The sequence below is a fragment of the Medicago truncatula genome, chromosome 2 (genome assembly GCF_003473485.1).
Source record: "Medicago truncatula cultivar Jemalong A17 chromosome 2, MtrunA17r5.0-ANR, whole genome shotgun sequence".
Classification (NCBI taxonomy): Eukaryota; Viridiplantae; Streptophyta; class Magnoliopsida; order Fabales; family Fabaceae; genus Medicago; species Medicago truncatula.
In genome coordinates, this window is record NC_053043.1 from 1,418,867 (window position 1) to 1,560,694 (window position 141,828).

The following is a 141,828-nucleotide window of genomic DNA, read 5'->3' on the forward strand; positions in this document are numbered from 1 at the left end:
ATTGAAATGCATACCTTTAAGAGTTTGGAGTCATGCTTAGTTTATGAAAATGATAAAAAAATCAATTATGTGATTCATCTAATACTCAAAATTATTATTTTTTAATTTGAAAATATATGATATATATTAATTATGTTTTGGCTTAATTGATCAAGTGGTCCCTTAACTTAATTATTTATTTCAAAGTGGTCCTCAAACTAAAAAATGGTCATAATATTTGCTTCCGTTTGTCAATTTAGTTCAATTCCGTTAATTTTAACCCCTAACGTGTAAGATAGACCATAATTGAAGGTGGTCTACCATAGACTTTATTAATCTTTTTAATTTGAGCCCTTTGATTTTTGTCTATAAATGAGAACCGTTGGATCACGCATGTCTATCGTATCTTATAGTAAACCAATAACTGATTTCTATTCCCTTTCTTCATCTTCTTCCTTTCATTTCTTCATCATCATCAACAACATCTTCATATACCTTCATCAATCTTCAAACATTAAAATCTAGAATACCCCCCAAGTTCAAAAAAGTTGTGAGTTTGGCCCCCTGTGAACAAAAATGACAATTTTGGTCCCCTAAGATTTAGCCTATTTGCAACTTTAATCCTTTTTGTCAACTTTGACTTATTCAACGCCTACGTTAGTAGGATTAAATGTAGGGAGGATATACTGATCCCTTAACTTAATTATTCAACTTTTGCGGTCTATGTCAAATCCCCGATTCAATTGGATGTCTATACTGGTTAGTAGGATTAAATGTAGGGAGGATAAACAATACAATTAAATTTTTCATCTTCTTCAAAACAACATCAATAACTTCTCACAAAACCCAAAAAAATGTTTTGAAGTTACTAGTCACTACTTCACTCAAAGGTAGGAACCTTCCAATCACTTCCCTTAGTTTCCTTCTTTGACCGTAACACTATCCTAAACCTTTCAATTTTTATTTTAACAACCCAAGTTTTTTATTCAAGCTCCGCCACCGTAGACAAATGAAACAATTATAATCATATGAATAAGAGATGGGTACCATTATTTTAGTTTCCACATAGCACTAAAACTAACCATGTATGCAAGAATTTGAAACCAAAATATGAGAACAAAACAAAGACATGAACAATTGTCTAGATGCAGAACAAATTACAAACACATGAAAGACACAAACAAGTGCAGCCACGAATTGTCGCAAAAAGAGCCCATGATGTCATTGCAAGATTTGACAAATATAAATCTTTCCAGAAAACTGTGTTTTCAGTATCATTTTTGCTCCAAAACACCAGGAAGATACGAAAATACCTCCAACGATAGTTAGGCGCAACAACAACATTAGCCAACATCAGTTAACTGCTGCCTAGAGGTATTTTCATATTTCCCTGATGTTTTGGAGCAAAAATGATAGTGAGAAGAACAATTTTCATTTTGCAAAGTCACGTTTTCAAGGAACACATGACAGTGGGTTAGATTAGACCAACATAGTTGTGATGTCAATGTGCTAACATGATACAACCTTCTCCAATTTTGCATAAAAAATAATATATAATTCACATACACACTCTTTCTCTCATCCCTTTCTCTCTCAATTTAGTCCATGTCTTTAGTTTCTTGGAGTACAAGAAACAGTTTTGCACTAACAAATCGGTATTATAAGCCCGCTGGTTCATGAGTGTAGAGTACACAAATTTTGGGATTAAGAATTCATTATCAACTGAGCTAATATGGCGGGTGGTAATGATTTTCCAGGCCCACTCCCAATTCTTGATGACAAGAACCGGGAAAAAAGGCAAATCTAAATGAATGCGCTATTCAGATTTCAAGATGTTCTTATGGAGTTGAAGAACTTTCTGCAAACCATTCATTAGTTCAAAGAACTGTTCATAAAGATGCAAAGAAGAAAGATTGCAAATCCATTCTTTATACATCAAAGTGTTGAAGCTGGCAATTTTGATAGGATTTTTAATGCAACTTGTTCAAAGGATGCATGATATTTAATGGTCAAGTACTGTGAACGTGGTGACAAAGTCAAGAAAGGGAAATTGCAATAACTTAGAAGACAATAAAAGATTGTTGTGTATGTGGCAAGGGCTTCAAACACTAGTGCCCTCAATGAACAATTATGGTGAGAACACCACTGATCAAGTGATCAATGAGAAAATAAGGAGGACAATGACACCTCTTTTCGATCATCAATATTCATATTTGAGCTCCTTTTCCACTTTTGAATCAAACACAATAACAAGATTATATCCCTCTTCATTTTTGAAGCTAAATATTACTACATTGGTACATAAATTAGACTATAATTAACTACAACAAGTCTTAACATTTGGGTAAATCCCTAGGGGGTGGAAGCATTTGTGTCTGAGGATTAGGACCATCTTTCACCAGAAACACCATACTCATTCCCCAAGTAGCATGTCGTTCTATGTGGCAATGCAGCAACCACATACCTGATCATATTAATACATACAAATCAAATACAATGTTATAACTTTGATTTGGTTTAAATACGTTTTTAGTCATAGAAGAAGTATATTATTTTTATTTTTAGTCTTTGCAAATATATCACATTTTGCTTTTGATCTTTGGTGATTTATTTTAGCTCTTGTAAAATTTATTTACACTAAAATTCGTTCGTGAAAGACTAAAATCAAATATTCTGCGATAAATTTCAATATGAATAAATTTTGAAAAACTTACTATTAAAATAAATGAAATGTTTGAAAAACTTCACCTGGATTATCAGCCCTGAATCTGATAGCAACCCAACCATTATTTGGTACTCCAACTGTAGTTTCCTCTGGTGGATCAATAAGATTATAGTTTTTAGGATCATTTTTAGGATCAAAATTCCCAAAACCCCAACCAATTACATAGAAACTATATCCATGCAAATGAACAGGGTGATTATCACTTGCTAACACATTAGTCCCTTGCAGTACAAGCTCAACACTTGCATCATAGTCCAAAACCAACACCTTTGTGCCAAATGATGTACTCAAAAAATATTCTGGTAACTTATCAGCTGTGTAATTGAATTCCCTTGTTGGAATTCTTGGAAAATCCATTTCAAATACACCAGGGATTTTATAATAATAGGCACTTAGAAAATCAATATATGGATGCACTAGACTAATGTTGTTCACACTAGCTGCAAACCTTTTTCCGAACGGACCGGTGCAGGGTTTATCTTGAGTACAGTTGAGCAAATTAACAGAAATTGTGAACAACAAATGTGTGTCAACTTCTGTAGGAACATTTATTGGATGAGTTTTTGTAGCAAGGCTTCTGAATTTCTTTGTAAAGCTAGTCGATGCTTGTGTTTTGTTGTAAGGAGGAAGTTGAGGAAGAATTGGCTTTTTTTTGTGATGATGGTGATGAGAATCAGTATATATAAGTAAAGCTGTTGTGGTTGTGTTATCAAAACCAGCACCAAAAGTACTAGAGTATGATCTTGCAGCCATGAAATAATGACCAAGAGGTTGATTTGCTTCCATTAGAATGTCCATAGATTGGCCAGGTGTGATCATTATGTAATCTGTTTTTATTGGTTTTAAGTATAATCCATCTTTACCAACTACTGTCAATTTGTGATTTTTAATGGCAAAGAAAAGTTCTTCATCCATTACTCCATTGATTATTCGAAGAAGATATGTTTTTCCATAGTCCACAATCATCTTGAAAGTATCTATGAATATCACAAGAAAAAATTAATGTTAGGGTAAGAATTTTTTTATACATAACATATGTAGAGTTTAATAATTATATAGACCGACAAAGAGGAATGTTAACGGCACATCCTTTGACACACACTCTTTGATTCGTTAAAATATGATTGATAGCGTAGGAGGGGGGTGGACCTTTTTTGGAGCAGGGATATAGATAACCAGGTTGACCATTTATGGTATATGCATTTGATAGAATTGGTTCTCCTCCAGTTTTGTTTGCTACATTTGGAATTTCCATTACTTGTTCTTTCCACCACTCTCCTACACAATAATGAAAATGTCAATATAGGAATTGAACTAATAATCAAATTTTGTTGTATAACTTGTATTTGTGATATAGATTAATTTAAGTTTTGATAAAACTAAAATTAGTCAATACTAGTAAGTGATAATTTGCTTACACAATGTCATGCCATGAATTAAGTTGTTATTTGTTATATTATCAAAATTCAGCTAGCCTCAAGTTTCATAGTAGGAGGAAAGGTCAAAATTAAGGACCAAAATCTTAAATGAGACAAAATAAAAGGATTAAAGTTGTATTAAGCCATTAAAATAAAAGGGTAAGGAGTGAGAACCTAGTATAATTGGAACCTCAGCATGAGGTTTAGGAAAGGGATAAGTGTGTCCATGTTTGGGATAAATGATGACAGCCCCATGAACTGTAGCTCTTGCCCAACCATTATGTGCATGCCACCATATTGTTCCTTCTTCTGTGGTCAAATGTATAATTTGTTTGAACATATTTCCTGATTTAATTGGGCATTGTGTTATGTATTCAGGTCCATCTGACCATGGATTCCTCACTTGTCTTGCTCCATGCCTGCAATCAAACACTTCCAATTAATCATATACTAGACCACGATGCTTAGATACATACATGTGCACCATTGATAAATAACTTTGGTACATGTCAAATTACTAGATAAATGTTTAAACTAAAGCTAAAAAAAATTGTACAAATTATATGGTTTGGGAAGACACATACCAATGTATTGTTATGTTATAATCTGCCTGGTTATAAACCTTGACTATAAGCGTATCTCCTCTATGAGCTTTCAATGTTGGACCTGGAAATTCCCCATTTACCGTCAAGATGTTCTTGGTACTACATAGTCTTGTGAAAGATGAAGATTTTACCTGCAGAAAACACAAATAGTTTTATTTACAAATTAATTGTGCGTTACCACCATCATCATTAATTACTGTGATAGAGAAGAGAAATTAAGAAACACATACCACAAACTTGTGATGATGAACTTTTCCATTTGCAGTATGAATCAGATAAACATAAAGTATAGAGAGTGCAAAAAAATTTAAGGTCTTGAACTTGTTGGAGACCATCATTTGGCTAGAATCATATGACATTGCTATGGTCTCAAATGTTTATACTTATAAGGGAAATTCATTTTCCCTTCAAAAATAAAAAGGGCAATTCTTTTTAGAATTTTCTTTATTATAATTATGTTTTTCGATTCTGTAATAAACTCAACAATTTACCTTCTATACAATTTTTTATTTTCCTTTTGAGACTATAAAGATTTTGCTCACAAATTTACCTTCTGTGATAAGTTTTTCCGTTGTTGTACATTCTCTCTACCTTTTTTGGTTGAGATTTGAATATTGATTCACTTCGTTGTGAAAGTCTAGTCTCTTCTGCTACATTCAATCTCAATTGATTATAACCGATGATTTTTTTTTTTGGTGTAATGTAACTGGGAATCTTATCAAGCCTTTTTTGGATTATTCTTATAATATTAAGTATGAAATTTGATTTAACTTTTTTTTTTGACAAAATGAAATTTGCTTTATCTTCTTTAGCAAAAAATTGAAATTTGTTTTAACTGTCTTACCTATGAAATTAATTAACATAGTTAGTCTGAATATTCAAACTTCATAAAAGGAAACTGAAAATTTTAAAAGGAAACTAAATCATTACCCAAAAGCTAATATATTAAAAATACTTTTATTTTTTGAATGAATTAAATATATTTATTAATAATTAAAAATAAACTAGAGTAGAGTGAGAGTAGGTGAGAATGAAAAGAGATGGAGAAGGTTATTGTTTAAAAAATGAGAAAAAGATATTTGGACAACCTAAGTTGTCAACCACCTGGAGAGGAAACATAAAAATTAGTCCGTCCTAGTGAGAGAAATTCTAACTTCTCTTTAAACTTTTTCTCCTTCGTAGGGTGGTTTTAGGTTATTTTTTGATCTAGAATCACCCCTCTACATCTTTTTTCCCTTTTCTTTCAATTTAAATAAGTGATTTTCACACATATCAAGATTTTTTTTTTTTGTGATTTCGTCGTCTAAGTACGACGTTGTGTTGTTCTTCGTCTTGTGCGGCGTTTGATTTCGCGTTTTGTCGCGGTGTTTGTTTATTTCCTATTGAAAGATCGGCATCAGTCAATTACAAATTCAACCAATGATTTGGGCGTCAACGTTGAAGATCCGGAAGCATGTGAATTTCGGTGACTTAGGTTTTATCAGATTATTTGTAGGCATTTTACCGTTTAATGCTATTAACTTGGGTGTTGTGAGTTTGTTCGCAGATTCACCTTTAACGTTTTTAGCGATGTTTGTATCTGATGTAATCTATCGATTTGAATGAATGAATATCATTTTGTTTTTGTCAAAAAAAAAAGTTGTCAACCACCTAGTATATTATCTCATCTTTTTTTTTATTTTTTATCTTAGAAGTGTTATTTGAACAATTATTTAGTTGATAATTTATAGGACAACCATAATTTATAAAGAAAAAAATAGGCATTTGTACAAAAACTAAAGCAATAGAGAGATAAATTAAAAAGTAATGTAAGTATGAGAGAAAAAATTGTCACAAAAATTATCATAAAATGAATATTTAAATATCATTTCTCTTTTTATTGTTAAGCAGTGTGGAAGCCTAAAATATACTCTTCAATGTGCCCAAGCACCAAGTGTATGGGAGTGTGTGTGGGAGGTGTAATTAGAGAAGAGAAAGTCTTACATAGATACAACAATAAATAAAATTAAATGATAAATAAATTAGTCACATCATTAAGCCAATTTATTTTTAAAAGAAAAAGCATTTGTGTGAGTGTGCTCAAACCTTTTACATTGTGTTTGTCCCTAAGTAAAACATTTCTCCTAAAAAAAATAGATTAAAACTTTTTCAAACAAGCTTAATTTAGAAAAGAAAAATTTCTTTTGAAGTTTGATAAAGTTTTAAATACATGTTAAATTAATTAGATTGTAATTTCTTGCTTACAAATACTTTAAGATACATGTTTAAAGAACTAAAGATAAAAACTTAATCTCTTTTTTCTTGTGCAAGATAAACATTATTTTAAATTTTAAATTTTTTCTTTTAAACCCAAATTTCAATATAATATATTTATTTTTAGTTCATTAACATATACATTTGTTAGCATTTTTTTCTTAATACAGGAGCAACATGAAATGGAGTAGTTGGTAACTAGATATTTGTTTCCTAACTAATTGTGACAGTCAACCATGTGCATTGCAATGACTTGGTCAGAGTATTACTACTATTAAACCGTTAATTAGTGAGTTGATATGACGTACATTCTCTTTACTTGGTCCAATGGTTTACTTGGATTTTTAGAGTAGAATATCATATGGTCCAATTCTTGACAAATTGTTGCATATAGCAATAACTATATGAGGAAGCTAGCTACACTCTTTACCTATTTTTCTGCAGTCAAATATTTGTCCATATTCATGGAAGATCCCTGTGTTTATTTGTCTACACCCTCTTTCTCTCTCAATGTGTGCTTCTTCTTGTTTCCTTTTTTTAAGGTGTCTATTTCTATCAATTTCAACTTTTTGTTCAAAGTTCTTGACACACATGTTTGCAAGTGTTTTCTAAGTATTTGGCAAATAGTTCGTTTAATAGTCTCAGTCTAAGTGTAAGAAGTTGATAAAAGTCATATGTTTCAAATGATTTGATTATTATTATTAGTCGACATTGTAATTTTTTTTTCTTCACCAAGTGTATATGAATTAAATCATTTGGCAAAGAGTTTAACATGGTTTGTTATTGTAAAAATAATTATGTGACTTGTAAAAGTAATATCATTATAAAATTCAATGTTTCTAATATTGGTATGACAGTTATCATTATAAAATATCTTGTTAATATTGTCATATTTATCTCTCAATATACTTATTTATCGTTATATTAGTCTTTATAAATATTTAATTACTATCATATCAGTCTCTGTATAAATAGAGTTAATGTTAGCGTTGAGGAACTATTTCAATGTCAGAGTTAATGTTAGCGTTGAGGAACTATTTCAATGTCAGGGTCTATTTTGATTAATAAAGTGCACAATAAGAGAATATTTTGAAATTTTGATATATTTAGGGACTATTGTACCAACTTGTTACACATTCATGGACTAAAATGATTACTATCCCTTATATTTATTTTGAGACTTTTTCAAAATTATTTTGCATGGACTCAATGACCCGACCAAGGGTCAAACCAATAAAATTTGATCGAACTGGATAACGAATTTGCCTAAAAGATATCATATCTAACTCGACCCATGGACGCTCTTTTTTTGTTTTTTTTTACCGAAACAAAGTTAACTATTATCATTAATCAATCAATGTTCAATACAAGAAGGATAAGAATAAAAAAATACGGTGACTAGCCCAAGAACAGCCTGCCCTAGCTAAACTATGATCGCTTGTCTCCTAACAAACTTCACCTCGAAGTTGGAATGTAAAGATAATTGATAAATAATACTAGAAACAATAGCATAGAATTCTGAATCACCATAGTCCAGAGACAATAGAGCTTGAACTAGAGTAGATGAGTCAGACTCGAAGACAACCCAGTCCCATCTGTTTGCATCAGCAAATCAAATTACCTCGAGTAAGGCTACTGTCTCTCCCTTCATAACCGTCATATTTGCCCGCTACCATGACCCATTAACACTCTTAATTGTATAATATATTTGCTCATGGGCGAAGACACACTATATAGCCTTAGTTGTTGAACTTTTCTAAAAGAAACTTAATTATATAATACTCTTTATGACCTATTATGAGTATCACGTTTGATTTTTCACACAAATTAAGAAGTTATAAATGAAAGAAATATAATAATTTTATTAAATTAATCTTATTTAAGTATTATTGTATTCACATTTATTATAAATACAAAGTAAATGATTTTGACTTAGAAATCACGCTAACAATGAGAATTGGACGTCACATCAATAAATCATATCATATATAAAAAAGTAAAATCGCTCAAAAAAGTTAAAGATCAACATCACAAAATCATAATATTTAGAGGACCAATTTTTTTTTTTAAACCTTCATATAATAAAATGTGAAAATAAACATTTTTTTTTGAACAAGCAAATGTGAAAATAAACATTCATTTTAAAACAATTTAATTTTACAAATGTGACACACATTACAATGCAACAATGAATACTAACTATTTATATGATATATTACCGGGGCCAATCCTCGGGAGTGCAAGAGGTTCTACAGAACCGAGCCTCCAAATACTATGGGTCTCAAAAAAATTATAATACCCACCCCCATTAAAATTAAAAAATTACATGTTACTTTTTTTTCTTCTTCAGTACACGTATGAGTTTTTTCTAGACTCTAGTTCTACTTTTTAGACATAATTTGATGCTATCAAACCACCATCAATTTGTATAATCACTTAATCAGTCAATTTGTAAAGCTATTTCATTGAAAGAATCACAACAATTATTTCTTTTTCGCATAAACTATTCATTTTTTCCTTTCCTATGACGTATGAGTGACATTCCAAATGACACCGTTAGGTAAATTTCACTTCTCTTTCACTTAATTTTATTTTGTTTTGTTTCATGTTTAAAAGTTCTTCTGATTTTGACTTTTTAATGAAATTTAACTACACATAAAAAAATATATTTTTGTTTTACTCGAACCTATTTTAAAAATAGAACCGAACCTCCTATTTTATTGGAACGACCTTATATATTACCTAGAGCGTACTTACAACTTGTCAAACGAAAAAAGAGCACATTGATAAAACTAGAAAAGCCTACAACTATTGGACTTGGATGCTCTCATGCATACATTCTTCTTCAACAAAATTAATAAGGGAAAATTAAGAGATGATAAAGAAAGAGAGAATATTTAAGAAAGAGAGAAAGAATTAAAATATTGTAGAAGGGGTGTAGAGAAATTGTGGGCTAGGAACGCCCTACATCGATTGCCTATTTTTAATGCCACGTTTTCTGATTCTAGAGAGTAGCAATGATTCTTTTCACTTTTATTTAGTAAAAAAAAAGGTAAAATACCAACAAAATTATTCAAATACAATTATCTATCTATGATTCTTAACTCATTTTTTGATCAAATGATCAACACTCTACCCTCTAATTTAAAATGATTTATCAATTCTATTCACTACTTTCAAAATAATAGTTTTTTTTTTTTTTATGACAATGACTAACGGTCAATAGTTAATAAGGACTTCCTCCTCAAATATTTTTTTCTTTATTTTATTTATAACTCCTCTTAATGTTTGTTAAAAAAATCCAAGACGCCGTAAATTTAACAAAATCTAGTTAAACAAATACACAAGTAAATGTACTATATATTAAATTTAGTTTTAGCCCACGGGAGAGAGTGAAAACCTAATAAACAATATTAAAATGTTAATATTGAAACAATTCATATAGAAAAATAAATTCCTTTAAAAAATTGTAGGAAAATAAATTATTAAAGCCATATGTATCACATGATACGTAATGCTTAGAGTATTATTCGAAGTTTCTTTTTTTGTTGGCGAAAAGCATTAAAGTAACACTTATTGTTTTTTCAAAGGTGATGATTCTTTTGAGAGGATTCAAAGTAATGCTTAGTAATAGTATTTTTCAAAGTTGAGACAAACTTGTAAAAAAAAAAAAAAAAAACTTGAGACAAGCTTTAAAATTTAAATAATATATATCCCTATAAAAAGGGTAAGCGAGAACGGGGAAAGTAAGTAAAACAATTGACTATTATCAAAAGGAAAAAAGAAAGTAAGAAAATGGAAAGGAAGAAAGACAAGAACTTAATATCTTTTTAGACTAAATAATTAATAACTTGATCATTGAACGTGTGATGCACTATTATTTTACTTTTTTTGAAATATGTGATGCACTATTATTGTAATACGTGATATATTAAAATTGTAAATGCATCATCAAATATTATATTTGTTTGTTATTTATGAACTAATTTGAGTGATAGTATAAAACATATTTAAAGATGAAAATGACTAACTAAACTCAAAACAACTAACAATAAGGATGTGTTTGATATTTAATATTGTGATATAATAAAATATTATAATGATAGTATTTCACACATTCAATGATCAAAATCATTGCTCGCTCCATCCGTTTATTTATTTTGACCAAAGAATATAACTTCATCCGTCCCAAATTGTATGACGTTTTGGGCATTTCATACATATTAAGAAATGTAATTAATATTGTGTGGGAAAGAGATATTATGAGTTGTTTTACAAAATTGTCCTCAATAAATGATATGGGAAAGATAAATTAAGGAATTGAAAGAAGAGAGAGTAATAAATAGTCAAAGATATAATAAGAAAAGTAACATTAATTTTTCATTAGTATTGTAAAGCGATATACAATTTAGGACAAATATTTTTTCTAAAATGACATACAATTTGAGACGGATGGAGTATTTGTTTATTCATTTCGGCATAAGAAAGACAACAACCAAAATAGTTGAGTAGCCGCGACTAAATAAAATTTTATATTTTGTAAATTAAGAATATATTGGTAAAAAAACTCTTATAAATAGGACAACAAAACAATGTTATATTTAAAGACAAAATTATACTTATCATGTCTTCAATTAGATGTCACTTTTGAATTTTACAATAAAGGAGTGATTAACGATGTTAATTTAATGGTAAAATATATTTTATTTATTAAATATTATTATTAATTATAATTAGTGGAGTAATAATTGATTTTTTCTTTTGTGGTGCAATAGATAAGAATATGTTAATGAAAAATATTAATAAATGTTTTATTGATATTAAGAGTATAAAAGAGATAAATAATTTGAAGAAAAAAAGTAAAAATAACATTTAATAATTTGGAACGGGATTGTGATTTGCAAATCAGAATTAAATTCTGGCAACAAGATTCAAACTACGTAGCATATGATTAATCTAAAAAGTCGATCTTAGTTTTCTAGTGAGAGAAACTCCAACTTCTCGCTAAACTTTCTTTCTCCTTCGTTCATCGAGGAGGGGTGGTTTTAGGTCATTTTTTTGATATAGAATCACCCCTCTACATCTTTTTTTTCCCCCTTTTCTTTCAATCTAAATAAGTGGTTTTCACATCTATCAATTTTATTTTTTTTGTGTTTTTTGTGATTTCGTCGTCTAAGTGCGGTGTTATGTTGTTCGTCGTCTTGTGCAGCGTTTGATTTCGCGTCTTGTCGCGGTGTTTGTCCAGTTTCTATTGAAAGATCTACATCAATCAATTACAAATTCAAGCAATGATTTGGACGTCAACGTTGCAGATCCGGAAGCATGGGTATTTCGGTGATTTAGGTTTTATCATATTATTTGTAGGCATTTTGTCGTTGTATGCTATTAACTTGGGTGTTGTGAGTTTGTTTGCAGATTCACCTTTACGTTTTTAGTGATGTTTGTATCTGATGTACTTTATCGATTTGAATGAATGAATATCATTTTTTTTTGTCAAAAATGATTCAAACTAAGTAGAAATCAACATGTATGTAAGTAGGTATACTTATGTCGGTCTTAGGTAAATATGGTCTTTAAATGGATCCAATGATATGGCACATGAGTGATATAAATAGTACTCCGTCCGTTTTAAAATGAGTGTCGTTTTAGCAAAAAAAAAATTGTTTCAAAATGAATACTACCTCCGTCCCTATATATAAGACCCTTTTGTTAAAATTACGGGAATTAAGAAAGTAGATATTTGTATTAAAGTTATTTGTAATCACTATTGTTTTTACAATTTTATGCTTAAGAGAGAGAGTTAGTTTATGTTTTCCATATGCTATTTATTGTTGATTGAAGAAAAATATGTATAATAAATAGGGCATGCATGTAAAGAAATAATTAATGTACACTATTATAGTGGCTAAAACAACAAATTCTCCATCTACATTACAATACCTCGCTCCTTATACAGGTGCAGCTCTGGCTGAATATTTTATGTACCGTGAACGTCACACTTTAATCATTTATGACGATCCCTCAAAACAAGCACAAGCTTATCGCCAAATGTCTCTTCTATTACGAAGACCACCAGGTCGCGAAGCGTATCCCATGGATATTTTTTATTTACATTATCGTCTTTTGAAAACAACCGCTAAATTAAGTTCTCAGTTAGGTGAAGGAAGTATGACTGCTTTATCAATAGTTGAGACCCAATCAGGAGATGTTTCAGCTTATATTCCTACTAATCTAATTTCCATTACAGATGGCCAAATATTTTTATCTGCCGATCTATTCAATGCTGGAATCAGACCAGCTATTAATGTGGGTATTTCCGTTTCCAGAATTGGATCGGCGACTCAAATTAAAGCCATGAAACAGGTAGCTGGTAAATTAAAATTGAAATTGGCACAATTTGCAAAATTAGAAGCTTTTGCACAATTCGCTTCTGATTTCAATAAAGCTACGCAAAATCAATTGGCAAGAGGTCAACGATTGAATGGGTTGCTTAAACAATCCCAATCAGCTCCTCTCACTGTGGAAGAACAGATAATAACTATATATACTGGAACGAATGGTTATATTGATTCATTAGAAATTGACCAGGTACGAAAATTTCTCGTTGAGTTAAGGGCTTATTTAAAAACGAGTAAACCTAAATTTAACGAAATCATATCTTCTATCAAGGGACAATTTTTTCCTCAAAATGGTCTTATAATTAGGGACAGAGATAGTATCACTTTCAGTTTTCAATGGAATAATAACTTATTCTTTTCAATTATACCCTTCAATTAATAGTATGTTACACTACTTCCAAAATATTATTTTTTCTTTAATGAGAAACAAACCAATAGTTGATTAGGATAATTTGGTAAAATTCCATTCTTTAATATATATGTAATTGACTAAAACAACACTCATTTCAAAACGGAGAGAGTAAGAGTTACTTTATCTTGTTTTAACGTTTGAACATTGAAAGGTTCTTTCTTTCTTCTTACATGGAAGCAGAAGTGCTGTGGGGACAAGTCACAGCCGTGCATGCGTGCATCTTTGACTCTACTCTTTCTCCTCTTAATTAATCATATTTCTCATTAATTATTCACCCTTCATTAATCATCATTATCATATTAACAAATAAAAATCACAATTATTCAATTTAATTTTAATAAAAAAAAGAAAGAAAAAGAAGAATACTCATGATTGATTTATAAAATTATCTTTTATTAATGATATGATTTTTTTAAAGAAATACAAAATTATCTTTTATTAATAATATGATTTTTTTTAAAGAAATAGAAAGAAAAAATAGTAATAAATGGTAATTGTATGATAAGAAACAAATCATTAATGATTTGTTAATGCGGTCGGATGAATTAGAAATCCTCTTTCTTGTTTTTGTTGTTTTTCTCTTTTGTTAGCTTTGTAAAAAAAAAAAAAATCATTAATGATGCATTAAAATTGTAAATTGACTTTTGATAAAACATAAATTTTTTTTACAAAATTATTTATAATTAAAAGGAAATGCTAACTTAGAAAACATCCAAAAACATTTCGCTGAGATTTTAACCTTCTCTTCCATCAATGCAAAATTTTTTGACAATTTTTTTACCAACATATAGTTTAACTTGCTTCGAGAGGTTAGACTCCAATTATGTGTTAAGATATTCGATTCTTTCGCATCAAACGAAAGTTAAAGAAAAAATATCTAAGAACACTCGATATAATAAGTGTCTATTTCAGCTTTACCAAAAGTCAACATTCAAATTCAACTATAAGAATCAATCAATATTAAATCTATCAATCAAAAGAAAACTTTATCATTTTATTATCCATTATGATTTTACTCGGCTCGACTCGAGAAATTAATCTCCACATTTGTGAGATATGGTGTTGGACCAAAAAGAGTAGAGGAAATTTCTGAGTAAAGAAAGGATGCAACATTCGTTGACCCCAGCTTTCTCTTTCTCTTCTTCTCCTTAACCTTCTCTTTCTCTCTCTAAAAAACTCTTCTTTCTTTCTCTGCATTTTCACCTCAAACTACCCATACCCATCTCATCTTTTTGCTTCCATTCCAACCCAACAACACTACCAACAAATAAAGAACAAATTTTGAACCTACCCATCATTCAATTTTCATCAAATTATCAACTTCACTAACCATTTTTCATTTGGTCAACGTGGTCAAAGTATTGTGTAGTTTGATGATTTGTATTGTTTAGATCAATAAAGGGTTTGTTTTTGTTATTAACCAATCAAATCAATTGTATATGAATGATTATGAAGTTGTGTTGTTCTAGTTGAAGAAAAATGGAACAAGTGACTTCATCATCTTCTTCTAAAACTTTGTTTCTTTTTTGGGCTATTTTGGTGTTTGATTTGGTGCTTAAAGCTTCTTCTAATGTTGAAGGTGGGTGGTGGTTACTTTGGTATTTACTATATTAAGCCTTTATTTGATTGTTTCATAAATGTTTCTATATGTGCTTTACTTTACTATGATTAGGAAAATTATTCACCTAGTTTTGATCTATACTAGGTTGCCCTTTAGCTTTATTGTTACTGTTCATATGTTTGATTGAAGAATTATACTGGAGATGACATCATAGTAGCTTTTAGGAATATTCCAACTCAAATATTCTATAGATAGGATCATATGATTGAAGAATTATAGGAAATTTCATATATGGTGATGGTTTTCTGCATCACTAATTTCATATCTTGATTGTTTAGTGGTGAGTGCTTAATCCAAAACTTATGGAATTCACAGATGACCAGAATTGATGGTAATACCGCGTGACATAATCTACAGGACTTCATTATATTAGTTAGCCTAGTATTTAAGTGTATGCTAATAAGTCTGATTAGTGAAAATTGGGGTTCATGTTACGGTCCTCGGTGTATCATTATTTCACATTGCATAGTGGTTGCCAACGCTTACTTTTTATAGATATGATAATGTTAGTTTTCAGGGTTTGAACCCTGAACCTCGTGCTTACTTGGTATCCTACTCTAAACAAGTTATTATTTTGCAACTGAAGATTGGTTCTTTTTAGCACAGGTGATGCACTGAATGCATTGAAGAGCAACTTGAATGATCCTAACAATGTTCTTCAAAGTTGGGATGCTACCCTTGTCAATCCTTGCACGTGGTTTCATGTTACATGCAATGGTGATAACAGTGTAACCCGTGTGTAAGTTGATATGTCATTTTTACTGTGTTTTATGAATGTGAATGTTTGTCTATGTAGTGAATTTTTTTTGTGTGCATTTGAACAGTGATCTTGGAAATGCGGAACTTTCTGGTACACTGGTTTCACAACTGGGTGATCTCTCAAATTTACAGTACTTGTAAGTTGTGATTCAGATATGTTGGTGTTGAGTAATTTGACTGTTTATGAGCAGATTAAGATCAACCTTGTTTCTTGAGTGATACTCTTGTATTTTAGAACTGTAGAAAGTCTCAATCTATATAAGTGAGGACTGTACTGCCTGCTACCATTTCTTTTATCATTGAAGACTGAATCATGAAACTTTATATATCTTCATAAGCTTTCCTTGATATCATCTGGGTTTTGAAGATAGTTGTCTAAATTTCCGAAGGAAAGATTATAAAATTCACTGTATACATGGCTACCTATTTTGGTTTGTCCTGTCACGTTCACAACATATCAGCTAGTTCGTACAAATCACATGAATATGATTTTTCACCTTTCAATTATTTGTTGGACTTTTTTGTTTGTACAAATATGAACTTTCTTCCCCTTTCAATGGCAGGGAACTTTATAGTAATAATATAACAGGAAAAATCCCAGAAGAGCTAGGAAATTTGACAAACTTGGTGAGCTTGGATCTTTACTTGAACCATTTAAGTGGTACCATACCGACTACATTGGGCAAGCTTCTAAAACTACGGTTCCTGTATGCATACTTTCCTTATTCTCATATCTTTGATCTATAAAATTTATTTATGTTGGTTTCAATTGTTTTGTCTTCCTTTACTTTGTTCAGCATCCTATTTGTTTTGCTTCCCGACGCAATATGCGGTAGATTTTAGAGTCTCTACAGCATGACCATTTCGTTTCCAGCAAAAATGTAATATACAAAAATGCACGTCTAAAAAAGCATAGTCCTTTGTCAAAAAAAAAAAAGAAAAGAAGCATAGTCCTATTTTTGTTTTTGCTGCTGGTCGTGGTTATTATTACTTGTTTCAATAGTGTGATTATGTGCCAACTCGTCTCAATATCTGGCTATCAAAGATGCAACCAATTCAACACAATAGCTATTTATTTGTATGCACACTTATGGGCTAAGGAGGTGGTGAAGCCTGCTTAAGTTTCTTATTTTACTGGTTTATAGATAAGCTTGATTTAGCATAACCATATCTGATTTTTTTATCAAATAATCCTGATTACATGTAATAATCCCCATTCCTCATTTCAAATAATTAAAGCTATGAGCCCCATGATATTTTAAAGGACTTGTTACAAAATATGTTACAATATTATTCTGATCTTATGATGATATCTTGATATTATGTTACAATATTTCAGTTTATTTCAGTCTATCTTATAAGATTAGTTTCATATATTCTAACAGGACCGGCGCTCAATTGTTTGCATGGTCTTTTCGTGCAATTTTTCTTCTTTTCTTTTTATTGCAATTAAATGGAATTTGCATTTTGCACAACCAGATGTGTAAAAATTTCTAGTACGATTATCTAATTTGCATTTGGCCTTGAGTGAGATATAATTTTCATTTTTGACAAATTCGCTTTGCATGGTAGATATTTGATATCTTTCCTTCCTATGCTAGTAAACACACTCTTTTCATGCATTTGATAACTAGTTGCACATCATGGCTTATTATTCTACTTTATCAGTTGTATATCACAAACTAATTATTCATCTTGCTCTCCAAAACAGGCGTCTCAATAATAACACCTTGACTGGCCACATTCCCATGTCTTTGACAAATGTTTCTTCGCTGCAAGTTCTGTGAGTGTTACTCCTTTATTTTGATTTGTCATGAGTTATAGAGTTAAAGTAGAATCCTATTTCCTATTTATACTAGATTCATATATTTCCATGTGTAAATTGACACAACGGCCATCTTGGAATACAGCGATCTTTCAAACAACGATCTAGAAGGAACTGTCCCAGTGAATGGTTCATTTTCATTATTTACTCCTATCAGGTCGGTGCAGATAATTATTTTCTTATTTGGTCTTGTTGTTGACGGTTGACCTGAAACTTTGCTAATGGCATGTGTTCCACTTTACAGTTATCAAAATAATCGTCGCTTGATACAACCAAAAAACGCTCCCGCACCACTTTCTCCACCAGCACCAACTTCTTCAGGTTCATTGATGTCTGTTTTTAATTGAATTATTTTCAAGTGTTAAAGAATAACCCTTTCCAAAAAATTGTTAAAGAATAACTTGAACTGAAAGCTTCAATTCAGAATATAACCCTAGCTTGCTCACAACTCTCTTGAATTCAAGTTAGACTCAACTTTTTCCAAAAATTTGATTTAAGACGGAAAAATAATCAAACTAGATCAACTTGAAATCGATGTTATGTTAAAAAACCACTTGACCTAAAAGTTTGAGCTGTAAAACAAAAGCTAAGGATGGTTTTCTACAACTCTTAAAATTGAGGCTATACGAAACAAGTTTTCTATTTCACTTGTACTTTGCCACTGTTTCTTTTAGAATCCACCTCTAACCTTTTTTCTTATCTTACCTACCATTATCTCTTTTGCCCCTTTTCCTCCAAAGAACAAGGATAAATGATGTTATAATTGATAGTCATTGACTATGTGGCTTTTTCGAAACACAATTGTATTAAACATTTTTATTTTTTATTCTGTGACAATTTATTGTTTCAAGTTATATTTATTATTAAACTTTTAATCCTTTTTGCAGGTGGTAGTAATACTGGAGCTATTGCTGGAGGAGTTGCTGCTGGTGCTGCTCTGTTGTTTGCCGCTCCTGCAATTGCACTTGCTTATTGGCGAAAAAGAAAACCACAGGATCATTTCTTTGACGTTCCTGGTTAGTTAAATAACATAAAACATGGTTATACATGTTGACAAATGCTGCATTATATATTTATTACCGATGAACCAACATTTTGTCTTTTACCCCTGTAGCTGAGGAGGATCCCGAAGTTCACCTTGGTCAACTTAAAAGGTTTTCTCTACGTGAGCTGCTAGTAGCAACAGATAACTTCAGTAACAAAAATATTCTAGGTAGAGGTGGATTCGGAAAGGTTTATAAAGGACGCTTGGCTGATAGCACACTTGTAGCTGTAAAGAGACTTAAAGAGGAACGTACACAAGGTGGGGAGCTGCAATTTCAAACAGAAGTGGAAATGATCAGTATGGCTGTGCATCGTAATTTGCTTCGGCTTCGTGGATTTTGCATGACATCTACTGAACGTTTGCTTGTGTATCCTTACATGGCCAATGGAAGTGTAGCATCATGTTTACGAGGTGCCCCATGTTTTCTCTCATATATTCTTTTCTGGCAGAGATGTTATAAGTGCTAATGTTTAATGCAAAATATGTTTCTGATTTATTATCGAAAAAATAACAACTAATCTTTCCTAGATATCATCTGGAAGCTACATTAACACAGAACACGGGAATTCGTAAATAGTTCAAATTTTCAAATACAAACGAACGTTCTTACTGTTGAAAATCAAAATTTGCAGTTTCATATTAAAACTGTGTTTTGGTGTATTGATTTTGATGTTGTAGAACGTAACGAGGTTGATCCGCCGCTTGAGTGGCCAATGCGGAAGAATATTGCACTGGGATCTGCCAGAGGGCTTGCTTACTTGCATGATCACTGTGACCCTAAGATTATTCATCGTGATGTGAAAGCTGCAAATATATTGTTGGATGAGGAATTTGAAGCAGTTGTGGGAGATTTCGGTTTAGCAAAGCTTATGGATTACAAAGATACCCATGTTACTACTGCTGTCCGTGGTACGATTGGACATATAGCACCTGAGTACCTGTCAACTGGAAAGTCTTCAGAAAAGACTGATGTTTTTGGATATGGTGTGATGCTTCTTGAACTAATAACTGGACAAAGGGCTTTTGATCTAGCACGTCTTGCCAATGATGATGATGTTATGTTGCTTGATTGGGTAGGTTTTCAATTATCTTAAAAACATGTCATTAGTATTTGAACAATTTTTGTTAACTGTCTGTTTACAGTGATTTTTGGTTAAGTTCTGCATCCAACACCATGGCATGCATTGATCTCTTCACAATGTTCTATATGCTCAAGCATCATTATCTAGTGTATCATTATCCCTTGCTCAATACTTAATATTTGTTTCTATTCATGTTTTATGGAAGTCCCTACTCCCTTCTTCAATGACCAAAACTTTACCTTGTACTTATTTTAAAAGGGAGGTTACCCCATTTAGGTTATTGTTGCATTGCATAGGCTTGTCAGACCTCTTATTAATTATTAGTAAACATTTATGAGAGGCAGTAGAGAGGTTCAATATGAATGGTCTGAACCAATTAGGCAGTTATTATGTGTGTCTGTCTCTTGTACTATAACTTTTTCTGTTTTGAAAACCATTCCCCATAGGCTAAAGTAATAAATTCAATGTTTATTCATTAGTTTTATGAATCATAGATACCAGTTTCTAATCATTGTAATATAAACACCAATGACTAATCATTGTTAGCAACTTGTCTGACATTGTTTTGAATGCAGGTTAAAGGACTTCTCAAAGACAAGAAGTTGGAAACACTTGTTGATGCAGAGCTAAAGGGAAATTATGAGGATGATGAGGTAGAGCAGTTAATCCAAGTTGCTTTACTATGCACACAAGGGTCCCCTATGGAAAGACCTAAGATGTCTGAGGTGGTTAGAATGCTAGAAGGTGATGGTTTGGCCGAAAAATGGGAGCAATGGCAGAAAGAAGAGACGTACCGACAAGATTTTAACAACAACCACATGCATCACCATAATGCAAATTGGATAGTAGTAGATTCAACTTCACATATCCAGCCAGATGAACTCTCAGGTCCTAGATGATCCGTTTGAAGATTCTATCATATCCACTAGTGAATACACAATCCTTTTTCCTCTGCCTGAAAGAGATAAACTTTCATGATTTGTGCATATGCTTTTCACCATCTCTTCTACTTAATCTTTTCTTTCGATCTTCTTGAAATTATCTTGTATCTTCACGTTACATGGTCATTGATCAGGTTATGATTATTTAAGAAAAAAGTTTGTAATTGTTACTGGGTTGTCAAGTTGCAGGATAAAGCTTAGGACACAAGCAACCAACACTTTTGTCATTGTATGTATGAGAAACTAGTATAGAGCTTTTATGAAAATATGTGCAATTTTATTTTTATCGTTATTGTATTTTAGAATTTGTTTTCTTTTGACTTGGAAATAAAAATAAGTAGTACAGTACTTCAGTGGTTGCTATGTATTTGACTTTTAATAATGGTTGGCATTACACTTTCTTAGCAAATAGTATGTTTGGAAGATAATGGAATTGGTTGTTCAATTTCTCGTTGGAATTTCTCTACTAACTATATTACTAAATCTGATCTTTGTATTGATTTTGACATTCTTGAAAACAGATTTTCAATCAATTTAACCAAAATTAAGTTAACCTGAAATACATCATTGTGATGATAGTAGACCAATAATTTTGATGTATGGTGAAGTTTCAACATATGGCAGGAAAGAAGAGTTTGTATGCCTAATTAACCTATGGAGCAAGTTTTCCATGGTCACAAGACTGTCACAAGTCTTGGGCACACTCACAAGAAGAAATTAGAATTAATTTTTAAAATAATTGAAAGAATAAAAGGTAGAATTAATATTTTGTGAGTTTTCTTAAGAGGTTTATATTTGGTTTTGTGGTCATACAAGAATAATCCTAACATATGAGATAAAATGAAAGTTGGCCACATGCACCTAAGATTATGACCGTGAATAAACTATCAATTTAGTTTTAAACTATCTAGTCTCTAAACAATATAAATATAACAAGTGATTAATTCTTAAAGTAAATAAAATCTATCAATGTAGTCTCTATTAAATTGACAGATTTTTATATATTTTAAGGAATAAATTGAAAATTTTCTATACTTTATGAAGAATTATTCATTATATTTATATAGTTTAAGACTAAATTGAGAAGAAAATAATAGTAAAGAGATTCAATTAATTATATATCCTTCTACAATCACTTTCAAGTAAATAAATACCAACTTTCTTGATGATCACAGTATCTTATGATGAGGTTGTCACAGGTGAGCCTGAACCCACTCTAGCTAGCTTGGTTATATACCATGATATCGTGAATGTGGACTATATAAAACATGGAGAGAGTAAGTTCAGCTTCTAAAGTCTCCTTTCTTTTTTGGGCTATTTTGGTGCTTCATTTGCTCCTTAATGCTTCTTCAAATGTGGAAAGTGAGCGGTTACTTTTGTCTTTACTCTATCATCACACAGTTATTTTTTTATTTTTTTTGAATAAGCACTTTATGAATCTTTTAATTGTTCATCACACACAAAACTCTCTGGACCAGAGTTCGAACCCGGCTGAAGGTGTCTAGTCTAATAATATTGGTATTGTCAGTTGAGCTAGGCCTTAGCATCCACTGGTTGCCCTTTAGCTTTATCCGTATTAGGCATATGTTTGATTGAAAAATAAACTTCACATTAAACTTGGAGTAGTAGCTTTTGTAATATTCAATCTTGCTAAATAAGATAGGATCATATGATTGAAGTATTTTAGTGATATTCATATACGATGTTGATGTTGTGTGCATCACTAGATTAGGTTGTTTCTTGATTGTTAAGTGCTTAATCTCAAACGTCACCGATTGAACAGAATTGGTGATGATAATACTTTGTGATTGTGTAAGACTTCATAATTATATTAGAGAATGGCTTTTCAATATGGTTTTTTCTTGTTACTTTTTTTTTTTTTTTCTTCTCACATTTGCTTTGATGTATAGTATTATAGTTAGCCTAGTATTTAGGTGTATGCTACTAAGGCTGTCTAATGAAAGTCGAGGTTCAAGTTACTGAATATTATTAAGGATGTTTGAAACTGAATATTGCTTCCTTTTAGCACAGGTGATACCCTTATTGCATTGAAGAGCAACTTAAATGATCCTAACAGTGTTTTTCAAAGTTGGAATGCTACCAATGTCAATCCCTGCGAGTGGTTTCATGTTACATGCAATGATGATAAAAGTGTGATCCTTATGTAAGTTGATATGCCCTCTTTACCTGTAGTTTTATGAATTGTCCACATAGTGAATAGAATTTTATTTTTTGTTTTTTTGCATTTGGACAGTGATCTTGAAAATGCAAACCTTTCTGGTACCCTGATTTCAAAATTTGGTGATCTTTCAAATTTGCAGTACTTGTAAGCTGTGACTCAGATATGCATTGTAGTAAATTTGACTTTTATTGAGCAGATTGAGCTCAACCTTGTTTCTTGAATGATACTCTTGTTAGTTGGTAATAAGATCTGAACTTTCTCCTCATTTCAATGGCAGGGAGCTTTCTAGTAATAATATAACAGGAAAAATCCCAGAAGAGTTAGGAAATTTGACAAACTTAGTGAGCTTGGATCTTTACTTGAACCATTTAAGCGGTACCATACTGAATACATTGGGCAACCTTCACAAACTATGTTTCCTGTATGACATGCTTTCCTTATTCTCATATCTTTGATCTGCAAAATTTATTTATGTTGGTTTCAATTATTTTCTTCTTCTACCTTGTTCAACATCTTTTTTGTGTGTTTCTCGATGCAAAATGTGGTAGAATTTGTAGCCTCTACAACAAGATTTATGCGTAAAATGTATAGTCCTATTTTCATCATTGCTGCTACTACTGGTTATTATTACATGTTGCAATAGTGTTTTATATACCAATTGAATGAAAGATTTACGTATTTCAGTTAAGACTTGACTTAAGACTATAGACCATGTTGGGGGTGGTTGGGAATTTATTTTATTTTATTTTGGGTAGACTAATACTGCAGGTTTTCCACCTTTGAATTAGATAAAGGAAATCTTAACACTATCTGTTACATGTTTTGATCAACTTGATCTCTTCCTATCAAAGATGTAACCAATTCAACGTCATACTTCAAGTTTCTGATTTGACTTGTTTATAGTAATGCTTGATTTAGCATAACCACATGTTCTTCTTAAATCAAATAATCTTGATTAGATGTGATAATCCATCACTCTACCATTGCACATTTCAAATAATTAAAGCTACGATCCTGATAGTATTTTAAAGGACTTGTTACAATATATGAAATATCTTATAATATCTTAATATTATGTTGTAGTATCTGAATTAATCTTACAGGGTTAGTTTATTATATTCTAACAGGACTGCTGTCCGATAGTTTGCATGGTCTTTCCGTGGATTTTTTCTTTTTCTTTCCTGCATTAAAGCGAATTTGCTTTAGCCACTGTATAACAATTTCTAATATGATTATCTTATTCATTCATGTATTTGGAACTAAGACTTTAATTATGAATGTATTGGTTATGCCTTGAGTGAGATATGTTTTCCATTCTTTACCATTTCACTTTGCATAATAGAATTTTGTTATCTATCTTCCCTTCTTCTTTTATGCATTTGATGACTAGTTGCCTATCATGATTTATTACTCTACTTTATCAGTTGTATCTTGTATATAGCAAACTGATTATTCATCTTGCTCTCCAAAATAGGCGTCTCAACAATAACAGCTTGACTGGAGTCATTCCCATTTCTTTGTCAAATGTTGCTACGCTGCAAGTTCTGTGAGTGTTCCTCCTTTATTTAGATTTCCTCCGAGTGATAGTCGGAGTAGATATTTTTTGTTTTGTTTTGAAGAAATCAAAGTAGATTACTATTTATGTTAGAATCAATATACTTCTGTGTAAATTGACACAACAGCGATCTCTCAAACAACAATCTAGAAGGGGATATCCCAGTGAATGGTTCATTTTTATTATTTACCTCTTCCAGGTTAGTGTAAATCATTATGTTCTTATTTAGGCCTTATTGTTGACAGATGACCTGAAACTTTGCTAATTCCCCGTGTTTGACTTCACAGTTATCAAAATAATCCTCGTTTGAAACAACCAAAAATCATTCATGCACCACTTTCTCCAGCATCATCAGCTTCTTCAGGTTCATTGACGTCTGTTTTTTATTGACAGTGATTTTAACTTGTTAAAGAATAACTTGAACTGAAAGCTTCAATTCAGAAAATAACTCTAGCATGCTCATAACTCTCTCGAATTGAAACCAAACTCAAAGTGCGTCTATTTCATGAATAGAGTTAAAATTTCTAATTGAACTGTAATCCCTTTTTCAGGTAACAGTAATACTGGAGCTATTGCTGGAGGAGTTGCTGCAGGTGCTGCTCTGTTGTTCGCAGCTCCAGCAATTGCACTTGTTTATTGGCAAAAAAGAAAACAATGGGGTCATTTCTTTGACGTTCCTGGTTAGTTGAATAACAGAAAAGATGGTATACATGCTGATAAATGCTGTGTTTTATAGTTACTATTACTTGTGAACCAACCCACTTGGGTTGGCATAGTGGTACTGGCTTGGGATTTAGGAGTGTGCTTCTCCTCAAGGTCTCAGTTCGATTCTCTCTGGTGTCAATTTGGGTGGGCTAATTTAGCTTCTTCAAAAAAAAAAACTATTACTTGTGAACCAATATTTTAATTGTCTTTTACTGCGGCAGCTGAGGAGGATCTTGAACACCTTGTTCAGATTACAAGGTTTTCTCTACGTGAACGGCTAGTAGAAACAGATAACTTCAGTAACGAAAACGTTCTAGGTAGAGGTAGATTTGGAAAGGTTTACAAAGGTCACTTAACTGATGGCACTCCTGTAGCAATACGAAGACTTAAAGAGGAACGCGTCGCGGGTGGAAAGCTGCAGTTTCAAACTGAAGTTGAATTGATCAGCATGGCTGTGCATCATAATTTGCTTCGCCTTCGTGATTTTTGCATGACACCTACTGAACGCTTGCTTGTGTATCCTTACATGGCTAATGGAAGTGTATCGTGTTTACGAGGTGTCCTATCTTTTCTCTCATATATCCTTTTCTGACATTAATGTTTTAAGTGTTAGCGTTCAACATCAAATTTGTTTCCGATTTATTAGTAAAAAAACAACAATTTATATTTCCTTGATATTAGCTGGAAGCTATGTAAACACAAACATGGAAAGTCTTAAATGGCCCGAATTTTCAAATGCAAATTAATGCTCTTAATGTTGAATTTCAAAAGTTCCAGTTTCAAACTAAAACCGCGTCTATGTATATTGATTCTGTTGTTGTAGAACGTAATGGCTCTCAACCTCCGCTTGAGTGGCCAATGCGGAAAAATATTGCGTTGGGATCTGCCAGGGGGATTGCTTACTTGCATTATAGTTGTGACCCTAAGATTATTCACCGTGATGTGAAAGCTGCAAATATATTGTTGGATGAGGAATTTGAAGCAATTGTTGGAGATTTTGGTTATGCAATGCTTATGGATTACAAAGATACCCATGATACTACTGCTGTCTTTGGTACGATTGGGCATATAGCACCTGAATATCTCTTAACTGGAAGGTCTTCAGAAAAGACCGATGTTTTTGCATATGGTGTGATGCTTCTTGAACTAATAACTGGACCGAGGGCTTCTGATCTAGCACGTCTTGCTGATGATGATGTGATATTGCTTGATTGGGTAGGTTTTCCTTTAACTTTAAATATGTCATTAGTAGTTGAACAATTTTGTTAACCGTGTATTTACGGTGATTTTTAGTTAAATTCTGCCTCCAACACTGTGGCATGCATTAATTTCTTCGCATAATTATGTATGCAGGTTAAAGGACTTCTTAAAGAGAAGAAGTTCGAAACACTGGTAGATGCAGAGTTAAAGGGAAATTATGATGATGATGAGGTAGAGCAGTTAATCCAAGTTGCTTTACTATGCACACAAGGGTCCCCTATGGAAAGACCTAAGATGTCTGAGGTGGTGAGAATGCTAGAAGGCGATGGTTTGGCCGAAAAATGGATGCAATGGCAGAAAGAAGAGAAGTACTGACAAGATTTTAGCAACAACCGCATGCATCACCCTTCTAATGCAAATCGGATATAGTAGTAGATTCAACTTCACACATCGAGCCAGATGAACTCTAAGGTCCTAGACGATCCGTTTGAAGATTCTATCATATCCACTAGTGAATACACAATCCTTCTTCCTCTGCCTGAAAGAGATAAACTTTCATGATTTGTGGATATGCTTTTCACCATTTCTTCTACTTGATCTTTTCTTTTGATCTTCTTGAAATTATCTTGTATCTTCACGTTACATGGGGTCATTGATCAGGTTATGATTATTTACGAAAATGTTTGGAATTTTTATTGGGTTGTCAAGTTGCAGGATAAAGCTTAGGACACAAACAACCAACACTTTATGAAAATATATGCAATTTTATAACAGATACATCTACATATGAAAATCTCTCAAATTTTGAGATTGGAAACAAAAATGCAGAAATTTGAAACAACCACATGAAATTTTTGGGTGAAGAACATAATGTAATGGAGATTAGTATGTTGAGAAGATGTTTTATTTTCTCAAAAAGTATTGCTTTATCTATCATTTTTAACGTGTGAACATTTGAAGGTTGTTTCTTTCAGGTGGTCCACAATGGTAAAGTTTGAGACAGGAATATTTTACAAGTGTAGTACATCTTTGACTCTTAATTTCATTTCACTTTCTATTTCTAACTAATCACACTTCAGTATCAATATTATATTACTATCTTGTTAACCTGTCCCACATGTTCAGAAATTTTAAAATATAAATGTTGTGTTCAAAAACAATCATTTTATATCTCTTAATTAACATGTGCCCTTAATTAAATATTATTCATGCAAAGAAAACAAACAAAAGCCATACATACTTAAATTATTATCAATTTCACAAACCCATTTTTTATTTCGTCAAAATGTTGTGGAGCAAGTGTTTGTGTTTTGTTATTAGGGAATCAAATCAATTGCTTATATGAATATAAACATGGAGCAAGCTTCATTTCTTTTTTGGGCTATTTTGGTGCTTCATTTGCTGCTTAAAGCTTCTTCCAATGAAGAAAGTAAGTGGTTATTTTAATTGTTTCATAAATGTTTCTATCTGTTAAATTTTGTGAAAATTCACCTATTTTGATATACTAGGTTGCCTTTTAGCTTTTTAATGTTACTGATCATATGTTGTGTTTGTTTGGTTCCACAATGGGAACTTCAGAACTTGAGTTTGCAACAGCCAGATTTTTTTACGTTTAATTTTTATTTTGGGAATCAGTTTTGAGCTTAAGAAACTATTTGCAGCTTTCACATTTTAACACCTTGCAACTTTTGGTAATTGTACACTCAAAATCAATTTTGAATGATCTAAGATATCCAAACAAAATAAATTCACAAAAATCACTTTTGCGCATCCAAACCACAAACCACTTTACATTTAACTCACTTTTAACTAAACAAAAACCACTTTACATTTAAATATTCTGTATCTGCTAATATTTTTGGTAGGAAGATAGGATCATATGATTGAAGAATTTTAGTAAATTTCAGATATAGTGATGGTGTTCTGCATCACTAGATTAGGTTGTTTCTTGATTGTTCAGTGGTTAGTGCTTAATCCCGAACCTAGGAAGTTCATAGATGAACATAATTGGTGATGATAATAATACTGTGACATAATCATAATAGAAGAATTCACCTTCTCCCACTCATGTTAATATAAGGATGTTCGCAACAGATGATGCTTCTTTTTAATAAAATGCCCTCAACTGAAGACTGCTTCTTTTTAGAACAGGTGATGCCCTGAATGCATTGAAGAACAGCTTGAATAATCCTCCTAACAATGTTTTTGACAATTGGGATACTACCCTTGTCAATCCTTGCACGTGGTTTCATGTTGGATGCAATGATGATAAAAAAGTGATCAGCGTGTAAGTTGATGATATTGTCATCTTTACCTGCAAGTTTATGAATGTTTGTCCAAATAATTTTAATTCTTTTTTGCATTTGGATAGGGATCTTGGAAATGCAAACCTTTCTGGTACACTGGTTTCACAACTTGGCGATCTCTCAAATTTACATAAATTGTAAGTTGTGAATTATGATATTGTTGAGTAAATTTGACTGGTTCTGAGTATATTAAGCTTAACCTTATTTCTTGATTGATATGTTTGTATTTTCTTTCACGTTGCTTGCTTTATATGATCTTATAAGCAGTAGTTCTATATTAAGTTGCCATGCATCAAACTCTTTATCTTCCTCATTCTATTTCCCTTCACTTCTCCGCCATCCCCCGAAATAAGATGGTTCACTCACATTTCTTTTTTGTTTTTTTTAGACTAAGCTCTTATTCATGGCCATCCCCCGAAACTTTTGATATCTTCATAAGCTTTACTTAATATCATCTCGGTTTTAGAGATGGTTGTCAAAGTATCTCAAGCAAAGATTATAATTTTCATTATAAGAGGCCATCTATTTCGATTCCTCTGGTTGAGTTCACAAAATATCAGTTTAATGCAAATAATGTGAATTTGATTTGTAACCTTTCAATTATTTGGACTTTTTTGTTTGCATAAATCTGAACTTTCTTCCCTTTTCAACGGCAGGGAACTTTTTAATAATAATATAACAGGAAAAATCCCAGAAGAGCTAGGAAAATTGACAAACTTGGAGAGCTTGGATCTTTACTTGAACAATTTAAGTGGTACCATACCGAATACATTGGGAAACCTTCAAAAACTAAAATTCCTGTATGACTTACTTTCCTTATTTTGATATGCAATATTAGACATATGTTCAACATCCATAGTTTTTGCTTCTGGATGCAAAATGTGGTAGATATTGTCGCTTCTACACCATTACTATTTCATTTCCAGAAAGCTGCAATATACAAAAACCCATGGCGAAAAAATATAATTCTGCATAGTGCAACGCTATCTTACCTGTGCACCATAGAATTACCTATGCCTTGACAGAGAGAATTTCCATTTTTGACAATTTCACTTTGCTTAGTAAAATTTTGTTATCTGCCCTTTTTTTATGCATTTGATAACTAGTTACCTATGAATATTTATTACTCTATTTTATGTATGTTGCTCTTCAAAATAGGCGTCTCAATAATAACAGCTTGACTGGAGGCATTCCCATTTCTTTGGCAAAGGTTACTACGCTGCAAGTTCTGTGAGTGTTACTACTTTATTTAGATTCCCTGTTAGTTAAAGTCAAAGTAGAATTTTTATTTAAGAAATCAAAGTTGATTCTTATTTATACTAGAATAATATATTTCCATGTGTAAATTAACACAACGGCCATCTTGGAATATAGTGATCTCTCAAGCAACAATCTAGAAGGAGATGTCCCCAAGAGTGGTTCGTTTTTATTATTTACTCCTGCTAGGTCGGTGCAAATAATTATGTTCGTATCTATGTCTTATTATTGACAGATGACCTGAAATTTTTCTAATGCCATGTGTTCCACTTTGCAGTTATCTGCATACTAAATTGAACACATCATTAATCATCCCTGCACCACTTTCTCCACCGTCACCAGCTTCTTCAGGTTCATCGATGTCTGTTTTCTATGGACGACAATTTTAAATTGTTAAAGAATAACTTGAACTGAAAGCCTCAACACAGAATATAACTCTAGCTTACTCAAAAATCTCTTGAATGGAAAACAAACACAACTCTTTTATTTTTCCCCAATCAATCACAATATATTTTTTGAATGGAGTTATAATTTCTAATGTTATTGTTAATCCTTTTTTCAGCTAGCAGTGATACTGGAGCTATTGCTGGAGGAGTTGCTGCTGGTGCGGCTCTGCTGTTTGCAGCCCCTGCAATTGCACTTGTTTTTTGGCAAAAAAGAAAACCACAGGATCATTTCTTTGACGTTCCTGGTTAGTTAAGTAACAGAAAAGATGGTACATATGCTGATAAATGCTGCATTTTATAGTTATTACTGGTGAACCAACATTTTGTTTGTCTTTTACCGGCAGCTGAGGAGGATCCTGAAGTTCACCTTGGTCAGCTTAAAAGGTTTTCGCTGCGTGAGCTGCTAGTAGCAACAGATAACTTCAGCAACGAAAACATTCTAGGTAGAGGTGGATTCGGAAAGGTTTACAAAGGACGCTTAGCTGACGGTACTCTTGTAGCAGTAAAAAGACTTAAAGAGGAACGCGCACAAGGTGGGGAGCTGCAATTCCAGACAGAAGTGGAAATAATCAGCATGGCTGTGCATCGTAATTTGCTTCGGCTTCGTGGTTTTTGCATGACATCCACCGAACGTTTGCTCGTGTATCCTTTAATGGTTAATGGAAGTGTAGCATCAAGTTTACGAGGTGCCACCATTAGTTCAGTATTTGAATTGATTTTATTTATTCATAATTTACTTTCATTCCTTGTGTGTAAATCTCTTCTCTCATATCTTTTATGGTAGAAATGCTATAAGTGTTGGTGTTCAATGTAAAATCTGTTTCTGGTTTATTTTGGTCTACCATTGAAAAAATAACAATTGGAACTTTCTAGCTATTAGCTGGCATCTACGTAAATACAACCATGAAAATTCTTAAACAGCTCAAATTTTCAAATGCAAATGAATGCTCTACTATTAATGTTGAATTTCAAAATTTCCAGTTTCATATTATAACTCCTCTATGTATCTTAATATTTAATTGTGTTATTATAGAACGTAATGACTCTCAGCCGCCGCTTGAGTGGCCAATGCGGAAGAATATTGCGCTGGGAGCTGCCAGGGGGCTTGCTTACTTGCATGATCATTGTGACCCTAAGATTATTCATCGTGATGTGAAAGCAGCGAATATATTGTTGGATGAGGAATTTGAAGCAGTTGTTGGAGATTTCGGTTTAGCAAAGCTTATGGCTTACAAAGATACCCATGTCACTACTGCTGTTCGAGGTACACTTGGGCATATACCCCCTGAGTACCTGTCAACCGGAAAGTCTTCAGAAAAGACTGATGTTTTTGGATATGGCACGATGCTTCTAGAACTGACAACTGGAAAGAGGGCTTTTGATCTAGCACGTCTTGCCGGTGATGATGATGTGATGTTGCATGACTGGGTAGGTTTTCAATTACCTTTACACATATCGTTAGTTTTCGGTTAAAATGTGCCTCCAACACCGTAGCATGAATTAATCTCTTCATAATGTTCTATACTCAAGCATCATTATTTAGTGTATCATTATCCTTTGCTGAATGATAAGTAAAGGTTAATAAATATTGTGTATGATGCATCACCAATTGCACTTGTGCATGTTAGAATTAGCCATAATGTAATATCAACACCAATGACTAATCATTGCTGTCAACCGTGTGACGTTATTTTGAATCCAGGTTAAAGGACATCTCATAGACAAAAAGTTGGAAACACTGGTAGATGCGGAGTTAAAGGGAAATTACGATGATGAAGAGATAGAAAAGCTAATTCAAGTTGCTTTAATATGCACACAAGGGTCCCCTATGGAAAGGCCTAAGATGTCTGAGGTGGTTAGAATGCTAGAAGGCGATGGTTTGGCAGAAAAATGGGAGCAATGGCAAAAAGAAGAGACGTACCGACAAGATTTTAACAACAACCACATGCATCACCCTAATGCAAATTGGATAGTAGTAGATTCAACTTCACATATTCAGCCAGATGAACTCTCAGGTCCTAGATGATCCTTTTAACATTCTATCATATGGACAAGTGAATATGTAATCCTTCCTCTGCCTGAACGAGATAAACTACATGATTTGTGTATAACTTGCATATAACTTTCTAGGTGGCATTTAGGGTGGGTGAGGGAAAGAGTTTCCTATGATGGAAAAGGCTGGTTTTTGAGGACAGCTGGAGGTTGTCACCTGTTGAGTCCAAACAAAAAAGAAAAACTTTAGCTTTTATATTTTAATATTGTCTATCATTTTACTGATTCACCACCCCTTTTATCATGACAGCATAAACTACTTTTACTAACAATTTATTTTTAATATACACCATCTTATTTTGTATCAGAATTCTTTTCTAACTCAAACATAAAACTGTAAGTTTGGTGAAGTTCTTCATAGGAAAACCCAGCAAAGCCAAAAAACCAAATACTCTCCTACTATTGTTTAAGGAAAGATTCTTTGAAAACATCAATTTTTCTTTCACTTGCTGAGAGAATTTTGACAATGGCTGTTGGAGAATTTCCTTCAAATTTGTTCAACCACACCCATCAGATCTAGAACAGCTATTGTTTTTAGTCAAAGAAATGTAAAGTTTTTCACAATATGTACGATTTACCCACTTAATATGTACAGTTAAAAAAGGTTATGGTTCTATTGATGTGGTGATTTTCTACATCTGTACATTTTCTTGTTGTTGTTTTTTAGATCTGAACTTTTAGTAAGAAAAATTGGTGGAGATGATGAAGATTCCATTGTAGAACACATGAAGATGAATAATTAATTTTTAATTAAAATTATGTTAAATTAAGTTGACATATCTCAATAATCTGAGTTTTTTTTTTTTTTTGGGACAAATCTTAGAAAGAAGAAGAAAAATTACAAGGGTGATGGTGAGCGGTCAAAACACAGTAAAGGAAGAAGAGGAAGCATGTTTTTTGTGTGAATACAATATTCATTTGATATTTAAATAAGTAAAAAGGGTAATTTAATTAGTTAAGGCAATTAAATTTTCTCACCAAAAAAGTAATTGAATTTAATTAGTCAGAGAATGATTTCCTTTTTCAAAAGAAGAACACCGTACCAAAAAAGTGAACAACAAGTTGCCAGTGTTTAATCTTACCCGTTGAATATTTTTATTATTATATCAATGGTTCAAATTTAACTTTCCTATAATGGGAAAATACTCTCATTTCCTAGGCTAAATGCCACCATCTCTTCTACTTGATCTTTTCTTTTGATCTTCTTGAAATTATCTTGTATGTTCAGGTTACATGTCCATTGATCAGGTTATGATTTTTTAAGAAAGCAGTTTGTAATTTTATTGGGTTGTCAAGTTGCAGGATAAAGTGTAGCACACAAGCAACCAACACTTTTGTCCTTGTATGTATGAGAGACTAGTATAGAGCTTCTATGAAAATATATGTAATTTTGTTTTTTTAGATTTGAAAATAAAGTAAATAGTACAGTACTTTAGGGGGTTGCTATGTTTTGTCTTCTAATAATGGTGGGCATTGCACTTTTTAATTATTTTTGTTTTGAAAAGTTTATGTGAATTGAGTTCTTAGACTCACCTGAGCCGAGACAGATCTTAGAACTTAAAAAACACTAATAGATATATTTACATATTATCTATTATGTTAACATCGGGGGTTGAACTCACGTCTTTCCGTGGTATAAGACTTTATTTTATAATAAATATGAGCCGATTTTTCAAGAATTGGTCACTTGGATTTTAGAAGCTTGAATCAACAAAGGGGTACATTTTGATGGATGTGGACCATTTAATTTCCTATTATCACTACTTTATAATAAAGTATTGCTTTATCTTTCCTAAAAAAAAAAAATAAAGTATTGCTTTATCTATCTTTTTTAACGTGTGAACGTTTTTTAAAGTTGCAAGCCAGACCGTTGGATTAAGTGAAGTCATAGGATCTTCTGGTGAGGTTGTCACATTGGAAGAGGAAAGTTTGAGAAAGAAAAAGTTGACTTGCGTAGTACATCTTTGACTCTCAATTTCATTTCACATTATTTCTAACTAACCACACTTCATTATCAATATTATATTACTATCTTGTTAACATGTCCTACATGTTCAACAATGATTTAATATTTCTTAATTAACATGTGTCCTAAATTAAATATTATTCATGCAAAGAAAACAAACAAAAGCCATACATACTTAAATAATGAACTTTACCAACCTATTTTTTGTTTGGTCAAAATGTTGTGGAGTTTGATGATGGGTTTCTTGTAGATCAAGAGAGAGAGGGTTTGTGTTTTGTTTTATGAATATAAACATGGAGCAAGTAGCTTCATCTTCTACAGTTTCCTTTCTTTTTTGGGCTATTTTGGTGCTTCATTTGTTGCTTAAAGCTTCTTCCAATGATGAAAGTAAGTGGTTATTTTAATTGTTTCATAAATGTTTCTATCTGTTAAATTGGTGAAAATTCACCTATTTTGATATGCTAGGTTGTCCTTTAGCTTTTTAGTGTTGCTCTGATCATATGTTATGTTTGTTTGGTTCCACAATGGGAACTTCAGAACATGAGTTTGCAACGGTCAAACGTGGTTTTGAGCTTAAGAAACTATTTGCAGCTTTCACATTTTATCACTTTGCAACTTTTGGTAATTATACACACAAAATCAATTTTGAATGATCTAAACTATCCAAACAAAATGAATTCGCAAAAATCACTTTTGCGCATCCAAACACAAACCACTTTTCATTTAACTCACTTTTAACTAAAATCAAGGATGTTTGACAGCCTATACTGTATAGAAGACTTCATAATAGAAGAATTCACCTCCTCCCACTCATGTTAATATTAACGATGTTTGCAACTAAAGATTGTTTCTTTTTAGAACAGGTGATGCCCTTTTTGCATTCAGGAACAACTTAAATGATCCTAACAATGCTCTTCAAAGTTGGGATGCTACCCTTGTCAATCCCTGCACGTGGTTTCATATTACATGCAGTGGTGGTAGAGTAATCCGGGTGTAAGTCGTTATGTCATTTTTACCTGTGATTTTATGAATCTTTGTCAATGTAATGAACTGTTTATTATTATTATATTTTTTTATATTTTTTTTTTGTATTTGGACAGTGATCTTGCAAATGAAAACCTTTCTGGTAATCTGGTTTCAAATCTTGGTGTTCTCTCAAATTTGGAGTACTTGTAAGTTGTGAATCAGATATGATATTGTTGAGTGAATTTGACTGTTTTTTTAGCAGATTAAGCTCAACCTTGCACAAATCTGAATTTTCTTCCCTTTTCAATGGAAGGGAACTTTATAATAATAAGATAACAGGAACTATCCCGGAAGAGCTAGGAAATTTGACAAACTTGGAGAGCTTGGATCTTTACTTGAACAATATAAGTGGTACCATACCGAATACATTGGGCAACCTTCAAAAACTCCGCTTCCTGTATGACATACTTTCGTTATTCTCATATCTTTGATCTGCAAAATTTATTTATGTTGATTTCAATTTTTTTCTACCTTTACCCTGTTCAATATACATTTTTGTGTGTTTTCCGATGCAAAATGTAGTAGATTTTGGAGCCTCTTCAACATGACCATTACACTTATAGCAAAGCTGCAATATACAAAAGTGCATGCTTAAAAAAGTAGTCCTATTTTCATTATCGCTGCTGCTCGTTATTATTATGTGATGCAATAGTGTGATTAGATGCCAATTGAATGAAATATTTAAGGTATTTCTAATATTTAGTAAATACATAAAGCTACTGACCAAGATGGCGGGATTGGGTCTTATGTCAAGATGAAATTTTATTTAGGGTCAACTAATATTGCAGTTTTCCTCCCTTGAATATGATGAAAGAAATCTTAACAGTGTCTGTTACATGTTTTTTGATTAATTCAATCTCTCTCTCTCTCTCTCTCTCTCTCAGGGATTTAACTAATTCAACGTAATAATTGTTTATTTATACACATACTAATGCACTGAGGGGGTGGTGAAGGCTGCTTGAAGCTTCTTCAAGTTTCTGATTTGATTGGTTTATAGTAAAGCTTGTTTTAGCATGGCTATATCTGTTTTTTTTAAACAAGTAACCTCGATTAGATGTGATAATCCAACACTCTACCACCACACATTTCAAAGAATTAAATCTATGAGCCTGATGGTATTTCTAAAGATCTGTTTATAATATCTGAAATATCTTATGATATATTGCGCCCAATTGTTTGCATGTTCTTTCCATGCATATTTTCTTCTTTTCCTTTTTTTTTTTTTTTGCATTAAAGGGGGATTTTCTCTACCTAATGTGTAAAAATTTCTAATATGATTATCTTATTCATTCATTTACTTGGAACTAAAATTAAAGGGGAGTTTTTATTCATTTGATAACTAGTTACCTATGATGTTTTATTACTCTATTTTATTTATGTTGCTCTCCAAAATAGGCGTCTCAATAATAACAGCTTGACTGGAGTCATTCCCATTTCTTTGACAAATGTTACTACGCTGCAAGTTCTGTGAGTGTTACTCCTTTATTTAGATTTCTTATGAGTTATAGTAGAATCATATATTTCCATGTATAAACTGACACAACGGCCATCTTGGAATACAGTGATGTCTCTAACAATAATCTAGAAGGGGATTTCCCAGTGAATGGTTCATTTTCATTATTTACCCCTATCAGGTCTGTGCAAATAATTATGTTCAAATCTATGTCTTATTGTTGACAGATGACCTGAAACTTTGCTAATGCTCTGTGTTCCACTTTACAGTTATCATAATAATCCTCGCATCAAACAACCAAAAAACATTCCAGTGCCTCTTTCTCCACCATCACCAGCTTCTTCAGGTTCATTGACGTCTGTTTTTTTGTTGACAGTCATTTTTAAATTGTTAAAGAATTACTTGCACTGAAAGCTTTGATTCAGAATATTAACTCTAGCTTGCTCATAACTCTCTTGAATTGTAACCGAACTCAGCTTTTTTTAGAATGTTTAATTTTAAGATGGGATAAAAAAACCAAACTAGGTATTTAAAATTAAGCAAGGGGTTATTGTGAAAAAACCACTTGACCTAAAAGCTTGAGTTGTTAAGCAAGGGCTAAGGGTGATTTTTCTAGAGGTCATTAAAGTTAAGGCCATGTCAAACCAGTATTTTATATTTCTTGTACTTTGCCATTGTTTTGAAACTGTACATTAAATCTTAAGCCCCTTTTCCCCCAGAGAACAAAGAGAAAAGATTTGATAAATGATAGACATTGACTATATTGTTTTTTCCAAATGTTAATTCCGTAATCATGGAAAAGAATGGACTGATTTTTGAGAAGTGATCTTTGAACGCAGACAACTTTAGTTCCTCTAGCTTTGCTGCATTTCCTTCATGCTTACATATTCTCGATGTTGCTGTGCCTCATGGTTAAATTTAGAGGAAAACATAATTGTATTGAACTTTGAGATTTTTGTTTTCAATCAATCACAGTCTATTTTTTAATAGAGTTATTGTTTCTAATTAAACTGTTAATCCTTTTTACAGGTAGCTCGAATACTGGAGCTATTGCTGGAGGAGTTGCTGCTGCTGCTGCTCTGTTGTTTGCAGCCCCTGCAATTGCACTTGCTTACTGGAAAAAAAGAAAACCGCAGGATCATTTCTTTGACGTTCCTGGTCAGTTAAATAACAGAAAAGATTGTATACATGCTGATAGACGCTGCATTTTAAAGTTTTTACTTATGAACCAACATTTTGTCTGTCTTTTACCGGCAGCTGAGGAGGATCCTGAAGTTCACCTTGGTCAGCTTAAAAGGTTTTCGCTACATGAGCTGCTAGTAGCAACAGATCACTTCAGCAATGAAAACATTATAGGTAAAGGAGGATTCGCAAAGGTGTATAAAGGACGCTTAGCTGATGGAACTCTTGTAGCAGTAAAAAGACTTAAAGAGGAACGTTCAAAGGGCGGGGAGCTGCAATTTCAGACAGAAGTAGAAATGATCGGCATGGCTGTGCATCGTAATTTGCTTCGTCTTCGTGGTTTTTGCGTAACATCTACTGAACGTTTGCTTGTGTATCCTTTAATGGCTAATGGAAGTGTAGCATCGTGTTTACGAGGTATCTCTATTAGTTCAGCATTTGAGTTGTTTTTATTTATTCATAATTTTCTTTCCTTCCTTGTGGATAAATATTCTCTCATATACCCTTTTCTGTTAGACATGCTATAAGTGTTGGTGTTCCATGTCTAATCTATTTCTGGTTAATTTTGGTTCATCATTGAAAACATAACAATTAGTATTTCCTAACTATTAGCTGGCAGTTACGCAAATACAGACATGAAAATTATTAAGTAACCTCAAATTTTCAAATGCAAATGAATGCCTGCTCTACTGTTAAATTCCAAAATTTGCAGTTTCATATTATAACTGCATCTATGTATATTGATTGTGTTTTTGTAGAACGTAATGACTCTCAACCGCCGCTTGACTGGCCAATGCGGAAGAATATTGCGCTAGGAGCTGCCAGGGGGCTTGCTTACTTGCATGATCATTGTGACCCTAAGATTATTCATCGTGATGTGAAAGCTGCAAATATATTGTTGGATGATGAATTTGTAGCAGTTGTTGGAGATTTCGGTTTAGCAAGGCTTATGGCTTACAAAGATACCCATGTCACTACTGCTGTTCAAGGTACACTTGGGCATATACCACCTGAGTACCTGTCAACCGGAAAGTCTTCAGAAAAGACTGATGTTTTTGGATATGGTACGATGCTTCTTGAACTGACAACTGGACAGAGGGCTTTTGACCTAGCACGTCTTGCCGGTGATGATGATGTGATGTTGCTTGATTGGGTAGGTTTTCAATCACCTTTTATACATGTCATTAGTTTTTGGTTAAATTCTGCCTCCAACACAGTAGCATGAATTGATCTCTTCATACTGTTCTATACACTCAACATTTATTATGTAGTTTATCATTATTCCTTGATGAATCGTAGAAAAAAGTTAATAAATATTGTGCATGATGCAACACCCATTGCGCTTGTGCATGTTAGAATTAGCCATAATATAACATCAACACCAATGACTAATCATTGTTGTCAACTGTCTGACATTACTTTGAATTCAGGTTAAAGGACTTCTCCAAGACAAGAAATTGGAAACACTTGTTGATGCAGAGCTAAAGGGAAATTATGATCATGAAGAGATAGAAAAGCTAATCCAAGTTGCTTTACTATGCACACAAGGGTCCCCTATGGAAAGGCCTAAGATGTCTGAGGTTGTTAGAATGCTAGAAGGTGATGGTTTGTCCGAAAAATGGGAGCAATGGCAGAAAGAGGAGACGAACCGACGGGATTTTAACAACAACCACATGCATCACTTTAATACAAATTGGATAGTAGTAGACTCAACTTCACATATTCAGGCAGATGAACTCTCGGGTCCTAGATGATCCCTTTGAAGATTCTATCATATTCACTAGTCAATACACAATCCGTCCTCTGCGTGAAAAATGGGAGCAATGGCAGAAAGAAGAGATGCATCGACAAGATTTTAACAACAACCGCATGCATCACCCTAATGCAAATTGGATATAGACTGTATGTATGAGAGAAACTAGACTAGTATAGAACTTTTATGGAAATATATGCAATTTTATTTATCGTTTTCAGATGGTAAGTAATTATTGTTGGAAATAATGGTTGGCATTGCACTTTCTCTGCAAATATATATATGTTTGGAAGATAATAGAATCTGTTTTTTCAATTTCTCTTTGGAATCTCTCACGTATATTTCTGTGTACAATCTTATTAAAATTGAAATCTTCTACATATTAATATGAGAAATATTTTAACTGTGCATGACACGAGTTTGAAGTGTAAAACTAATTTTGAAATAAAACTGAAATGCTAAAGCATCAACATAAAAAGAATGAAAAGAGCAATTGAAGGACATTTTTTTTATACTAGTGTTGTTTCCCATATTAAAAATAAACATTACAGTTGATATTTTAGAAAAAAAGTTTGGATGATTTTAGTACCGAATTTCACCAAGTCAGTGCATGTTTCAAGGCTCAAAGAGTGTTAATAGATATATTTAAAGATTATTCGTCAATCAAACTCTTTCGTTAGAAGTTGAATCCATGCTCCTACGTAGTGTTAGAACTTTGAATCTCTCATCTTCATTTCACTTTCTATTTCTAAACTAATCACACTTCATTATCAATATTATATTACTATCTTGTTTACCTACATGTTAAGAAATTTTAAAATATAAATGTTGTGTTCAAAAACAATCATTTTTTTATTATTCATGCAAAGAAAATAAACAAAAGTCATACTATATAAATTATCAACTTCACTAACCCATTTTTTGTTTGGTCTAAATGTTGTGGAGTTTGATAATGGGTTTCTTGTAGATCAAGAGACATAGAGGGTTTTTGTTTTGTTATCAACTCAAATGCTTCTGAATAAATAAACATGGAGAGAGTGACTCCATCTTCTAATAAAGCTTCCTTTCTTTTAAGTACAACTTTGGTTCTTCATTTGCTGCTTCAAGCTTCTTCCAATGAAGAAAGTAAGTGGTTATTTTAATTGTATGATAATTGTTATTATCTGTCAAATAAGTGAAAATTCACCTATTATTTGATATACTAGGTTGCCCTTCAGCTTTATTGTTATTGGTCACATGTTATGTTTGTTTGGTTCCACAATGGAAACTTCCATACTTGAGTTTCCAAGGTCAAACATGGTTTGTCCATATTTTTTTATGTTTAGTTTTTATTTTGAGAATCAGTTTTGAGCTTAAGCAACTATTTGTAGGCTGTAGTTTTCACGTTGAAGCGAAATCAATTTTAACACTTTGCAAATTTTTAAACACATGTTAAACTTCAAACTACTTTTGGTAATTATACACAGAACTCCAATTTTGATCTGAAATATCCAAATGGCTTTTCAATATGGTTTGTTAATTGTTATTATAGTATTCGCTGGCTTAGTATTTAGGTGTATGCTACTAAGGCTGACTAGTGAATGTAACACTTTTTCGCATTCCACCCTGAAGATTGCTTCGTTTTAGCACAGGTGATATGCTTATTGCATTCAAGAGCAACTTAAATGATCCTAACAATGCTCTTGAAAGTTGGGATTCTACCCTTCTCAATCCCTGCACATGGTTTCATGTTACATGCAGCGGTGATAGAGTAATCCGTGTGTAAGTTGTTATGTCATTTTTATCAGTGATTTTATGAATTTTGTCAACGTAATGAATTGTTTATTATTATTATTATTATTATTTTTGTTGTATTTGGACAGCGATCTTGGAAATGCAAACCTTTCTGGAATACTGGTTTCAAGCCTAGGGGGTCTCTCAAATTTGCAGTACTTGTAAGTTGTGAATCAGATATGATATTGTTGAGTAAATTTGACTGTTTCTGAGCAGATTAAGCTCAGCCTTGCATAAATCTGAATTTTCTTCCCTTTTCAATGGAAGGGGACTTTATAATAATAATATAACAGGAACAATCCCAGAAGAGCTAGGAAATTTAACAAACTTGGGAAGCTTGGATCTTTACTTGAACAATTTAACCGGTACCATACCAAATACATTCGGCAAGCTTCAAAAACTAAGTTTCCTGTATGACATACTTTCATTATTCTCATATCTTTGATCTGCAAAAAAATTATGTTGGTTTCAATTTTTTTCTACCTTTACCTTGTTCACCATCCTTTTTTGTGTGTTTTCCAATGCAAAACGTAGTAAGTTTTGTAGCCTCTACAACATTACCATTACACTTTAATCAAATCTGCAATATACAAAAGTGCATGCTTAAAAAAGTAGTCCTATTTTCATTATCACTGCTGCTGGTTATTACTATTATGTGATGCCATAGTGCGATTGTATGCCAATTGAATGAAATATTTAAGGTATTTCTAATTTTTAGTAAATACGTAAAGCTACTGACCAAAATGGCGGAGTTGGGCCTTATGTCAAGATGAAACTTTATTTTGGGTCAACTAATACTGCAGGGTTTCCTCCCTTGAATATGATGAAAGAAATCTGAACAGTATCTGTTACATGTTTTGATTAACTTAGTCTCTCTCTATCAGAGATTTAACTAATTCAACGAAATAATTGTTTACTTATATACATATTAATGCACTAAGGGGGTGGTGACTGGTGAAGGCGACTTGAAGTTTCGTCAAGTTTCTGATTTGACCGGTTTATTATAGTAAAGCTTGATTTAGCATGCCATATTTGTTTTTTTTTTTTAAATCAAATAATCTTGATTAGACGTGATAATCCAACACTCTACAACTGTGCGTTTCAAAGAATTAATGCTGAGCCTGATGGTATTTCTAAAGGACCTTTTTTAATATCTTATGACATATTGATGTTATGTTATAGCATCACAGTTTATCTTATAGAATCAGTTTCATATATTCTACCAAGACTTGCACCCAATTGTTTGCGTGTTCTTTCCGTGCATTTTTTCTTTTTTGCGTTAAAGGGGATTTTCTCTACCTGATGTGTAAATATTTCTAATATGAATATCTTATTCATTCATTTACTTGGAACTAAAACTTAAATTTAGGAATGTATCAGTTATACCTTGGGATAGTTTTATGGTGCACAAGTGACATTGGTGTTGCATCATGCACAATTTTGTTTCTACCATTGAATTATTAAGTTCCAGCGTTAGATCAAGTGAGATATATGGGACTTATTGATCCAATGATGGAAAAGAAATTTGTGCATGGTGCAACACTCTTCTGTGCACCATAGAATTAGCCTATGACTTGAGTGAAATGTAATTTCCATTTTTGACAATTTCACTTTGAATGGTAAAATTTGTTATCTACCCTTCTTTTTTATTCATTTGATCGTTATTTATTACTCTACTTTATTCATCTTGCGCTCCAAAATAGGCGTCTCAACAATAACAGCTTGACTGGAGTCATTCCCATTTCTTTGACAAATGTTACTACGCTGCAAGTTCTGTGAGTAATAGTAGAATCATAGATTTCCTATGAGTTATAGTAGAATCATATATTTCCATGTGTAAATTGACACAACGGCCATCTTGGAATACAGTGATGTCTCAAACAATAATCTAGAAGGGGATTTCCCGGTGAATGGTTCATTTTCAATATTTACCCCTATCAGGTCAGGGCAAATAGTTATGTTCATATCTATGTCTTATTGTTGACAGATAGCCTGAAACTTCGCTAATGCCTTGTGTTCCACTTTACAGTTATCATAATAATCCTCGCATGAAACAACAAAAAATCATTACAGTGCCACTTTCTCCATCATCACCAGCTTCTTCAGGTTCATTGACGTCATTTTTTTGTTGACAATGATTTTAAATTGTTAAAGAATTACTTGGACTGAAATCTTTGATTCAGAATATTAACTCTAGCTTTGCTCATAACACTCTTTTATTGAAACCAAACTTAACTTCATTTTTTTTGCGAAAGTTTCATTTTAAGACGGAATAAAACAACCAAACCAGGTCAACTTGCTATAGATGTCATGTGAAAAAATCACTTGACCTAAAAGTTTGAGTTATTACTCAAAGGCTAAGGATGGTTTTTCTAGAGGTCATTAATTTAAGGCCATGTCAAACAAGTATTCCATTTTTCTTGCACTTTGCTATTGTTTCAATTCTGACTCTAACCTCTCACTTACCTAGCATTATTTCTTTTGCCCCTTCTCTGTTGGAAATTGATATTTTTCTAGTTCAATAATTATTTTTGTGCAGTTGTTTATTTTATAATTAGATTATTGTTGCTTGTTTAGTAAGTAAAGAAGTCCCTAGATAATGATGACTAGTGTTTAAAATAGATTTACTGCAGAGTTTTATTTTCAATTTTACAAGAAAGCTTATGGCTTGGCTCTATATATTTGTAGTGTATGCTTCAGTTTAATGTATCAAAGTATCTTAGATTTTTTTTTTACTTTGTTCTCTAAAACTTTATTGTCTTTTCAGTCTTTCTGGTTTTTCTTCTTTCTTCTCCACCATTTTCACCTTAAGGTCCTTTTTTCTACGTTTTCCCCCAAAGAACAAAGAGAAAAGATTTGGCAAATGATAGTCATTGACTATATTTCTTTTTCCGAATTTTAATACTGTAATTATGGGAAAGGATGGACTGATTTTTGAGAAGTGGCCTCTAAAAGCAGACGACTTTAGTTTCCAATCAGTCACAATCTATTTTTTTTTAATAGTGTTATAATTTTTAATTAAACTGTTAATCCTTTTCTCAGGTAGCATTAATACCGGAGCTATTGCTGGAGGAGTTGCTGCTGCTGCTGCTCTGTTGTTTGCTGCCCCTGCAATTGCAATTGCTTATTGGCAAAAAAGAAAACAACAGGATCATTTCTTTGACGTTCCTGGTTAGTCAAATATCATAAAACAAGATTATACATGCTGATCAATGCTGCATTATATATTTATGACTGATGAACCAACATTTTGTCTGTCTTTTACCTGCAGCTGAGGAGGATCCTGAAGTTCACCTTGGTCAGCTTAAAAGGTTTTCGCTACGTGAGCTGCTAGTAGCAACAGATAACTTCAGCAACGAAAACATTATAGGTAAAGGCGGATTCGCAAAGGTTTATAAAGGACGCTTAGCTGATGGCACTCTTGTAGCAGTAAAAAGACTCAGAGAGGAACGCACACGTGGTGGGGAACAGGGTGGGGAGCTGCAATTTCAGACAGAAGTTGAAATGATCGGCATGGCTGTGCATCGTAATTTGCTTTGTCTTCGTGGTTTTTGTGTGACATCTACTGAACGTTTGCTTGTGTATCCTTTAATGGCTAATGGAAGTTTAGCGTCGTGCTTACAAGGTGCCACTATTGGTTCAGCATCTGAATTGTTTTTTATTTATTCATAATTTACTTTCCTTCCTTGTGTATTTTTCTCTCTCATATACCGTTTTCGGTATAAATCTTTTCTCTCATATTTCCTTTTCTGGTAGAAATGCTAGTTCAATGCCAAATCTGTTTCTGGTTTATTTTGATTTATCATTGAAAAAATAATAATTAGTATTTCCTACCTATTTGCTGAAGGTTACGCAAATACAAACATGAAAATTCTTAAGTACCTCAAATTTTCAAATGCAAATGAGTGCTCGGCTATTACTGTTGAATTTCAAAATTTGCAGTTTCATATTATAACTCCATCTATGTATATTCTTTTTGTTGTTGTAGAACGTAATGCCTCTCAACCGCCACTTGATTGGCCAATGAGGAAGAATATTGGGCTGGGAGCTGCCAAGGGGCTGGCTTACTTGCATGATCATTGTGATCCTAAGGTTATTCATCGTGATGTGAAAGCAGCGAATATATTGTTGGATGAGGAATTTGAAGCAGTTGTTGGAGATTTCGGTTTAGCAAAGCTTATGGCTTACAAAGATACCCATGTCACTACTGCTGTTCAAGGTACACTTGGGTATATAGCACCCGAGTACCTGTCAACAGGAAAGTCTTCAGAAAAGACTGATGTTTATGGATATGGTATGATGCTTTTTGAACTAATAACTGGACAGAGTGCTTATGTTCTACGAGGTCTTGCCAAAGATGATGATGATGCGATGTTGCAAGATTGGGTAGGTTTTAAATTATCTTTATACATGTCATTAATACGTAACAATTTTTGTTAACCGTGTATTTACCGTCATTTTTGGTTGAATTCTGCTTCCAACACCGTGGCATGCATTAATCTCTTCACAATGTTCTATATGCTCAGGCATGCATTAATACTTGACATTTTGTTTTTATTCATGATAACAGTCCCTATTCCCTTCATCAACTACCAAAACTTTACCTTGTATTAATTTAAAAGGGAGGGTTACTATTTGTTAAAATTGCATTATGTTTTGGTCCTCGGTGTTATATGGGACGGAGTGTTGGAAGGTAAAGAACCAACAAGAATAAAATAAGTGTAGCGGAGATGAGGATGTTGTGTTGGATGTGTGCTAGGACTAATAGAATTAGAAATTACAGTACTACATTAGATAGAGTTAGGGTAGCACCTATCCTAGAAAAGATGGTGGAAACTCGGCTTAGGTAGTTTGGACGTGTAGAGATAAGATCTCTAGATTTTGAAGTAAGAAGAGTAAACAAGATGAAGAGAAGTCAAATCACTAAAGGTAGATGAAGACCTAGAAAAACTTGGTCATTGTTGCATTGCATAGGCTATAACGTAATATCAAAACCAACGACGAATCATAGGCGGAAACTGTTTGACATTGTTTTGAATCCAGGTTAAAGGACTTCTCATAGACAAGAAGTTGGAAACACTGGTGGATGCAAAATTAAAGGGAAATAATGATGAGGTAGAGAAGTTAATCCAAGAGGTAGAGAAGTTAATCCAAGTGGCTTTACTATGCACACAATTTTCACCTATGGAAAGACCAAAAATGTCTGAGGTGGTGAGAATGCTTGAAGGCGATGGTTTGGCTGAAAAATGGGAGCAATGGCAGAAAGAGGAGACGTACCGACAAGATTTTAACAAAAACCACATGCATCACCTTAATGCAAATTGGATAGTAGATTCAACTTCACATACCCAAGTAGATTCAACTTCACATATCCAAGTAGATTCAACTTCACATATCGAGCCAGATGAACTATCAGGTCCTAGATGATCCGTTTGAAGATTCTGTCACATCCACTAGTGAATACACAATCCTTCTTCCTCTGCCTGAAAGAGATAAACTTTCATGATTTGTGCAGATGCTTTTCACCATCTCTTCTACTTAATCTTTTCTTTTTAATCTTCTTGAAATTATCATGTATGTTCAGGTTACATGTCCATTGATCAGGTTATGATTTTTTAAGACAGAAGTTTGCAAGTTTTATTGCGTAGGGAACAAGCAACCAACACTTTTGTCATTGTGTGTATGAGAGAAACTAGTATAGAACTTTTATGGAAATATATGCAACTTTATTTATCATTCTCAGACAATAAGTAATTATTGTATTTCAGTATTTTTTTTCTTTCATGTGCAAATAAGTAGTACTTCAGGGGGGTTGCTGTGTTTATTCTTTTAGTAATGGTTGGCATTGCATTTTCTCTACAAATATATGTTTGGAATATAATGAAATCTGTTTTTCAATTTCTCTTTGGAGTTATGGATTATGTTACACCAAACACTGCTAACAGCTTGATTCCAAATTAAATAATCGTATAATTATATGGAACCTCTCATTTCACAAGCTTGAACCTATTTTGGCAGTGTTGTGTCCTATAACTTTTTTCGGTTTTGTTAATTGAAAATTTAAATTAGGACAGGCACTACTTATGCAAGGTCGAAGAGAACTAGAAGTTTACAATGTAACTTATTTAGCTTACCAGTGAGAAATTTTTGAATCTGATCTCAAGATACATTTATTGGGAATAGGAGAATTCTTATCTTCTATGTTGATCCATACTAATGATATCCTATAATTTAACATATACTTGCTGTAACGTGTACTTTCTACACATAATTATTTCGACTAATCACTTTAGATAACTAAAAGTCTTTAAATAACTGACATCTCCCATATGTTTTTTCATACGCAGACCAAAGTCAAACGGTTAAACAACTAAAGTATATACCACCACATGTCTCACAAAGTTGTTGTGAACAATCTAAATTTAATTTCTGAATACTTTTAAAATAACTACATTAAATAAAGTAAATCAGAGTTAAATTTTAATTATATTTTGAAAAGAATTGATAATTATATACGAGATCTGAGGGAGTACGTTGATAAATCCTTGATATATGAAAATAATAGTATAAACTAATGAAATAAATTAACAAAATATTATTTGAAGGTTGCGTTCCATATAAATTCTTAAATAAAGATGTTGGAAGGGTAGAATATTTATACTAAATTTTATAGCTAATTTTCTATATCCTTTACAAAATCCGACAATTAAATCGACATTTACACCTAAAAGTATCGTTTTGCAGAGTCATGAAAGAACCTATTGTTCATAAAACTGAAAAACATACACACAAACCATAGGCACTTGCATATTATACATACACTTAATGAAAGATATCATTAAGCATCATCAGTTGATAATTCTTCGAAGTATACCCACCCCACTAACGATATTGCAGAGCAGCGTCCTTTACCTTCTGCCAGTCGCACCAATGCGCGGTTTTCCCTTGACCTCAGATTCCTGCCTCCCACAGGAACATATCAGTAACAGATGATAGAAGGATATTCTTTTAGATATTAAATCCAGGAACTTGGTATGATACATGTGTATGATATAACAGCTATGAGAATATGCAATTAATATATCACTATATTAATCAATAGATGATTATCAAAACTTACAAAAATACATAATAGAAAAGATACACATCTTTCTTTTGACTATCATTAGTCCTATCCTTTTTTTTGCTTCGAATCATTAGTCCTATCTAAAATTTAAGATTTGACTATATTCAATAGCCTACGACTTACTAATACTAACTATCATTTTTATCTCCCCTATTATCATCATTCACAAAATTATAAACTCCAACTCAAATTTACCATCAAGAAGACCCCCACCACCACCACTGTTAAGCAACGTTGTTAATGGCAGACAACGACTTATGGCGCATGGAAAAAGTCCGTCTTAAAAATGTGTGATTGCACCCATTAGCGGCAGCTGGCACAAAATTCATCGTGTCATTCTGACACAGTACCACCATGGCAACTATTTAACAACACTCATATTAGGTGGATCATATACAACTCCACCAATGTCCAACACCCTTTGCCTTTCTCGTGGTATGTCCTTTATCTTTCTTAAACAAAAGTCAAAGGTTGAAATACACAAACCAAATTGTTATTTCTTTTCAAATGCACTATATTTCTATTCAGGTAATAAATAAAGGAGCATGTACTCCTATTCTTCTCAGCCCGTGAAGAGGAATAAGACCAGAGAAGAAACTCTTTTTGGAGTTAAATCCCAAATGTATCAATCAATAGTTCTTTTGAAAATAAAAATGGAGAAAACAATTTTGGAAACATATGCGAGAGTTTGGTATGCATATCAGTATAAGATATGGGGGAAACATAAATATTTTAGCAATTTTGGAGGATATGGACGTCATAGGAGCAGCCGAACCAAATACCTGTGGCAAGTGCAGGAAAATGTACGGCTTTGCTGTTGCCGGATTATGATTTTCTGCCCCTTTACTCCAGTCATAGCAGACCTACAAGCAGGAAATCAGTATATCAAATCCACATACCTAATGGCAATAAAGCTTGTAACTATAATACATGAAATTTAGAAAAATCTAACACGGATGAGTATAATAGTGCATCTTGATCTCTCATCTTTTTTCAACTCAGTTTCTATTAGTTATGGCAAGCAAGTAAATGAAGCTTGGTGTCTCTTCCCCCTCCACATAAAAAAAGACAGCTACTGTTTGCAAAAATATGTCCTATGCATATAACACTTGGGAAGTAAAAACTGTGATGCTTCTTAGTTCTCAAAGCAAGTCCATTAACAAATATGAGATCTCAGACTCCTCTCTAGCGGTTTCAATTTAAATCTGACATATTTTTCTTCCCTTTTTAATAGTATGAGGTTCAGGAAGTTTGATGGTTCTAGTTGGAAGGACAAAGGCTTATCTTAAAAGGCAGGAGAGATAGAAGGGAAAAGCATGGAGATTGGTTAACAATTTGGGAACTAAGCTTTTCCTCTGTTATGGAAAATCCTTTTTTTTATGATAAGAAATGGAAATATAATTTTTTTTCTTTGTTCTCATTCAATATTCAATAAATGAAGCATTATTCCGTTCCTTCTCTGTTTATGGAACCTATCTTTCTAAATTTCTATATTCTATTTGTAGGCTCAGAAACCTACTTTGAAAATTCTGAACAGTTGTCATGCATTTTGACATCCTCTCATGCACATGCTGCCCTCAAGGAATGTTTTTACAAGGTATCTTCATAACTAGTTGAGAAAGAATAAAAAAAGCAGCAGACCAAAAAAAAATCTCAATTGAAAATGCTAAAGTAAAAAAGTATGTGTGATAGAAAAAGATTGCCAAAACTTATTCAATGTTAAAAACTTATGCAGAGTGAGATAACGGGCATACTGAGTAAGCAAATATTGAACCATCATTGTTAAAGGCACTGCAAGGAACGGGTTGGCTGCATCTTAACATGGCCTGAAATAAGAGAAGATCACATTAAATAAGCATGTATTATGCCAAAATATCACTCTAATATGCATTGGTTGGGAATTGAATGAGTAATAATAGAGATTGAAATAACCTTAAGCCTCTGTTTACTATCCTTGTCCCAAAAATTAAAAGCACCATCAGAACCAGCCGTAGCAAATGTGTGGTGTACCTAAAAAAAAAATTTAAAAAAAAATTGATGGGGGAAGAATGACAATAGACTAAAGCGAATATCTTTGTCAGTGATATCTTGTGTCCATAATTGCTGTACATTCAGGTCTAGAGGTGCCAAAAGAAAGGTAAGTATTTGCTACAAAATTTTAGGAAGACCAACAGATGATAATTAATGATATATAACAATCAGCTACGCATTTATCAAAACTCAACAGAATTGAAGCAAAGAAGTTTGTTCGAAATTACACAATTGAAGTCTTGAGTATTTCTACTAGAGATATGTAAACAGAAAATGTAATCGATAAAAAGTGTCAATATATCACGGCACTGTAGATCTTCGGTGAAATAGAAGTCTTAAGTATTTCTACTACTGCACATCTATATTCCACACAAATTTCATGAAGTGAAAATACAGGGAAATAGAAGTCTTAAGTATTTCTACTACGCATTTAGCACTTGGAATTTTGATATAGTTGAATAACGTCAGGAAAAAAAGTAATGGTAATTCATCAATATATCATATAACTTCTATCCTACAACTTGAAGGAACTCTATTCTTAGTTTCTTTATGATTTTTTTTTTTTTTTGACAATTAGTTTCTTTATCATTAAAAAAAGATGATAAAAATGTTTTTCAGCAGTGTAAGTAAACAAGAAACAGGTGCAATTGACACCATATAATTTATTGAAAAAGAGAAAGAAGGTAAAAAGATCACACCTATTACTGAAAATGCAGAGATAACAACAGTGCACAACAATGTAAAGTAAATCATATAAAGTAGAATATAAGGCCAAGATGGAACCAGAAATCTTACAGGATGGAAGTTTAAAGAGTTGACTGAGTATATTTCATTCCCCTCTCTGTGGCATTTGAAAGTGAAGTTTTTAGCCTGCTGACTATCATCCAAATGATGCACTCCAACTCTTCCTTCTATTGATCCAACCTACAGCACAGCAAGTATAGTCTCAGTTTCAACAGCCCAAACTAATTGGTCTAGATTGCAAGTAAATGGTCTATATTTAAATACAATTCATGACAGGATATTATGGCATTGTTTGATCCACATAACCAATTCCACCTATTGGTAACAGGCTTCGGTTGTTGTTGTAGGACAACTGAAGAGTTACACAGGAAAGGGAATCAGGAAGATGGATGATTTGCAGATTATTCTTTAAAACATAGACATGTCATAGATACTTTAGGGAAATAGATGAACATTAGATTTTGTCATAAGTTTGAAAAGGACAGAAAACGGAGTAAACTTGAAAATTTCCTTTTTTCTTTTGACATTTTCAGAGAAACTAATATTTATTAGTTCATATTATTATCACAACCAAAGTAATCATCAAGCTACAAAATATCATTCATGCTCCTGCACATTCTAATTTTGGCAGCAAAATTTATATTGCTTTGATACCGCCAAAGAAAGGTGCATAGCTGAAAGGATTTTTCTAGTCAACAGAAAGATGCGTGCAAGAGATTTAAAAAAAAAAAAAACAATAAAAATAGGTTATAGAGAAAATGTTCTTCCACAGATACTAAACAGAGCCAGAGCAGCCTATTGGGAAGAATCGGATATCATTTTCACAGGTAAAACGACGATAGGAAATAAGATTTGTTGAATACGGAAAATCATAAAGATGTTTTAAAGAAGTGAGGAATGATGCATACCAAGAAACCTTGTTGATCAGGGAACGCAGCAAGGCACCTTGTCTGATACTTTAAGGGTGAAACAATTCTCTTAAACTCAACCTGTTGCAAAAGAAAATATGGTTAAAGTTAAGAGATACTTGCAATACTGAAAGCATTAAAAGAATGATCAGCTGAATAAAATAGTGACCAGCTGGTCATGCATAAGTGAACATATTGAATGCCCACAATGGAGAATATGCAATAGGATGCAAAACTCCAACAAACTTGAATTCAACCAACCAATTAATAAAGACATATGTCTATCAAAAAGTTAGAAGTGTGAAGTGATGTTCCTAAGCTTTCTGGTGATTAAGGCACCACCGTATTGTTAAATGGTCATCCCAAATTGAAGCAAACAGCAGAGGAGAAGAGAAGAAAGAATTGCACCTTTGGAACAAAATTGTTCTTCTAATTAACATGTCAGTTCATGCCCAACGATATTGTGCATTTACAAATTATAATTTGAACCGTAAAAGCAAATCTAGCCACACAAATACATAGAAACACAGACGAATGTGTCGTTTGAATATGCAGCTTCTTCAGAGAACTTTTGAAAAGGAAAAAAAACATTTTCCACTCCTAATAATTTCTCAAAGAGGCTTGCTAGGTAACCTTGTTCCCTCTTTTCTACTATTTTTGAAAGCTCGTTTATCAACTGTACCTACATCTCAGTGCACGTCCCCACTTCTCTGGTGAGGCAAGCTGATTTATGGTCACTTATGACATTGGTTAAATTTCCGAATCATATGAAATGGGTAACTGCGTCTGTTTTGTGATTTTGTACATGGGCGTGTTGGTAGACACAATCTCCTTGCCTTTCTTTACAAGCCCCAAACTCCTTACTTGACCTATGTGTTGATGTTTATATTTGTATGGTCAGAAATCTCTTATTTTAGGGGAGACTCTATCCAATTTTCTAGAACACTATGGTATTTGAACTTTTGGTGCTATGCCATCCATTGAGATTGCAATATTACATGGGTGAATACTTGCATTTAATGTCAATTGGGTTCGGATGTGTAATCCTAAACTAACAACAGGACCTGAAATTTGGTTGTCTGTTTTCTTTCCTTTGGATGATAAAATATCCTCATGTAATTTCTCTTCTCCCTAAAAGAGATCCTCTTTAATCATGTTATATGCAAGAAAAAAGAAACACAACCTCTATGAAATATGCAGATAAAACAGCCCCGTTGTCGCAAGCTAATTACACATGACTGAAAGCAAATATGAATGATAGAAAATATGCTCAAATGTGTCACCTGAGGATTTTGCAAATTGTAAACAATAATATTTCTATCAGCAGTGCCAACTACCATCAGAGGATGTTTCACTGTCATTGCATAGCAGCGCTCTGGGAGTTGTTGTGTGTGCACTGGATTTGGCTGCCTTGTATCCCAATACCTAAAAGTGGCCAGGAAAAGTCATGTGGAGAGGAAGAAAACCCCAGATAAAGTAAAATAGTAAGCTCCATAACATATTTAATCAGAAAGACGCAAATCCCAATACATATCAGCACCACTAAATGCTAAAGCATGCACTATAATCTATAATAATTGGATTAAAGACACGGTCTATGTAGGAGGCTACCAAAACTGCTTTGTAAAGGCTTATAACCAGGAAAAAAAAAAAAAAAAAAAAAAAAAAAGGGAAGAATAAGAGATATTTTATAACTCATAGATAAGATATTCTTCTAAAACAACAAAGTAATCCTACATGGTTACACAAACTTCAGATTGGAACACTCATTTCTGACATTCCTATCCAGAAGTAATTAAATTGATTCTAATTCCAATAGAAGACAACCTAAGAGACATGCGAGACTATATAATATGAAAATGATAATTTAAATTTCGTAAAGAAAGTGAATGCTGGTACATTACTTTATATTCTTGTCCCAGCTTCCTGTGGCTAAAAGGTTCATCTCGGGAATCCAAGCAATATCTTTGATAGGTGCATCGTGCATGGCTACAGTAATTGGTTGTCCTCCAGACAACAGAGGCCACATTTTAACTTGCTTGTCACATCCACCAGAGAAGACAGTTGTGCCATCATCCTTCCAAGCAGAGCACAAAACCTATGCAAACAGATATGCATTATAAACTGATGATATATAGATGACTTTAACAGAATACTGTTTCTAGATAATAGAAGATAATAGGATTAAATCACACCAAATTACAAAAACAAGAGCAATCTCTTTTGTCCCGGAGTTCAGAAACTCCCACAGAAATGATCTCTGTTCATAAAAAAGCCCGACATGAAACCTAATTTTCCCCTAACACTGCCACACCAATAAAAACAAAAATATATAACTGTTCCATAAACTGCCAACATCAAGTTATAAAACTAACAACTGCATCAACTGTCACATAGAAGTCATTAAAATGAAGTCTTAACATCGCAATTATTAAAACTAAGTCCTACGATTTTAAGAATAAACTTTTGTTATAATTGATCTATAACTATGAGACCTTGCTCTGGCTACAAAGCCTTATCATCACCTTCTGCGACGATTTACAACTTCAGCTTGACCATCTACTTGGGGTTGATATAAAGAGAACATCTTTAAAACTATACCCTATAATCGAAGTACTGCCTTCAAAAAATGACAAACTTTAAAACTTTTTAACTATGGCAGCCACACTTTATGCTCTACACGGATGTACCAATGGAATAAGTGCCCATACCCGTCTGTGGGCTTTTATTATAATATCATGGTTACATGCAAGGGGAACAGCAATGCACCATTGTACCCTATCAAAAAGGGGCACACCTTAGAATCCCGCTGAAACTAATAATGCGAAAATACATGTAGTGCTACATTGCAGTCATTAAAACTAAGTAACTATTCCATAAACAGCTACATAACAGTATTAAAATCTATAACTAAATCCCAACATAGCAATTATTAAAACTGATTCCTATGTTTCCTAGAATAGACTTTTTAGATGATAGTTTCAGTGGGGCTTGATCCAAAATATCAGGAAAATGAACAGGATTATGAAAACCACAAGTGTAAAATTTGATACTATCAATCAATTGATCTACACAATCAACTCAACAACAGTCAATCCATGTTATTATTCATTAGTTGCATCAATCTGCACAAAACATGGAAATGAAAGAGCACACATACTAAAAAAATCCAGCCTAAAAATCGTACGTAACTAGGGCTCCTAAAACACACACACAAACACACCACTACACGGATACAAATATCTTAATATTTAAAAATAGAAACTGTACTATGCTGAATAAATGAGCAATCACAGAAATACCTCATCATCGCCTGACAAAAATTACACAAAAGATCCAACTATTTACTTTGTTTAAACAAATCACAAATGGAAATCACTGTCAGTCTTCACTACTCTTACTGTTGTCCTCTCCCCCTACCATCACCATATTCTACTTTAGATTCACAATTGAGTCCATCATTCATATAGTAATGAATCTAATTAGTATACTCTCACGGTGTACAGTTATTTTACACATGCATCCAATGATGTGTTGTCACGTCAATTAATAAATATGAAAACACACGAGTTGTCATATTGATCAAATGATGTGGAAACACATCATTGGATGCATGTGTAAAATAATTGTACACTGATCGAGTATACTAATTAAACCCAATAAGGATTTAATTAGTATGATAAAACTTACGGATCTAATTTATATACACCGTCAGTGTAAAATGTGTAATTTGCTCAATCAATCATAATCATGAGATCATTATAAAGGTTTCGCTTTCATCATAATAACTACTTGTAAAGTCACACATATGATTATTAGTAATAGTAACGAATTACTTACAACAGAATGTATGAAAATTAAAGTGAAAGAGTTAAATAGATTACCGGATGATCATGCGCTATAGAAGCCTTAGGCATAGTGGCAACGTTATTTGCTCCATCACGAGCAACCTCCCAACACCGAACCTACAAAAGAAAGAAAAAAAAAAGAACAGAAAAAGTAAAAGAAAATTGAATATTCAACTGCATTGCATTGAAGAATACCTGATTATCCCAAGAAGTAGCAACAAGTAAGTTGGATTTGGGACTGAAATTGAGACTGGAAACAGAATCAGTTGGAGGTTGATTCACCTCGATGGATTTGTTAGGGTTAGGGTTTGGATTTGTGTTGTTCGATAAGAAATTCGACATTGCTGAAAGAAAATTGGAGGGAGTTACTACTTGCTAGTAGTAGTAGATAGAAGGAAAGAAAAGGTTTTGTGTGAGTGTGGGAAGGTGTAGGGTATCAAATCATACAACCCTGCGTTATTACCACGCTTTGCTTGCTTGCTTCCTTCCTTCTACGTTTTCCTTCAATTATATATTTCTCTATTTGGTAAGACTATTTTTGAGTTTTTAATTTATGTTTATAAGTTTATCTACTTCCTATATTATAAAAATAAATCCATATGATTTTACCATTTTGCTCTTAGGAGGGGCATTTTAGTAATTTCCTATTGATGGGGTGTGGTTAGTGCCACCTCATTATTTTAGGGTGCATTTCCCATTTAGCCTCTCACCAGTTTTTAATTATTGGCTTAATTGCACTTTTGGACCCCTATCTTTCCAAAAGTTGCGGTTATGGACCCCTAACTAATTTAAATACAAAACAGCCCCCTATGTTTTGATTCTTTTGCAGTTTTGGACCCCCAAGGCAAAAAAAAAAAAAAATTGACACGTGGCACCTTACTTAGGGTGCCACGTCAGCGTTGACCGAGTCAACAAGGAACTGGGGTTCCAAAACTGCCAAAGAATCAAAACATAGGGGGCTGTTTTGTATTTAAATTAATTAGGGGTCCATAACCACAACTTTTGAAAAGATAGGGGTCCAAAAGTGCAATTAAGCCTTAATTATTTTATAATTTTTATATTTTTAATAACTTTTAACTATTTTCCAATATTTATTTTTTTAACCATTTTTCAATTTTTTCACCCAAATTCAGTTGCTTCTACATTACCGTTGTGCGAGATTAAGGTATCGTTTGACCCGACTTTTTTCAACTTCTCTACATTTTTAAGGAGAAGTTAGGTCAAGTACACTATCAATTATTTTAATTTCAATATTGTTTAATCATCACAAACTAACAAATATTTTTATTCACTAAAATAAAACTCCTTTGGTATCTCTTGCATTTTCATGAACTTGAAGTTTATATTTACTAGTTTAGAGTAATTTTTTATAAGCTAATTCAATTTTTTTTTAACAAACAAAAATGGATTAGATTAACACTGCTATAACAGTCCTCTCAACACAAGGTGTACCAAAAAGACTACTAGAAAAGAACGAGCAGTTCAGTCAAAAATACAACAAGAGGTCAGCCAATGCATAAACACGACAAAGAGCTCGACCACCACAAATGGTCACCAAAAATAAAAAGAGCTTTATTAGCCTTCAACCACCACAAAATATTTTACTTTGTATAGCAGTTGAGTCATGAAACTTTCTTTCTAATTAAATAATCTATTATTTCTTTCGTTCCATAAGACCCAAACAATAAGCAACTAAACAAGCTGCATAAATGACCTTCGCGCCTTCAAGCCGCTTGTGGAATGAATAAACTGAACAAAATGACTTGAAATATCACAATGGTCGACGCTATCAAAGCCAATCCAATGCCGCAAAAGAGGCCACCCAAAACAACTGCAAGACAGGAACAAATGTCGGGCATCCTCCATAAAACCGCAACCTGACACACACTGGCGCGCCTCTGCATCAAGGACATCGCAATTCGCCAAATTTGATTTAGTAGAAAGACGATCATGAAGCAACCTCTAGGAAAAAATAGTCACCTTAAGAGGTACCTGTTTATGCCAAATCAAGTCAACAACCTGCCTATCCTGCGGTAACTCCTGATCAGTGAGCATAGCATACACACCACGAACATAATACCCTTCGAAGGGATCCGGGAGCCACTGTCACACATCATAAGAAAGAGGCTGCAAAGAAACATTAGCAAGTAATAGCCTACACTCCTCTATAAGAGCTCTTCCTCCCAAACCCACAAACCCCAACGCCACTGCCAAGCTTCACCCCATTCCCCTAACCAAAATCAAACATATCTTTAACAGTTATTGATTTATTCAAATCTAAATCATATAACCTGTTAAACGTAAGCTAATTCAATTAGTTTATAGTTTATCTATATTTTTCTCAATTTTTCTCCATTAATTTAATTGAAAAAATATGTATCATTTTCACGTCATTTTGTATTTAAAAGGTACTTCAGCCGCTAATTTTACCAAAAATATCAATTAAATTAGTTAGTTTATCTCTTATCAAGTATAAGAATCTCTGCAAAAAAAAGTTAGAATTTTTTAGCATAACATGAAAAACATAAAATTATTCATATTTTGTTAACAAGTTCTGATTTTTTTTGGGAGAGATTGACGTAATATTCTAAACATTCTTGGCAAATTTCATTCAAAAATATGAAGAATACACGAGAGTTAACTTAAAAGTATGGAGTAAAAGTGGTGATGAAAAAAAAATTGGTACTAAAATTTGAAGGAATAAAAAAGTTAGAGAGGCTAAAATGAAAAATTTGTATATTTATATAGAGAAAAAAACATATTTAACCATATATTTAATAAGTCTCTAGTTGTATCACCCTTAAAAAAATCTCCAGCTTGTATCATATCATGTAATGTTATAAAAGCGCTCATCTCCTACCATTTACCGGTCTAGGTTTCCTCTGGGAAATTTTCAGAAATGAACGTTTTTATAAGCACTCTTTTCTATCATTTGCAAGTATCGCATGTTGGTGGGGAAAATTTATGAAATTTTAAAACATCGAGAACAAGATTCTCATATTTGAAAATGTAGTGAGGATTAAAATTGTAAATAAACAAAAATATGGGGACCAAAATTACATTTTTTTTTTGTCTGACCAAAATTACATTTAAGTCTTATATTAAACACATAAAAAGCTATTTAAATGTGAGAAAAATAAATTCTTAGAAGTATTGTAAACCTTTCACCTCATCATCTCAATCTTCAAATTCAAATTTGATCAAACAAATAATAATAGACTCACAAACAATTTAACATTTGAACACTAACTATTACTAAATGACGTCATGACTTTTGTCACTTATTTGTTATTTTTCACTACTTAAGTTAAATGTTTTTTATGTTCAATGGACAAGTTTTTTTTTTTTTTAAATGCAAAATTAGAAGAGATAATAAAAAAAATTGATCATTGAAAGAGAATTTATAAATATTTGTTTCAAAACAAACTATAGAACAAAGTTGACTAATCATCATTATCATTATCATTATATATTTGTTTATAAACACATAGTATAACTTATCAAATGTACTACACATTATTGTTTGTATTATCTTGTAAACCTTCCACATAATCCCCTCAACTCAAGTTCAAATTTCAACCCTATAAATTGTATTAAATCCGAAATCAATGTAGTAACTTTTTAAACATTAATTAAATACTAGCGACACATTTTAACACATATTTTTCAACACACTCTATTTAATTGGTTAAAATTCACATGGAATCCACCAAATTTATATGGGACCCACATGATTTTGTGGGATCCATGTGAATTTTAACCAATAAAAAAAAGTGTGTGTTAAAATATGTGTTGGTAATATTTCTCTAATTTACAATATTATAGATAGATAGAAAAACAAACAAATAAATACAATTGGTTGATAACTTGGTATCATTTTAATAGTTTTTTTCCGCTGAACAATAAATTTCCATCAAGAAACTGTACATTATCTTAAACTTAAACCATTATATAATTTGAACGTCCAAGACTTGTAATCTGGTTTTTTCTGTTTGTTTGTTGACTTTTATTTGTCCACCCTTCTTTTATTTATTTATTTTAATGTTTTTTTTTGTGGGTGCCCAACAACCAGTTGTATTTGTGTTAATTAAAGCTCACTTTCAAGTTTATATTTTGATGCATTATTGGGGTTTTAAATACTGAACTAAGACCAAGCTCATGTTTTTCTCCTTCTGTTCACATATATCTTCTTTCCATTAAAAATGTGTCTTTATTATTAAATTATAAAGAGGTTCTTATACGTGTCTTTTTACGTACTACTATTATTTTTCTTTTGGAATTGAGTTCAATTTCCATGCAGGTTCTTAATTCACACACTTTCCCTGAAGTTTTGTGTGTATTGTATTTTAGTTAATGGTCAAAAGTTGTGTCGTGTGTCAAATTTTTGTGGATAATTGCATGCAAAAATGTGAGTCCAGATTAACTTTCCTACGAAGATCACATTCATTGGCACTTGTCATTTTCGAATGCATGCAAAGGCATATCATATTCATTATGTCGATTATACTAAGATAATGAATCCCCTAAGAAAACACTAATTTAATCACTAAATATAAGCATAATAAGCAGTTTCTAAAGAATAAAAAAATATGTCAATCTAATCCCTACTATACCGGTATCTTATTATATTAATTAATATATTTTAATGGTTAAACTGCAGACAAATTAAAGTGATACTTTAAATTAAATTGGTTATAGAAATTTCTTTTCTCTCAATCAAGAGGAGAGAATGAATATGATATTGCTCAATGTTCCATATTCATTTAACACGTGGCTAGACATAAGGAAAGTTATACTTTTCAACACAAAAAATGGGAATATTCTCAATAGTCTATGACCAAATATTTTTCCTTTAGCTTACTTCCACATCCTGCATTATAATGTAGTTTTTTTTTTTCTTCCAAGTTACGTTTCTTAATATTGTTAAAATTAATGAGATAAGGGCTTTATAACTGCATTATAATTCCTCCCATTTTGTGAGCTGCAAAGGAATAATATTAACTTTCAATTTGCACATAGCAGGATTGCTTAATGCAATTCAATGGTTGGCAAGATATATTGAGGAGTGAAGTGTTATAGCCATGAAGGCTCAAATGTTACTAATGTTTAAAAAAATTCAAAGTATAAAAGTACAATTGTCACGTCAGTTGTTAATATTACCTACCATCTTTAATACAAATTTTTGGAGTATTGGAATATTATGGAGAGTAATTAAGGTATTTAACATGCCATCCAAAAAAATTTCTACTAAAATAAAAGGTCCTTCCTTTGGGCACCAAAATTCTTATGTAAATGACATTATATTACATATACAGATGGTGATGCCACATAAAATGTTGATCCTAAAAAAGAAAGAGTAGCTAGTGGATCATAGTATATGGATGAGGTGTATTAAGTATAAACCAACCATTCTCACCTCTATCTTATTTACAGGTCCAAATTGCACTATTATATCATGTCAATATACAGAGAATTCATTCAGAGGTAAAAATGAAAAGTCTTCAATACATTTACCAAACATATTAAATATCAGGAAGACATAATGGAAAACTTTGAAAGTAGGTGGTGTGGAAAATGAATTGTTGAAATTGACATTTTGGAACTCAATTTCTGTGACGTATTTGTTTGAGAGAATCTAGACTTATTTTAGTACACAACTCTAAAGTTTGTTAATTGGCCTTTGCTTATCTATAAATTGTTTTTGTGCATATAAGCACAATTGCAATATAGTCATAAAAAAATAAGAGCCAAACCTTAAGAGTATAAGCCTCTAGTTAGAGAACAGATATCTAGCATAAAATGTACAAGACATCAAATTTCAGTTCAAATTCTTTGCAGCCTAGGATGTTAGTGAACAGGTAAAAACAAAATTAGAAAATGTCAATTTATACTAATATATAAGCTTCATTCTGCTCTCAGTTTCCCCCCTAATCCACACTCCAAAATGTCAATTGACTTGTGTATCCAATTGATATTTGCAGGTTTTCATGTACCTTGAGTAACCAAAGAGTGAGAATTGGTATATGCACATAACTCATACTTGTTTGGTTCTATTTTTCATTTTCTTCATTTTTCTTAATCTTAGACTTATTATTATGACTGGTAAATGTGCAGGACACAGCACAAAGGTACCTCGGAATGTAAACATGGAGAAACTGCAACATGGCTATTTATTTCCTGAGGTGATCCTAAATAATGTTTTCATTTATTTTTTATTAGAATATTATCCATATATATATATATATATATATATATATATATATAAACCATTATTTACACTTGAATAGAAGGCAAACGGGACAAATTTTGCATTAAGTTTCTTTTTATAACCAATTCTGATTGCTATAAGCTATTATTATTATTGTCCTGGTTGCATCAGATTGAAAGACATGAGCTTCTTCACTTAAAGAAGTATCCACATGCAAATGTGATAGACCTTGGAATTGGTGATACTACAAAACCCTTACCAGCGATTGTAACATCAAGCATGGTTGATGTAAGTTGAAGGTTCTTTCTGTTGAAAATATATAATATAAATCACATTTATTAACTCTTTGAGTATAATTATTGTATATATATTTATGATCTTTATAACTATAGTATATGAAAACATGTTGTCATAGACAGAAAATTCTATCATGTTTGTTTAACAACTATCCCCTAGCACAATGGATAAAGGTATACTTACTCAAAAAAAAAAAAACTATTAAGGATCAAAATCCAAATAAAATGAAACTATAGGGATTAATTGTTTATTTTCCCTTATTTCTGTTATGGAAGATGTGTTTTCCTATGCTTGGATTTCTATGTACGATATATAGCTAATAAACATCACTCTTGTTCTACAAGAGAAATATTTGTTGATTTGGTTAATAAAATATGTACTCGTATATGGTGTTTTGCAGTTTGTGCATGGTCTTTCAACAGCAGAAGGTTATAAAGGATATGGACCTGAGCAAGGTGAAAAGGTATATATATCTAGGAACATGTATTTTTTTTGTGTTAACCCTTCAAATTATTCGGGGTTAAGTTAGAAGTCAAGAATTGTTTCAATCATGAATCATACTCAGGCAGGAACTTATTAACCATTTGACCCAAATTGCTTGATTAGGAACATGTTTGAGTAATCAATACATTTTGCTCGTTAACTCCAGTCTCCAAAGTAGTTCATTTTAATACATATTTTTTGAAGTAAAATTCTAAAAAACTTGTAGGCTTTGAGGAAGGCAATTGCTCATAAAGTTTACAAAGATCTAGGGATAAAACCCTCAGAGGTTTTTGTTTCAGATGGTGCACAATGTGATATTTCTCGTCTTCAGGTATTTGATCAACCAATACTACTTACTCTTCATAATAATCACATTTGTTCAATAGTATTCTACGTACGTGAACATTGATTTGTCTCAAACACATGCAGCTGCTTATGGGTCCCAATCTGAAGATAGCTGTACAGGATCCATCCTTTCCGGTAATGTCAATATTCAATAATCTATTTTCAACAAAAAGAATTGAAAAATCCATCTATTTAAATAGTATAATGATCTATTATCTACTTTGGACCAAGTCCTCTAAACTAACAGGCAATTGATGCCATGCAGTTATACAAAAAAATGGTCTAAATATACTTTTAGTTACCACAGCTGTTGAAATTGCTAAGTCAGATGTTGTGATCGGGTTCGAAATGGCTATTGTCATTTCTTCTATCCACAAAAAAAAAAAAAAAATTATTTTTAATCCTTGCAAATATACTACTTTTTGATTTTGGTTATGTGTTGTTTTAGTCCCTACAAAATTTGTTCATGTTAAAATTGGTCCTTGTAATGTTCATTTTAACATGAACAAATTCAAATATGAATAAATTTTGTATGTGCTCAACAAAACAAGGATGACCAAAAGCCAAACAAATATAGTGTATTTGCGAAGACTAAAAACAAAACAAAAACAATTAGAGAGGCTAATATTAAAAAATGATATATCTACAATGGACAAAAAATTGTATTTAACCTAAAATAATGTATTCCATTTTCCATGGTTTGATTTTGCTTACTAGCATATTGTGGACTATGAAGAACTAGACACTGCCGACACCAAGCAATAATATTGTCCTATTTGCATTTTGAATTGTATAGTCTTTTCTATCTTTTCAATATAATAATGTATGTATTCTCATACTGAATGCATGGTTGGAAAAGTGTTTTTAATCAGGGAAAATTCTTATGATGCAGGCCTACATAGACTCAAGTGTCATAATTGGTCATGCTGGCAAGTTTGTAGATAGAATTGGCAAATATGAAAACATAGAATACATGACATGTGGGCCTCAAACTGACTTTTTCCCAGATCTGCATACCACTTCAAGGGCACAACTAATTTTCTTCTGTTCACCTAACAATCCTACTGGCCATGCAGCAACAAGAAAACAATTGCAGCAACTTGTGGATTTTGCCAAAGTTAATGGATCAATCATTATCTATGACTCTGCATATTCTGCTTATATAACTGATGGTAGTCCTAAATCAATCTATGAAATTCCTGGAGCCAGAGAGGTATGTTTATGCATGGCATTTGTTTTGTTTCTAGCAAGCATGCATTATTCTATGGCAACCTTAATCTCATAGTTTCATGATTTCAGGTTGCAATTGAAGTGTCATCCTTCTCTAAATTTGCCGGCTTCACAGGTGTTCGCCTTGGTTGGACAGTGGTCCCTGAAGAACTGTTATATTCAAACGGCTTCCCTGTTTTGCATGATTTCAACCGCATAGTGTGTACCTGCTTCAATGGAGCATCCAACATATCTCAGGCTGGGGGACTAGCATGTCTTTCCCCAGAGGGTCTTAATGTAAGGTTCTAGTTCCCTAATAACCTATATAACTTGTCAAAATCCTATTTATGCTTCATTTCGAGTTTAGTTCCTCGACTAATGCAAAATATTACATCTTAATTACCTACCTTGAACTCTATGAAATTGTTACGTTATTGGTGCGATTGCTGTCAAATAATGTTTTGGAAAATTTCTCAGGCTGTGCAGTCCCTTGTTGACTACTACATGGAGAATGCAAGAATACTGGTCACTGCTTTGACCTCTCTTGGTTTGACAGTTTATGGTGGTAAAAATGCACCCTATGTTTGGGTCCGATTTCCAGGCTCAAAGTCTTGGGATGTCTTTGCTGAAATTCTTGAGAATACACACATAATTACAATTCCAGGGAGTGGTTTTGGTCCAGGTGGTGAAGGGTATATAAGAATTAGTGCTTTTGGCCAGAGAGATTCTATTATTGAAGCCTCAGAGAGACTCAAATACCTTCTCTACTAGGAGGGATTCTAACGTTTTATTTCTGAAACCTATTCATAAAATAAAGCAAAATGGCAAATATGAACCTTCACCACTTCTATGAACTATATATACTATCTTCGTCTAGTTATAATACATTGTGTATTTGCAGCGTAACGAATATGTGGAACTCAATCCTTTACTGTCACAACTGACAGTTACAGAACAAATGTAAGGTTGAATGGTAATTTAGAGAGCTTGAATTAAGCTCGTGAATGTTGGTTGAGGATAGGATTCTTCTCTTTACTTACAAGTATTTGAAGTTACTAAAGTGATGCTATTAATTGCATTGGTTTTCTGTCAAGGCACATGATAAACACTATTAAACAGATGATCCTATCATCCATTGCCTAAAATGTCAAATTGCATAACATACTCAAATTTACATAATGCCTTGATAAAACATAAGGGTGAGTGGTAATTTAGGGAGCCTGATAGATAACATGAAACATCTACCAGAAACATTAATAGCTTGGGAGAGTGTAGAGTAGGCTTGTTTCTGCCAACAAATTTACCCTCTCTGTAAAGAGATCACAAGAAAGTACAAGTTGGAACAAATATAATTATCAAAGGCTTTTGCAATGTTATAAGGGAGAAAATAAAGCATGTAACAGAATAAATTGAACACCCATTTAATGAAGATAGTATCGTCTGTCACATTGTACAAGACCAAATGCAATCGTATGAAGATATACTCAATGTAAAATGCACGAAATATTTCGAAAAACATTCAGATTTGATGTATTATGCTTTGATATTCTTAATTTGTAAAATTTTGAATTGTATGTGTATGATTTAATGTGAAATTACATCTTATGGATCAATCACTTAAAATTAAAATTGTACTTAACATTGTGGTTTATCCGCAATGACACCAGCCAATACAGGCGTAATGATCTGAAATCAGAACCACAAGAGGATTTTACCTCCAAAAGTCACACTTTAAGAGATTGACAGCTAACTAGCTCAGAAGATCTACCACTCCTAGAAGCGAAAACCTTCCAAATTTCTGTCTCTGATTCAGCTGATGATTCAGCACGTTCGCTATCTGGTGATGACAACATTGACTGGGACGAAGCTAACTCATTTTGCATGTTAGCCTGCAACACTGCAATGTTGTGATTGGCATCTTTAGTTATCACGTGAAGTTTTCCAAGTAAACTAGCTAAAAGATAAGGAGATTCTGAATCAGCAAAATCATGAATAGGAACATCTCCCGCAACAACTTTCCAAGTATCACCTTCCTCGTCGTATACCTTAATCTTTGCATAGTTGAGAGAACTCGAAGGATCTAGTGCATACAGATCATTATTGACAGTAACACTCAATTTTGTTCCAGCTTGCCTTGCAGGCCAACCATCACCCATGCCACCTGGCATTTCAAGCCAAGAATTGATATCTGGATCATAAACTTCTCCCCCAACATCAACGAAAAACGGCCAACAATACAAACTCTGAGGAACAAACAACCTTCCCCTGTATGAAGTCATTCCCGTAGCAATAGGCTTGAGCAAGTCAGCCAGAAAAGCAGTTGGTAGCACCTGAGCTTTTGCAAAAGGCATGTTTGGTAATTGGGACCATGTACCGGTGTGTGGATCATATACTTCTGCAGATTGAAGAGGATTCAATCCACCACGACCCCTAGTAACCCCTCCAACAACATAAAGCTTATTGTTCAATACACCTGTCTTGCTGTAAGCTCTACCAACTGACATTGGACTACCCTCGGTCCAAGAGTTGGTAACAGGATCATACCGCCAAACAGATTTCATAGCGGAAGCTTTAGAAAATCCCCCTAAAGCATAGATGCAACCATCAACAGCCCCAATGGAGCAACCACAGAATGGCATCTGATCCAAAGCATCTTTCCTTATAAACCATTTCATGATAACATCAGCAATTTTGATGCTTGAACCCAACATGCTCCACATCCGATGGGGAATAGCAGCCAAACCCTTTTTCGCTTCATCTTCAACAAAAACATTTGGCATTGGAGGTAACCTTTGCCATTTTCCGGAAATAGGGTCTAAGGCATACCATAACAGCTTATTATCATTGACTTTTGTTAATATGTATAGCCACTCTTCAGTCGTTCCAAGTTCTTTTCTCAAACAAAATAGTTCCGAACTCGCAAGGGCTGCCTTCCATGCCCGAGAAACCGACTTGAGATTCAAATAATGAATTCGAGGTACTCTAGCGAGAATCTGAGCTGATATCTCATCAGGAAGGGAAGGAATCAGTCTTGAATCATCCTCATAACAAGTTGACAACAATCTCTGTCTCTTGCAAGATTCACCTGGAAAAATCTCACTTGCTGGAGCACTCCTCCTAGCCTTTGCATTGCTGGGACCGATTATATTCCCCATAAAATTACGTCAAAATCAAATCAACACCAAAAACATCAAGCTTCTGAGATATATCTGTTCAACATAATCAATTTAAATCATTTATCACTACACAAGAGGAAACTGCAGAGTGATGAATTGGAATAACAGATTCATATGATTAAAAAAAAAAAAAAAGATTCGACCAAATACTAAAAGAACCCCAATATTTTTTTTGGGTTCTAAAGAGTCAAACTGCGAAACTCACACGCATATCAAATGTCTGTACACACTTTTACTATCTGAGTTGAATTTGAAAAGAATAAGCAACTAAATTAGGTGTTATGAAATGATGAGAAAATTAGGGTTCTAAATTTGCATATATATATGAAAACAAGGATACAGAAATTGAAAATCTAGATTATCTAAGTGGAGTCAACATGTGAATGCATTGTCGTGTATCTGTAATTAAGCTAGAAATAATGGGGAATCAAATAGTAAAATCGAAACAAGAATTATGGGTGAAAATAAATAAATAAATAAATAAGGGAAAAGAGAAAAGCTTAACCTTATAACGAAAGAGAAAACGTTGTTGAATTGAAATGATGATTGAGAACAGAACAGTTCGTTCCTTGAACCCAGAAACGGATTTGGCTGGCGTGTGAAAACAAAACAGTAGCTGCTTATTCTAATTCTCTAATTCTATCGACGACAAACCGATCCTGTCCGTTCATTCATATCATATTCATATTTTCGTTAGATAAAATGTTCTCTAAAATTAAAATACAATCTGTTTTTATAGAGACCATATGATAGTAAGTAATAGTTATAGAGACTAATTCACCGTAAGTATATAGGGCGATTGATATGATAATATTAACGGAATATTTTAATATGAAAGTCTATTTTAATTTTTATTTTTTTTTATGATAGTTGAGATTCGGATTCCAAATCTTGGACATTATCCTTATCCATTAAGATACTATTATGATTATTCTTTTCACATTAAGAATTAAAATGAATATTTCCTTTATAAATCATCCTTTTTCTGAGATGAGGATGTCAAGTTATTATTATTTTTTTTTATAGAAAATGGTCTAAATTAAATAAGAGTTTTTTTTTAATCGGCTTATATATATAAAATCACGCACCAGAAGTGCAAAATGGCTTCAAAGGAACAAACAAGAATTCCACGCCTACTGATCGTAAAAGCCAGCAGCAAATCAAGCTTAGTACAGGAAAAAAAAAACAGCCACGTAGAGGGTAACCTGCCAAAAAATAAAAGGCAAAATTACACTTTTAGTTCCTTAACTTAATTTCAGGTAATAATTTGGTCATTTATCTTTTTTTCATTTCAATTTGATACTTTTTGTCTATTTTCATATGAATTTTTAAGCTTAAAATTCATGATTTTTTTTTTTATGGTCTTTCAGTCTTCAAATCTATGATCCTCGTCTATGTTTGCATAAGAATATAAGATTTGAAGCTTGAAAATGAACAAAAAGGACCAAATTGAAATGAAAAAAAAAATAAAGAACCAAGGTGTTACCTAAAATTAAGTTAAGAGACTAAAAGTATAATTTTGCCAAAATAAAACTATACTAGGACCCCTCCCAAAGCTTAACAAAGAAAACAACCTGCACTAGCGGTCAAAGGAACCGAGCCACACAAACAATCATAGCAGATCCAAAAAAACAGCACATTTCATCTTTTATTTAGGCACTCTAGGATTCCAAGTCCACTCATAAAAGAGGAACGATGCTATCTTTAATCTACTCAGCGTCCAATCCCACGAAACCGCTTTGATCTCGTCAACTACCTCTTCCACCTCCTTCTCTTTGTTGGTGAAAATCCTTGCATTTCTTTCCTTCCAAGTCAACCAAATGGTGGCACACCAAATCAACAAAAAAACCTTTCCTTTGTCTTTTAGAGACCGCCTCATTATACCAACACTCAAATTGCACATCCAAATTATGAGGAGTAATAAAATTAATCCCAAGCCAATTTAAAATAAGGTGCCAAATTAAAGAGGAGACATCACAATGTAAGAATAGATGAGTAGATGTCTCAACTTCCCTCCCACACAAAACACAAAGTAAGGATGCACCCGGGTCAAGGATATGGCGAATGGCTAGACTTTTCCTCGTAGGAATGCGATCAAGTAATAACAACCAAGAGAAGGCCACTACTTTGGAAGGAGCCGAACTCTTCCAAAGCAAAGAAAAAAAACCCTCATTAATATCTCCCACATCTTCTTCGACGAGGAAGATATTTTCCAACATGGAATAAGCAGATTTGACCGAAAATAAGTCCAAACCCACCTATCCTCCTCACTACCAAAAACAACCTCCTCCAACAAGTTTCTCAAGTTACGAATTAAATTTATCTCCCACAAAAATGGTTGTCTCCTCCACGTTATATTCCACACACGCCCCCCCTCCTTGGAACACAACCACATCCCCCACCTTGGCTTCCTTTTGATTCGAAATAGAAAAAAATCTAGGAAATAACGAATTAAGAGGTGCATCCCCCACCCATCTATCCCCCCCCCCCCCCCCCCCCCCGCTAACTCCATTAAATTTCTCCACCAAAGAGAAGTAAATCTCGGCCATCTAACCACCACACTGGTTGCCAAATGTCTAACTTGATCACCATATTTGTCCTCTAACCACCACACTAGTTGCCAAATGTCTAACTTGATCACAATATTTGTCCTCCAACACCCTCCACAAAAGAGATTGATCTTATTGAATTGTCAATCCGCTTACTAATAAATGTTTAACCTCAAAATCTTAAGAGATAAAGTCCAAATCTCATATAAGATGGTTGTAACATAATCTCTAAAACTTAATGCCAACAAACCCTTAATAAGTTACTATTTCAGTGTCAATAGAAGCAAAAAAAAAAACAGAAGTTCAACAAATTTGATGTATTTAGTTAAAAATTTAAACAACATAACTTCTTTTTAATAGTCAAACCACATACATCTACTTTCTTTCACTTTTATTTTTGCTTATATTCGATATCTTTTAATGTTTTTGTTACTATATGGGTCATACCCTTATCCGATCACTAATAAGACCCAACTAAAAGGCGTCGTTAAAGATCATCCAACTTAAAAATCCAATTTGACACCTCCCTCAACCACATTTTATGTTGTTTTATTGTTGGGCCATGTTAAGTTAACTCTTGGCCCAATTGTAATTTCCAACATTTTATAAAATTATAATTTTTTTTAAAAAATAAATAAATTCAAATTGATTTTTTAAAGAGAAAAAAATATATATTTGGGACTTGCTAACTAATTTAAAATGAAAATTGCTTTTTTGACATAAAAAACTTCGTAAAGACACAAATAAAATACTTAAATTCCCCCAACGATAGTTAACTGTCATTGAATTCATTTTTTCAGTTTATGCTTATTCCTTGTTTGCATAACTCACCATGATTTTCCTTCAAAAAAAATAACTCACCATGATTTGATAAATAAGCCGATACTTTGTAATAGCCACACATAATCTACTAAGGCCCCGTTTGGATAAACAACTTATATAGATTCTTATAGCATTAGAGCTTATAACATTAGAGCTTACATCATAAGCTCTTATACTTGATAAGGTATTTATGTTTGGATATGTACACTAAAAAGTACTTACATAAATTGAAGTGTTTGGATTTGACATTACATAAGCAATTATTGAAATTTTAAATATTTTTAATTTAACAAAAAAATCAAATAATCGAACCACAATTATCAATATTTTTTTTGATAAAATTAATCAAGATTTAAAAAACAATATTATAATATATTAATTATAATTATATATATATATATATATATATATATATATATATATATATATATATATATATATATAGTATAATCAATATTCCTCCTTAAAAAAAATTAATATTTATATAAGACAAAATTAACATTAGACGTGTAAATAAACTTACCATATATATAGAAAAGACAAAATTAACATTAGAGGTGTAAATAAACTTACCATATATATAGTTATTACTGTACAATTTGTTATAAAAAAAGACAAGTTATGTTTGTTTTTTGAGTTTTTCTACTTGCACCCTAGTTAATCATGGTTGCACCCCAAAATGACAAGATTACCCTTTCATAAAATTTGATTTTCAAAAAGCCTATTCCTTCTTTTTTGGTTACACCCCAAAACCCTTCTTCCAAAACCATAATTCTCCAATCGATCGATTGTGTTCTGCGAAGATTTTCAAAACCATATTTTCTCACGTCCATTCATGATTTCAAAGAAAATTCGAAGCAAATCAGGTTAGCAAGTGTTGTTCTTCAATCGATTGTGTTTTTCTTGTTATGGGTTCTCAGTTCTGATTTTGTGTTTTCCTTATTCTGCGATTCACAGTTCTGCGATTTTGTAAACTCAGTTTAAGTAGGTTCATGTAAACTCAGTTTAAGTAGGTTCATGTAAACTCAGTTTAAGTATCTTCATGTAAACTCAGTTTAAGTAGGTTCATGTTAACTCAATTTAAGTAGGTTCATGTAAACCCAGTTTAAGTAGGTTTATGTAAACTTAGTTTAGTTTACATAAACCTACTTAAACTGAATTTAAGTTAACCTTGCCAATGTAAATTAAAACCGTAATCGTACAGTGCATCAGTGCAGTTGAAGGAAAAAAATTGAAACTAGCAAATAGAAGAAGAAATTCACTTACTTATATCCAATTGAGTATGGATGAAAAATATTTTGATTCACTCTTTAATTTTCATGGAGATTGATATTGAACATCAAATTGTTTGATCGATCGCTTTGTGGGGTGAAAGAGGGTGAAATTCACTGACAATGAATAAAATTAGGGTTTTAAGAAAATTTATATAAAAGGGTAATTTTGATATTATAAAAAAAAATTAAGAAAATTTGGGTGTAACTAAAAAAATATGGGGTGTAAATAGAAAAACTCTTGTTTTTTTTATTCAGTTTCATTTTGTTACGTAACAAAAAAATAATAAAAATATTCCTTAAAAAAAATATTAGTTATGTGTTACTTTAGTAAGATAAGTATATAGCAATTTTGTTACTCATGCACCGCCAAAGATAACTAACATTATAATTAAAATATATGTTTGTTTCTAAAAACAAAAAACAAAAAAAAAAATGTTTTGAAAATGTAGATACAGAGAGAATCGAAGGATGTTACATAAATTCATAAGCTCCTTGTTAAGTCGAAGGGTAAACTGAAAATTTAGGCTTATTAAAATATGGCATAAGCAGCTTATGAAACAATAATAAGCTATTTTTATTTATTTACCCAAACACTTTTAAAAAAGCTTATGGAGTAGATAAGCCCACATAAGCTCAAAATAAGCCAATCAAAACGGAAGTTCAGTCATTGTTCTAATCCTTGCTTATTTACGGTCAGGGTGAAATGGAATCCTTTTATTTTGCAGTTCTAATTTTGTAGTTTTTGATATCAAATCATGGTGAGTTACTTGATAAATAAAAAAAAAAAATTAAATATCTGTTCGATGGTTTTCCATTTGAATCACAAATAACATAAACCCATATTCTTTTCCACAAATTGTATCTTCTCTGTGCAAGGAGGAGTTGTTGAGTACTGGGTTTGTTGAAGTAGTTTTTCTAACTGGAAAAGGAAGAAGAAAATAAGACAGAGAAAAGGAATGGTACATGAACGTGCAGGCTGTATAGGCATAAATTGGAGTTCAGCGGTAGTTAATTACCGCTAAGCACCAGCGGCAGTTAACTATCGTTGATGGTAATTTCGTAATTTACTTGTGTTAAAATAAGGTTTTTGAAGTCAGAAAAACAATTCTCATTTAAAATTTGTGGGACTTTCTACTTTAAGGGTCTATTTAAAAGCAGATCATTTATTCTTAAAAAAATTCTAGGCCACATAATTTCTTTTTATTTTTTGAAGAGTAGGCCACATTAACATGTGGGTTGGGGCCTAAAAAATTAACATCTCTAAATTCAAATTTTAAGAACCCTGCTACCAAGTTTAATTGATGTCACTAATATTACTAGGATTAACAAAAACCTAGTACATTTTGCGCACAAGGAAAGACCCACCACACTCAAATAAGAAACATCAAAATTAGGGGTGGACAAAAAAAAAATCAAAAAGTTGAACGGAACCGAACAAAACCAAAAAAAAAATTGAACCATTACTAACAATTCTGAAACTGAATTGAAACAATTTAGTTCGGTTCAAAACAGTTCCGTTCGATTTGAAACAGTTCGGTTCAATTTGGTAGCTAAAATTTAATTTCGTTTGTTTTTTTAATATTTTTTTAATAGTACCAATAATAACAGTTCGGTTTGGAACAGTTCGGTTCAATTTGAAATACAAACAGTTCAGTTATTTTAAATTTTAAAAACAGTCTAGTTTGGTTCAGTTTTCATCCCGAACCGAACCATGCTCACTCCTAATCAAAATCATTTTTCACCAAAAACTACCTTTCTCTCATCCTTGCTTGCCTCCAGTAGGAGCAGTTCAGTGCAATTACGGAGTCCCAATTTCCTTTATCTCAAACAAGAATCCAAGATAATATTATCAATTGCTTGCAAAAAGATAATTTTTCGTCTTTGGATTGAAGTGAATTCTCCATTTTTATTGTCCAATGATCATAGTGACCATCGAACTTAAGGATCGTGGGTGGCATGAAGTTTGCTTGATTCAGCCATGAGTAAAAATTGATGGAGATGTAAGAATAATCTTGAAGCTAAAAAAAACGAGTAACAATCGTGTATAACAAAATTTATCAACAAACTCTCACCAGAAGAAACTACAGTTTGACTCATGTTGAGTCTCTAATACGAATTATAAGACAATAAATGAATTATCAATTTTCATTATACAAATGAGTTTCTAGGGTGAGTGTCTTTCATAGGCTAAATTACAACTCCAAGGATAATGAAACTAACTTCTAACACCTATTTAGATTCCTTCTTGTAGTAAAAGTTCATTTCATTAAAAAATTAAGAAAAATACTTTTGTTTTTGACAAATTAAATCAACTCATTTTATTAATAATTATTTTTGATAGAAACTCATTTCATTAATAATAACATGTCAATACGAGTTGAAATATGATTAGATATTTGAAAACTAACATGTAAATTACATTTTTGTTTACAAGTGAACGACATTATTTACTTCTTAAGTTATCTCAAAGTGCTTTTCTTTTATTGGAGTACTTTGGTATGTTTGAAACATTACTAACTTAGTATCCTATCCATTTCCTTTTTCCCACGTTCTGTTGGTTACAATGCCAAGCCACGTCTTGCTTCAAAATATAACATACAAAAATGAAATGATCAAGTAGTGAGGTTGAAATTAAATTTGGAAATGCAATTGAAGATTCTTCAGCACTTTCTATGGTTCTGCATTTGTTTTTTTTGTTACAAGGCTAAAGAAAAGAAACAAAAAGAGAAAGGAAAACAAGAAAAGAATAGAAACAGCTAGTTCCTAAGGAATAAAGTTCCCATCTCATCTGTCAAAAGCAGCGACAGCAGGTCTTCAAGAAGAGATGAGTAGACAGTTAAATCAACATCTGTTGTAGCTCCTAGCTTCGCCACAAAGTCCACACAATGATTACCCTATCTGAACGAGTGATGAATAAAGTAATTTCTTGAATTCAGCAGGTCCTTAATATTTTGAATGAACACAACATAGACATGAAAGAAGGAAGTGTCTCCCTTGATGAGATTAACCACAAGCAGAGAGTCAGAATAACATACCAATTCCTCAAAATCTAAATTTACTGCCAATTGTAACCCCTGATATATCGCTGTCAGTTCTGCAAAAAGGATGTCGTTGGGACTATTTATGAATCCTGAAAATCCAGTGACATAGCTTCCTGAATAGCTTTGGATAACACCTCCAAAACCTGTGCGAATTGGGTCTCCAATACAGCTACCGTCACATTGAGAATGGTGCAGACATGGTTGTCGTTGTTCCAACGGACCAGCCTTGTTGGAGGAGAAGTGCTAGCGTCATTATGCAGGCATCGACAGATGATTTATGCTATGCTGTTAATGGCAGAACCGAGGCGATAAACTGACCAAGTTTCATTATTAAGGCACATAAGATTGAGGTGCCTCCAAGTCCACCATAACCCCGCAAGAAAGATAGTGGAACGGTGGCAACTAACTCCCTCTTTTAAGCAATCAAGAACAGAAGAGGACGAGAAGAATGACGGACTAGTGAAGCCAATTTTATGCCAAATAATAGTGGAAAATCTGCTGTCCCGAACGCAATGGAGAAATGACTTTTCGTGGTCACCGCACTTGTTGCAGATGGCTGAATTGGTCATGTTCCTACGGTTGAGCAAAGACAAAGTAGGGACAACGTTGTGACAAGCAAGCCAGACAAAAAAATTGAATTTTTCCGGAACTTTTAATCTCCAAATCCAAGCCGAAGTTGTGTTGTTATAGTTCTCATTTTCTGTTTGTGATAAAATCCAATTGTATCCACTATTCGTAGAGTAAACACCACTGTTATTATGAGGCCAAATATAAGCATCATCTATGGAAGCGTTAAAAGTGAGACAAGTGTTGTTGATGACTTCAGCTATATCTGTTGGGAGGATGGTGTAGAGCGCTTGAGACCGTTGACCAGCAATGGTGAAAAAATCTTTTATTGTTAGATGAAGATCATGAATATCCACAAAGGGAACCTGAGTAGCAAGCTTACCAAGAGAACTCCAGTTGGTGTGCCAAAAGGAAGAATTACCTGAACCTGCTCTCCATGTGTAACCGCTTTTTAGAACACTTTTTGCTTGGATAATGGAAGACTAGGATGGGGAGTTGTTGTGATGGGCTGTTGCCGTGTGAAGGAAATTATGGCCACTAGAATAATTACTAGAAAGAAGATTCACCCATAATTTGTCAGTTTTTTGTACCATGTTCCAAAAAAGCTTCCCTAGGAGACAAGTGTTAGCTTCTCTAGCTGAACGAATACCCAAACCCCTTAATTTTATCGGACTAGCAACTGTCTCTCAATTTACAAGATGAATACCTTTGTTGTTGTGATTATCTAAATAAAATTACGAGTGGTTTGGTCAATACTGTCGCAAATATTTTGAGGAAGCCAATTTATTTGCATATAATATGTTGGAATGGAGGATAAAACAGATGAAGCTAGAGTCAGTCTACATGTTTTATTGAGAAGTTTGCTCTTCCAAGTTGCTAGTCTATTTTGCATTTGTTCAATTATGAATAAAAAATCACTCCTCTTAGGCCGCCCTTTGAGGATAGGGAAGCCTAGGTACTTGTCAAGAGATGTTGTGCTGCGGATTCCAGATATAGCTGTGAGCTTGTGAACTTTTGCTGGAGGAGTACCTGAAGAAAAGAAATCTCTAGACTTAGAGAGATTAATCTTTAAGCCTGAAGTCTTGCTGAAACCGTCAAATAAATCGGACACAAATTTGAACTGGGAGCCTTTGGCTTTTATGAAGAGAAGAACGTCATCCGCAAAGAGAAGATGAGATAAATGAGGCCCTGTGGTGGTGATCTGAATAGGTTCCCAACTTCCTTGATTCACTGCATTATTAATAGCCATAGAGAGTTTCTCCATGCAAAGAATGAAAAGGTATGGAGAGAGTGGATCCCCTTGCCGAAGGCTATGAGTCGGTTTGAACTGAGGCAATTTATTTCCATTCCATAAAATAGAGAAAGTGGATGAAGTAACACAGTGCATAATAAGCTTAATGGTAATATCAGGGAAACCAAAATCATGAAGACAATTATCAAGGAATTCTCATTTGACATTATCAAAAGCTTTCTCGAGATCAAGTTTAAAAGCCACATAGCCTTTCTTCTTTTTGGATATTCTCATGAAGTGAACAATTTCCTGCAAAACAATTGAATCTTGGTTCTACATTTGTTTCATCATATCAAGTTTAGATTGAAAAGTTTAAATGGACTATATGCAAATATTAGTGACAAACCTCCAAAGTTTTGTAATCATAAACAAAATTAGGTGTTCTGCATTAACAAATCTCTGGTTGGGAATTTTTGTGTAAAATCAATAATATAATATGCAGTCATACAATTCTTACTATTGAAATTTGTATTTCTCATTTTTTTTCAAAATCTATTATATATCTGCATAATAAGAAACACTAACTAAATTTTTTCTATACATATATATTTTTTTTCCCATCGTGCTTGTGCATAATGCTTTTTTCTTTTCAAAATATTGTGTTTTTTTATTTTTTATTTTAAAATATTGATTTTTTTTTTCTCCAAAATATTTAGAATGTTTTTCTTTATTCTCATTGGTTCCTTAGAGGTATATACGAGACGTGTCAGACACTAAATATGAATGTCTCTTTACGTTATCGCCTCGTAGGAGTTTAAATCATTCCGCTAAACTAACTTTCGCTGGTAATTTTTTTACAATGTTATTGGTATCATACTGATATTTTACTAAATGATAGTTAATTTAACCATTCGTATAAACAACACCAATAACAAAACCTTATTTTTTTTAAGAAAGAATTACAGTACAGAAATTCTCTATCATATGTAAAAATAAACAGAATTTCAAGTGTGAACCTATTCTCCCATAATTCTGTCGTTTTACAACCTTAGATATTGATTCATCAAAGTTGTAATAACTACTATTTAAAATTGTGAAGTGTATAGTTAAATATTTACTACATGCAATAATGTTAAATATTTAACAAGAAAATAAAAACCTAAAAAGTATTTAGTAATCCATTCTCGACTGAATCATCATTTTCATAGCAACTGGCAAATCCAAATTGCTCCAAAACACCCAACCATGTCTACCGTCAACTAACACCAAAACAATTATTGTATTTATTTATGAATATTTAGCAATATATAGTACAGTATAGCAGCATAATCAATTCAAGCAGCAAAGCAAGCAAAACAGCTTTCCTTATTTAATTTCTTGTAACACGCAATTCCAAGATTAAAAATTAGCATGAAATTAATAGCACTCCACCTAGTACATGTTGTGGCACCCACACAAATTCAACCCTTTCAAACCTCCATGAACTTAGACACTATACGAGCACTATTCATGGAAGCCCTAAGCTGGTTTTCTTTTCAAGAATCTTGGTTTTAATTAATTAATAGTATTGTATATTCTATCTTCCCTAGTTTGCATCTCTGATTTTGATACACGAGTTGATATTGATGTAGACCGTGGAATCAATATACATATAGAGGCTTAATTCAACTTTGTTAGTTTATCTTAGTTCTTAAAATATTTTTACAAATTTAATTGGTGAAATAAAAAAGTTTTCCATATGTATCCAATAATGTCTAATTAATTTGTTACTTTATATTAGTTCTTAAAATATTTTTATAAATTGCTAGATAGTGAGGTATAACTTAATACATGTATAAAACTTGTTTATATTAATGGAGTGTATAACGAGACTAAAATTACACAATTACCATACTTCAAAACTATTTGATAAAATTTTAATATTTTATTAAAAACAAAAAGAGCAATATATTCTTCATAATTTTTAGTACAATATAGTATTAAATAGGAATTTCTGTATGATGTTTAGCACTAGACGTGCATGTCAGTGTGACCACTACTTTATTTTTTCTTAATATCATAATTCTTATACATTATATTAAGAAAATTTAAATAAATTATTTCCGTTGTATTTTTCAAATGCAACCAGGCAGTTTCATCACAGCTCAAATGACGTGAGACTCAAAATCACACCCTTTATAAAATATGAGTCATATATTTATGAACTAAATAAAAATTCGTTGGTTTGTGTGGTGTTGTATATTTTTTTTTGATAGAACGTGGCGTTGTATATATATTTTGTATGATAAACAATTTTTTATTTTTTTTTATAGATTTATTGGCATGAGATCGTCGGCGCACATCATAATATATAAAAGATAGATGTCACAAAATAGTTGTATAAATATCATTTCTCTATATAAAATGGTCACTATGTCTAGAATCATATCACATATTGTCAAAATCATTTCGAAGATACAATATAGGTGACATAAGTGATAGATATTTGCGTCATTTAACGATTTAGTTTAGGGTTCACCGTTGCATTTGCGAGTGTGAATACCTAATTTCACAAACTAATAAAATAAAACAATTTGTGAATCATCAAGCCTTCCACAAACATCAAATATTAATCAACTTTATTAATATTACATTTGATGGATTTGATAAAATATTACACGTTCTAAAATAAAACATATTTTCATCAACTGAATAGGTCAAAAACTAGTTGCATTGTAGTAGCCTAAAACACTTATTGAGTGAATGAATGGCCAACGTCAACATACGAGAAGAAAAACAAAAACAAACTTGCCACCCTATTGTGTGGAAATGAATTGATAATTAGTCAATATCAATAATTAAGCTTATCCAGGTATCATGGTTAGTCTACATTATACGAGAATCCCATTTTAAAGACTTTTATCATATAATCTCATTTTTCTCCATTGTCAACTCATCACTTTTCCCTAACCACTTGAAAAATATAAAACTTTTGTTGTTTATATATACGTCTTAAAGACTCCATGAGTGCTCTTATGGTCTTTCATAACATTTCCTTGGTCCCGATTCGGATGCGTAATAGGTGGCACAATGCTCGCAATTGTGGTATTCATGTCATCTCATCTCATATTTTCCGTGAAGGCAACTGTTGTGCTGACAAGTTGGCAGCCATGGGTCATTCAGCTCACGGCACTGTCTGGTTTACCTCGTTACCCCAAAATGTGACTGCTGATTTTTTCAGGGATAGAGTAGGTCTGCTCAATTACAGATTCCCTTAATCTGCTGCTTCTTGTTTTTTCTTTTTCCTTTTTAGCTTTTGCTTTGAGGGTCTTGGCCTAGTCCCCCCTCTTGTATATATTTTTCCCCTTTTTTTTAATAATATTTTGAGCTTGGCGGCGTAGGATGGAGGTTCTCCGGGGTGACAACCTAGTTGGGATGTCGGAGGTCCCTCTTGATGCCTGCCTGCCCTTTCTCCTGGTTTATCCAAAAATATATACGTCTTAAAAAATTGTACATTTTATTTTCATTTTTCTATCTTTGTTATCAATTATACAAATATTTGACCTTATGTTATAAGTATGTAAATAACGTGCAAGTTGTAATTTCCCTAAAAAAAAAGAGTGCAAGTTGTACTTAATTTATTTTTATATAAATTTGGAAAACTAGAAATGTTACATAAATGAATGTTACAAATCGACAAATTAACCTCGTATTATAGGTCGTATTTTAGGTTTGAGTCATATGATACAATCTCTAGATTTTTTTTCTATACTCTAGAAATAGATTATAACAAAGGAAAAAGAATAAAAACAAACGGAACATAAACCTAACATAGGGAAAGAAAGAGAGAAAAAGAAATAAAGAAAAAAGTTGACAAATGCAATATATTTTCTCCCTTCGAAATTTTCTCATGATTATTTCTTGGGATCTCATTTTGAACATCATATTTTGCACATCAACCAAATTAACATTGACATTATGACGTTCACATATAAATCTTCTCATAAATATTTGAACAAAGGGATGTTAATTTAGTTAATTGATCCAAGTCAACCATTATATTTGCTCTCTATGATCCTTGGCCTTCCATTGTTGTGTTGGCTCGGAGACATTATTTTCCTCGATCCTCTCCCCATTTAGTCTCAACTATTAAAAGGGACTAACGGAGGGTGACATGACACTGATGTTGCTAAGTTCATGTTCCACAATTTATGTGTCATTTAGTCTGGTTAAATCGCATTTAGCTAAATAGAAGAATATAATTCCCAAATTTCTTCGTCGTTCTTATGTTGAAGGTGGATCTAAACCATGGCCTCAAATATGAGATTTCAGCATTGCTATGTCTATGGCTTAGTGGTGATATGTTGAAGTCGTAAGAATGATCAAGAAATTTGGAAATTCTATTCTTCTATTTAGTCACGGTTCCATCGTGGCTAAAATAGCCTTGACCGTGGCTAAATGATAACAACGTAAACTTAGCCACGTGGCTAAAGATGGCACGTGTGGCAGTGACATGTCACCCTTAGTTAATCTCAATTAATAACATGGATTAAAAGTGTTGACGGAAACTTTTGGGGACCAAAAAAAGTGGAAAATATTTAGGGACAAAAAAAAAAAATTGGGATATTTATATACACCATTTATTTATCAAACCTAAATGAAAATAAAAGATAAAACAAAAATATTTTCTTAGAACAACTTGACCTTAAATAAAATGGTTGACTTGGATCAAATAATAGAATTAATATATGAATCATAATATCTCATCCTGATAGTTGATACAAAGCTTCAAATAATTAATTATATATATATATATTTCCACCTATCTCTTTTCCAACTCTATATATAGGCATAGCATTGGCTTGCCACAAGAAAAAAAACAAGTTAAGGGTGATATCCTCTCTTGCAAACATCACTTGGTTTGGTACTTTCACATTGTCTCCTTTTGATTCAATTATATTCTTTATCCAAATTAAACGGCAATTCCAATATTATTCTGTTAAATTAAGCTAAACTTCACATGACAAAATGTAATTATGCAGCTATCAGTTGACTAAGAAAAATAGACTTTCATGCTAAATTACAAAAGCTACTTTTTGTTTCTGAATTTTTGCTGATTAGTGTATGGTTTTTTGCAGGTTATTAAAATGAGTCAAGTTTTTAGTGATGATGCTGTGTCAAGGGCCATGGAAGAAATAAAGAGCAATCCTTCATCACGTGGACACGGTGGTGCTATTCTTCCACATATGCACAAAGTTTCAGGTCCTCCTAAGCAGACACTTTTCCAAGATTTCAAACACAGTTTCAATGAAACTTTCTTCTCAGATGACCCTTTTGCCAAGTTTAAAGACCAAACAAAGAAAAGAAAGTTTGTTCTTGGACTCCAATCTGTTTTCCCTATTTTGGAATGGGGAAGAGGTTACAATCTTAAAAGTTTCAAGGGTGATTTGATTTCTGGACTCACCATTGCAAGTCTTTGCATTCCTCAGGTATATTTATTTGTACAAATGTCTCAAAGTAAAATCTATTTGTGTAAATATTATGGCATGTCGATACATAGAAATCTGATTAGACGTTTGTGTAAATGTGAATGCATAAACAGGATATTGCATATGCAAAGCTTGCAAATTTGGAACCTCAGTATGCACTATGTAAGCAACTTTGATATATTATGTAGTTCAGATTATATACCTTCTTCAGTTAATATTGACGACGAGTTTGGTTTTGCAGATACAAGTTTTGTTGCTCCTCTTGTGTATGCTTTCATGGGAAGTTCAAGAGATATTGCCATAGGACCAGTAGCTGTGGTGTCTCTCTTGCTTGGAAGTCTGCTTTCAGAGGAGATCAGTGACTTCAAAAGTCCTGAATACCTTGCTCTTGCTTTTACTTCCACTTTCTTTGCAGGAGTCGTTCAAATGGCACTTGGAGTTTTAAGGTAAACTACAGTACGTACTACTATAAATGCATGGTTCTTGTCTTGTGTATGCTTTGACTAATTCCTTTTTCTTCATTTTGCAGGCTTGGTTTCTTGATTGACTTCCTATCTCATGCTGCCATTGTTGGATTCATGGGTGGAGCTGCCATTACTATTGCACTCCAACAACTTAAAGGTCTTCTTGGTATAAAAAAATTCACCAAGAAAACTGATATTGTTTCTGTCATGACATCGGTTTTTAAGGCAGCCCACCATGGGGTAAGCCTTCATTTTCTTTTGAAATCTTCCTCAAGTATATTATCTATTTGCAAGACTATTCATAAGTTGTTTTCAGCTTATTTTCATAAGTTAGTCAGGATGACTTATGAAAACAGCATATAGCTTATATGAAAACAACTAGACTTTATTTTATCTATTGTTATAGAAAGAGTTTATAAATAAGCAATTATATGATAAGAGTTTATGCGATAAGTACGTGATTAAGTTGTTTCTGCTTACAGTGGAATTGGCAGACAATAATAATTGGACTATCATTCTTGGTCTTCCTTTTTATAACAAAATATATTGTAAGAATGCCAAAAACTACCCTTCCTCTCTTCATTTCCATTTAATATTTACATTTATTGACCCTTTTATGACTATTCTTATGTTGCAATAAAACAGGCTAAGAAGAATAAGAAACTCTTTTGGGTGTCTGCAATGTCTCCTATGATTTGTGTTATAGCGTCTACTCTTTCTGTTTACATTACAAGGGCAGACAAGGATGGAGTAGCAATTGTAAGTAGCATATAGTTATTTCTTCAATAATTTTAAACAAAATGAAGCACTGTTTTTAAGACTCAAAAGTATGCTATTTCAGGTGAGACATATTGAGAAGGGTGTGAATCCATTATCTATTAATAAATTAATTTTCAGTGGAAAATATTTTAGTGCTGCTATTCGGATTGGTTTGATTTCTGGTATGGTCGCACTCACGGTAAGCAAATTTACTGAAAATTCCTCATCCCTTTTGTTTCATAAACATTTATAGAACATTTGAGTCAATATTGATTTTAAATTTATAGGAAGCTGTGGCTATTGGAAGAACATTTGCTGCTATGAAAGACTATTCACTAGATGGTAACAGAGAAATGGTGGCACTAGGAACAATGAACGTTGTTGGTTCTTTGACATCTTGCTACGTGGCTACAGGTACCAAAGAGGGCTTATTTACTGTTTGAGAGAGCTTATGAAAACAGCTTATGACATGTCCATAAACTGTTTTTAGCTTATTTTCAAAACCTCGCCATGATGGCTAATGAAATTGACTTTATTATATCTTTTCTTATAGAAATATCTTATGCACTTCAATCAAATCTTTTTTATTTTGGCTTGAATACACTTTTGGTCCTTTACTTTTGCTGATTCGCGATTTTTGTTCCCCTAGTTTCACGATTATTACCGTTATCTTGATGAGCGTTTCCGATTTTTTTTTTCAGGATCATTTTCTCGCTCAGCTGTGAACTATATGGCTGGTTGTAAAACTGCTGTATCAAACATAGTTATGGCCACAGTGTTGCTGTTAACTCTGTTAGTGATTACACCACTATTCAAGTACACTCCAAATGCAGTGCTTGCCTCAATTATTATAGCTGCCGTGATGAGCCTGATCGACTATGAAGCAGCCATTCTTCTGTGGAAGATTGACAAATTTGATTTTCTAGCTTGCATGGGAGCCTTCTTTGGTGTCATCTTCAAAAGTGTTGAAGTTGGCCTTGTGATTGCGGTAATCAAAATATCAAACCATTTCTCCTTTAAATCAAGGTTTTTCATGTTTCTGCGAATGCAATTGTAGCTAGCTACATATTAGCTGTATTTGGCAATAATATTTACGATATTAAATATTGCGATCATTGGAAAAACTCAAGTCCCACGTTGAAAAGAGATAAACTTTGAAAATACGTAGAGAGTGACATTACTCACGTTACAAGCCGATTGTGTAAATATGAGTTATGTCTAGTATAAAAACTTAATATTATCAGAGCTTAAAGGTTTGAAAGAAGTTTACAAATACTAATACTTATCACTTTACAAACCATCACTTGACCTACTTATAGTATCAGAGTTTATAGGTCTGAAAAGAGATTATAACGAGTTTGACAACTTAAACTTACAAACCGCAACTATGAACCTACGATTTAAAACCTTGTTTAACATTTACTTAACCCTCTTGATGCATGCAGGTGGCAATATCTTTTGCCAAAATTCTTTTACAAGTGACAAGGCCAAAGACTGCAGTACTAGGGAAGCTTCCAGGGACAACTGTTTATAGGAACATCCTGCAATATCCTAAAGCAGCACAGATTCCAGGCATGTTGATTGTCAGGGTTGATTCTGCAATCTATTTCTCGAACTCCAACTACATCAAGGACAGGTATATATTATCAAGTTTCTACACACTTTCTGATCAATTTTGATGGAATTGAGGCTGATGAATGAGTGAAACATAATTTACAGAATATTGAAGTGGCTGACTGATGAAGAGATTCTAAGGACATCAAGTGAATATCCAAGTATACAACATCTCATTGTCGAAATGTCACGTAAGACTTTTAATGAAATCCTTTCATCCACTTTTTCATGATTTATTTTGATGATTGAATTTAATAATTAAGCAACCATATTATTGTAGCTGTTACTGATATTGACACTAGTGGCATCCATTCCTTTGAAGATTTACTTAAGAGCCTCAAGAAAAGAGATATCCAGGTAGTTAACATTTACAAAATTCTAACATTTATTTTTATTTTTCTACATCATTAGTCATTACTATAAGAACTCTTCTTAAAATTGGAAACAAATGGTAAACAGTTCCAATGTTTGATCTCTGAAATTAACAAAATTCAAAATGATTTTGAAGTTATCCATTCAATTAAATGTACAACCACATGCTTGTAATGGCATAGCTTAATTCAATCAAGCAGTGAAATAATTTCTTGTGTGCCAAGAAATCCATCTATGATGATATTATTATAATTTATAACACTGCTTCAACTTGTACTAAAATATTATTCATGTTTGTGACGTTTTGACAGCTTCTCTTGGCAAACCCGGGACCAATTGTAATCGAGAAACTGCATGCATCGAAATTATCAGACTTAATCGGGGAAGATAAAATATTTCTAACTGTAGGTGATGCTGTTGCAACTTTTGGTCCAAAGGGGTTAGATTTATGAAGAACACAACATAATAACCATTCCAACTGAAGTGTGTATTTAAATAAAATATAAAGAAAAGGGTGTGTGAAACTATTAAGGGAGCTCTTAGGAACAATGAAGGGGCACGTTGATTTGTTTTCTTTAGTTTTGTTTATTCTCATTGATTTCTAGTTCCAGTTGATGTGATGTATAGTCATAAGGAAAGAAATACATGTTTTTTATGTTGATTATACTACTATGGTCTTGGATATAAGCAAAAAAAACTTGTAAAAGAATATAGCTGATATATTTGGTCTAAATATTGAACTAAATACATCAACTTTGTTTAATCAATTTTTGCTTATATTTAAGACTGGAGAAAGTAATATTATAATTTATACCTCTTGTTTATCTTATAGTGTGGAATCTAATGATAATGATAATATTCTTTTGTGAATTATATATACTCAATGATTGGAGGCAAAACCAATTAAAAATGAAAGAATAATAAGAGAGAATTGACTTCATGAATTGATTGAGTTAACAAGCATATATTATAAATAAACAATGTTTCAGAGTTAAGGTTTATTATATAGTTGATGTCATGGCCTACACATGCAACTAAATTAACAGAGTGATATACTATACATACAATGACCAACATGATGAACTTGGACGATTTGAAAACTAAATTCATACATTCATATATGAATCACATAGATAATTACTTCATTCAAGAATCAGTCAGATAAAATATTATATCTAACATAAAAGGGTATGCAATCCACCACCTCACAATACCCGCTGTAGATAATTGTAAAAATAGGTTTTTAAAACAGAATGATTTACTTACCCAAATAAAATCGTAGTCCAAAAAAACAATAGGAGAAAAAGTGAAAATATAGTTTTAGTAGTAAAAAAGATAGACTGGAGCACAATTAACAGATTCAACCCTAACTCATTCCACCACAAGAAATTAAAATATGTGATTTGCTGCGACAACATTTGTAGCTAATTTATAGCAGAGAAGTTAGCTATGGATATGCTACAGAATATCTATGAAATGGTTGTAACATTTCCGTAGCAACATAACTACAGCTTAACTTAGCAATTCGTTGCAAATCCATGGCTAAACAGAAAACCAAAAATTCATAGCAAAAGCACAACTAAACTGTCCATAGCAATTTCAATGCAAATCCACAACTAAACTTTCTATGTATATTTTTTTTTGGCTAAAATATGGTTTTAGTCCTTGCAAATATGCCTCGTTTTGATTTTAGTCCCTGTAAAAAAAAAATTTGTTTTTGGTCCTTGCAAAATTTTTTGTTTTTGAAAATAGTCCCTTTTGCAGGGACCTTTTTTAAAAACAAAATATTTTGCAGGGACCAAAAACTAAAAAATTGGTTCAGTTATAATGTACCACGTATGCAAATCATCACAAAAGTGGGGTTGTGGACTATTTTCAAAAACAAAAAATTTTGCAGGGACCAAAAACAAAAAAAAAGTTCTGCAGGGACTAAAACCAAAACGAGGCATATTTGCAAGGAATAAAACCATATTTTAGTTTTTTTTTAATAAATTAATATATATAAAGCACTATCCATCAATTAATAAGCCACTTTAATTGAACACACCACAGGAAATAAAAAACAAGTATTGCATAATAAGTATGATCATACAATATTAATCAAATATGAAGTTATACAAAAGATTCTTCATATTATAACAAGAGTTGAGCTTATATACATGAGATTAGTCATATTAAAACCACAATCCAATTTGTCAAGAACAACAATTATGTTGGAAAAATAAAGGACATATCATTGTTTTAGTTTATCTAAAAGAGTGCCACGCTTGCCACTACAAAAATACAGAGAATATCAAAGTATTTTGGTAGCTAATCCTATATAAATAGAGATAATTCATTAATAAAAAACGAAAAAAACAAAATAAAAAACCTTACTGCTCATTCTCTATATTTATAGTGACACATTCAGCTCCCTACTTTCACATGCATCTCTACCCACTCAATCACACATACTGATATATGTGATAAGTCGAGACATAATACTTGGAGGTTGGACTGACGATATATTCTGCTATTTTCACGCATCTAGATTCTAACAACATTGCACTGATCTATTTTTTTCCCTATTTGATTAATCCCGAATATGGAATCTATTCGATTATTTGTTCTTTTAAAAGTTTTTAAATTTTAATTTTTATGAAAAAACTGTGTTAGTTGGTGAGGTAGTGTTGGTCTGTTTCTATGTTTATGAAGGAGAGGATCCATATTGGCAGATGTCTTTGTTGCTTATTTGAAAGTGAAAGGATATGATGTGGATATGGTTTGGAAATTGGTAATGAAGCTTGAATTTAAGGATAATAAAACATCCATTTCCCCCTTTGTTTTTTTTTCTTCTGCTTTTTATGAGTCAAGATCCTTTCCATTTTAGACTACTCTCCATATCTTCTATTTAGAGAGATAAAGGCACATGTGTGTTTGTTTCAAGTTTACCAAATTTATTCATAGAAAACCAATTTCCGATTTTCCCACCTGTAAAATTTTTATTTTGATTCACCCCATGTAAAATATTTTTGTTTTGATTTACCCCCTAATAGGCCAAACAAAAACCAATTTTTTTTTTAAGAAATTTTAGTTTTTGTTTGGCCTGTCAGGGGGATAAATCAAAACAAAAATATTTTAAAGGGGGTGAATCAAAATAAAAATTTTACAGGGGGGAAAACCGAAAATGACCTATATTTCAGGGGGGTAAAGACCTTTTAAACTTAGAAAAAAAGGGACAAAATTGTAATTGTATTATAAATGCATTCCATTCCATTGGATACACCTCAAATTGGGGGAAATAAAAAATTGGTTGAATGATTGGTATTGGATGGAATGAATTCCATCACACTGCATTCCATTCCATTTTTTTTTATACAAAAGCAAACAATAGAATGTGGCTTCATCTCAATCCATTCCATCACTATCCACCAATTCAAACATAGCCCAAAGGTTTGGGCTAGTAATAAAAATATAGGTCTTCAATATGAGAGGTCTTGGGTTCGAGCTCTGCTAATGCAATTAGAGAGGAGTAAATGTAAATACATTTGTAAGCATTTTTTTGAGCTTGAAAGTTTTACATACCTTCGATTAGGGCATGGGCATCATCCCCTCACCCTAAAAAAATTATAGGCAAAAAACAAATACCCTATGAGTGTGTTTGGATAGAGAAATTGAACTAGGGAATGCATTTTTTTGGACTATTTAAATTGACTTGGACCAAATTTCACTGTTTGAGAAAATATTTAAGTCATTCCTAAAATTCAAGGCATTTAGATAAGAATTTCTCTCTTGCATAATTTGAAGGATTTAAAATAACACCTAAATTACAAAAATTTCAAAATTCTCTGTCATTTTCATCACACGCGTTTCTCACACTACTCTCATTCTCTTCTCCCGCGATGCTTCTCTCTCATTCTCTTCATTGTGCCTCTCTCTCTCCTCGCCGTTGTGTGCTTCTCTCTCCTCATTGTCGTTTGCTTCTCTCTCTCCTCGCATCATCTTCGCGGTTGCAGACAAATTATCACATCATCTTCACTGTCGTGTGCTTCTCTCAACCTTGCTATACGATTATCACATCAACTTCTTCAGATTCCTAGCTCATGTATGTATATTTTTTTGCTTATAACTGATATAGCTCATTGATTTATTGACTTATTTCATTGTTTTTCTGATTTAAGCCATTAGAATTGATAGATTTCACTGTGTAAGCGGTTCGAACTTGTTGATTTCGGAGTTCTTTTTATTTTGGATTTTAAGTTGTTATAATTGACTTATTTTATTGTTTTTCTTATTTAAGCCATTAGGATTGACTTATTCTAATGGCTTAAATCAGAAAAACAATAAAATAAGTCAATTCTAACAACTTAAATCCAAAAAACTCCGAAATCAAAGAGTTCTAACCGCTTACACAGTGAAATCCATCAATTCTAATAAAAACAATGAAATAAGTCAATAAGCACTACGATCTATCAATTATAAGAAAAAAAATACATACATGAGCTAGAAATCTGAAGAAGATGATGCGATAATTTTATAACAAGGTTAACAAAAGCAGACGGTGGCGAAGATGATGCGAGGAGAGAGAAGCAAACAACGACGAGGAGAGAGAAGCTCACGACTGCGAGGAGAGAGAAGCACACGACCGTCAGGAGAGAGAGACAAGGTGAAGAGAATGAGAGTCGTGTGAGAAACGTGTGCGATGAAAATGACAAAGAATTTTGAACTTTTTGTAATTTAGGTATTATTTTAAATCCCTCTAATTTTGCAAGAGAAAAATTCTTATCTAAATGCCTTAAATTTTAAAAATGACTTAAATACTTTCTCAAACAGTGAAATTTGGTTCAAGTCAATTTAAATACTTCGAAAAATTACATTCTCTCATTAAAATTCACTATCTAAATACACTCTAGGGAATTAAGGCATTTGTTAACGTATTACTACACACAATAATTATGATTTTTTTTCCTTTCTGATCGACAAACTATTATGATATTTATAGTTAGAAGAATATTACTCTCTGTTAGCTCAGTTGGTAGGGATATTGCATATTATATGCAGGGGCTGGGGTTCGAACCCCAGACACTCCACTTCTCCATAATTTAATTGTGAGCTCTAGCCAATAGACTACTTGACAAAAAAAAAAAAGAATATTACTCTCTTGATAGATAGAAGAATGTTACTTGAACTCGTCTTATGTTACTTGATTATTTAGGAATTACATCCATATCTGGGATTATAGTCCATTTTAATACTATAAAGTTAAGAGGATGACATTTGTGCCACCTACGATATGCTATAATCAATTGTTCGTCTGTGACAACTTTGCTACTAAAACAAGTGCGATTTTCTTGAATAACGTATTTTTTAAAAATTTAGTTATGAAGGAAATTTTTTATAAATTATGGAAATTATTGTCCTTTATAAATGTGAAAATCAAAGCTGCGTAAACTAAAATTTTGCAACACAGAGTCTAAAGCCATAAAAAATAACATAACAACTTTTTTTTTTTTTTTGAAAACTCGGTATCCGATCAAGAATCGACTAATCCGAGGGGACCAATCCATACATAACAACTATTGCAATCTCTTATTCCTTAAAGTTAACCCGAATGCAAAATTTTGCCCTAGATTTAACTTAACTTTTTTGCTTAATTTTACTGTATTAACCCTATTTAATCTCTTATTCCTTAAAGTTAACCCGAACGCAAAATTTTGCCCTAGATTTAACATAACTTCTTTGCTTAATTTTACTGTATTAACCCTATTTAATTAACCCTATCTCTTATTCCTAAACAAAGCTTTGTTGCCCTAATTTTAACCTAATATTTTAACCTAATATTTTAGCAACTTTTCCCTCCTTCAAAACCTAACCATATTTCCTAATTCCCCTCCTCCAAACCCTAACAATGATTTTCTAACTTCACTCCTCCTAAAACCTATCTAATTGATTTCCATAAACCATATCTCCTAACTCCCCTCCAAACTCTCACCAATATATTTTAATCCTTTCTCCTAAACCGAAATCTCTTTCTAAAACCATACCTTTCTCTTAAGCCGAAATTTCTTAATCAACATGGCTTCCAGAAACATTCAGACTTTGCTGTCATACCACTGCCTCATGGTAACCATATCTTCATTCCACTCTGGTTTATACTAAATATATAGACTTTTGCTCTTATTCCTCGCTGTTGTAAAGTATAAATCATTCTTTCCATCCCTTTTAATCTTTTGTAGGTCCGTTGGTGAAAAACCCTCTTTCCGATCTTGACAAAGCAATCAACAAGCTGAGACTGAAATACAGATCATATATCGTTGAATATGACATTGATGTTGTATGTGTTTTTTGCAAAATATACCTATTCTTAATTATTTGCATTCTATTTTATCAACTTTTGTGATGTTTTTGTTTGTTATTTTTTTAGGGTGCAGTATGCTTGCCAAACATGTTTGGCGGTGATTTTGGAGATCAAATTGGGCGCTATGCAATATTGACTGATCCACTTTTATTCTTTAACTTCTTTTATTCCTTTTCCTCTTAGTTGATATAAGTTACATGGATTTCTAATTTTGCAGATTCTACTTTACACCGGCAATGTTCCGCAGATGCTTGATACACTCAAGACAACCGTGAATATTATCGACGATTGCGCTAACTTATGGGTGTGTGAGCTAACTTTTGCAACTTTTCCTTATGAACACTTCAAGATAGGACGGCGTTGGAATAGGTTTGTGGAAGCTCGCAGGCTCCGTGAAGGTGTGAGATCAGAGGGGGTGCTCCGATGGTTGGTCACATGATACCATCTACCTTGATGTTATTTACAATTAGTCCATGTTTAGATAAATTGTGCAACACCTTCCCACTTTGAATTTTAAGTTTTAGTTTCTTAGAGTTTTGGAAGCATCTATTTTTTTGTCTTTGAATTTAGCAAATGTCCCTTGAATTTTAGAAATAATTTAGTCTTGCTTGCTTTAGTTTTTGATTTATATATTTGTGTTTGTGCTGCTCAAACTATATTTAGTAGCATTGCTGTGTTATTGAAGCATTTTAGTATCATAGCTTTTAGTAACATTATTAGTAACAATTACTACCTTTTGGTGACACTTTTAGTAACATTATTACTTACAATTACTAATCCTAATCTCTAAAATATGTTTTGGGTGGAATCAAACTAAAATCCTAATCCTAATTTCTCTCATTCAAATAATTACGGGATTTCATCCACATCTCTAAGATATGTTTTGTGATAAAATTTTAGCAAGTGTACTAAAACTATCGAAGTAATAAAATAAATTCGTATCCACGAGGACTGTGTTAATCTCAACTTAGCAATAAAGTTAATATCTAGGATGTGTAAATTTTATAAGTGTCTGAGGCAGTAGATTAGGGTGCAATAAAAAGTAAATAATAGGAAATAAAATGGTTTGATGATTGAATTAAAACAGATGATCAAACCAGTGAATCCTCTATTGCTTTATGTGAAATAGCTTATCTCTCTTTACTCTCAACACTTATTCAATCTTTACGACAAATTAACTAATTAGTTTTGATCAATCTCTTGACTCAAAACCCTTTCCTAAGTTAAAACCTTTTAATCTCTTAAACCGATTGAATAACCGCGGAAGCGATGTCAGAATGTTAATTCATATGTCATAACCCTCAATTTTCTATCTCTAGGTTCCTATGTTGAATTAAACAGAATTACTATTTCAGGATTAAAAGCTAGGGTTAGTAGTCATTCAATTCCTAAGATCAATTTATGTGATTGCAAGAAGCTAGGGTTAATAGTCATGCAAGCAATCATATGAAAAGCAATGAACACAAATAATTCTGAATAAAGACTGAATAATATTGATAATAAAGAGAGTTTCAACTACATTCATATATTACAATAGGTTCATCATGGCTCAATCAAAGAGAATTAGCTAGACATGATTAAATAAATAAACAACATAGTAAGAAAATAAATCGATAGAGTTTCGTCGATGTCGGCGTTGCTCCTCAATCTTCTTTCAATCTGTGTTGTTTTCTCTCTCCCCTGTAGCGTCCCTTTTCCAAAACGTAAATCCTATATTTATTTCTTCCAAAAGTGTGATCACCTTTCCTTGTTCCTGTACGTTTTCTCCTATAAGCCCATCAATTAATATGTTGCTTTTTGTCACCTCTTGTTTTTCTCTTCTTTGATTATATAAATATAACCAATAATAATGATAATAACCTATTAATTCCAATCATTTGCTTGCTTGACTCAATAGACCAAAAATACCATACTTTATTTAAATTGACTCTAAATTAAATACTAAACTAATAAAACTAGACTAAAAACTTATTAAAAAAAAACTTTAAAAATAGTGAATGACTGACTGTCATCACAACCCCAAACTTGAACCATTCCTTGTCCTCAAGGATTTACTTGTAACATTGACAATTGACAGTAAAATAACAATTACCTGATCAAGCGATAGTACCCAAAAGTTCAACACCTTACTAGCTAAAGATGAGCTAGTTTGACTTGTTAGCAACCACCAATTCACAACTCCACGCAACAATATGAAAGGGTTCACACACAGTCGACATGCAATCTACATATTACCATACGCTTGAAAAGTTTCTAAACGTCAATCAAAATCAATGTCAATGCACACTTTGAGGTCTTTAACGGTTATAACGGGGCTTAGGTGAAGGTGAGATAATATTTGGATAAGTAGGCTACACAAAATTTGAGTTAGGCATTCCTACGGAAGTTAAGCACAAAATTCAATCCATCATTCATTCACCTTTTGGAACAACAATTCTTGCAAGGGTACTAGAAATTATTTATAACAATCGGGACAATCGAGTTTGAAGTTACTCGGTTTTTCAATGTCATGTCCCTTTTTCATTCTATTATATTCTCTTTTTTTTTTTTTGAACACACCATTTTGGCATATTGTTTTCATGAGAATGTTTTTTTTTTCTTTGTTCTCTAGTACCCCACCCCAAACTTAATTGGTTGCAAATTCCATTAGCAACCCCAAACTTAATATTTAGCAACATTCTTCAATGCCTAACTCAGAAAAACAATAAGGGATAAATCCTAAAAGTCTCCAAGCTTGTAATGTAGTTTGTCACCGAACAAAAAGTTCTAAACCTACCGGCTCAATTTGGCTAAAGAAAGGATAATTATTCAAATATAAACAGGGTAGGCTTCAAAAAGGCTCACAGGACCAAGCACTTTTGCCTCAGTGTGCTAATGACAAAGATCAATCGACAGTAGAGAAAAATTGCAAGTTCTAGAAATGTAAATGCATGGAACACTCTTTAGAAGTAAATTAGAAAATAAAATTTGGCCATGAACCTTACAGTTTAGATTTCTGGGAGTTGTGACTACCTATCCTTAACTGCAGTACACTTCGCCTTTGAAATCACAAGTCACTCCTCCTTTTGAACTTTTGGAATACCACTTGAACACATATTTGTTACTAAACTGGAAAAAGTCAATAAAACAAGAAAATTCATCAATAATAAACAAGTGCAAGAACAATTACATAACAGGGGGATACAACTGAGTTATTCAAACACACTGACAATTGCCTGACTCAACAATAGGAATAAAATACTGAAAATAAAAACATAATAAAAATGATGGGTTGCCTCCCATCAAGCGCTTTATTTTACGTCATTGAGCTTGACGCTCCAACCACTGTTAGGGTGGCAAATATGATAGAAAGAATATATCATCCTTCTTCTTCCTCTTGTTTGGTAGGAATTCCATGAATTTGGCACAAAGCAGTAGATGCTCCCATGCTCCAGCCACTAAATCTTTGTCATTTGAGCTCTCCCACCTTAAAGAAGGACATGCATCTATTTGCACAAGAGTGATTTCCTTAACCCCCGTTGATCCAGACTTCGAGAAAATATCAACACTCCTCACTTTGGAATTTTCTTCTACCACAACCTTGTGACACACAGTCTCCATCTGAACCAACTTCCTCTGAGACTCATGTGCTTTCTCAACAAGATTACCACACTGAACATCAAACTTCTCAAATAAAACTTGATTTGACACCAAGAAATCATCTAAAATATTTTGAAGTTGAGTATTGTAACCGATGTTGATCATCTCTTTCTTCTCTTCACAATTACTACCTGGTTGATCCCCCTCATAACGACCACATCTCTCATTTAATCTTGAGATTTTATTGTCAAAATATCCTATCTTCAAAGATAGCATATATTTTTCATACTTCAACATACCAATCTCTTTTGTGTCATGGAGGTATAACCTGTCTATCATAGCTGCAACACTTGAATAAACTTTTTAGTAGCACAGTACAATGAGAAGAAAAAGAAGAGCATAAATCATTTTTTTTTTATAAACAAAAATATAAATGACAGAAATCCTAAATAAAAACAAAATTACCAAATTGAAATGACTCAACAGTCCCCGGCAGCAGCGCCAAAAACTTGATAAAATTTTAGCAAGTGTACTAAAACTATCGAAGTAATAAAATAAATTCGTATCCACGAGGACTGTGTTAATCTCAACTTAGCAATAAAGTTAATATCTAGGATGTGTAAATTTTATAAGTGTCTGAGGCAGTAGATTAGGGTGCAATAAAAAGTAAATAATAGGAAATAAAATGGTTTGATGATTGGATTAAAACAGATGATCAAGCCAGTGAATCCTCTATTGCTTTATGTGAAATAGCTTATCTCTCTTTACTCTCAACACTTATTCAATCTTTACGACAAATTAACTAATTAGTTTTGATCAATCTCTTGACTCAAAACCCTTTCCTAAGTTAAAACATTTTAATCTCTTAAACCGATTGAATAACCGCGGAAGCGATGTCAGAATGTTAATTCATATGTCATAACCCTCAATTTCCTATCTCTAGGTTCCTATGTTGAATTAAACAGAATTACTATTTCAGGATTAAAAGCTAGGGTTAGTAGTCATTCAATTCCTAAGATCAATTTATGTGATTGCAAGAAGCTAGGGTTAATAGTCATGCAAGCAATCATATGAAAAACAATGAACACAAATAATTCTGAATAAAGACTGAATAATATTGATAATAAAGAGAGTTTCAACTACATTCATATATTACAATAGGTTCATCATGGCTCAATCAAAGAGAATTAGCTAGACATGATTAAATAAATAAACAACATAGTAAGAAAATAAACCGATAGAGTTTCGTCGATGTCGGCGTTGCTCCTCAATCTTCTTTCAATCTGTGTTGTTTTCTCTCCCCTGTAGCGTCCCTTTTCCAAAACGTAAATCCTATATTTATTTCTTCCAAAAGTGTGATCACCTTTCCTTGTTCCTGTACGTTTTCTCCTATAAGCCCATCAATTAATATGTTGCTTTTTGTCACCTCTTGTTTTTCTCTTCTTTGATTATATAAATATAACCAATAATAATGATAATAACCTATTAATTCCAATCATTTGCTTGCTTGACTCAATAGACCAAAAATACCATACTTTATTTAAATTGACTCTAAATTAAATACTAAACTAATAAAACTAGACTAAAAACTTATTAAAAAAAAACTTTAAAAATAGTGAATGACTGACTGTCATCATTTTGGGTGGAAACAAACTAAAAATCCTAATTCCTCCCATTCAAGTAACTACTAAAGATTTCATCCACGTCTCTAAAATATTTTTTAAGTGGAAACAAATCCTAATCCTAATTTTTCTCATTCAAGTAACCAAGAGATTTCATCCACATCTCTAAAGTAACTTTTTGGTGGAAACAAACTAAAATCCTTATTTCTCTCACTCCAATAAGTAGGGGATTTCATCCACATCTCTAAAATATGTTTTGGGTGGAAACAAACTAAATTCCTAATCCTAATTTCTTTCATTCAAGTAACTAAGAGATTTCATCCACATCTCTAAAGTAACTTTTTGGTGCAAACAAACTAAAATCCTTATTTCTCTCATTCAAATAATTAGGGGATTTCATCCACATCTCTAAAATATGTTTTGGGTGGAAATAAACTAAAAATCCTAATTCCTCTCATTCAAGTAACTACTAAAGATTTCATCCACATCTCTAAAATATGTTTTGGGTGGAAACAAATTAAAATCCTAATCCTAATTTCTCTCATGTAACTAAGAGATTTCATCCACATCTCTAAACTAACTTTTTGGTGGAAACAAACTAAAATCCTTATTTCTCTCATTCAAATAAGTAGGGGATTTCATCCACATCTCTAAAATATATTTTGGGTGGAAACAAACTAAAAATCTTAATTCTTCTCATTCAAGTATCTAAGAGATTTCATCCACATCTCTAAAGTAACTTTTTGGTGGAAACAAACTAAAATCCTTATTTCTCTCATTCAAATAAGTAGGGGATTTCATCCACATCTCTAAAATATGTTTTGGGTGGAAACAAACTAAAAATCATAATTCCTCTCATTCAAGTAACTACTACACATTTAATCCACATCTCTAAAATATGTTTTGGCGAGTCAACTATGGTAATTCTTAAGTCAAAAAAAAATGCCCCATCGAAAATATTAATTTCATTTTATACATATTAATCTTTATCCAAAAATGTTGAGCATAATTTTATTCCACTTCAACAAGATCCCTTTGTTCTGCGCCCCTTCCCTATTTACATGTCAATTCTTAAGTAAAACAAAGTGCCCCATCAACAATATTAATTTCATTTTATTCATATTAATCTTTATCCTAAAATGTTGGCCACTTCCTAATTTTGTTCCACTTTTTTGTGCTTATCCTGATAACTAATACTCTTTATTGCTAAACCGACATATCCTACTAACACGTATTGCACCTTTTTCCTTCAAGTTGCTCTCTCAGCTATATTTGCTTATCTATGGAAACTTTTTCCAGTCCACCTAAATAAATTTATTCATTGGCATAAGTATTATTTCAAAAATTTATTATCATTGTCTTTTATCAGCGCTTCGACCTCTAAAAGTACAAAATTTATTTTTCGATCTACCTCCGGAAGATGTTAATATTTTTCTGAATGTTAAAAAAGCAATAGATATAGAGATTTAGATTCATATTGTGCTTTTATGAATGTTACTTCAAAATTAACTCGTGGTAATTGTGGAGTGGAAGCCTAACATGCACCCCTCCAAAGTCACTCTATCCATGACGAGGTTTACCTTAATTTTGTAGAGACTATTGATGTTTCTGCTAAATATTTTTTCTTTCTTTCTTTTCTTCGGTGACTTGACATCTTTTCCTTTTTAACTAGGCAGAATGCTTGACATGTCTTTTATTATGAAATCTGTTATACAAATTGTCTTTGATCTATAGTCTAAGTCGTGCTTGAGTTGTCAAAGATGAAAATGTAAATTTGATCAATATTCAATGTTTATAGTTTCTTATGTTAGGACATCTGTAATATGGGAGGATGGTTGTTGTGCAAATAATTCATTCCTTTAGCCTGACAAGAGCGAAGTAAATTTACATTGAATAGAGGAAAGTGGTAAATAATATCTAAAATTAAAATGACAGATTTTGGAGATCACCTAAATAGTAAAAAATATATAATAATACAAATACACAAACTGATGTTTTTCATTTTACAGATACTTTACAATAATCATATACAAACTGATCTAAAGCAAATGGTGAACAAAAATACTAAATAGGTGGAAGTTTTATAGGTGGAAGTTGTATCGCTATTTTGTCCTTATATTATATATAAAACACGATGCAAACACTTGAATATATTTCAATTGGTTCCATTCAGCACATTGATGAAATAGGATGTTAATCCATGTCGTGTTTTTAGCGTATCCAACGTAAATATAATGTTTGTAAGAGGTCTTTTATACGCAATATTTTATAGTTAGCTTATATCGATCTTCCACGAAGTTAAATGACATTTTGTACAATCCTTTCTTTTTTTGGATTAATTTACCATGAAGTTAGCTTATATCGATTTTCCATGTCATGTTTACAGTTATATATACTATTGAATTTCAAAAATGTGGACTACCGCATGCACACATACTGGTGTTTTTGAAGCCAACTTATCAGTGCAAGAAACCTGAGGATCTTGATAAGATTATATCAGCAGAGATTCCAAACAAAGATACAGATGGGGAGTTATTTAATATTGTGACTACGCTCATGATTCACGGCCCATGTGGTGACCAAAACACAAGATCGCCTTGCATGCTAAATAATAAATGTAGCAAGCACTTTCCAATGAAATTTGTTGATCAAACTGTGATCGATAAAGATGGTTATCCAGTTTACAAGAGAAGAGACAATGGAGTTTATGTAAAAAAAGGAGAGTGCTTTGCAGATAATAGGTTTGTTGTGCCGTATAATAAAACACTCCTCTTGAAGTACAAAGCCCATATCAATGTAGAGTGGTGCAACCAAATTCGGTCAATCAAGTACCTTTTCAAATATGTAAACAAAGGACATGATCGCGTCACCGCAAACTTTTACGGTAATGGATGTGAAAATAGTTTGGATGAGATAAAGATGTATTATGATTGTCGGTATTTGTCCGCGTGTGAAGCGGCCTGGAGAATATTCTCTTTTGACATAAATTACAGAGAACCTTCGGTGGAACGCTTAAATTATCATTTGGAAAATGAGCATTCAGTTTTGTACGAAGAAAACGACGACATTGAACAAGTCATTGAGAGATCGCATAGAAAAACTACAAAGTTTTTGGCTTGGATGAAAGCAAATGAAAAGTATCCAGAAGCTAGAAATTTGACTTACAATCAATTCCCGACCCAGTTTGTGTGGAAGGAAAAAGACCACGAATGGACTCCTAGACGGTGTGGTTTTTCGATAGGGCGGGTCCATTTTGCTCCGCCTGGTTCCGGCGAAAGGTTTTACCTAAGAACTCTCTTGAATTACATCAAAGGTCCTACATCTTTCAATGACATCAAGACGGTCGATGATGTCAAATATAATACTTTCAAGGAAGCCTGCTTCGCTATGGGGTTACTCGATGATGACAAGGAGTTTATAGACGCGATAATTGAAGCCAGTCTTTGGGGCACTGGTATTTATTTACGTAGACTATTCGTAGCACTGATGGTGACAGATCAATTTGCCAGACCAGAGGTCGTGTGGAATTCTACAAACGAAAATTTAATTGATGACATACTCCACAAACAAAGGCGGCTTCTTGGAGCTCCAGGATAATTTTAGTGCATATTTATTTTTTGTAATTACATATGAATTATATTGGTTCCTTCTTTTTTTTCAAATAATTATCCATTTCTCACCTTACATGTGTATGTATTTAAACCAATATAAATACGGTTGTTTCTTCAGATTACATGCAATGACATTTGTGTATCTAATTTTGGTTCCATGTTTGTGCCAAATATTTGTTATACTCATAGTTTGCTTATATTATGAAGGAAAAACTATTTACATCACAGAAATTTATTTGTTCAAGTTTAAAAAAAAATAAAATAACATGCATCGACACGTCTGTTTATTATGAGAAATGACATGAACATTGTTGTTTTTACATGGATATTTTCAATTTACAAGTCACGCTGATTTTTAACAAACCTTATTTGTTTCCCAGATTTACGGTTGACTCATGAGCAGTTGAAGGCGTATGCGTTGGCCGAACTAGAAACGATGTTGCAAAGTTTTGGAAAGAGTTTGTCTGATTTTCCTCCAATGCCAAAGGCGGATGCATCTTTAGTACCGGATGTCGAGAGTAGGTTGATTCACGATGAGATGAGTTATAATAGGCCTGTACTAGCTGCTCAACATGACCGGATGATGTCAACCATGACTTCAGAGCAACGTAATGTATATGATAAAATAATGACAAGAGTTAAGGAAGACAAATCTGGGTTGTTCTTCCTGTATGGTTATGGTGGTACTGGGAAAACATTTATTTGGAGGGCTTTATGTGCTGCTTTGAGGTCTGATGGTGGGATTGTTTTGGCATGTGCATCAAGTGGGATTGTTGCCTTGCTTATACCCGGTGGAAGAACTGCACATTCAAGATTCGGTATCCCTTTTACAATAGACGAATGCTCTATGTGTGGAGTTACACCAAATACACCGTTGGCATCGCTGCTGATCAAGGCTAAACTTATCATATGGGATGAAGTGCCAATGATGCACAAGCATTGTTTCGAAGCACTTACCCAATTGGGGAAATCAATGATGTCGACATATCTGTTGTTATCCCGTCCGACTTGCTTATTCCAAGTTCAGGTAATCCTGTTGCATCTATCGTTGATAGCACTTACCCAAATTTGTTAGGAAACATCGGTAAAGTAAAATATTTTCAAAGTAGAGCAATATTGGCGCCAAAGAATACCATTGTTGAACAGGTTAATGATTATGTGTTCAACTTGATTCCTGGTGAAGAAAAAATCTATTTGAGTTACGATACACCTTATCATAAAAACATAGATGGTGACGCCGTAGATGACATCCATACTCCTGAATTCCTCAACACCATTGTGGCGTCCGGATTTCCAAATCATCGGTTGCGACTGAAAGTAGGAGCACCTGTCATGTTACTCAGGAACATGGATCAAAGTTTGGGCTTATGTAACGGTACGAGATTGATCATTACAAAGATGGGAAAATTTGTGCTTGAAGGACGGGTAATATCTGGTTCTAATATCATTGAGAAGGTGTTTATTCCAAGGTTATCGCTAACACCATCTGATAATAGAATTCCTTTCAAATTTAAACGAAGGCAGTTTCCGATATTTGTCTCATTTGCAATGACTATTAACAAGAGTTAGGGTCAGTCGCTAGAACATGTTGGTGTCTACCTACCGTCTCCTATTTTTTCACATGGACAGTTGTACGTCGCAATATCACGGGTTACTTCGAGGGGTGGTTTAAAAATATTGATTGCTGACGACGACGGCGATGATATCGATGTTGCATCAAATGTGGTCTACAGAGAAGTTTTCCGTAATGTGTAGGACTTTTTTGTGTACTGTTCATTTTCTTACTTATTGAAACTATTTGCATGTCAACGAACTTCAATTTCCCTTTCAAAATTATATGTTATTTTAAAGTAACAGGAACTACGTACTAGAATTATGGAACAATAACAAAGTCTTTGGTATTGACATTTTGCTTTGATTCACGACAATTTTTAGATTCACGCGAACTACAGTGTCTTATTTTTTTAGTGAATATTATATTTTTTAAATGACACGTGCGTTAGCACGGGTCAATGGTCTAGTTTAATTTAATCAAAATGTTAACGTTAATTGTTAAGGGAAATCAAAATAAACAAATCGCTCCTAATTTTTCTCCTTAATTTTACTAAACAAATTATATTAACCCTAGATTTAATTTATGCAAAATGTCGTCACTTATCTCTTATTTATAAACGTTAAGTTGTGACGCAATATTAACCCTAGATTTAACCTAATTTTTTCGTGTGACTTTACTGTATTAACCCTAGATTTAATTTATGCAAAATGTCATCTCTTATCTCTTATTTCTAAATGTTAACCCGTGACGCAATATTAACCCTAGATTTAACCTATTTTTTCGCGTGACTTTACTATATTAACCCTAGATTTAATTTATGCAAAATGTCATCTCTAATTTTAACCTAATTTTTTCCTCCACACTTTTGCATTTAATGTTTATCTAAAGTAAAATAAAATTATGTTTCCAATTATATGTTGTTTTTTTGGTAAGGAATAACCGTTAACCCGTTTCGCTATACTTAATCTAATCTCTTACTTATAAATGTTAACCTGTTTTGCTATACTTAACCTATTTTATTTCTTAAAGTTAACCCGAACGCAAAATTTTGCCCTAGATTTAACCTAACTTATTTGCTTAATTTTACTGTATTAACCCTATTTAATTAACCATGTTTAATTTAATCAAAATGTTAACGTTAATTGTTAGGGAAATCAAAATAAACAAATCGGTCCTAATTTTTCTCTTTAATTTTACTAAACAAATTATATTAACCCTAGATTTAATTTATGCAAAATGACATCTCTTATTTCCAAATGTTAACCCGTGACGAAATATTAACCCTAGATTTAACCTAATTTTTTTGTGTGACTTTACTATATTAACCCTAGATTTAATTTCCAAATGTTAACCCGTGACGAAATATTAACCCTAGATTTAACCTAATTTTTTTGTGTGACTTTACTATATTAACCCTAGATTTAATTTATGCAAAATGTCATCTCTTATCTCTTATTTCTAAATGTTAACCTGTGACGCAATATTAACCCTAGATTTAACCTATTTTTTCGTGTGACTTTACTATATTAACCCTAGATTTAATTTATGCAAAATGTCAGCTCTAATTTTAACCTAAATTTTCTCGCCACACTTTTACATTTAATGTTTATCTAAGGTAAAATAATAACCTTAGATAATCACGGCATAAAAAAATTCTTCGAAAGAAAAGATGTTAAAACGACGGAACATTGTGATTCATCATGAAATATGTATGGGTTGATTTAGAGATCATATAATCAGTTTATGAGATTAAGAATTGACATAATATTTAGGATGAAAACAATTGGAACCAAAAAAGAACCAATGATGTGTGAATTACGATTACATGTTATCCAAAATTATAAAAAAGAGTGTTGTTGTTGTAGAGTTACCAAAAAAGGATTGATACCGATATTTACATCAGATGAAATCAAGCAAAGAAATAGCATCGGTGAGTGAAGATAATTTTGTTTAGGATTAAAGTTAAGGTGATCTGTTGAAAGTCCGGATCATGAACACCAAATCTTTATTTGGGAACGACTTGAACGTGCATATTTTTAGGTGGCTTCTCTAGATAAAAAATTAGCTTATCACCTACCTTTAACATATGTTCTCGACAAAAGTTGAACCATTGACCGCCTAAGTATTTTTCATAACTTGCTCTCTTTGCCGTTATCAAGCGACACTTATACCTTTTTTGAGTTTGTTTGTAGATGAGTGTGATATTTTTCCCCGTTCCTTTTAGAAATGTCCTTGATATCTCATTTGGGAAGTAATAGGTACAAAACAAATTGTAGTGTTAATTAGATGTTAAATATATATAAGTACATTTCTAAAACATTTACCAAAACATTATAAAGATTTGCTGTAGGGAAAAGAACATGTTCTATTTTGTTCAAGAGATTAGGAAAACAACATTATAATTAACTTGATACTAATTGGAATCAATGAAGGAACCAACAATGTGCATATTAACATTAAATAACAGTTAGGTTTATAAAAAAGACTGTAAGAGTCATAGACTAATCAAAAAGGGATTTTTGCCAATATTTACATCAGACAAAATGAAAAGAACAAATAACATCCCAAAGTCAAGATAGTTTACGATTACAGTCCAAAGCGATGCATCAAAATAGTATAAGTTCAAATAGTTCAGCAGCAAAGATCTACTTTGGAACAACTCAAACATGCAAGTTCTTCTGTGACTTTTCGAGATCAAAGATGAGCTTACCACCTTCTTCCATCACACGTTCTTTGCAGAAATTGAACCACTGTCCACCCAAGTATTTTTCATAGCTTTCTCTTTCGGCGGTAATGAGGCGACACTTATATTTTCTCTGTGTCTGGTCATCAATGAGAGTGAATGTTTTGCGCTTTCCTTTTAGAATTGTTCTTGACATCTCGTTTGGGAAATGCTAAACAGATAAATAAAAACAATATTAGTCTAATGCATATTAACATGGATAAGACGTATGTGAATATAGTTACATATAATTTATAAAATAAAGGTAGCATAACTGATTTTAAGCTAAAGAAAATGTATCATGACTTCTAATTTATCTTCCTATTATCTTCCTAAAAAGGCTAGATAAATGCATTCATGTGCATTATATGAACCCCGTTGACCAATTAACATTGTTGAAACAAATGAAAATTAAGCATCGCTCCCGCATGTGCATCTATAGCTAGCACCATTTGACATTGATGTCTTTGAACATTTGGTGCAATTCTCATAATATCATCCAAATGAAAGAATAATTTTTGGATCAATACATGAATGAATGTAATGTTAATTATATGAAACAATACATTAACAAAATAATCATATGGAAAGGAAACTAGTTAGTATGATCATCTTTGGTTATATTGTTTTTGGCCCTCATTCTACTACCCCATGATGATGATGATCCTGCAGCCATACGTGTATGAGACCTTCTATTCAACTCAACCATTTGTTCCATCAACCTACTTCTTCTCAAACCCAAACTCAACTCAAAGTCATATTCTTCTTTAAGCTTTGGATTTGACAAAGTCTCATAAGCTGCATTGAGTTGTACAAACATCTTCGTTGATTCCTCTTTCTTCAAACGATCATGACAAACATCAGGATGATACTGGAGAGCCATTGTTCTATATGCTCTCTTTATGTCATCCATTGTTGCACTTTTAGGACTCAAACATAGTATCTTGTACAAGTTGCCATCATCATTCAACTCATTATGAATTGGAACATTTTTTGTAGCTCTGCATGAAACAGAAAACTGCATACGAGGTTGTCTACTTGAGAGTGGAAGGATATGATGTTGATATGGTTTGGAAATGCTAATTAGGCCTGAGTTTAAGGATAATAAAACATCCATAATTTTGTTTTTCTGTCTGTTTTTGAGATGCATGTGAGAGTGCATTACACACAATTATATGAATATTTATAGCTAGAAGAATGTTGTTTGAATTCGTCTTATTGTTAATTGATTTGTATTAGACCATAAGAATACTTTATTATTTTTGTCAACCGAAAGAAAAATTATGAATTAATTATTCAATCTCTACGCGTTTTCTACATGGTGATCATCGGTTATTTTTTCTTAATTATTCAATGTTATTTTTTTATATTCTAAATCAATTTGATAATATTAATTAATAAAAAAATATTTTAGAAAAAGTAACGAATGTGTCAAAATTTTGTAATATTTAAGGAATAATAAATGTTTAAAAATTATCTTATGATTAGAGTAAGCAATATTAATTAAGCGGTTTTGATGAATATGGTTTTGCACACATTATTGATATTAACGACACATTTAGGTAGAAAAAAAGATTATACATGATCAGGAAATGGTCTTCATTGTACCCAAAAAAAAAAAAAAAAAAAAAAGGAAATGGTCTTCATCGGCATCAAATCTCTAATTAATGCGTTCAAGATGATGTAGAAAGAAAGGCAAATTGTATTGTTCTTCTAAGAGCAATGCTATTTACATTATTTATCACAAAATCTATTGATACAAAACATGCATAAGTCGTTGTTTTTTCTGGAAGATGCTTGATAGATTAATTTCAAGAGAGGGCTAATGTATATGAGAAATTTTATGGTTCTGTGAAGAAAAAGAAAAATGGGATATTGGTCGTGTTTCTATTTTTGTTAAACGATGTGTTTTTAGTATATGTGGCCAACCAGCGTAGATAGATTAAAAATAACGTTAACAACCTCTTTTATGTCTCTTGAAACCACTACTGTACATGTTTTATTTTTCTTGAAACCACTACTGTACATGTTTTATTTTAATTAAATTCAAAGAAATTATGTTTTTTTGTTTACACTTCATAGAAATTATTATGAAATAATAATAATTGAAAAATAAGTTGATCATGTATTAAAATTTGGGTAAATAAATAGTCATTTTGATATCTGGATGTGTAACGAATAGTTACGATAGTCCTTCAATGTATCGAAATTTTAAAATAGTCTTTGATTGTGGACTATATATCAAAATAATCTCCTATGTTAAAATGGTCTGTTAATATTGTCATATAAATCTCTTAATATACCTATTTATTGTCATATCAGTTATTATAAGTACTTACTTACTGTGATATTAGTCCTTATATAAAAATGTTGATGTAGCACCGAGGGATTATTTTAACGTCAAGAACTATATTGACTAATGAAGTGTACAATCATAGACTATTTTAGAATTTCGATACATTGAGAGACTATGATTGCTATTCGTTACACATTCAAAGATCAAAACGGTTATTTGCATATTAAAGTTTAGGTTGGACATAACTCAATACTACAAAACCAAATTCCAAATTAAGGACCACCCTTAGTGATGCAGGAGGGTTTTCTTAGTAATTTAGTAGTATTTTATTATTTAAGTCTAATTTTCTAGAACTTTTTATTTTGTTTTCAGTTTATTATTTCTGGCCCATTCGAGTTTGTTATTTTCTTATTTAAGCTTAACAGTTGTAACCTAAGAGATAACTTATATTCAATAAATAATATTTTAGAAAGTTTTTTTCTCAATTTCTAGTGGATTTCGGAACCCTATTTTCATAAGTTCGTCGCTTGCGAACTTGTCCCTTTCAATCTAGGTTAAGCGCTTGCTAGGATACGCTTCCGTACTGCGTCACTTAGCCCCTTATAAAATAGGTTCAGGTCTTACTGATCCAATGTAGGACTTTAAAAACACCCCCTTACACCCAAGTATGTACATTAAAAGTGTGACATGAATGGCCCTATAACAGTGACATGCTAGCAAATGATTTAATGAATCTTGAGTAAGTTATGATATCTTTGAATTTAATTCGATGACTACCATCATTTATAAAAACATGTTCAATCTTATCCTATTAAAATGTGAGACTCTTAACGCATCATCTCTTGCTCGACATTATCTGGACTTGAAGACTCATATGTATACACTATTGTGTGAAAGGAATATTAGAATTTAAGTTGTAACAAACTCAATCTAAAAACACATCATATTAGAATTATATTTCAACATACTAACACTTTATTTTCTAGAAGCTCCCCTGATATGTAGCATTGAAATGTTAATCTTTGAAAATTTTTAGTCAATTGGGGTGGGTGGGAACCACTCGTTTGTATTACACGGTGTTTAGTCTCTCGTTGTTTCGTGGGAAGCAAGTTGGGTGAACAGTGAATATTCATGGGAACCACCCTTTAATGCCACATTTTCACTTAGTTTATGTTACTACTTTGCCACATCTTCACTTATACCATATGTAATTAGATACTATACGTTTCTTTTACAAATTACTACTTTTCTTTAATGTTTCTGTTACTACCATATCAAACATTGTTCATAAAGTTTCTTTTTTGGAATTTTATAGATGTTTTAGGGATGTTGCAATGTCATTTATTCTTTTTCATACGAGGACGTTATGGTTTGAGAAAATTCGATAAATGAGAAAATTCTCATTGAATCCATTGAGAAAATTAAATAACTCAAAACATAACTTAAAATTTGTTATGAATATTATAAGTGGATATCCATATAGCAATTGGATTATTGGATTATATTGTTAGCTTATTGGGTCATATTGTGCTTGCTCCCCAAGTCATTCATTGTATTTCTCTATAAATAGAGCTCATATGTAACCTAATTAGAGATACCAAGAGAATAATATAATCCTCTTTCTTCTCTCTCTATTCTCTCTTCTTCTCTTTAATCTTGTTCTTCTTATTCTAATAGTTTCGTAACACGTTATCAGCACGAGCTTACCAACTGAGGTATGCAATTCTTCTTAATCTATTTTTTATGTAAATAAGTTTTAATTTTGTATCAATGATTATAGGCTATACTGTTACAATTCCATCAATTGAAATCAGTGCCTTATAGATACATTAAATCATTGTTATGTGAATTGTAATTTATTGTTGTGTTTATTTATTCTATATATAATAATGAAGTGTTGCATAAGAATTGATCTTCTCATATTATAAAATCAAAGAGATCTATTATATGGTTCCTGAAGAAGTCAATATTACTCTATGTGAATTTTGGAAGAATTCAAAAGTGTGGTTCATGAAGAACTCACTATTATTCTTTGTGGATTCCTGAATAATTAAAAACCATAGTTTCTGAAGAACTAAATATTATTCTCTTTGAATTTCAGAAGAATTCAACAGCGTAGTTCGTAAAGAACTTAATATTTTTCTCTTTGAATTCCTGAAGAATTCAAAAGTGTTAATCTATGAAGGAATGATTGCTTGGAGAATTATTTTATGGTTTAAATTTATTGCATAGCTCTTGAAGAACTTAAAAATCAATCTTTATCCTCCATGAATTCCTGAAAAATTCAGTAGTGATACATCCATGAAGGACTCAAATTATATCAATTATCTTTTATTTGAAAATTTGATCCAAAAATTATTTTCTAGATTCTATATATTTTTACTTTTCCAAAATAAAAAACTAATTCAAAAAGATAATGTAACTAATTCAATTTTTTTTCTAACTTTACGGTCCATGTTTGTTATGGATACAACGTTAATTCGATGAGTTTTTCTACTTGCACCCTAGTTAATCATGGTTGCACCCCAAAATGATAAGATTACCCTTTCATAAAATTTGATTTTCAAAAAGCCTATTCCTTCTTTTTTGGTTACACCCCAAAACCCTTCTTCCAAAACCATAATTCTCCAATCGATCGATTGTGTTCTGCGAAGATTTTCAAAACCATACTTTCTCACGTCCATTCATGATTTCAAAGAAAATTCGAAGCAAATCAGGTTAGCAAGTGTTGTTCTTCAATCAATTGTGTTTTTCTTGTTATGGGTTCTCAGTTCTGATTTTGTGTTTTCCTTGTTCTGCGATTCACAGTTCTGCGATTTTGTAAACTCAGTTTAAGTAGATTCGTGTAAACTCAGTTTAAGTAGGTTCATGTAAACTTAGTTTAAGTATGTTCATGTAAACTCAGTTTAAGTAGGTTCATGTTAACTCAATTTAAGTAGGTTCGTGTAAACTCAGTTTAAGTAGGTTCATGTAAACTTAGTTTACATGAACTTACTTAAACTGAATTTAAGTTAACCTTGTCAATGTAAATTAAAACCGTAATCGTACAGTGCAGTTGAAGGAAAAAAATTGAAACTAGCAAATAGAAGAAGAAATTCACTTACTTATATCCAATTGAGTATGGATGAAAAATATTTTGATTCACTCTTTAATTTTCATGGAGATTGATATTGAACATCAAATTGTATGATCGATCGCTTTGTGGGGTGAAAGAGGGTGAAACTCACTAACAATGAATAAAATTAGGGTTTTAAGAAAATTTATATAAAAGGACAATTTTGGTATTATAAAAAAAATTTAAGAAAATTTGGGTGTAACCAGAAAAACATGGGGTGTAACTAATTGTCACAAATTTTAACTAATTTAAATCATATATTTTATTTTAACTAATTGTCACAAATTTTATTGTTGTGGAGAATAGTTGGTTAAAATCATTTTTTTAGAAGTGAATTGATTCCTCAACCACTAAAATCGTGTTTGCCACCTAAATTATTATGTTTTAACTTCTTGAATTTTGGCACACCCTTTTTTAAATATAGTTGGTCAATTTTTTCGACTAAAAAATTTTCTATACTTTCGACAAAATTGAAGTTCAATATAAAGGAGATATGTACATCAATTTGGTCTTGTAAATATGTTTGTTTTATTTTATTTTTATGGTTGTGCTTTCACGTAATTTGGGCAATTTTTTATTGATTTTGATTTAAACTTATTTAAAACTCATCATCGATATGCACTTGAATGTCTTGTATACAAATATTTGTTTTGAATTATTAAGTATGGGTATTTTATCATTGTAACATCAAACGCAAATATGTTGTTAGCAAATAAAGATTTAGATTTAATTTAATTAAGGTGAATTGATTTGTTCTGAAAATATATTTTTATTTAAAAAAAATGTTTTATATCCTACTGTTTAATTTCTATTTGAAATTAAAATTGATTCACATGAATTTTAGGTGGATTCTAGGGTGAACCATCAAACAAGTGGTTCACCGGTGGACCATTTAATTTTTACCATCAGATAAGATTAATGGTCTAGATCTACCATAATTAAAAGAGAGAATATTTACAATTGCCCACATACAATCCTGTCATACCTCACCTTCTTCATTCACTCTGGTGCCCTTTTCTATTAACGTGAACCATTGGTTTAAACTCATGTTTTATTTTGAAAGAATTAAAACTCATGTTCTATGTTTTTACTAATTTGGTTTGAATTTTCTTCAAATGCTTATATAAATAACCAGAATGGGTGTTAATCAAGAATAGCTGAAATCCCATTGATTTAAATGTTCTTCCTGTTTTCATCTTATTCAAATATTAAGAAAATTAATCAATCATCAAAACTTAATCCAAAGGACAAGCGCTTCAAACACAAGAGTTTGAAATTGGGTATTATATTTGCCTTAAAAGAGGGAGAAGGAGCAGTTAGTTATGATTGAAGTTAATAAAATAGGGGAAATTAATGATTGAAAATTTTCATGCTTTAAAAAAAAAACACCAGTTAATTATGGTAGTGGTGGTGGTGTTGGTGACGGTAGGAGCAGTCACCGTGGGATGAGGATTCATGTGGTAGTTGTGATGAGACTCAAAACAAGGGAGAAGGAGATGACAAGATTGTGTGTAGTCAATTGTAAATATTCTCTTTTTTAATTTTAATGGATCTAAACAATTGATCTCATCTGATGGTAAATATTAAATGGTCCACCGGTGAACCACTTGTTTGATGGTTCATCCTAGAATCCACCTGAATTTTATGTATAAAATTTGTATTTAGAAATATATTTGATTATGATATATATATTTGAGGAATATTTGGTGTATTTTAAAGATGAATCTCGTCTTTTGTTATTCAATTTGGTAGTACATTAAACAAAGGTTTGATCGTTAATTTTGATAAATATTGATTGTACAATAAATGGTTAAAGAATCATTCATATGTAGTGAATCAATAGTGGTATGAATATTTTTTGGTATATATATGATTCAATTTTATTTCATTTGAAATTGAATATTTTGTTTGTATCATGATTATGATATTTGAAATTTATTGTTATTATTTTTTTTTACAATAATATGGTTTCAATCATGCATTTTGGAAGAATCGGGAATATTTTTCATAAATTATGATGCAAGGAATCAATGTTAGCATTGCACTTCAAAAATAAATAAATTATTGAAGGCTCCTGAATAGCTAATTTATTGTTACATTGAGGAACAAAGTTAAACATTGAGATTGCATTCTCATAAAATTTTAATGTTAAAAATCTCTATATTATTACGAGATATACTCTGGAGAAAATAAGTGTAGTGAAAATTTTATTTTGTCTCTTATTTATAATACACTTATATTAATGCAATGGAAGCACATATTATTGTAAGCCAGAAGTTTACATATTATATTATTTGTGCAATGGAAGCACATAATATCGTAAACCAGAAGTTTACAAATTATATTAAATTTATTGTTGGCAAGACTAGTTGGGTTGTCCTGGATCTATTATGATGCATAAACTAGTTGAAAAAAAATAAATTATTATGAATATATATTGAAGAGTCAGAAGATTCTTCAAAATCTAGTGACTTTTGTGTTACTAGTTCCTAAGGGAAGTTGACAATTTAAAGGAATGAGTGTCTCACCTATATAAGGTGTTATTTAAATTAATACACTGATCATGTGAATTACTTGGATATTATATGATTTGAATAGATGCATTAACTAAATGATCACATGTATATTCACAACCAGAAGTTTATGAGATTATTTTCTCAACAAATTTGACTAAGAGTTTATTTTCTGAAATTTTTCAGAAATCATTTGATAAGTATCATTTTTCAATTGAAATTGATATTGATATTGAACAAGCATATGCTCATAAAATGGACTTGAAGGTCCATTCTTTAGACGTCTAAAATTAATTGTATAATTAATACTTATCAGACTATACCTTATAAACTCTATTTTGGTTATGAGATAATGCCTTATAAACTCAATTTTGGGAATCAATAATTTTGTATATTGAGATATTGATATGCATAAAGCCAACACATTACTATATGTAAGTTCTCCCCTTAATTTATCATTGGTTTAAGGTTAACAACCTGATATTTCTCATCTAAGTGAATTTTTGGATGTGTTGTGTATGTCACAATTGCTCTAATATAATGCCTTTTGATAAATCTTGAAAGAATATTGGAAAAATATATTTGATATAAATCTCCATATATCATTAATTGTATTGAGCCAACTTGTTTACAGTCTAGTAGGCTGATTATCAATTGATGGTTTGGTTTTCCCAATATTAGGGGGAGATAGTAAGCAGCTAAAAATTGTGAACCTAAGTTCAAATAAATTATTTGAAAGGAAATATTATTGTCTCTTCTTGATCCTCAAGATATAACTCATTTGCAAAGATAAACAAATCTTATTAGTTGCTAATGCTCCAATCGAAATAGATGTCCATATCGGATAATCTAATATTGTAAATGAGTCTTCATCGTGCCTGAAGCATGATAGATCAATCGGTTCCAAATATAAAAAGCTTTGAATAAGAAAAGGAGCTTAAAGGAAAGATAACCCAAGACGAGGATATAGAAACTCTAAAAGAGTTTTCTGACATAATTGATTTTTCAGTTCCAAAAGAACTAATCAGGTACCTGAAACTTATAAAATATTGGTAAATTATGTCATGAATAAAAGATCTCAATGGAATGAGATGGAACCAAAATGAAGTCAACGTTGACGTGTTTTTGCATATAATATAGCGCTATATGTGATAAGTAATAATGAGGATCATGTGTTAAAGTCGACTAAAGATTATAGATAAAGAAAATATCTACAGAATGGAAAGAGACAATTCTACTGAAATCAAACTCGTTTCATGAAGCAGACTTTGTTTGGACTTGTCGTCTGCACACTTGAAGGTGTGAAGTTAAATGACTATAAATGATTTTTCGCGTGAAAATGGAATTAGTATGGTAAATTACAAATATACAGAGTTTGATATGTTCACCTAAAGTGAATTGATAAATGTCTACCATTTATTTTAAAAGACATATTCACCAGAAGTGAATCCAAGAACTTTTTCATACTTGATTAAGTTCAGTAGCACATGAAAGGCTCAAATTATATGAAAATGTGCTACAATTTATTTGTATTATATGAAACTACTTGAAGGATTTCATTTGAGTGAAACGTACTATCAAATCTATTGGAAATATGACATCATTTGTCCATTTTAAGGATTTGAAATGAATTTGTTATAATCGTATATATATTAGAACTCCTGAAGAGATTCTAAATTTTGTTATATAAATATTTTTATGGACAAATCTAATTGATTATGTACTAGAATGATTGTGATGTCACTTGATGTGAGTAAAGATCATGTCCTCAAGAAAATCATGAACAATTTGAATTGGTCAGGTGAGGACACGGATGCATTTTGCTTATTATATATATATCGTGGTATTTTTTTTTTGTCAATATTAGTAAATACAGATATTGCAGAAAAGTCAAACATACAATTTGTAGCTTAGAGAAACAACAATATCATCCGATCATTTGAAAATGTTAGCACTACGTCAAGGAAGTGGAGAATGCTCTTTATTAAGGATTATGATTTCACACATACAAGAAACTTGTGGTTTTCTAATTTTAAAAGGATGTTCTTTCAACAACTCAAATGAAGATATCACAAGAGCTGCTAATTTGGAGAAGAGTATGGAGATATATCATATCTTTCTACAAAGTCACTGTCAAGTAAAGATTTTGAGTAACTTGCATAAAAGATTGTTTAAACTTCTTCATCTCATATATAATTGTCTTTATGAGGGGGAGACAAAAATGTGTTGTACTCTTTTTCCTTCACTGGAATTTTTTCCCACTAGGTTTTTCTCCAGTAAGATTTTAATGAGGCATATCCGAGATGGACATCCAAGGGGGAGTGTTATGAATATTATAAGTGGATGTCCATATAGAAATTGGGTTATTGGATCATACTGTTAGCTTATTAGGTCATATTGTGCTTGCTCCCCAAGTCATTGTATTTCTCTATAAATATAAATAGAGCTCATATGTAACCTAATTAGAGATACCAAAAAAATAATATAATCCTCTTTCTTCTCTCTCTATTCTCTCTTCTTCTCTTTAATCTTGTTCTTCTTATTCTAATAGTTTCATAACAAAATCTATATATTTTTCAAACTTACCTGACAAACAAAACCTCCCCCCCTGTTTTTTCAATGGAATAAGCGATACATATCAACTTAAGTAATGTAGTGAAAAACTTTGACCTCCGATATCTAAAATAATAGGTTAATCGGTCAGATTCGATTCATTTTTTTTCTCCTAACTAATTTGATTAAAGGATACAGCGAACCCAATTTTGTTTTAAAGAGACTAATTAGACGTTTAAAAACTAATATGGACGGTGGCCCCTAATCATATTTAACTCTCTTTTATGATTAAAACAATTTATCATAAGGTCATCATTATAGTGCATAAACCTAAGACGTGATTATGTTGTTATGGAAGTAAACAAACAGTAAAATCTAAAAGCAATGGGAACAATGTTTGACTGGTCCAAACAACCCAATTTGTGTTTGCTAGCTCCATCAATTTTACATTTATATAGTACGCCGGCAAGGTCAAATGGTTCATGTATAGGTAAAAAAAAAAAAAAAAAAAATGTAGAGCCATAGAGGTGATGAACATTTCAAGTTTCTGTCTTCATAAGCCCAAAAACAAAGTCAAAAGGAAGATAAAATCGTTTTGTCTTTGAAATATGATAAATGTTGGATAATTTGACTACATGGGACCATACAAGGGAATGAGACAGAAGATACATGACACATTGACATGCATATATCTAAACCCTAAACCCTAATAATTACAGGTCTTTTTTTAGTATACAAGTAAGAAAGCGTTTCTTGCACATAATTGAAGGTGACCAATATTGAGACCCGCACTTGAGGTTGAATTGTCTCTTATTGTGAATTTTCTTGGTGCGTGCTACCTGTCCAGCTAGAACCTGATCATATTGAGGGAAAATACTGAGAAACTTGTTCAATTACACGTGCTTTGATTAGTTTCTGTAAATTAATTTGGAGCTAGGAGAATATTTAAGACAAAAGATGCAACTGAAGCTAGAAATAACTCCCTCTTGGAATAAAATATAAATAAATAGGGTAGTCGTATGTCGACCGAATTTTTAACCACATACATCGATTTTTCAGTTACTTTTTTTGTTTATATTTTATTATTTCAGAGAAAGTAGTAATTTGGTTGTTGAAATTGTGGTGCTTGACAAAAAAAAAACCGATACAATGGTGTTTGACGATCATAACCCTGAAATTGATGAAATTCTATAATTAGTTTTTCTTTTTTGAAAGAAAGGGTAATTAGTTGTGAGATTGAAAACTCTTGGTCAAAATTTAGCATATGTTTTAATTAAGAAATGATAATTCTAGAATCATTTTGTAACAACTTTTGACAACTCTTTCATACTCTTTTTTTTTTTTTTTTTAAGAAATCATGTTACTCAATCGGCATTTTGTTCCATATTGCCCTTCTTATATCCATTTAGGTATTAACTATTAAGTGGTGGCTTTATTGTAGGTCTTTGCTATGCTATACTTGTGTCACCAAGTGAGCATTTAAATGGGTATGCACGTCACTAAAAAAAGCTACCCTGTATTTAAGGCCAAGCTAGCTGTGCTAAGATCCAACAATCACGGTGCACACAAAGTTTGGCAGCAGTTTTGTGTAAAACCAATTATACCCTAGAGGAAATATATTGTTAAATCAAATGAAAACATTTGGATGATTGTTTCAGTGGACAAAATTAATGCCATATTGTATGCCATGCATTTTAATTTTTAATATATCACGAGAACAATTCAAATATAATTTATTCTGCTTTTCCTGGCTAATAGACTCAAATAAACCATAGTCCATATATACTGGTTTTATTGTTTTCTAGTATGAGAGATAAATTCAAGGAGCCATACAGCCATGATCTAATAGGTGTTCATGGCCTTCCATTGCAATCCATCTGGCAACCCCCATAATAGGAAGAAAGATAAAAGACCGAGTAAGAAATCAACAGGAAGTGTGTAAAGGAAATCATATGATATTTGGCACGGTCATCCAGACAATACTAAACACGACACTGATACGTCGACATTTATTATAATTTGAGAAAATAATAAAATTGAATGTAATAACATGTGTTGGTGTTAAATACACATGTCAAACTCCAAACACACATTTGATCAGAAGTATCGATGTTACAAACATGATGACTCCAACTGCAAAAATACCTAGAGCATATTTAAGACATGGATAGTGACTAAGGAAAAATAAAGGTTTTATAAATTTAAAAGTAAAGGGTTATGCTAACCAAACATTGTTTAAGAAAGCCAAAATAGAAAATTTTAAGTTGGAAATGACACTTTTTTAAGTTTTTGAAGAATTGACCCCCATGAGAAGTTACAAATTGTTCGTTTGAGATACAAACAATCCCTAGATCAGGAATTACACTGAAGCGTAATTCAACACACAAGCACTTGACACAAAATCACACTTAAACACTTTCCAACCACTCAACATTCAAAATTCAATCAATATTTAAAATACCATAAAGTTGTGTGTGATTCATTTAAAAGTGAAAATATTTAATACAAATTCAAAGGGAATTGTTGAGGTATTAAAATAACAATACACAACATTCATGATAGAGAAAAAAATCAAAATATATATAAATTAATCGAAACGTAATCCTCTTATGCGCGACTTGATACTGAGTGGCCAACTTTATTTAATTGACAATTTACTGGAGAACACTGGCCAACTTTGATACCTATTTTCATCGCATCCAATTAAATGTTTCTTACCCTCCTAAATAGCTTCAAGGTGTCCAAAGTATCCATGACATGCTCTTCTTCGATCAGAACCTCCACATTTGCTGGCTTAGGCAGATCTCCCTTGATTGGAGCCATTCCTTTGGAGTGAAATACCCTATACCCTTGATTGGAGCCACTACTTTGGAATGAAATACCCTATAGAACCATGAAATGTAATCCGATATGCACTTTTAGTCTGTCTATTTGGAAGACATTCATCTCTGATATGACAGAAGGAACCCTCTAAATGGTACTAATACATCCATATTGTGTCATCACAAGTTCAACAAAGTGGCTATAAATTATCTTGCGGTTGCAATATCCAACTAGAGTACCTACATATGTCGTCGAATAGACGTGTATGAGGATGTTCATCATAAGGGTTGAAGATCACGTCGTTGACCTCTAGACGATCAAAGAAAGTCTTGTAGTTGTTTGATGACTTGTGGCTCGTGCGATGAACGAACCGCACTGCATATGTCATTTCGATGTTATAGTTGTGGTCGATATCATAGTGATATATACCAATGAAATGCTCCAATCCATAGCTTAGACCTTAAAAACAATTACAAATATTAATACATACTACAAACACAAATACATATTAAATTAAAAATACTTATTAAAATATAATTTTCTTAAATATTACAAAAACAAAGTAATTAAACAAATATTACCAAACCAACTCCTCATAAATACTCAGCATTGTCATTAAGACAAGCTTAAAAGATACATATAGATTTTTGATGGTTCGATTGGTGCACATGATATGATAGAGATATGATAAGATTAGAAAATGGATAAAGATATGATATGATAGTGACAATTATCCCATCATGTGTTTGGTGCACACATGATAAGAAATATGATAGATTGGGAACAAAAAACCAAGAAAATCCATTGGGAAGATATCACGTTTGTAATTTATGCTACAGGAAAAGAGAAAAAAAAAACAAGAAACAATTTTATCGTTTGAAGATTGGAAAGAAAATTAAAAAAGAACAAAACATGAAGAAACATGGAAAAAGAGGGTGTCGAAGGTTTTACTAGGAATAGACGATGCGCTTAATAGTTTTATGCTACCAGATTGCTAACCCACCAAAAATCAAGGATAAGAACAACAAAGGAGGAGTAGGATATGATTAAAAATAAGTTAAACTTATCATTTCCGGTTAGTACATCAAACGGTTAGTACACCAAACAGCGGATTGAGTCAGGATATAATCTAATCATATCCTGTCCCGTTATCATGCGCACCAAACATGCTGTTAAGGTTTAATATATTCTCCCATTGTGAAGCGGTACAGTAACATATGGGAATGTACCAACATCTCGAAACTTTTGAGTGAGATTTTTGCCATAAATTATGATTCCAATTTCCATCCACTTCAATAGATCAATCTCTACCGTAGTGCGCCGAAAATACCAATTTACACAAAAAAATAATAGCAATCCGATTATAATACTTTGGAAGCCCACTTACAAATAAAAAACCACCATATATTTTGAAGGAGTTGCACGTAAATAAATGGAAGAATAATTTTTGGATCAATACATGAATGAATGTAATGTTAATTATATGAAACAATACATTAACAAAATAATCATATGGAAAGGAAACTAGTTAGTATGATCATCTTTGGTTATATTGTTTTTGGCCCTCATTCTACTACCCCATGATGATGATGATCCTGCAGCCATACGTGTATGAGACCTTCTATTCAACTCAACCATTTGTTCCATCAACCTACTTCTTCTCAAACCCAAACTCAACTCAAAGTCATATTCTTCTTTAAGCTTTGGATTTGACAAAGTCTCATAAGCTGCATTGAGTTGTACAAACATCTTCGTTGATTCCTCTTTCTTCAAACGATCATGACAAACATCAGGATGATACTGGAGAGCCATTGTTCTATATGCTCTCTTTATGTCATCCATTGTTGCACTTTTAGGACTCAAACATAGTATCTTGTACAAGTTGCCATCATCATTCAACTCATTATGAATTGGAACATTTTTTGTAGCTCTGCATGAAACAGAAAACTGCATACGAGGTTGTCTACTTGAGAGTGGAAGGATATGATGTTGATATGGTTTGGAAATGCTAATTAGGCCTGAGTTTAAGGATAATAAAACATCCATAATTTTGCTTGTTGTTTTTCTCTATGTGGGTGTATTGATTTACATTACACACAATTCTCATATTTATAGTTAGAAGAATTTTGTTTGAACTCGTCTTATTGTTAATTGATTTATATTAGACCATAAGAATACTTAATAATTAAGTCAACACAATAATTTTATTTACTAATCAATTATTCAATGCCTTGCGCGTAATTTGGTGCTGTAATTTTTCCCACAGTTTTATTCTTAACTATTGGTTGAATTTATATCACAAGCCTCAAAATTTTGTAATCCAATCCAATGGTCTGAATTAAAAACTGTGTGTAATTATGAGATAATTATTCAACTGCAGCAAATCCTGGTTCGGGTAATACCCCTGGTATATAAAAGCTGTATGAGTGTTCACACATCTTTTTCTTTTATAGGGGCGCACATATTTTCCTAATTAGTTTTTTTTTTTACTAAATTTTTCATAATTTACTTGGAAATTTGTTTATAAAAGAATCCATTGCAAATTAGTCTCTGATTTATTATAAAAGAGAGTCTAATTTATCTCAAGTTTAAAAAACATCAACGACTGGTTTGATTATATTTTTTTGTCAAATTGACTTGTGAGAAAATTGTTAAGGGCCAATTAATTTTACTTTTTTTTAGATAGACAATGGCTTATTGAAAACCAACACATAAATGATAGAGTTGGAGTTGGAACCTCAATAACGACATTTGGTCAATCAATTTCGTCATTTTTGTCGGTTTAAAATTGGAATTGCCTTTCGAGAAAAAAAATTGCACGCTTAAAAAATTTGTGATTTTGTCTCTATATATCTTTTTCCTAATCAATCATTTCTTTTCATTAAAAAATATATTTTAAACATTTATATATTATTCTCTTTCATAAAAAAATACATTAAAGTCAACAATATCATAAAAAATACATTAAAGTCACCGTAGTATTTTCATACAAGATGTGGTAGTAATAAGAAAGACAAATTATCTTTTCTCTTCTCTCAACTTGGTCCTCTAAAAGTGTCACTAATAGGATTATTATTCTAAGAGGAGCCGAATTCGAAGATTCCCTAATATGTAATATTAAAATGTTGATCTTAATGTAATAAAAAAAAAATGTTGATCTTAATATTCTTTTTTTCAATTGGGGTGGAAACCGTCCTTACTCCTTGGTGCATGTTACACGGTTTTTTTTTTTTTTTTTTAAGGAAATGTTACACGATATTTTGTCTAGTTGTTTCTTGGGATTTAAAATTAACATATGCATGGATTGTGACACCTAATCATATTTAATTTTCTCTGATTTAAAACAAGCTCGTGAATAATTAGCATAAGATCATCGTTATAGTGCAGAAACCTAAAACATGATAATGTTGTAATGAAAGTAAAGAAACAGTAAAATCCAAAGGCAATGGCAACCCTGTTTGGCTGGTACAAACAACCCAATTTGTGTCTGTTTACATATACAGTCAGCCGGCAGGGTCAATTGGCTCCTTTTATAGGAAAAAATATAATATAGAGGCAATAAACAAAACATAATTGTCCTAATCCCTTTCTTTTTTCACACTCAAATCCAATGAATGTATCAAGTTTCTGTTTACATAAGACCAAACAAATTCAAAAGGAAGATAAAATTGTTTTGTCTTTAAAAACAAAAATGAAGAAAAGAGAGCATTAAATAAGAATTTAGAAAGATAAATGTTGGATAAATTTGATTACCTGGGACCCCACAAGGGAACGAGACATCAGCTACATGACATGCATACCAGATCGGCCATATTCAAATATGATTGGTCCTTTTCTAAATTATTGGTCTTTTTTTTTTTTTTTAAGACAAGTGAGAAACCATAATTGTTCATAGTTGAAGTTGACATTTAGGCCAAAAATGAGGTCGCATTGTCTCTTATTACGAACTTTCTTGGAGCATGTTAGTGAGCTAAAACCTTATTAGATTAAGGAAAAATACAGAGAAACTTGTTCAATTACACGTGCACCTAATTTGGAGGGGAGTATTAATTAAGACAAAAGATAGTCACTAGACCTAATAGCCGAAGCTTAATTAGCCATGTAACTTAAGTCTGAGAATTATTTTTTTTAAGAAGGTAAAATGAAATTTATTTCAAACACAAAGAATCCTAATAAGTACAAGGAATCTAAGTTAGGAGATTTAAAGAGCAACATACAAACGAAAAGTGTCTATATATATGCGGAACATCCAAACAATCATCCATGTATCAAATACAAACTTCTACAAGTAAACCAAAAACACCCTCCACTAAGGGCCCTCAAAACCAATAAAAGCTAAACACCAAACCAAGAAGTCATCTCCAAAAACCAAAGTCCAAACGTTTGCGCAATAGCAGAAACAAATCTTGTGCCAAACCATTAAAAAACCTCTCCAAAATAACCATCAAACTTACCATAAACCCATGTAATCGCACCTTAAACAAGTCATACCATCTAATATCCGTGTATTTGAAAACCCCATCAACAACAAACTCATAGAAGAAAACCCATAAAAAGCATAACCACCACAAGCACCACCACCACCACCAAAAAACCACCATTAATCCTCACCAAAAATAGCATCAGCCACCACGAAAACCAATAAATTAAACCCCATTGACCCTTCCATCAGCCACCACCAGACACCCCTAGCCACCACACAACCACCACGAAGACAACAACGAAAACAACTCGATGCTCTCTATCATCACCACCACCACAAATTCCAGATCCACCACAAAACCACCACAAGTCGGACTCTTCTCTCCACCGATCCACCAAAACAGCATCGTCGCCACCACTGTAAAACCACCACGTCATCACCACCTTCACCTTACATCACCGCCAAAACTATGACCTACTCCACCACAACACACCAACAGAAAATAGAACACGCAACAATTCAAAACGAAAAAAGTCGTCGTTGTTTCGAAGAGGAACAAAAACAACCAAAACACATAAGACTATCGGAGAACAGCAACCTTAACGCCGACGTCGACAAATCTGATGTTTAGAGGTGGCGCGGAGGACTGGTGTCACTCATCGCACCATCACCCTGACCGGCTACATCTTGTAAATTGAGGGTTTCGATTGGGGTGAAAGAAGGTGTAACCGGCGGGTTCTGTTTTTTAAAGAGATGTGGCTTTAGTATGAGAATATTAATCACCCATTTGGTTTTTTTATTTTTTTGAATTTTTTTTTACGATATACCAATTTGGTTGTTGAAATTGTGGTGTTTAACGATTTGTACCTTAAAGTTTAAATTGTTGAAATTCTAAAATTAATTGTGAAATTGAAAAATCTCAATCACAATTTCGTTAGCTAATGTCAGCCTTTTGCTTTATTTACTGTGTCATGTTCAAAGTGTAAATATATACATTGTGTTTTGATACTCTACAATGGAATTTTGGTTATCAATTAGAGTTAATTATATTTCTCACCTTTAATTTAAGAGTAGTTTGAATTACACTCACCTCCTCTCTTATATTAAAATATACATTCCCCTTACTTGAAAAGTAAAATTTATACTCCCCTTCCTATAAGATTTGAATTACATCTATCTCCCTTAATAATTAAATATGCACCACACTTTAATCTATTTTAAAAATAAATAAATATTTTTATGATATATATTAATTTTGCATTCAAATTTTGATCTATTTTAATAGAGAAATTTTTTATAATCTATTTTAATCTATTGTGAACAAAAAATAGGGAAAAATATGAATTCAAATTTTGATTATATTAAAATAGACCCGTAATACTATTTTTTTTCGAAGTATGTTAGATTATTATTTTTTTGGTAGAATATTATAAATAAATAAAAATGAAGGAGTAAAATGTAGATTTTAACATAAGAGGGGAGGGGGATGGGGGAGTGAAATGTTTTCAAATATGTTTTGAATAAGAGGAGAGATGAGTGTATATATGAATATAAGAGAGGAGAGGAGTGTAATTCAAACATATTTGAGGAGAGGAGATTTTAATTTACTCTATCAATTAATTAATTTAGATGCCGGTATATTGGTACACTCGAATTCTTGTACCGTAAAAATTGTTTTGAAAGATAGTTTAACAATGAAAATCCTCATCTTCACTAGGTGCAGCGTGACTATTATTCAGTCTCATGAGAAGTCAAGAATCATAATATTAGTTGATGATTTGAAAAAGCCTCTAAAGTCTTTGTCTCTAACAATGGAATTTTTTTTCTTTCAAAAACTATACCTTTGGTTCACCCAAAAACTATATACTATAAATTAGTTCAATAATAAAAAGTCAATAAGCTTGCATTAAAATCATTTATCAATGTAGACCGTTTTGTTAATTAAAAAGCTTAATTAAATTAAACGGTTAAAACAATGGAACCCGAATGTAACATGCATGCGATTCCATTGTGTCTCTTGACATATGTACCTGTCAACGACACACCAAATAGATCACATTCACACCCATGTCAATATGATCACTATCAACAAATCAACATAAATAATAATAATAATGCTAAATTTATTACTACTCGTAAATAAATATGCGTGCACCATGAATTTTATCTAAATTCAAGTCAGACACTAATTGAATATAACTCTAATGGTAAATACTCAAAAATAGTTCCTCATGTAATAATCTTCCAAACATTCCAAAATGGAACTAGAGATGGCTCAAAGGCCTGAGAATAGAGATAAAAGGCACACAAGAAGGGATCCAACTGAAATAGGGAGCAATGTTGATGCTGCACTCTTGCCACTCGGTGGTGCGGCTGCCGGTGCCTCAGCAGAAGTAGTAGGAGAAGATGCTGGCCATGGGGAGATGCTTACACCTATAATAATTTTTTTCATAAATGATTCAAATTAGAGAATCCAATAATCATGTGAAAATCTAACTCCAAACATCAAATGGTTCAAGAAAGACTTCTAATAGACAGCACAATTACTTATTAATGCAAGGAAAGGATTAACCATGTATGAAGAAAGTAATTGAAAGTAAGCATGTTTAATTGACAATTAGACATGCAGATCAATGCACGATGGTTCTTTTCAATGCAGATCAATGTAAATGGCATATGGTATTCAGATTTTAACGTGGAAATTAGAATGATCAAAATGTGTTACATAAGGACACATACCAGGAGCAGCAGCAGAGGCATTAGGCACTGCAAAAAACAACAATAACTCATCACTATTATATAGAAACACAAACTTAAGATTAAAAAGAATATAATCTTTTCATCAACAAAACATTTAAAAAACCAACTATGATTAAAAATAAAATAAAACCCTAATCTGAGTTATACAGAGAAATAAAACAAAGGATGAAATATAAGAGAAAATCCAAATGAGTGGTAATGAATGAAAAGAAAAAAAAATTAAAAAAAAAAAAAGGGAACTCACATCCACAGTTAGAGATAGAAGGAGCAGAAACTTTGCAAGCAAAAGGAAGAGTCAAAGCCTTTGAAACATTCAAAACAACACCTAAATGAGCATTGCCTTTGAAAGCCCCACAGAGACAAGATGGAGCAGTGTTGACGATAGTTTTGAGGCCATTACAGCATGATCCTTCTGGTTGGGTTAGGGTGCTGCCGTTTGTAAGAAATGAGAAACAATCAGTCATGGCGAGAACAAGTTTTGAACACTCACCGGAGGGTGATGATGAAGCACCATTGGTAAAATCAAGGGCACATATGCCAAAAATGATGCATAGAATGAGTGAAAACTTTGATGCCATGGATAAGAGACAGCAGGTTTCTTTTTTTTCTTTTTTTTGGTGATGTAGTGTAGGGTTTAACACTTTGGAATGATTTATTCCTCGGTCAAAGGCTGGTCTTAAATAATGAAGGTAAAATAATTTCTTTTTCATGAATCAAAAGAGATTAATTACAAAAGGAAATTAAAAGAAAACAATAGGAAGCATTTAGAACGTCTAGAAGCACATAGAAATATTTAAAAAGGAAATAAATAATACCCACGGATTTTCCAACAAGATTTATTGAACTTTTATGATTATTTTCATCTTTTAATATTAATCATTAATACTAACTAATGATTAATAATTTTGTTTTGAAGAAGCTAAATTAGTTCACCTAAATAATATTAGAGAGAATCGAACATAAGACCTCAAGGAGAAGTCCACTATCAGATCCTAAGTCAATACCACTAGACCAAAAAATTCAAGATCCGCCACTGCTACAAATCAGTCATCATATAAAAAGCAAAGAAGAAATTTAACAAGAGAAAAAAATATGTCATTTTATAAAAGTTTTTATTGAGTTCCTACGAGTATTCGTCTAGGTGACATAAGTTCCATTAGCATTTTTTATGTTGCGGTTTGGTTCGGTTGTTAAAATAAAAACCACAAACCAAACCAAATCAAGTAGTTGAGTAAAAAAGTAATCCAAATACATCCAAACCAAAAACGGTTTTTGCAGTTTCGATTTGTGTTGGTTTCGTTTGCGATTTTTCTATTGGATTTGTTTAGTTTTGAACACCCCTACCTCTAGATGCTTGGTTTACAACCACTCCACCTAAAAATTATTTATGTATTACATTTTAATCATTTTTACATAAATCTTTTTCTTTATGATATCTACAAATTTTGATCCATCATCCAAGAAAAAATAATCTATTTCTTTTTAATTTCAATGTCAATGATAATTTTTTTATTATTTTATTATTAACTTAATGATTTAGAAAATAAAATACATTTTTGATTGCCCATATTTCTTGGTTTTAGTAATTTTAATTTTTTATTTTATTTTTATTGTATCAAATTTTATAGTAATGTTTAAAACTATGTGTTAATGATATTGTATGTCTACGATTTGCTTTGATCGACTGCTCATTCATCTTGTTTTACTATTAAAACGAGTATATATTTTTTTTATTAAACGTCCTATAACAGTCCTTGAACAACCATCGAACCATGAAGATATCAAATTCATCACACTTTGGAACGGAACCAAGTGGTGCATGTTTTGAGATCACAAAAGTTAATGAAGTTGGTTTGGTGCATGTTTTGAGATTACAAACCTAAATCAAAATTGGTTTATCAGAAGAAGCTTTTATTATACCTAATTTTAGTAACACAACTGCTGGAGCCAAGCATGACTATAGTATTCATTTCCATAGGAGATAGGTAAGGAAAAATAACATTGAACTATTATGTGTAAGTGTAATTGAGTTGTGGTTAGTGAAAAAATTACTTGGGGGAGCAAAAAAAAAAGTTTAGGCGAGAAACTAAATTATGAAGTTTTTTATTTTTATTTTAGTATAAATGTTAATTGATACAAGTTTTAGTTGCATATACACGACAAAAATCATGTATACTATTTCAGAAATCGCCGAAATCTAAAATCGTTGAAAAGCTGTTTAAAATCTCAAAATTTATCTATAATTTTTTATTTTTCTGGATGGGCCACTACACCACTTTACAAAGATTTGGATGTGTCGATAATAAAAAACGTCGTAAAATTGTTTAAAATCTCGCATAATAGACCTATAATTGTTAATTTTTTAATTTTTTCGGCCCACTCCAGCCCATGAAGGGTTCCACCTATGCTTGTAAACACTTCACCTTCATGCATACTAACACTAACAGTCTAAAATAACATGCTTTACCAGTTTTATCAATCTACTCCCTAAATTTCCTACCTATTTGGTCCTTGACTCTTAAAATGATTAATATGAGTAAAATTTGATAGAGTCAATAACCTTTTGAAATATTTATTATCTCAGACCTATTTGAGAGCGACCTACAAAATCAGGTATAAGTTTGATGGTTTTCTCCGTAAAAAATGCTAAATGAAATTAAGCAATGTAAGTGGATAATAGCAATAATTTTTGTTTTTTTGAGGGGATGGATGATATTATATATAAGCTACTACGATAAATGTTAATATTATTTCCCTAAAAAAATTACTATAATAAATCATTTCGTGAGTATTATTGGTTTGGGTATTCTTCTATATTAGAAGAAAAACATTAAGAAACTTGAATGTAAATAATTTTTCCGAAAAAAGTAGTTGTGGTCTAGTGGTGGACTTGTCGTGGCCACCATAAAAAGAACCTTCAATGTAATCAAGCAATGAGATCACCTTACTGGTTGGAGTTCAACCACATGACAATCCAACATTCCATTCCCCTGAATGTTAACACTTCCATTCCCCTCATGCAACCATGGGTATGAAAAACTAGTACTCAAGAAAACATAAAAAAATTCAAAATAGACCCTTATGCTATAACTTTCCTAAACTCAAAATGAAACTAGAAATGGCTCAAAGGCCTAAGAATAGAGATAAAAGGCAAACAATGAGGGATCCAGCTGAAATAGGGAGCAATGTTGATGCTGCACTCTTGACATTCGATGGTGCCTCTGCCGGAGTTGTGGCTGCCGGTGTTGTGGCTGCGGGTGCTGTAGATGGAGTGGTCCCACCTGGTGCATGAGCAGCTGGTGGGGAAGGTGGGGAAATGCTTCCACCTATAATTTTTTTATTCATAATGATTCATATTAGAGAATCAACACAACAATTTGTTGGAACATTGTTTCGAATTCCTATATAAAAATCTAACTGTTGCAAATTGTTGGAACATTTGACATTTGGAGTTATATTTTGACATAAAAAAGTCTTGATTCATACTAATATGGACACAACAATTTGCAATAATCTATTTAAAACTGTATAAAAGAATGAGTATTTAAATTGTTAATAGGGAGTAACAACATATGACTCAAAAACAGCAAAATTGGATACCGTATCTATAATTTGGTGGTTGATCTGAATAGATAGAATCTGATATCATATTAAATTTTTATATTACCGTTTAACTCATTCTTACAAAAACTGTTGTAAAGCTAAGATCCTCTTTATCATATGAATCAAGCATATATGACTCCATTTTTAATTTGGAACAAAATTCAATACAGAATATCAAAACCAATGATTTGTAAATGGCATAAGGAAACATACCAGGAGTAGCAGCACCAACAGGGGCGATAGACACTGTAAACAAAAACAATTATTCATCACTGTCATGTCACAAACCTAGGATTAGAAGTGTCCCAGTGTCAGACACACGGACCGACGCCGAGACATGTGATTACACTAAATTGTGTCTGTGTTGTGTTCGTGTCTATTTTTCATAATGAATGAAATGAAAACCAGAAAAACTCACATCCACAGTTAGAGAGAGGAGGAGCAGAGAGACCACAAGCAGCAGGAAGGGTGGCAGCTTTTGTAACATTCAAAACAACACCAAGATTAGCACTGTTTTTGAGAGAATCACAAAGACAAGTAGGAGATGTTTTCAGAACAGTTTTCAAGCCAGAACAGCATGCCCCTGATGGTTTGGTTATGGTACTGTCATTTGAAACAAATGACAAACAATCAGCCATGATGACAACAATGGTTGAACAATCAGCAGAGGGTGATGGAGCATCACGTGCTGATGAAGCACTAGGAAAATCAACGGCCCAGATGACAAAAATGGAGAGAATGAATGAAAACTTTGAGGCCATGGAGAAGGAATGAGAGATTGTTGTGATGTGTAGTTAGTTAAATAAAGATAGTGGAAAATTGTGAAGTGGAGAGTAATGAGGGGAGTTTAAAGAGAATGACTCGGTGTGTGTTAACTGTCTTTGTGATGTGTATAAAATGCATGGAAAAAGGATTCTCTTGAGATAGAGATTAGACCTTACGTGTTCAGGTTGTCAACATATATCTCTAATTCTGAAATTAAAATTGTATGGTTTAAATTTTAAATTTTGTAAAAAATAAAATCAAATTTGAAATTTAGATTATTTGATCTCAATCCAACAATCAAGAATGTGTTGGATATTGATCGTAAGAAATTCAAATTGGTGTGGAAATCAGATTTTTTTAGTAAAAGGAAAAAAATTTCTAAAATAAATTGATTTTATCATATTGTCGTTATCCTTTTACGACTCATTTGAATTTGATGCTCTTGATCTACTGATTTTGGTCATGGTCGGTTGTGTTCAGCTCTTATGTTGCTTTAGGTCATGGTCAAATATGTCACGTTGCAGTTTAGATTGATTTTAAGACAATAAATTATATGATCCAAAGAAATAAGTAAATTAATGTGATATATCATAATCATTACAAAGAAATAAGTATTAAATAAAATATATGCATGTATTGTAGCTTAGTTCGCTTTGGTTTATATTTTAAAAATGAATCTTTTAAAAGCTATAATCTCAATACAAATCTTCTTAAAGACTAATTATTTATATATATATAGATAGATATAGAGTAAACACTAGAGAGTGGAATTGAATTACATCATGAAATGAAACTAAGTTGGGTGTATTTCACTCCTACGTACATAGAGGGCATACATTGGTATGCCGTGTGGTTTCGAGCATCTTAGTTAGTTAGTTAGTTAGTTGGAGGAGTAGAAACGCATCTTATGTTAGTATTCACCAAATAGGAAACTCTAGAGAGTGTACGCATCTTACTTACTATTCCAAATTTCACACACTACTCACGTTTGTATATCAATGTGAACATGGTTAGTTTCATGTTGCTTTCCAACACAAGTTTTCATTCTTTATGGAGTTCAACACCATAGCTGAAAAAGTAAGTACATGTACACCTTTTTACGATAGCTAGGTGGAACCTATATTTGTAACTTCTATATTCTAGTGAATAATTTTTACAAACCATGAAACAAACACCGCCTTACTGTATCGTATTGCTACCCAGCATGTTATCTCATCTCAATCATCAACGGAAGAACATAGCTCATTTTTTTAGCTCCCCTCTTTTGTTTTATGAATTTTGTTCAAATCATATAGCTAACTTCATGTTTTTAAACCCTTTAATGAATGGTATCTACAAAGACCTTCTTTATGAAACTATACATGTGTTCAGAATCATACTTCTGCACGTAAAAAATTGTCTTTTAATTTGGATACATGTTAGGATTGAAAAAAGAAATCACTATGTATATGTTTTACTTCAGTTATACGTAGCAAACCTCAAATGACCATGACTTCTAGGTTCTGAATCCAATTTTTAAAAACCGAACCGGCAGAAGATATATTTCATTTAGAGTGCAGAAGTTGTTTCCATAATGCATTTGATGCCCCCATTTGGAACTTTTTCATTCATTAATGTTATTCGTTATAGAAATGAGAATAAACAATGGTTGTGGTGGAATGAATGTCATCACTTTCCATTCCATTCTATTATTTACTTTTTAATTTTCAAACAGTGGATTGCCATAACATTCCATTCCATTATATACAGTAATAATCCCAAAATAGGTGGGAAGTTCATTGGAAAAAATCGCATCTCTTCAGTATCATGTTTACCAAACTGGTTGTATGTGCACGTGAAATATAAAGAAATAATGAGATGAATAAACTAGAAATAATTATGTAGTTTGAACCAATGACACTATAACAGTTACATCATCAAGCTTGCCACCTGCATAACCCACATAGCCCAAAGCTTGAGCTGCATCACCAAAGGGACTTCTAGTGGATCTTGATCTTCCAACCTCTTGTGCCGTCGTCGCCAATATTTCTGCTATTTCCTGCAAGTTATACGTATATGTTAGCATAAGCTACCAGGTGTTTTAAGCACATGGTAAACTTGATATTGACCACGATTTTGCCAAGCTAACAAGTTAGCAATAGGTTGTGTTTGCTCTCACTTTCATATATGATTTTTTCCGAAATGTTCTCTACTTTGCTCTTCAACAAGGTAGTAATGTTTTTCTTTTCTTTATTAAAAAAAATCAAGATAAGGAAGAGCTTTAACGTGCATTGGTAAGGTTGCTATCTTGTGACTAAGAGATCGCATGTTCAAATCCTACACAAAAGTCTCTCCACTTGTGGTGGTAAGACTACTTATAAATACCCTCTTTGGATCCCACTTGGTGGGAGCCTAGTGCTCAAGGCCACACTTTATTTAAAAAATCAAAATGATGGAATTTAAAACACATGTGCAGGGGCGGAGCCACCACCCGGCGAGCCCGGGCTCAATCGATACTTTTTTTCATATTTCGCCCAACCCAATAGTCCATTAACCCAATAAAAAAAAAAATTTGGGCAAACTCAATATTTTCACACGCGCGCGCACAAGAATTCTTGACTCTTTAATTTTTGCCCAGGCTCTATAAAATTCCTGGCTCCGCCACTGACGTGTGGAATAAAGTACATTTTATATAATGTGGAGAATAAAATAATCAACTAAAGAATTTATTCACTACTCATCAGCTTCACATGTAAGCATTAGAAAGATACACAGATTCAATAGGAAAAGAAAGACATAAAGGCAAGAACCAACCTGAGGTTTCAAGCTAAATTGTAGGGATTTTGATACAGTTGATGCTATTTCTTTCTCATAAAGATTGTCAAAAAGACCATTTGTGCCAAATACAATCATATCACCATCGTTTAGATCGATCTTGTACTCCTGAAACACATTTTGCTTTAAGTTTCAATCGTATTCAATCAATGTATCCAAATTATTTTTGTAGGTTTAATGAATATTATTAATTAGTTAGTAATCTAAAATCCTCCAAGCCACTTCTATAATTTTGAGCCTCAATGTTCAAATGAAGTATGCTCAAACATTTCTCAGATCAGGTGAAAATGAGGAAATGTACAGAGGTAGATTACATACCTCAATGATTTCCGAGTGGTCGTCGCCTTTAACTATATGTATCGGAAAACTGAATTCATGAAACATGGCATTTGATGTTTTGAAGATGGAGCCATGTCTTATAATGATAAATCCAGTGTTCCCAACATTGGCTGCATGGAGGGCCTGCAAATAAATTGCTATACATGATTCACATCCTGGAAAATGTGCCGTAGAAGGATTATATTTATACGTTTATGATCGCTGAGCAGAAGATAACACAAAAGTAAAGACGCAATTATGATTGCAACATAAATCTAAGTTGCCAGGAAACAAAATCTATGTCTGCCGGGGATTAACTAATGGGACACTTGCGGCTTTATTTAACTGCACATATTTCATATTATCTAAATATAATGTGCAAGCTTCATGACGTGCAAAACAATGGTTTGGCCTCTTTACTTTTTCCTTCCAAATGAAATGGTTATTTCAAAAGCTTAAGATGTAAAGGAATGAGACAAAGATGCAAATTATTGTATTTTATAGACCTTATAAATCAAGGGCAGTTCTTACATTACACAGTGGTTTTAAATGGTTAAGTTAGGCCCCATATAAATTTTAAGTTGGTATCAGAGCTTATACTAGATCAGCTGTTGGGTTGCTTTCATCGTCAACACTCCAAGCTCAATGGGCCTCGATATGAGAGGGTTGAATATTCCACTCTAATTGAGGCCTTCCCCTAGCCACCTAATTGCGGCATTTGGGTTATGTCTTCTTTGCCACCTCCAACACCTTCATTGTGTTGGGTGTGAAGGGTAGGTTTATTCCCACATTGTCTCAAGATATGGTCTAAGTAGTATAAAGTTTGGACAATTCTCCCCTTACAAGCCGATTTTATATGGTAGAGTTATGCTCAACCCAAATTTTAAGATTTATTTTTATAAACTAGGAGAACATTTTAATTCCTCAAATGGCACTTACAAACATGAACAATATCTTAATCAAAGCATACAACACAGTATATATTTACTCATACAGAAGCATATTAGATATGTAGGAAAGCTGATACACAAAATAGCATAGTGAACTCAAATCACACTAGCAGTACTATGAGGTAACTGAGAATGTAGTATCAATTGAATGAATAACTCAAACGTCACTCAATCTGGCACTGCCTTATCATTCATTTGAGCTACCCACTTATTATGTTCAAATTTGAACTATTTCGCACAAATAGAAAATCATTTACCTGTCCATCAAAATAAGCAACCAAAACAGAAGATGACCCTGGAGAATGTGTTTCAGAGGCGCTTCTGATAAGAACTTCTGCAGGTTTTATCGTTGAAATGTTATCACAATTTGACACGATATCTTCACAATTTCCCATGAGTTCCCTGATATACACTCCAGTATTACTCCCTGCATAATTATTTCTGGTCTATAAATATAGTTTACAACTGAAAAAATACAAGATCAGAGGTTTGATATTGGAACCTTGAAAAGATACTCTTTACTCAGTCCAACAAATGGAAATAATGTTTTCACAATAGTAAACGCATGTTCACAAATTACAATGAGGAAAATAAAAATATATTTGGTAGATAGCAATTTGATGATTCAATTGTAATATCGGAGTTTGAATTTAAACTAACATTCAGTGCAGAAAGGATACCTTCAAGTGACCACTGACCAACTCCATCAGCCACAACTAGCCAGTTTAGGGGAGAAATAATATAAGCATCTTCTCGACTTGTCAGTTCCTGAAAACCGTTATTAGTAGGCTTATTTACCATCTACTTTAAGGATTCAAGCCAAAATCACTTAAAATATAAGAAGTGTAGGCGGTCAAATTTCTCATTAGAATGATTTGCAATTACATATTGCGGGCTACATTACTTCTAGACTCGAGTAAATAAAGCATTTGGGAGATTCAACAGCTAACAATATAGATGCTAAATCCCAGAGCTGAGGAAAAACCAAGACACACCAGTACTCCTAGAAATTTAACAATTTCATTACCTTCCAAATTTCATCTACTTCTATCACTCGATACACACAAGTACTCGCAGAAATTTATGGTGTAGCTTGTCATTTAAAAATATCAAACATATCAACGACACCAAAACAGAAACAAGAACAATGACAATAACAATAACAATTTTTTCAATGCCGTAATTTTATAAGTTAGAACAAGGGAAAATCACAAATTTGCAATAATGATTAATTATTAACAGAAAGCAGCCCTGCATTATGCCCTAGCAAAATTAAGAAAATATATCTTTTCAAAGTTTGATTAAATTAGGGTACTGAAATCCCTATTAATGCCAGGAAGGTACCTCAGAGGGATGAGGCAAGCAAGCAGCACCAGAAACTAGAAAAAGCTCCGTTCTTGAAATATTTTCACTGTACACATTCAATTAATTAACCAGCAAGAGCAATGAAAAAGGGTTTGAACATTGATAGTATTTGTCTATTGCTTGAGATGACAATTAAAAAAAATCAATGTTTCATTCCTAACAAATCACATATTTAACTTGCACCATAAACAACCTCTATATCATTCTCAGACTTTGAAAATTGTTGCTTTATTACCAAATTCAGCAACTAGAATGTTGCCCAGAAACATTCTTTTCAACGAAAAAGGGTGAAAGTTTTACCAGTGGGAATACATTTACCTAACCACATACTGAAGACCGTGTGCAGAAAGAGTGAACGTAATTTAGAATACAGAAAAGAGAAATAGTTGGCATACCCATCACTAGCCATCTGAACTGAATGTATCTCTGGTACCATATTCAGTATTGGATTTTCATAATCACTTCTTTCAATATTTCCAACATCTATTTTGTTTGCCAAGTCTGAGGATGGAACCAAATCATCCAACTAAACACAAAATTGACACAGAAATCATATTAAAAATGTTAATGCACTCAAAGAAAATCATACGCCCAGTAAAGTGTGAATTATGGCCCTCCACAAGGAAAGGAAATAAAACTAACCAATGCTGACTTTTTCATTTCACTTGCATCAACTGAGTCATCCACGACATGGTGATTTCTTTCATCGTCGTCAGACCCCAAAGAAGTAGATGTCGGTGCCGACTCACATAAGTCAGTATCAACACCGCCTGTCAAGTTGTCTGTTGTACTATAATCAGCTTGTTCAAGTTCTAAGGAAGTGGATAATGGTACCAGTTCACTTAACTCGGTATCAACAATGGCAGTCAGGTTGTCCGTTGCACTATAGTCAACTTGTTCAGCCTCTAAAGAAGTGGATATTGGAACGGCCTCACTAAACTCAGCATCAACACCATCAGTCAGGTGGGTTGTTTCTCTATTAACAGACGGTTCAGAGTCTAAAGAAGTCGGTACTGGCGCCAACTCACTTGTTATGCCGTCATCAACATTACCAGTCAGGTTGTCTGTTGCACCATAATCAACTTGTTTAGACTCTAAAGTAGATATTGGCACCAAATCACTATTGTCAGCATCAACACTTCCAGCCAGATTGTCTGTTGAACTGTAATCAACTTGTTTGGACTCTAAGGAAGGGGATACTTGCACCAATTCATTTATTGTGGCATCAGCACTGCCAGTCAGGTTGTCTGTTGCACTATAATCAACTTGCTCAGACTCTAAAGAAATCGACATTGGCACCAATTCACTATCATTAGTATCAACACTGCCAGCCAGATCGTCTGTTGCACTATAATCAACTTGTTTTGACTCTAAAGATGTGGATACTGACACTAATTCACTATTTTCAGCATCGACACAGCCAGCCATATCATTTGTTTCGCTATCATTAGCTTGTCCGGACTCTAAAGAAAAGGATTCTGGCACCAATTCACTTCTTGCAATATCAAGACTGCCAGTCAGGTTGTCTGTTGCACTATAATCGACTTGTTCAGACTCCAAGGAAGTGGACAATGGCACAACTCCATTCATGTCAGGATCGACACTGCCAGTCTCATTGGCTGTTGCACTATAATCAACTTGTTCAGAGTCTGAAGAAGTGGATACCGGCACAAATTCAGTTATGTCAGCATCAACACTGCCAGTAAGATTGTCGGTTGCACTATAACCAACTTCTTCAGACTCTAAGGTAGTGGATACTGGCACCAAATCACTCATTTCAGCATCGACGCTGCCAGTCAGATTGTCTGTTGCACTATAACCAACTTGTTCAGACTCTAAGGTAGTGGATACTGGCACCAAATCACTCATTTCAGCACCGACACTGCCAGTCAGATTTTCTGTTGCACTATAACCAACTTGTTCAGACTCTAAGGTAGTGGATACTGGCACCAAATCACTCATTTCAGCATCGGCACTGCCAGTCAGATTGTCTGTTGCACTATAACCAACTTGTTCAGACTCTAAGGTAGTGGATACTGGCACCAAATCACTCATTTCAACATCGACACTGCCAATCAAATTGTCTGTTTCAATATAACCAACTTGTTCAGACTCTATGGTAGTGGATACTGGCATCGATTCACTCATGTCAGCATCGAAACTGCCAGTCAAATTGTCTGTTGCACTAAAACCATCTTGTTCAGACTCTGAAAAAGTGGATACCGGCACAGATTCAGTTATGTCAGACTCAACACTGTCAGTCAGATTGTCTCTTGCAATATAACCATCTTGCTCAGACTCTGATGAAGTGGATACTTGTTCCAGTTCACTTATGTCAGTACAGACACTACCAGTCACATTGTCTGTTGCACCATAACCACCTTGCTCTGACTCTGAAGAAATTGATACTGGCACCGATTCACTTGTTTTGGCATCAATGATGCCAGTCAGATTTTCTCTTGCACTACAATCAACTTGTTCAGATTCTGAAGAAGTGGACTCTGGTACCAATTCAGATATGTCAACATCAAAACTACCACTCAGATTGTCTGTTGCGTAACCATCTTGCTTGGACTCTAAAGAAGTGGATACTTGTTCCAATTCACTTCTGTCGGCATCAACACTACCAGACTCTAAAGAAGTGGATACTTCCACCAATTCAGTCAAGTCAGCAGCATCAACACCACCTGCTACGCCGTTTGCTGCTCTATCCACACTATTGCCATTGTCAACTGTAGAGAGATGAGCAACTTCAATGTTAGCCTTCTACCTGACAAACAGAACAATAACTATCAAAAACTTCAATGGACAATGTTGTTTACAGAGACACCACTAAGTCAAAATATCACCTTCTTTTTTCTCTTCAACTTCCAATGAAGCACCACTACTCAGATCAGAAAACACATCTGACTCTGCTGGAGAAACTGTTGAAACGACAACTTCTTCTTTGTGACTATCAACTTGAGAATCTTCTCCCTCAGACACAACATTATGCTCAACAACAGAAGCATCAACATCTTCACTACAAACTCCATGTTGACCATCACCATCCTCAACTGAATCCAACTTAAAATGTTTATCGATTACTTGCAAATCATTGATCACAGGTGTCTCACTTTCAGGTTCGCTATCAAGAACAACACTACTTTCGTTTTCACTCTCGAGAAGCAGAGGATTTTGATCAGCAACATCAACTACCATAGTTGAAGATGATTCAATTTCTCCCCCTAAGTTACTATCATCCTCATTGCTCAATATTTCAACACCATCATCACTTACCAAAACACTAACACCTTCTTCCTCAACAACACCCTCAGGCACAAGTTTCTGTTTGTTTAATTCAGCTATCTTTTCTCTAATCTCACTAGCATTGCCAAATGTGAACACAAAACTTCCATCCGAACGCTCTGTCAAAGCAAACAAAACCTCAAGTATGTTGAACAAATCACAAATATCAACGAAAAGACCCTATTTTCATAAAGTTAGTTATACTAATTAGTTACACAAGTTAGCTAGTTAGTATAACTAACTCTTTTTCTTTTCTTTTTTGTCAAAGAGCGTGACAAGAATCACACAAGTTAAGTAGCAATTGCGGGTTCGAATCTGCGCCCCAACAGATCAAATGTCTATGCAACTACCAATTGTGTTGTAGACATAACTAACTTTTATGTCTAATATTTTAATAACTAAAAGAACAACTAATTAGTGTAACTTACTAAGTAGTGTAACTAATTAGTATAACTAACTTTTATATGAAGAAAAAAAAAACACCACTAACCAAAAGGGAAAATAGACAAAAACCCAAGAAAGAAAAAAGAAAAAAGCTAAAAGTTTGAGAGATAAATGAAGCTTACCGGTTGAAGAAATGACATCAAGTTCTTCATGTTCTTGAGGAGAAGGGGTTGAAGATGAAGTTGAACTGGGAAGTATATGAGGGTGGTGAGTGGTGGTGAAGGTGAAAAATCTTCTGGGAAGTGGGGTTGAAGGAGAAAATGGAAGAAGGGTTTGAGAAGGTGGTTTAGGAGGAGGAAGATTGGAGCATGGGAACCATAGACAGTGGAAGCTTCTTGAGAATAGGTTAGACATTTCATTAACATTAATTGATGGATTATGTTTCTGGGTTTTTGAGTTGTTTAATGTTTGCAACAATGAATGAACAAAGGTCACGTGTGAAAAGTTCTGCACCATACATGTCATTAACTAACTCGATCCATGTGGATATTTTTATTTTATTTTTTTAATTTAATTTGTCTATTACTAATTCCTATGTTTGAGGTTTATAGATCGAGTAAATAGTCAATTTTCCCCTTAAAATTATAAGTTTCATCAATTACTCCTCTGAAATTAACAAAACTTCAATTACCCCACTGATATTTCACAACGTTAGTCAATTTACCCCCTCCGTCCAATTTTTCTGTTAGTGAACATGACGTTTTGCAAATACCCCCTGAAGTTTTGCACTTATGTGCAAAATGCCCCCCAAACTTAAAAATTTATATTATTTTTTTCTTAAAAACAAACAATTAATAGTTAAATATTAAAGCTAACTATTAATTTTGGAGTTTAGAAACACTACATACATATATACATCAAAATATGGAAAAATGTGTATTTTTAAAGTGACAATAATGGTTATTTCTAATAGACAAATTATTATTTTTAGAGGTTTATAAACAAATTAATAATCAGATTTAAATTTATATTTTATCCTTCACCATCTTAGTCTTTTAACTCCTCCAACTCCTTCAACAATTTGCTCAAACCATTTAAATCATCCCATTATTGTCACTTTAAAAAATACATATTTTTTCCCATTTTGGAGCCTATTTTGATGTATATATGCATGTAGTTTTCCCAAATTCCAAAATTAATAGTTAGTTTTAATATTTAACTATTAATTGTTTGTTTTTAAGAAAAAAATTAATATAAATTTTTAAGTTTGGGGGGCATTTTGCACATAAGTGCAAAACTTCAGGGGGGGTATTTGCAAAACGTCATGTTTACTAACAGAAAAATTTGACGGAGGGGGTAAATTGACTAACTTTATGAAATTTCAGGGAGGTAATTGATGAAACTTACAATTTCAGAGGGGAAATTGACTATTTACTCTTTATGGATTGTTTTTACTTTTTCCCTTTATTTAGATTCTTTTATTATGCTTAACTTAAGATTTAAGTTTACTTAAGTTGAATCATTTAAATTTAACATGGGTTTGAATTTTAGTTGAGATCATGTATTTTCTTGTCTTTTGATGAGCTATCTGCTCATAATGAATTGGGAGGATTGAGACTTATTGAGAGAAGAAAAAAATAACTTTGGAGTACATTTATTTATTTATATTGGTATTTTATACATCAGTAGTCATTATAATCTTTTCTAAATTCTGTCAAAAAAAAAATCTACTTTTTTACATTTTTTTTTTTAGAAAGAAACCTTTTTCAGTTTGATTTTTAAAAAATTATAACTTTTGTTGCGCTCTTCTTATCAACAAAAAAAAAAGCTATAGCCATCGTACTTTTGTGTAAAACACACATAAGAGATAGCCGCCGTACTCCTTTCTTTCTAAACCTAGAACCGTTGTACTCCTTTCTTCCTCACACAAATTCCAAATCTGTCGTCATCATCATGTAGATCAAATGGATGGTGGTG

At 32.5% G+C, this 141,828-nt stretch overlaps 16 protein-coding genes across 25 annotated transcripts; 8 read left to right on the forward strand and 8 right to left on the reverse strand.

Moving 5' to 3' along the window:
• Nucleotides 1-2,185: 2,185 nt before the first annotated feature.
• LOC11418826 (laccase-14) lies at nt 2,186-5,121 on the reverse strand. Its single transcript, XM_003593104.4, has 6 exons — nt 4,958-5,121; nt 4,707-4,858; nt 4,297-4,541; nt 3,854-3,982; nt 2,728-3,681; nt 2,186-2,443 (listed from the first exon to the last, which is right to left on the reverse strand). The coding sequence occupies exons 1-6, from the start codon at nt 5,084-5,086 to the stop codon at nt 2,313-2,315; spliced, it is 1,740 nt and encodes a 579-aa protein (XP_003593152.4). The 5' UTR covers nt 5,087-5,121; the 3' UTR covers nt 2,186-2,312.
• Nucleotides 5,122-12,866: 7,745 nt separating this feature from the next.
• On the forward strand, nt 12,867-13,757 carry LOC120578125 (ATP synthase subunit alpha, chloroplastic). Its single transcript, XM_039830293.1, has one exon. The coding sequence runs from the start codon at nt 12,867-12,869 to the stop codon at nt 13,755-13,757; it is 891 nt and encodes a 296-aa protein (XP_039686227.1).
• Nucleotides 13,758-15,013: 1,256 nt separating this feature from the next.
• LOC11421599 (BRASSINOSTEROID INSENSITIVE 1-associated receptor kinase 1) lies at nt 15,014-21,360 on the forward strand. Its single transcript, XM_003593107.4, has 11 exons — nt 15,014-15,369; nt 16,018-16,150; nt 16,236-16,307; nt 16,734-16,877; nt 17,882-17,953; nt 18,081-18,152; nt 18,240-18,316; nt 18,883-19,011; nt 19,110-19,451; nt 19,719-20,113; nt 20,698-21,360. The coding sequence occupies exons 1-11, from the start codon at nt 15,270-15,272 to the stop codon at nt 21,019-21,021; spliced, it is 1,860 nt and encodes a 619-aa protein (XP_003593155.1). The 5' UTR covers nt 15,014-15,269; the 3' UTR covers nt 21,022-21,360.
• An 832-nt stretch (nt 21,361-22,192) lies between these two features.
• Nucleotides 22,193-27,396, forward strand: LOC11425130 (BRASSINOSTEROID INSENSITIVE 1-associated receptor kinase 1). Of its 3 annotated transcripts, none has more exons than XM_024775762.2 (11): nt 22,193-22,340; nt 23,095-23,227; nt 23,318-23,389; nt 23,523-23,666; nt 24,720-24,791; nt 24,928-24,999; nt 25,088-25,164; nt 25,352-25,480; nt 25,727-26,062; nt 26,329-26,720; nt 26,859-27,396. In XM_024775762.2, exons 1-11 carry the CDS (start codon nt 22,229-22,231, stop codon nt 27,078-27,080), a joined length of 1,761 nt encoding a protein of 586 aa, XP_024631530.1. In that variant the 5' UTR covers nt 22,193-22,228; the 3' UTR covers nt 27,081-27,396. The 3 variants fall into 3 exon arrangements, with proteins under 3 accessions (XP_024631530.1, XP_024631531.1, XP_003593156.1); XM_003593108.3 differs by having other exon boundaries at nt 22,243-22,425; XM_024775763.2 differs by lacking the exon at nt 23,318-23,389 and having other exon boundaries at nt 22,197-22,340.
• A 142-nt stretch (nt 27,397-27,538) lies between these two features.
• Nucleotides 27,539-47,634, forward strand: LOC11430748 (BRASSINOSTEROID INSENSITIVE 1-associated receptor kinase 1). Of its 5 annotated transcripts, XR_003009055.2 has the most exons (13): nt 27,539-28,134; nt 28,857-28,992; nt 29,077-29,148; nt 29,668-29,811; nt 30,170-30,241; nt 30,386-30,457; nt 30,546-30,619; nt 30,831-30,959; nt 31,059-31,400; nt 31,748-32,142; nt 32,417-32,844; nt 33,656-33,658; nt 47,435-47,634. XR_003009055.2 is itself a non-coding variant. In XM_003593109.4 (11 exons), exons 1-11 carry the CDS (start codon nt 28,047-28,049, stop codon nt 32,738-32,740), a joined length of 1,848 nt encoding a protein of 615 aa, XP_003593157.2. In that variant the 5' UTR covers nt 27,539-28,046; the 3' UTR covers nt 32,741-32,995. The 5 variants fall into 5 exon arrangements, 4 of the variants coding, with proteins under 4 accessions (XP_003593157.2, XP_024631527.1, XP_024631528.1 ...); XM_003593109.4 differs by lacking the exons at nt 33,656-33,658; nt 47,435-47,634 and having other exon boundaries at nt 32,417-32,995; XM_024775759.2 differs by lacking the exons at nt 30,386-30,457; nt 33,656-33,658; nt 47,435-47,634 and having other exon boundaries at nt 32,417-32,995.
• Nucleotides 34,994-40,461, forward strand: LOC11428529 (BRASSINOSTEROID INSENSITIVE 1-associated receptor kinase 1). Its single transcript, XM_003593110.4, has 11 exons — nt 34,994-35,119; nt 35,596-35,725; nt 35,833-35,904; nt 36,012-36,155; nt 37,154-37,225; nt 37,321-37,392; nt 37,481-37,557; nt 38,241-38,369; nt 38,469-38,810; nt 39,152-39,546; nt 39,824-40,461. The coding sequence occupies exons 1-11, from the start codon at nt 35,014-35,016 to the stop codon at nt 40,145-40,147; spliced, it is 1,863 nt and encodes a 620-aa protein (XP_003593158.1). The 5' UTR covers nt 34,994-35,013; the 3' UTR covers nt 40,148-40,461.
• LOC11430344 (BRASSINOSTEROID INSENSITIVE 1-associated receptor kinase 1) lies at nt 41,175-47,634 on the forward strand. Its single transcript, XM_003593111.4, has 11 exons — nt 41,175-41,271; nt 41,778-41,907; nt 42,009-42,080; nt 42,187-42,330; nt 43,623-43,694; nt 43,789-43,860; nt 43,949-44,025; nt 44,962-45,090; nt 45,191-45,544; nt 45,908-46,305; nt 46,963-47,634. The coding sequence occupies exons 1-11, from the start codon at nt 41,175-41,177 to the stop codon at nt 47,344-47,346; spliced, it is 1,929 nt and encodes a 642-aa protein (XP_003593159.2). The 3' UTR covers nt 47,347-47,634.
• Nucleotides 47,635-48,555: 921 nt separating this feature from the next.
• LOC11428530 (protein RAE1) lies at nt 48,556-57,087 on the reverse strand. 2 transcript variants are annotated; one of them, XM_013606948.3, is made up of 10 exons: nt 56,772-57,087; nt 56,613-56,693; nt 54,633-54,826; nt 54,066-54,153; nt 52,729-52,809; nt 51,872-52,000; nt 50,978-51,055; nt 50,800-50,871; nt 49,828-49,908; nt 48,556-48,878 (listed from the first exon to the last, which is right to left on the reverse strand). In XM_013606948.3, exons 1-10 carry the CDS (start codon nt 56,916-56,918, stop codon nt 48,828-48,830), a joined length of 1,002 nt encoding a protein of 333 aa, XP_013462402.1. In that variant the 5' UTR covers nt 56,919-57,087; the 3' UTR covers nt 48,556-48,827. The 2 variants fall into 2 exon arrangements, with proteins under 2 accessions (XP_013462402.1, XP_003593160.1); XM_003593112.3 differs by having other exon boundaries at nt 54,012-54,153; nt 56,772-57,085.
• Nucleotides 57,088-62,253: 5,166 nt separating this feature from the next.
• On the forward strand, nt 62,254-66,211 carry LOC11434331 (aminotransferase ALD1, chloroplastic). Its single transcript, XM_003593114.3, has 10 exons — nt 62,254-62,434; nt 62,558-62,595; nt 62,691-62,758; nt 62,956-63,072; nt 63,482-63,544; nt 63,791-63,895; nt 63,994-64,044; nt 64,802-65,122; nt 65,209-65,415; nt 65,596-66,211. Exons 1-10 carry the CDS (start codon nt 62,376-62,378, stop codon nt 65,887-65,889), a joined length of 1,323 nt encoding a protein of 440 aa, XP_003593162.1. The 5' UTR covers nt 62,254-62,375; the 3' UTR covers nt 65,890-66,211.
• A 304-nt stretch (nt 66,212-66,515) lies between these two features.
• On the reverse strand, nt 66,516-68,965 carry LOC11433861 (F-box/kelch-repeat protein At1g22040). The gene is made up of 2 exons (XM_003593115.4): nt 68,800-68,965; nt 66,516-68,327 (listed from the first exon to the last, which is right to left on the reverse strand). Exon 2 carries the CDS (start codon nt 68,271-68,273, stop codon nt 66,843-66,845), a length of 1,431 nt encoding a protein of 476 aa, XP_003593163.1. The 5' UTR covers nt 68,274-68,327; nt 68,800-68,965; the 3' UTR covers nt 66,516-66,842.
• A 13,638-nt stretch (nt 68,966-82,603) lies between these two features.
• Nucleotides 82,604-87,313, forward strand: LOC11418827 (high affinity sulfate transporter 2). 2 transcript variants are annotated; one of them, XM_013606950.3, is made up of 14 exons: nt 82,604-82,681; nt 82,896-83,246; nt 83,360-83,408; nt 83,488-83,692; nt 83,776-83,950; nt 84,193-84,258; nt 84,356-84,469; nt 84,552-84,668; nt 84,757-84,883; nt 85,171-85,457; nt 85,915-86,105; nt 86,189-86,274; nt 86,364-86,440; nt 86,767-87,313. In XM_013606950.3, the coding sequence occupies exons 2-14, from the start codon at nt 82,905-82,907 to the stop codon at nt 86,905-86,907; spliced, it is 1,977 nt and encodes a 658-aa protein (XP_013462404.1). In that variant the 5' UTR covers nt 82,604-82,681; nt 82,896-82,904; the 3' UTR covers nt 86,908-87,313. The 2 variants fall into 2 exon arrangements, with proteins under 2 accessions (XP_013462404.1, XP_024632900.1); XM_024777132.2 differs by lacking the exon at nt 82,604-82,681 and adding an exon at nt 82,770-82,787.
• Nucleotides 87,314-106,412: 19,099 nt separating this feature from the next.
• LOC11421164 (chaperone protein dnaJ 20, chloroplastic) lies at nt 106,413-107,019 on the reverse strand. The gene has a single exon (XM_003593120.4). The coding sequence runs from the start codon at nt 106,996-106,998 to the stop codon at nt 106,477-106,479; it is 522 nt and encodes a 173-aa protein (XP_003593168.1). The 5' UTR covers nt 106,999-107,019; the 3' UTR covers nt 106,413-106,476.
• A 13,622-nt stretch (nt 107,020-120,641) lies between these two features.
• Nucleotides 120,642-121,274, reverse strand: LOC11425131 (chaperone protein dnaJ 20, chloroplastic). Its single transcript, XM_003593122.4, has one exon. The coding sequence runs from the start codon at nt 121,225-121,227 to the stop codon at nt 120,706-120,708; it is 522 nt and encodes a 173-aa protein (XP_003593170.1). The 5' UTR covers nt 121,228-121,274; the 3' UTR covers nt 120,642-120,705.
• Nucleotides 121,275-125,744: 4,470 nt separating this feature from the next.
• Nucleotides 125,745-127,059, reverse strand: LOC11425132 (non-specific lipid transfer protein GPI-anchored 11). The gene is made up of 3 exons (XM_003593124.3): nt 126,609-127,059; nt 126,344-126,370; nt 125,745-126,037 (listed from the first exon to the last, which is right to left on the reverse strand). The coding sequence occupies exons 1-3, from the start codon at nt 126,940-126,942 to the stop codon at nt 125,880-125,882; spliced, it is 519 nt and encodes a 172-aa protein (XP_003593172.3). The 5' UTR covers nt 126,943-127,059; the 3' UTR covers nt 125,745-125,879.
• A 2,103-nt stretch (nt 127,060-129,162) lies between these two features.
• LOC11430749 (non-specific lipid transfer protein GPI-anchored 31) lies at nt 129,163-130,873 on the reverse strand. The gene is made up of 3 exons (XM_024777570.2): nt 130,386-130,873; nt 130,181-130,213; nt 129,163-129,690 (listed from the first exon to the last, which is right to left on the reverse strand). The coding sequence occupies exons 1-3, from the start codon at nt 130,726-130,728 to the stop codon at nt 129,488-129,490; spliced, it is 579 nt and encodes a 192-aa protein (XP_024633338.1). The 5' UTR covers nt 130,729-130,873; the 3' UTR covers nt 129,163-129,487.
• A 1,575-nt stretch (nt 130,874-132,448) lies between these two features.
• On the reverse strand, nt 132,449-140,349 carry LOC11430345 (probable protein phosphatase 2C 62). 2 transcript variants are annotated; one of them, XM_003593127.4, is made up of 10 exons: nt 140,034-140,346; nt 139,029-139,586; nt 136,822-138,911; nt 136,575-136,705; nt 136,159-136,225; nt 135,495-135,582; nt 135,072-135,241; nt 133,865-134,008; nt 133,526-133,654; nt 132,449-132,770 (listed from the first exon to the last, which is right to left on the reverse strand). In XM_003593127.4, exons 1-10 carry the CDS (start codon nt 140,263-140,265, stop codon nt 132,609-132,611), a joined length of 3,771 nt encoding a protein of 1,256 aa, XP_003593175.2. In that variant the 5' UTR covers nt 140,266-140,346; the 3' UTR covers nt 132,449-132,608. The 2 variants fall into 2 exon arrangements, 1 of the variants encoding a protein (XP_003593175.2); XR_003009535.2 differs by lacking the exons at nt 132,449-132,770; nt 133,526-133,654; nt 133,865-134,008; nt 136,159-136,225 and having other exon boundaries at nt 135,180-135,241; nt 140,034-140,349.
• Between the last annotated feature and the right edge of the window lie 1,479 nt (nt 140,350-141,828).

Coding starts and splice junctions, on each gene's coding strand:
- LOC11418826 (XM_003593104.4), bottom strand. CDS start 5,086: ATGTCATATGATTCTAGCCAAATGATGGTCTCCAACAAGTTCAAGACC. Junction 4,859..4,957: donor TTCATCATCACAAGTTTGTG/GTATGTGTTTCT, acceptor TGTTTTCTGCAG/GTAAAATCTTCATCTTTCAC. Junction 2,444..2,727: donor ATTCAGGGCTGATAATCCAG/GTGAAGTTTTTC, acceptor TAATATGATCAG/GTATGTGGTTGCTGCATTGC.
- LOC11421164 (XM_003593120.4), bottom strand. CDS start 106,998: ATGGATGTTTTATTATCCTTAAACTCAGGCCTAATTAGCATTTCCAAA.
- LOC11425131 (XM_003593122.4), bottom strand. CDS start 121,227: ATGGATGTTTTATTATCCTTAAACTCAGGCCTAATTAGCATTTCCAAA.
- LOC11430344 (XM_003593111.4), top strand. CDS start 41,175: ATGGAGAGAGTGACTCCATCTTCTAATAAAGCTTCCTTTCTTTTAAGT. Junction 45,091..45,190: donor TCATTTCTTTGACGTTCCTG/GTTAGTCAAATA, acceptor TTTTACCTGCAG/CTGAGGAGGATCCTGAAGTT. Junction 46,306..46,962: donor ATGCGATGTTGCAAGATTGG/GTAGGTTTTAAA, acceptor TTTTGAATCCAG/GTTAAAGGACTTCTCATAGA.
- LOC11425130 (XM_024775762.2), top strand. CDS start 22,229: ATGATCACAGTATCTTATGATGAGGTTGTCACAGGTGAGCCTGAACCC. Junction 22,341..23,094: donor CTATATAAAACATGGAGAGA/GTAAGTTCAGCT, acceptor CTTTTAGCACAG/GTGATACCCTTATTGCATTG. Junction 25,000..25,087: donor TTATTATTTACCTCTTCCAG/GTTAGTGTAAAT, acceptor TTGACTTCACAG/TTATCAAAATAATCCTCGTT.
- LOC11434331 (XM_003593114.3), top strand. CDS start 62,376: ATGTACAAGACATCAAATTTCAGTTCAAATTCTTTGCAGCCTAGGATG. Junction 63,073..63,481: donor TAACATCAAGCATGGTTGAT/GTAAGTTGAAGG, acceptor GGTGTTTTGCAG/TTTGTGCATGGTCTTTCAAC. Junction 64,045..64,801: donor TACAGGATCCATCCTTTCCG/GTAATGTCAATA, acceptor CTTATGATGCAG/GCCTACATAGACTCAAGTGT.
- LOC11428529 (XM_003593110.4), top strand. CDS start 35,014: ATGAATATAAACATGGAGCAAGTAGCTTCATCTTCTACAGTTTCCTTT. Junction 35,726..35,832: donor GGTGGTAGAGTAATCCGGGT/GTAAGTCGTTAT, acceptor GTATTTGGACAG/TGATCTTGCAAATGAAAACC. Junction 38,811..39,151: donor TGTAGCATCGTGTTTACGAG/GTATCTCTATTA, acceptor GTGTTTTTGTAG/AACGTAATGACTCTCAACCG.
- LOC11433861 (XM_003593115.4), bottom strand. CDS start 68,273: ATGGGGAATATAATCGGTCCCAGCAATGCAAAGGCTAGGAGGAGTGCT.
- LOC11428530 (XM_003593112.3), bottom strand. CDS start 56,918: ATGTCGAATTTCTTATCGAACAACACAAATCCAAACCCTAACCCTAAC. Junction 54,827..56,612: donor CTATAGCGCATGATCATCCG/GTAATCTATTTA, acceptor CTGTTTGCATAG/GTTTTGTGCTCTGCTTGGAA. Junction 48,879..49,827: donor TTTTCCTGCACTTGCCACAG/GTATTTGGTTCG, acceptor TGTGGGAGGCAG/GAATCTGAGGTCAAGGGAAA.
- LOC11430748 (XM_003593109.4), top strand. CDS start 28,047: ATGAATATAAACATGGAGCAAGCTTCATTTCTTTTTTGGGCTATTTTG. Junction 29,812..30,169: donor CTTCAAAAACTAAAATTCCT/GTATGACTTACT, acceptor TCTTCAAAATAG/GCGTCTCAATAATAACAGCT. Junction 31,401..31,747: donor TGTAGCATCAAGTTTACGAG/GTGCCACCATTA, acceptor GTGTTATTATAG/AACGTAATGACTCTCAGCCG.
- LOC11425132 (XM_003593124.3), bottom strand. CDS start 126,942: ATGGCATCAAAGTTTTCACTCATTCTATGCATCATTTTTGGCATATGT. Junction 126,371..126,608: donor TTCTATCTCTAACTGTGGAT/GTGAGTTCCCTT, acceptor TGTTTTTTGCAG/TGCCTAATGCCTCTGCTGCT. Junction 126,038..126,343: donor TGCCTCTGCTGCTGCTCCTG/GTATGTGTCCTT, acceptor AAATTATTATAG/GTGTAAGCATCTCCCCATGG.
- LOC11421599 (XM_003593107.4), top strand. CDS start 15,270: ATGGAACAAGTGACTTCATCATCTTCTTCTAAAACTTTGTTTCTTTTT. Junction 19,452..19,718: donor TGTAGCATCATGTTTACGAG/GTGCCCCATGTT, acceptor TTGATGTTGTAG/AACGTAACGAGGTTGATCCG. Junction 20,114..20,697: donor ATGTTATGTTGCTTGATTGG/GTAGGTTTTCAA, acceptor TTTTGAATGCAG/GTTAAAGGACTTCTCAAAGA.
- LOC11430749 (XM_024777570.2), bottom strand. CDS start 130,728: ATGGCCTCAAAGTTTTCATTCATTCTCTCCATTTTTGTCATCTGGGCC. Junction 130,214..130,385: donor TCCTCTCTCTAACTGTGGAT/GTGAGTTTTTCT, acceptor TTTTGTTTACAG/TGTCTATCGCCCCTGTTGGT. Junction 129,691..130,180: donor TGTTGGTGCTGCTACTCCTG/GTATGTTTCCTT, acceptor AAAAAATTATAG/GTGGAAGCATTTCCCCACCT.
- LOC11430345 (XM_003593127.4), bottom strand. CDS start 140,265: ATGTCTAACCTATTCTCAAGAAGCTTCCACTGTCTATGGTTCCCATGC. Junction 135,583..136,158: donor GCTTGCCTCATCCCTCTGAG/GTACCTTCCTGG, acceptor AACGGTTTTCAG/GAACTGACAAGTCGAGAAGA. Junction 133,655..133,864: donor ACCACTCGGAAATCATTGAG/GTATGTAATCTA, acceptor AATGTGTTTCAG/GAGTACAAGATCGATCTAAA.
- LOC11418827 (XM_013606950.3), top strand. CDS start 82,905: ATGAGTCAAGTTTTTAGTGATGATGCTGTGTCAAGGGCCATGGAAGAA. Junction 83,409..83,487: donor GGAACCTCAGTATGCACTAT/GTAAGCAACTTT, acceptor TTGGTTTTGCAG/ATACAAGTTTTGTTGCTCCT. Junction 84,259..84,355: donor TTTTTATAACAAAATATATT/GTAAGAATGCCA, acceptor GCAATAAAACAG/GCTAAGAAGAATAAGAAACT.
- LOC120578125 (XM_039830293.1), top strand. CDS start 12,867: ATGTACACTATTATAGTGGCTAAAACAACAAATTCTCCATCTACATTA.